The sequence below is a fragment of the Amphiprion ocellaris genome, chromosome 18, assembly GCF_022539595.1.
Source record: "Amphiprion ocellaris isolate individual 3 ecotype Okinawa chromosome 18, ASM2253959v1, whole genome shotgun sequence".
In the NCBI taxonomy this organism is placed as follows: domain Eukaryota; kingdom Metazoa; phylum Chordata; class Actinopteri; family Pomacentridae; genus Amphiprion; species Amphiprion ocellaris.
This window is the reverse complement of record NC_072783.1, coordinates 22046812-22182758: the sequence shown is the minus strand read 5'-3', so window position 1 is coordinate 22182758 and position 135947 is coordinate 22046812. Positions and strand designations below refer to the sequence as shown.

General features: G+C 40.7%; 5 protein-coding genes across 6 annotated transcripts; 2 read left to right on the top strand and 3 right to left on the bottom strand.

The window, feature by feature from the left end:
- Positions 1-9202: 9202 nt before the first annotated feature.
- Positions 9203-16842, bottom strand: LOC111588432 (glucose-induced degradation protein 4 homolog). Its single transcript, XM_023298834.3, has 6 exons — positions 16446-16842; positions 15962-16021; positions 13513-13620; positions 13318-13419; positions 13086-13216; positions 9203-10711 (listed from the first exon to the last, which is right to left on the bottom strand). The coding sequence occupies exons 1-6, from the start codon at positions 16635-16637 to the stop codon at positions 10648-10650; spliced, it is 657 nt and encodes a 218-aa protein (XP_023154602.1). The 5' UTR covers positions 16638-16842; the 3' UTR covers positions 9203-10647.
- A 178-nt stretch (positions 16843-17020) lies between these two features.
- Positions 17021-21407, top strand: atpaf2 (ATP synthase mitochondrial F1 complex assembly factor 2). The gene is made up of 8 exons (XM_023298827.3): positions 17021-17389; positions 17488-17532; positions 17780-17928; positions 18562-18659; positions 19415-19495; positions 19611-19723; positions 19969-20084; positions 20481-21407. The coding sequence occupies exons 1-8, from the start codon at positions 17287-17289 to the stop codon at positions 20616-20618; spliced, it is 843 nt and encodes a 280-aa protein (XP_023154595.2). The 5' UTR covers positions 17021-17286; the 3' UTR covers positions 20619-21407.
- Positions 21408-21617: 210 nt separating this feature from the next.
- On the top strand, positions 21618-39117 carry tom1l2 (target of myb1 like 2 membrane trafficking protein). Of its 2 annotated transcripts, XM_023298825.3 has the most exons (15): positions 21618-21751; positions 22178-22262; positions 22985-23063; positions 23390-23539; positions 24648-24782; positions 24907-25053; positions 26347-26463; positions 27388-27521; positions 27707-27758; positions 29909-30077; positions 33464-33590; positions 33735-33810; positions 34658-34717; positions 36319-36355; positions 36466-39117. In XM_023298825.3, exons 1-15 carry the CDS (start codon positions 21700-21702, stop codon positions 36612-36614), a joined length of 1569 nt encoding a protein of 522 aa, XP_023154593.2. In that variant the 5' UTR covers positions 21618-21699; the 3' UTR covers positions 36615-39117. The 2 variants fall into 2 exon arrangements, with proteins under 2 accessions (XP_023154593.2, XP_023154594.2); XM_023298826.3 differs by lacking the exon at positions 34658-34717.
- Positions 39118-48163: 9046 nt separating this feature from the next.
- Positions 48164-51153, bottom strand: foxl3 (forkhead box L3). The gene is made up of 3 exons (XM_023298824.3): positions 50295-51153; positions 49142-49310; positions 48164-48895 (listed from the first exon to the last, which is right to left on the bottom strand). Exons 1-3 carry the CDS (start codon positions 50429-50431, stop codon positions 48428-48430), a joined length of 774 nt encoding a protein of 257 aa, XP_023154592.2. The 5' UTR covers positions 50432-51153; the 3' UTR covers positions 48164-48427.
- Positions 51154-57006: 5853 nt separating this feature from the next.
- Positions 57007-120773, bottom strand: fam20cb (FAM20C golgi associated secretory pathway kinase b). The gene is made up of 11 exons (XM_023298828.3): positions 120256-120773; positions 119891-120066; positions 113106-113184; positions 71092-71184; positions 63402-63517; positions 62653-62833; positions 62194-62303; positions 61353-61434; positions 61040-61099; positions 60635-60785; positions 57007-58775 (listed from the first exon to the last, which is right to left on the bottom strand). The coding sequence occupies exons 1-11, from the start codon at positions 120771-120773 to the stop codon at positions 58662-58664; spliced, it is 1680 nt and encodes a 559-aa protein (XP_023154596.2). The 3' UTR covers positions 57007-58661.
- Positions 120774-135947: the final 15174 nt, after the last annotated feature.

Genomic DNA, 135947 nt, shown 5'->3' with positions numbered 1-135947 from the left:
TAAAAAGGTGTGTTTGCATTTGCAAATAGAAGGATGCACAGTGGAATTTAAACCTTTGCCATGGTTTAAATTCCGAACAGCATATAATTAGAGTTCAGTATTGTGCTGCTGGTGGATTAAAGGCAGTCAAGGGTTGGGGATAATGTCCTCTATTTCAAACTAGTAGTCGGCCTGAAGGAAAATATAGTAGAACTGCAAAGCACATACCTGAATTACCTGTTTGAAACAATGCTTGGAAGTCAAATAAGCTCTTGAGCTGTCCACCCTCACAGATGTGTTTACACAGTTTGCCCACAGTGAAAGATTTAATAGACCAGGATAAAGGGTCTTATCACAAGTATGTTAATGTGGATTCCTGGTCATCTCGGTCACAGTAATCGAGAGAATTTAAGTAGAAAACAACTAGGCACGCACACACATGCACACACACACACACTCAAGATTTTAATATCTTAAAACCACACCACAGTTCTGACCTAATTTACTACTTCAAGCAACACTAGGTGCCCTGACGCCCTGAGAAATGAAACAGTATCAGTCCGCTTCATGTAATTTTACCTGCCATGTTTTTCACGTAGGCCTGTTCACAGTGACTCCTTTCACACCACAGCATCATGAGCAAGCAAAATCTCCTCAGAACAATGAACCACAGTTCACATATATTTTTTCCACTTTGGAGTCAGTAAATAATTCATCCATGGTGCCACCTCTAGCTGCACAAGACTTCTCAATTTGAAACTCCCAGTTGACTATTGCAGCTGAAATAACTTCCTCCTGTTAATTCTATAAGTCCATTCCTCACTATAGTGATGCAGAGGATGCATAAAGATGTTTTGCAGCCTCACAGGTGATAAGATTTTTGCGGGGATCAGCTCAGAGTTTAGCTGCGCAGTGAATCTCAGTTTATAGCTGGAATTAAAATCTCTGTCTGTCAAAAAGGAAACACCACACAGCATTGTGTTGTTTGATTTGGACTGGCTTCACAATCGACTCTTTGTCTGGGTTACTTTGACACTGACAATGGAAATGTCAGAGAAATCGTCCAGGTGCATGGCTCAGAGCTTTCGTTTCTCACTGTCTCTATTCTGGACAGTTACAGGAAATTGTGTTCCATTCATGCACATTTCATTGGGTGAAAAAGAAATAAAAATCTTGCACTTGAGAGACTGCTCCAGTGCCACATGTCCCTTTGAAATTCATGGTGATGATGAAGAAAGTAATCTGTGCCGTCTGTTAATCTCTTAGGGCATTATGCTCATTGTATTTCTTTTATGACAGCAGCTCCTACACTTGTAGATTAGGAAACACAGGAGAAAAAAAAAACAGGGTTTACCACAAACCACGCAGGTGAGGACGTGACACAAAACACATTTTCTGACTGTAACACAACCCACGGACAAACATTGCCAAATTCTTCAGGGTGTATTGACACGCGAACAAATTCCTGTTCCTCAGAAAAAAAAGTCTAAAGTTCTTATTTGCTCTCAATTACACCAATATTTGGGATTGGGATTAATAAAAAATTAAATATACACATTGGTGATAATACATCTTGTTGGCAAATGTAGAGGAAAGAGACTTCAGTTGTAGCATGCTTTGATATGCACCGATGCGATGATTTATTATAAGTAAAATAAACAGTAAAACACAGACATATTGCTACATATAAATAAAAAGCAGTGTGTTGCACAGATTGACCTTTTGCCAAAACAAGTTCTGATTAGATTAGCTACTGTATGTGTGAACCACATCTTGTCTGATAATATTTCTGAGCCATGACAGATAACAATAATAAATATACAGAAATTAAAAATACCTGCAGATGTGAAATTAAATTTGCAGCATATTGGGAAAGTTGTTAATGGTCACTTTGGTGAAAATATATTTTCAAAACAAACACTTCCTTAACTGTGACCTAAATGAGGTTGTGGTAAAAGGTTATCCAGGTATTTACTCTCAGACAGAGGTGGAGTAGCTGGGTAACAGCTTCTGAGAAATATCTAATTATAGTTGTTATCATAAAAAGAAGGAAGTTGTGCATTAGTAACCAAAACCACTGACTGTAAAGTTACGGCCCATACCAGGAAGTCAGTGCACCACAAACATGCACAAGACCAGAGGCCATATTTATTTGTATTTACCGAAAGTGATAAGAGTCTGAGGAAAATGACTTCACCTTCAGTCTACTTATGACTCAATTTTTTTTTTAAGGAAATCTCTGTTTTGCAGAAGACATTTCTGTTTTCCATTAGAGGAAATTCCTAATCCGACTCTTCAGCCAAGCTATTTTTAACATGTGTGACTTCTCTCCCACATTTTTCCTTTTGTGTGTGACGTGTTCTTCAGACTATAAACTCCTCTGTGATGACTGTATCCGCCACTGACTCCACCTTGATTCAACTATACATTCTACAGCCTAAAGCCACGTACAGTCTCTGCAGCTGTTGTTTTGCCCTGAGTTTGGTCTGGTAATTAAATATGCTCCGTTTGTAAATGATTTTATTGACCCTACAGGAAATGGAAGCTCACATTCAGAGATACTATATAAAAAAGATGTGGCCTACTGGGACCCAATAATGATCTGAGAGCAGATGTTAATAAGCAAATGGCCATGATTTACATGCACTATTAACAAGATGCGTGATGCCGTAAGGATGATGCGCTGAAGGATTTGCAAACTTTTACTCCTGCTGAGAGGTTATTGCCCTGGTTTTGTGCAACCTTAGCTCCAACCTTTTGTTTCATTCATTTTATTGGCTGAACTGAGTCAGAGTTGGGTGGTATTGGTTGAGTGGTGCAACATGTGGAATGCTGCGTGTTCATTTACCGTACGTATTCTGACAAGACAAGGAAAAGCTCCTGGGAAAACATCTGTCGTAAAAGCTGAGTGAGTCCATATTTGCTGGAAGAGACGTGCATACAGAAAGACCGTCATAAAAATGGTTCCACCAATAATTAAATTAAAAAATGCTGAAAATTTACAGTTAATAGAGAATTCTGGTTTATTGCTACCTGGTGCATTTCACAGTAACTAAAATAACCCACAATCAACATTCTAATAGTCAGTGAGGTGGTCCAAAATCAAATTTAGCTGCTCAGTTTCTCCAGATGACAGTATGACAACAGTTAAAGTCAGACTCACACATGGAAACTGGTGTACTCTGATGAACATGCTGGATAACAGTTCAGTTAGCAAGTATCCCTCGATGGAGATCCCTAATGCAGTTTGTACAATGTCATTTCTGGGGGGGCCAATTTCTGTGTTTACTGTCAGTCAAACTCTGACAAACGTTAAAGACGATTTGTGCAAAAACTGTTGTCCTTTGAAATGCTTCAGGGAGCTCATTGCCCTGCTAAACACTAATCACAAGCTGTTTATATAACTCCTCACGTCTGCCCCAATCTCCACAACGGTGGTACAGAGTGCAAAGTCAGCAGGAGACTTAGAGCCACAATGATGGTATGGATATACTAGAATTAATGAACTAAGGCAGCTAGTCTTCAGCATTGAAGTCCATTTAAGGCTGAAACATCTACAACACAATAGCGCACACCTCCCACTGATCGCTGACGCAGAACCTGCACCCACATATCAGGTTTCTCAAGTTCGCCCGCCCTTAAACATCTGTAACCTTGGTACCAGATGAAGCATCTTCAAGACTAGAGACGGAGATGAGCAAGATTATACTGGGTATGAGCAGAGATAAAAGGTGGGGAGGGGAAACAATGCAGGGCAGCGCTGAGGATAATTGTGCACATGTTTAGACCAATTCCCCTGACTCCACAACACTCAACACAAAGATGACACACCTTAAACACATAAGACTCTAAAGTGCTGAATCTCAATGTGCAACAAAGCCAAAGATGAACCACAAATGTCAATCTCATGATAATTCTAGAATTCCAGGTTAAAAGTCTCCAGAATCAGTAATAGGGAACTTCATAAATTGTTAGCCAACAAAATGAAACTACAGGACTCCATGTAATGTTGGTTGTTGAATTTTTTTATCTATGTCAGACCTTCTTGTATAAATCTTTATGTACACTGCACTACAGCATGTTAGAAATACTTTCCTAATGAATGTGTGTCTCTTCTCTCTATTCATCTTTGTCAATGGTTCTATTGTTTTGGCACAATTTGGTCTCGGACCAAAGGAGTGCTGAGTTTGTTAATCCGACTTTTAAGGTTGTGTAACCTCTGTTTTTCATTTTTTCTTTTGTCCATGACACAGAACTTTTAAAACTGTGAGGCGTGGCGACTAAGCAACATAACTGGGCTTATGTAAGTCCAACCACAGTGATCTTGCACAAATCGTGTGTATACATTGGCAAACGGGCCAAAAGACCAATGACCAAGCATAAACAACTCCAGAAATGTTTAATCCACTCATATTGCCTAAAATAGAAATAAATAAAATTGAATTATAGCATTAGATGCATTATATAAAAGCCACAACACATATAAACCTCTCCGTGATGACTGCATCTAACTCATCCATTAATGACTCCATCTTAACTTGGCTCTGCAGGGAGCATTTTGCTTCTGGGCATTTTTTTCTTTCACTTTTAAGGTATTTTGTTTATTTTAATAACTCAGATGCTCTAGTTTTAATCGATTTTAAAGACCCTCAGATAAAAAAAAATTTAGCTCTCTTTGAAACGGACAGATTTGCACCTTGTAGTACTTATTTCCCCGTTCTTGGACCCTTAACTCCAGCATTTCATTTCATCGACTGAACTGAGGCAGAATTGACTTGAATGATGTAATATATTCCTGTTACAAAAAAGTGTGACACTGCATGTATATAGATTGCATGTATTTTAAAAGGTTGTATAATGGAGCCATCTTTAGGAAAACACCGGATGTAGAGGAGAACGAGACCAGCCAAACCAGATGGGCTAAATCTCCACGACTTGACTGCACCCTTGCTGAGAGAAACCTGCATGTAGGTCTGGTTCAACCACTAACCTGGTTAGATATTTGCGGTTGAAATTGAGATTTCACATTAAGTCACTTAGTCCCCAGCTTTAAGGCCCACTTAAAGTCAAAAGGATGAAATATTTACAATACAATAGAGCACACTTCCCACCAATCCCTGACACAGAAACTGCACCCATACTTCAGGTTTCACCAGCTTGTCCACTCTCAAACAGCTGTAACCATGGTGCCAGAAGAGCATCGTTAAGACTAGAAAAATGAAGGATTATACCGGGTATCAGCAGAGATAAGAAGGCAGGGGAGGAAACAATGTTGGGCATTGCTAAATCTGCATGTGTTAAGACCAAGTCTTTGACTCTACGCTTAACACAAAGACAGTACATCTGGTCAGTGCTTAATCCTTAATGTGCAACAAAAGCCATAAGTTGCCCTCAATACAAGATGCACCACAAATGTTAATCTCATGGTGGCACTGGAGCAAAAGTCAAAAACAAAACCAAACTACCAAACTCTGTGGGGTTTTTTTCCTGCGGTTTTGGGAATCTTATTATTTACGACATTTATGACACACAGTCTTGTAGACATGAACATTTGATGTCCGTGGGGTTTCCAAACCTCAGACGAACAATGCCACAGCATTTCGGAAATACTTTCCCATTGACAAACCGTTGTTTGCCTTCTGTATCTTTTCATCTTTGTGTATTGTTTGCGACACTTCTGGAAAGGAAGCAGCAAACCTTGTGCCACATAAAACATAAACTGGAGCCGGTAGTTTAAGTATCAGGACGGCACATGACATTCTTCATGTTGTCATCAGAGGAAACACAGGTGCAATATTATACTGCAGCCAGGCAGGGACATGCACAAAAGCTACAGTGTCACTTGTGGTGATGTTGAAAATGTTGAACTTACATCTGCAATTCACAAGAAATGCAGTATTTCCTTATTGGATAAATCCTGTTCATAACAGTAACACTCTTCCTCTGCTGCCACCCCTTAGGCCAGCAGTCAGCAAAAAATCTGTTCTTTGGATTGTTTCCTGAAACTCATCCCTTTCTAGACAATTGAACAGCAGGCACGTGCAGAGGGGGGGCAGAGGGGGTTGAAGCACCTGCACCTTTTGTCCTTGATGCCCAAAGTGCCCTTTTGTCAAAGTTGTTTTATTTTATTTTATTTAATTTTATTTAATTTGGTTTTTTAATTTGTGTGTGTGTGTGTGTGTGTGTGTGTGTGTGTGTGTGTGTGTGTGTGTGTGTGTGTGTGTGTGTGTGTGTGTGTGTGTGTGTGTGTGTGTGCAAAAGTATTTGAGGCCCCAAATAATAAATAAAACAAAAATAATAATTCAGAACTACCCTCGGTCGGTCACATGATCCACATAGACGTCCCTCACTGCTCTGAGGTGCCAAGATGTTCCCCGTAAGCGCCGCTAGTCTAGAAACTGGAGACCCGAGAGAGGACTTCAACAACTGATGGTCCTGATGGTGAGGAGGTTTTGCAGCGGGATTCGTTTGTGCACGGTGTATTCTAGATGACTGATGAAGTGAGCATCCTGTGTGTGTGTCTGACTACAGGACACACACCTCTCATCAGTTATAGCCACTAGTTAACCACACAGCGTACTGAGAGGATAAAGTATGCCAGGCTTCTTTTTGTTTCTGTATGGTTTTTTTGTCATGGGCAAAGTGCATCAGAGAGATGTATTATTTTACTGTCAGTGAGTTGCAGTGTGTTTCCTGTGTTTCTAGAGGCAATGAGGCAAAGGTTATGTTATTTCACTGAAACTGTACATGCATTTTCACATAATTTTGGACAATTGCAGTATAAATACAATAACAATAATAATTAGAAGAGTCAAATAGTTAAATAAAGGCATTTAATTCCATTTTACCACTGCTAACAGCTATTGGATGGTTAACCACTGAGCTAAATCGCTATCATATTCAAATGATACCATTCAGGCTTTTTGATTTATACAGGAACTGTCAGTCCCTCCAAAGAGGTTTAGCCAGTGCCAAAGAAAAACCACAAGTAGCAAAATTATAAGAATTGAGAAGATTATATATTTTTTAACCTGCTTTGTTAATTGGGCTTTCATTTACTCATTATTTATAAAAATTTAAGAATTTAAGAATTGTTCAAAAATGTTACAAAGGTAGAGGTTTGCACAAATGAAGCATGATTTGATGACAGTTAATGATTTCCTAAAAATGTTAGAAGTGATAATTTGCACAGAAAAGTAACTGGTGTGATTTTGAACAAAATGCTGCAAATATGCTGATTCATACAAAACTGCCAAGAAAGATATTTACAAAAGTTTCAGAGATGGGATACTTCTGACTTTTAAATTTTGAAACAGATTTCCATATATATGTGTGTGTGTGTTTCCTACTGTCATTGTTGTGGAAATCATTGTTAATAATTATTTTAAGGAATAATTAACATAAATGTGATCAGACAGTCTTTTTACATATTATTTTCATTATTATTATTATTATTGTTTAAAGATGATGCTGCAAGTTTGCTATTGAGGAAGTTTTTATCAAACAAGGTGCCCTTCGTACTACTCAGTACCCTTGAAGTTGCTCTCAGGTTCAACAAGGTTGGTGACTGCTGTCTTAAACATTTGAACACGGTCAATTCTTAGACCCATGATCTGTGACTTAGATTCCACTTCAGCAGACATTCATGGTACAGTCTGCACATTGGCTTGGTGGTTTTGCCTTGCAGCTGGAAGGTCTCCGGTTTGCGTCCCGGCCTTCCCAGGATCTTTCTGCATGGAGTTTGTTTGTTCTCCCTGTGCATGTGTGGGTTTTCTCTGGGTACTCCGGCTTCCTCCCACAGTCCAAAAACATGCTGAGGTTAATTGGTGATTCTAAATTGTCTGCAGGTGTGAATGTGAGTGTGCTGGTGACCTGTCCAGGGTGTCCCTCGCCTTCACCCTAAGTCAGCTGATAGACTCCAGGCCTCCGTGACCCTAATGAGGATTAAGCGGTACGTAAATAATGGATGGATGGATATTCATGGTACAAACTGGATAAAGCCTAACAATGTAGGTGGTAATGTGCTGTTTGTGGTTTCGAGAGAAATGTCCTGGTAGCCAATGGAAAGGAAAGCATGCAGGTCTTTTTCTTACATATTAAAAACATTGTAAAATACTCGATTAATGATGTAAAATCCGACTTCGCTTCAAGGTATGCAAGTCTAATCAGGAAAATGTAATTTATCAAAATTTAAATTACTCAATACAGAAGACTGTTCCCTGTTCCTTATTTTTACATAATATTATCATCATTACCATTAATATTTTCATTGTCATCATCATCGTCATCATCACCATTACTATAATTATTATTATAATTATTATTAATATTATTATTACTTAATTACTCCATCTACGTCAAGGCCAGGTTTTGTTGTTGTAGTTGGCTGAAGTGGAGCTCATTCTGAATCATTATCTGGTCCAAAAACTAAACGGTGCAAAGTATTTGGCTCCTGAGGCTCTAAACAACCTGCCTGACAAAATCAGGTCAACGGAGTCAATGATCTCCTTTAAGGCTCTTCTTTAAATATTACATATATCAAAGAGTTCTTCCTGATTTTCACTTGTTTTAAATTCCTTTGTGCAGTCTTTTATTTCCATTTAAAATGTTTTAACTTTCCTAACACTGCGTGGGTTTGTAACAATTCTGAAAATGGTGAGAAATGTCATAATAAAAAGCCGATTGTGTCATGTTTTAAGTGCAGTATAAGTAAAAAAGGTTTTAGCCAAGACCAAAGGAAAGGCCAAAAATGAAAAGAATTAAGAATAAAAAAAGAAAATGAATTTCTTAATTCCAGGCTTATTCTGTGACTGGAAAGAAAAAATAAATAAAAAAACTTGTATTGCATGGAAAACGAACAATAACTAAGCCATATTGGTGCATGTTTTTTGTGTATACTCAATGTTTGCCACTGCTGTTGTATGCTTATTCTATTACCTCAAAAAATCTACAAAGGCTGCACAAATCGATTAGCTACACCAGAGGGCAGTGCAGGATAAAAATGAAAGCAAATGTCACTGTTGAAATGCTCACCCAGGAGCAGCATTATGGTTCTCTTGCAAATACAGAACTGCATCATTGGAGGAAAATAATCACAGGTGGCAAAAACAACTGTGACTGAATCGAACAATTAATTGTTTGTTTCAATGAATAAAAATAACCTCATAGATATTCCTTAAAAACAAATGTGGCAAAGAGGTCAAACAAGCACGACACAGTGAAGGATGTTTTGGTATGATTTTTTTTAAAATCCATAATGCACTCTTTACAGTCACACCATCAATCAAATCCAGTCTTATTCTCAAACAAACGCACGTCGGATCTGTTATAATACAACTCTGATAAGCTTTAAAAAGATGGCACCATCACATGGAAGGGGAAACATAATTAGGGGAGGAGAGTGTTTCAATAGACAATTTAACAAAAATACTTTCTTTAATGAAGATAGATCTTTTGTTCATATACTATAAGGATAGAATAAAATTTTGCCCCTGAAAACCCAGGGTTTTATGTTTGGAGAGTGCTATCTTGAAAGTGTTGCATAGTCGAGGAGATGGAAATGTAAGACATTGGGGGTCTTAATTTAACATGACACACGAGGAATAAAAAGCTCTTTGTTTAATGCAGAGTGCAGGGTAAAAAATACTCTCTTTTAATACTTTTATGGGATTGTTCTGGCTCTGCAACCTCCACCACAATAAAACCCTTGAAAAATTAGACAAAAAAAGCTTGACCTGACCACCTTGAAGCTTGTGTGCTGAGATGTGAGTGTAAAATCCTAACTGTAAGCATTTTTAGTAACATGTAGTCCATCTTTGTGCAAATGTAACTCAACAGAACAAGATCCACAGCAATCCTATGTGATAATAATCTCCCAAGTGGTTTTATGAACACAAGGGAAGAGCTTGTTTCGCGTGTCATTCCGATTGTAGCCTTTAAAAGTGCCGCTCAGTGTCCATCAACAGGAGAAAAATAACAAAATATACTCTTGGCAGGCAAACGAAGAACCAGCTTAGCTTAAAAATACTGTCTTTCTAGCTTTTTAAAGTTCCAATCCTAAAACCTGAAGAGCTCTAATCCTGAATGCAAACTTCTCTCTCGTTTTTCCTCCACACAGACTCGGCGAGTTACTTCTTCAGAGATTGTGTTTACAAAAGCAGACTCCTCGGAGGAATCCTTGTCCAATGGTAGTTGAATGTGTTTATGCTGCTCATTCCTGCATCGGCTGGATGAAAGCTGGAAATGTTTCTAGTTTGCAAAACGAGAAGGGGGATTCCCAACGCAGCTTATAAAGTGTCTCGAGATACTGTGCCAAGCTTTTTTTTTTTTTTTAAACCAGACAGTAAAACAAATGAAGAGAGAGGAACACTATACGAACCACACCCAGTCTTTGCTGCTGGTTCTGACTTTACAAGCTCCAGCCAGGGAGCGCAACTGCACCTCCTTCCTTTCCATCTTATCCACACATACATTCATTTGTCCTATATCCCGTGTACTCATCAACCAGCTGTCCATCCACTTATTGAGAACATCTAAGAGTTTGTACTTGTCCAAAACCCAAATTCTCATCCCATGTCGGTCTCCTCTTCCTTCTCAGTAGCATCTGCAGACCTCTGCTTTGCCTCAAGTCTTTGTCCAACAAAAGAAAGATCCACACGCCGGCCAGGGTCACCGGAACTCATAGATGGCTGCACTGTGCTCGGGAACGTGGGTGAGGTTTAAAGACTGGTACCTAGAGAGCAGCAATGCAGAATATGTTACAATATGTACACGGTAGAGGCACAAGGCATATGTTAGACATAAAGAAACTTCAACTGCAACAAACTGGGATGATATGCATTTCCAGTGCACAACAGATGCTAAGTAGCAGAGCTGGTCACAGCTAACATATGCTTGTGTCGTCCCCTGTTCTCATCACCTGAATCTGAATCTTGCTGAATTTTGGAGCTTCTGTTTGAATGTCTGCGTCTTGGAGTTGAGTTTCAACCTTGTACCAATGTTTGTACAATTTATAGAAATCTAATTTTAATGTTTATCGATTTAGCCAGTCTTACCAGAGCTTCATTGGTGCTTCAGGTTATTTTTGACCAATCTTTAGCGCAAGCAATGTGCAGACTGGTCTGACTGTACCTGTATCATTCTGCTACAGGCCACAGAAAAGTCCTGGCGTGTTTATATGTCTTTAAACCAATCACAATCATCTTGGACTGAGCGAAGAAGAGGATGTAGCAACAGTGTTGCCTCAAAACAGCGATGGGGGAAATGTTGTGGAGGAACTTTTGCATGCAGGCAGGTGAGTGCTTTGATTAAAATGGATAACTCACTGAAAAACATTACCACTGTGGCTGTTTACAGCTCGTGTGACTAAATCACACAACAGTGGAAAACTCTACCTATCATGAAGTCATCATGTGTGAGTCACAAGCTCCCTAGCTTATGAAACGCTAATCTGAAGAAACATGTATATGATGGCCAGGAAAGTTTGCTTATTCATCAAGTCTTCTAAGCTGCAATAGGTCTTGTGAAAAGCATGCATCATCACCACGGTGAGAAAAACAACCACTATTTTTTCAGCTTTGTTGTTTTTCCAGATAATCTCAAGGGTTTATGTGGCTTATTTTTCTTCATGATATAATCCATTAGATTTTTAATGAATCGAACATCTTTTTTTTTTCAAAAAAAACAAAACCCAAAATGGACTTTTCCCCAACAATCAATGCATTTACATTCAGCTAATTTTCATTCGTTGTGGTGGGAGTCTGACATTCCCACACCAAATGAAAACTGCCTACAAGCACACAAGATATTCACAGGAAAACAATGCAGGATTGCAGTGCGGCATAAATTTATCTTCTCAAGATTAGCCTCACCATTTACAGATCACTCTGTGTACATTGTAGTGCCGCTGCATGAAGCTACTGCTGAGGTAAATGGGACATCCTACTGATGCTTCTTCATATAAAAACATTCAACAGGCCAAACACGAGGCTTCCATAGAGAATAAACCACAGGAACTGCTATGTTAGGTGTTGCCAATTCAATCAGAACGAAAATCATAAACATAACTACTTGAAAAAGAAGCATAGCCGTTTTTTTTTCCCTCTCCAAACTACAAAGAGATGCCTTCAGTTTATCAGAAAAAAATCCAAACACCAAATTTGGAGATTTGTGGTGGTTTTCACTCCAGCACACACACTGCTTCAAGAACAACGTGCTCAAAGTATTTTTCCAGGAAAAAACTGAATTTGACATCTATCACATTAACATTTCTAAAAGTCATTTCTTGTTTTCAATCTGTACCCTTCCAACAGAACTGTGGTCCAGTTTGTCAAAGACAAACCCAAAATGAAAGGGTGTACTAGTGTTCAAAAAAGATGAATGTTGACATCTGACAGCCAACATTTATTGAGAAGATAAATGTAGTGAGGGCTAGTCAACATTCACATTTTTGCAAATGTTTTCTACCCTCACAATTGTAATTTGCACAATAAATGTGACACAACTGTTGAATGTTTTCTCTTTTTGCATTTTTGAAAAATGGCATGAAAGAAAGTATTCTACAGTCCAAGAAAGCAGCAAAAACTGCTTCAAAGCCTTTTGGTCGGAGAAGGGAATAGAAAATTGACATGAAAATGGGATGGAATAAAATCACAGGGCTTCTGCAACAATAGCCAAACCTTTATGTGCAGAGGGAGTTGAAAGAAATGCCAAAGAATGTCAAATAAAAATGAAAACACTAAAGATGGAGTGCAGGCAGGACTCAGTTTACTTATAACCAGGCGGTAAGACCACTTAAATCACATGCAACAAACTGTGGGTTGGACCGCTCGGCCTAATCTGTATACAGTTACACATTCTAACCTGGAACTGTTTGAAAAAGCCACATTCATCTACTAATTATCTGAACTCCCAAGGAGGACTGTGGAAGTAAGGGCACCTTGACAAAAGCTGCAAAAAGCTAAAAACAGTGTCTCATAAAGACTTTTGCTGCTAAGATTTTGCAGCTGCTCCGGAATTTGATCCAGCTACTTTTCAATGTCAAGTCCACTTGCTTATGTTCCTAAAAATGACTCAAATTTGTGCCACAGTAACTTGTGTTGAGTTACCATTCAGAGCTCCGGTGGTAGTAGTAGCCCTCAATTGTTGCTGTGGATTTCTGGAAGCAGATGTAGTAGAACCCAGCAAAGGAAGCGCCGCTGATGTCTTTGATTGTGTGATCAGGGACCAGAAACTGCTCCTAAAACGGACGAACAGAGTGAGAAATGACAGCAGCTGCAGTTTAGAGGTGACTTATGACAACACACTGAATGGTCAAGCTAAACTTTCAGAGCTTTTTACCTTCCACCTCATGAAAATATAGTCGGAGTTTTTCAGATCTTCATAGTCAAAATCATCAGAGTTGAATGTCTTTGCGTACTGGTAGAAGGCCTGGAACTTGCCCTTTGGACAAAAAAGTAAAAGGATTATGTCACAGTGAACCAGCCTGCTGTAGAGCGTTTTCGTAGATTATGAATGAACAAGGTTTCCTCTTACCCAGTGCTTACGATCCACATCCTCATCTGCATCCCATTTCCGAGTGAGAAATGGCCGTTTCCTACTGATGATCTCTCCAGCGAAGAATGTGGTCAGAGTTGGATATTCCTACAAGAGCAACGAAGAGCGAGGAACACTTCAGTCGTGTTTTGTTTTGTTTGCCAACCCAAGAGATGTCGTGTCTACCCTTTGGAAGTGACGTAACAGGGAGTACTGATGGTTAAGTTTGTCAGTCCAATGTTCAACTAAAATAACGAAACAATATCATTCGTACAAGATAGAAAGTGACTATTTAGGTTATGAAAGTAGGAATATATACAGGGACATTCATTAAAATGTAACAAACTATAATGCAAGGCTGAAGGAATGCAGCGGAGTTATGTGATGATCGGCGTCTGTCTGTCTGTTAGCAGCAGACTAATGGATTTGGATGAAATCTTTAGGGAAGGTCAGAAATGACACAAGGACCAACTGATTAGATTTTGGCAGTGATGCAGCTTTTAGTCTGGATCCACAGATTTGTTAAAGATTTCTGTATCATTGTGAGATAGCAGAGCATGGCGTCACTGTAACTATGACAACAACTGAACACTACGTCAGCTGCCTGCTGACGATCACATGACTGTGATCCTACTACAAAGCCATGGCTGCCAACTTATCGGGACTTATCCATCGGAAATCAAACGAACAACTGATTAAATTGTGGAGGTATTTCCGAGTCCCATCAATTCCTGCCGCCTGCTAAATATTTGGGTCACGTGATTCGGTATCTGTACATAACATACGCATGAATAACACACACCTGTGCTCAGTGCAAGGTCATTTTGTTTGTGAGTATAAAGATGTTGGTAGTGTGAAACCACATTTCCTACAGACATTGCAGTATGCAGTAATCAGTGTGCCAATAAAATCTAATTTACTCGGTCAGTGAAAGTGCACATACAACTAAGATAAAATTTATCAGTAGACACCTATGATTTGGAAATGGTTCAGCTTCAATTTCATGTCCAGTAAAGTCTGTTCATATTAGTTTATGAAGAAGTAAAAATGTAACAACCTACTGAAGGGTTTATAATCGCATATTCCTCAATCTAACGAGAAAGAATACTACAAGTAGGCTGTATGGTCCATTGAAAAGGACATCAAACACAGCTACCGTCATGTGAAAAAATTACCTACATCCAATAGAAACTGTTGGTTTTTTAAATGTATCTGGACAAGAAAATGTTTGATCCACTTTGAAATGATGTTTATTCATAAAGGTGGCATACTCAAACAGTTTCACAGATCATGTAAACACCACCTTAGGAAGTGACATATAAATCCTGTTTTACTTAAACTTGTCAGGGTCTAAAGCCGTCTTCAAGTGTGTTGTGTCCTCGTGCCTAGATCTAACGACCTAGCTACACCTTCAGAAAAAAGACTGTGGATGCCTATGAGTCTCCTAAGGGATTTAAAAAGGTCTTCAAAAGATTCAAAGTAAATTATTCTACTCTAAGACTACTTTGACGTGCATGGGAGGCGTGTCAGGAAAAAACCTTTGCTGTCCATAAAGAGCATTACAGCAAAACCACTGGCTGCCAGTGAACATATGGAGAAACAACAGGCCTTTTGGGGTAATGTCCTCTGGACAGATGAATTAAAGCTAGAGCTGTCTGGTCACAGTAATGACAGAAAAGTTTGGTGCAGACCAAAGATAGCTTTTCAAGAGAAGAACTAAGTACCAGCTGTAAAGTATAGTGGTAGAATTGTTATGGTTTAGGGTTGCCTTGCTGACTCAAAGACTAGTTCAACTATGAATTCTGCATCATATCAAAGCATAAAGATAATGCAAGGCTATCCATCCAAACGATTTAGATCAGTGAACAGGAAAACGATCCTAACCACACTAGGAAATCCACCATGGAATGGTTCAAAAAGCAGAAATGAAGGGTTATGAACTCAAAAGAAGTCAAAGCCGTGATATGAATCACAGTAAATATTGCGGGGGGATTTGAAACAGGTAGTATATGCAAGAAAACCCCGAAAAATCTTGCAACTGAAGGAATTTTGCCTTGAGGAGTGGTCAAATATTTCAGCAGGCTTATGTCAGACACTGGGGGATAAATTATGCAAAACTCATGCATGAAGGTATTTTTGCTCAAGGGGGCAACACTCGCTCTGAAGCCAAGGGTGTACTTATCATTTCTGTCGAATAATATTTTACATCTATTGACATTTTTGATGACTAAAGTAAGGAAAAAGCTCATTTTAACTGTATTACTCTTGGGGCACCTTAATCTTTAGGCACCGCTTCAAAGAAGATCAAATGTTGCTTGTCTGAATATTTCAAAATAGCTAAAAAATAATAAAATCAAATCAATGGGATGGTGACATGACTATATGTCAGACAAGACACTGTGTAAACCATTTATGTGAGTAATTTAATAAAGTGAATAATTGTTCTCACCTCTGTCAGTCCTTTTATCTTCAGGTAGCCACACAAGTATGAATCCTCCATGGTGACATGCTTTAAACAGAAAAGAAAAGACAATGTTGACATTCACTTCCTGTATGTAACAAGTAGTTTCCTCTATATTAAATGACAGTGAGTGGGGATCCTGTGATAGTAGCCATAAACATGCATTTTGTGTGGGTTTTCTCATTCAAATGCAGAAGCCACAAATAATCCAGTCTCTTAAGCAGTATTTTATGATATTAAATTAGCTTAGTGACCTATAAACAATGACTAAAATATATGTTTATAGCTGAAAGGGGCTGTTTATATACAGTCGCAGGCAGTGCTACATCCACAGCTAGCTAGGCGACTTTCTCCAGGACAGGCCAGGACTGATTTTCCAGCTGTCAATCATCACACCGCCCGTTTGACAGATCACCAAACCCCCCTCCTGACATCTCGACCAAATAACCAAATATCCGCCTCACAGCCCCACCTGCAAAACAACCTCCACGTCGTAAGAGTTCCCTTTGCTTTTCTGGTGGCCCCTGAACTTGGAGCCGCTGTACAGCAACGAGGTGACAACACCGGGCTGCTGGGTGTTTATCGGAGGCGGCGGGATAAGTGAGGCCGAGGATGCGAAGGCCGCAGCTGGGGAGTCGCTGAGGTATCCAGCGGGGACAGGCATGGCTCCCGCTTCGCTGGCTGGGCACCGACCGCGGTCAATGGCCGTCTGGGCGTGGAACTCTGTCGGCGTCTACGAGGAGGTGGAAGCGGGATGAGGAGCTGCACCAACATCCAAATTCCACTTAATTCCGCTACAGTTCAGTTTACCAGGCACCAAGCTGCCACAAAAGTAGTGGACTTAGACGCGGCGCTGTGGCAGCGAGTATCCGGCCCTCTCATTGGTCAACGGAGTTCACCTTGCGAAGATTGTCTAATCTCATTGGCTCAACGGGCGGAAGGTTTTATGAGAACATTTGGCTGTAGTTCTTTTGCGTGTTGTGTAAGGGTGTGTAGAGGCACTTAAAAACTACATTTCCCCAAAACGAAAGAGACTTTACGACACTGTCAAGCAGAGAAGGTCACACGCGTGCTTTTGAACGTCGGAGCTGCTGTGCGAAAGATGAGAAAGAGATGTGAGGCAGTAAATAGAGACCTAGCGACTTTATACAGTTAAGCAGCGCAGTATAAGCAAGAACTGATGCTAATAGGACAACTATTCGCTCGTATAATGCGGCATAGGTAACTGAGGAACTGTCAGAAACGGGTAGCTTCACGGGACACGTCTCTTTTGGATTAGCTTTGCTTAAAGACACCTTGTCTTGATCTCCAGTATGTTTAGAAGTATTGTTAGACTTGGGAATGCCCTCTCTCTCAATAAAGTGTGTCCCAGAAGGCACCAAAGGTGTGCTTTAAAATACTCCACAGCAGCAGCAGGTAAGATAAATAAACACTGTGGATGAAACCTCTGTCTTATGCACACGATATGTATAATCTAACCCTGTTGCTTGATGTGATGTTCTTCTGTTAACCAGAGAGAAAGAAGTTTTATGAAGATGTCAGTATATCCCAAGGTGAAGGTGAGTGTCTAATTATGGATCAAATATAGTCAAGTATGGTAGATGTGTGTGTTTGAGAATACAAGTTTTGTGTCAAATGTTTTTCGTTAGTCAGCACAAGGGCAAGATAATGCTCTTCACTGGGAAATTGGTTTTGTTTATTAGAAATAAGAGCACATTTAATTCAAATTAATACATTTTTCAACCTCCATATTAGCGCAAAAAATATCATTTTACTGTTGAAATGTTTAAAAAATGTTTTATATAGGTGGTTTATTTGAGATAAACCTCGACCGAAGGAAGCTGAAAACTCCAGGAGGAAAGCTGTTCACTGTGCCAAATGAAGCACTGGCCATCGCCGTGGCAACCGAGTGGGATGCTCAAAGGGAAACACTCAAGTTCTACACTATGCACATGGTATGACATTTGACCTGACTATAGATTCACTGTTTCTCATTGTGTTTTATAGCGATGGCACCTGAGTGCCTCCCCTCAAACAAATAGCAATTCTACTAACTTTAAAAGGCACGTATGGTTTTACCAAATGTAATATGAGATTATTTAGGAAATGGGGAAAAAAGAGGGGGATAAGTGACTATTTTTTAAACAGTCCTCTGAGAGCTAACAAGATGAGGTGTTTCACCACTTCTGTAAGCCATTTTGCTAATGGAAAACCTGAGACCACACTACTTCAGAAGCAGCTTCAGAACTTTAGAGTGCTTTGATGGTGTGTTATGTATTTTCAGTTACACATTTTTTGGTTTCATCATATATTTCTACCTTGATACGCTAGAAAATACCAACATACCATATATGAATTGAAATGACCACTTAGCTATTTTTCCTCTTCTTCTTCTTCTTCTTTGTGTGAAGTTTGTGAGGATTTTGGTTCAAATAACCAGACCATAAGTCAAGAAAGTGCTGTAACCCAGATGCACTATTGACTCTCAAATTAACTGTGAAGTGATTGTCAACAAACTTTCCCGCTCATTTGGAGTACTGAACTAGAAGTTGAGATGACAGAACTAGTAATATCTTCTCTTCCTGCAGACTACACTGTGCAACACAGCTTTGGACAATCCCACCCAACGTGACAAGGACCAAATGATCAATGCTGCTCTGAAGTTTCTGGAGACTGACACCGTCTGGTATGTCACCTATTTACTTTTAATGCTATTAATTTATCGTTGTCATTCACTTCACGTTTCACACATTCATATACGGCCAGAGCATGTTTCTATAAATATTTCCTTTACAGGGATTATCGGTCAATATAATCAATGTTTACACGTGACTGCATTTAATGCTTGGACAAGAGATCAACACAATGACAACATAGATATTAAATGTCCATATTTGTGACACTCTTTCAGTTACAAGCGATAGTGGTGGAAGACATTAGCACAAAACCCCAAAGGATGATATTAACTGATTAATTTAGGCATTTTATTCTGCACTTGAATGCCATTCTAATTCTGCATTTCTAAAATTTGTCTCTTTAAACCCTTTTAAACACAGATAATGTGCTATGATTTCATTAAGACAACCTTCATTTGATCGCCTACTTTGAATTTGAAAAAGTCGGAGTTCTGGGAATAGAGGCGTGATGTCGAATACAAAATGTTGGAGCCTAGTGTGGCATATCCCCCTCGATGCCGGCTCTCCTTTACATGCAGAAGTCGTTTTGTTTCTGTGACTACTTCCATGACCATTTCCTCTCCGTATTTTACACACAGGTGGAATAAAGGCACAACAGGCTGCACAAAAGGGGATTTCTAATTTAAATGTTATTGGTTATTTGCAGACATATTTACATTAGATCTTACATTGCCAAAATGTTGCTACTGCTAGTTTCATACTGTTATTGTGCCTAAGATGTAAGTGCTATTCATGTTTTGTGTAGTTACAGAGTAGATGAGCCCCATGCTTTGGTTGAACTACAGAAGAATGAGTGGGACCCTGTGCTACACTGGATTGAAAATAGGTGAAAACAGCAGCAGTTTTTGTCATAGTCAAGGCACACAGACTGCCATTAATGCCCCCAAATGATGTGAATTAAGTAGTTTATTTAATCTTTGTCTCCCACAACTGTATTGCAGATATAACATCACTATTGGCTCCTCATCCAGTATTTTGGGTCCTGAGATTCCTGAGGCGACCAAAGATACGTTCCGGCAACACCTCAATTCTTACAATTTTTGGTCTTTGACAGGTAAGCTGTCCTTACCTGATCTGTGTTGAAATGGACCTTGATTTAGATATGATATGCCTGCATCTGTGGTGCTAGAGATTTGTTTCACATGTGTGGTAGCTGTAAATAGCCCAAGAACTGATGAGAAGGCAAGATGATCTGGCACGTAGAATGCCTGTAATGTTTAGTGTGAGTCGTCAGTTTTGTGATTGACAGTAATTCCGCTATTACAGTGCTTTACATTTGCATGACTGCTCTTTGCGCAGGGCTTGAATATGTGATCACCCAGCTGAAGTCTGTTGTGTTGTCACTGGGGATGATTGACAGACATCTGAGTGTGGAGCAGGCTGTGCTGTTATCCAGACTGGAGGAAGAATACCAGGTAGGCAGAGAGTAACCGCAACATCTTTAGCTCGTATTGTTTTATATTACACACTTTTGCAAGGAGATTCTTTGCTTCTTCAGTCAGTGTTTGCTCTGATTTCACTGATGAGCTGAAAAACTGTCATTGTCCTGCATTTGTCATTGTCAGAAACTCCAAAAGTTTGTTTCATTTGCTCCTGAGAAACAGCACCCTCTTCTGTTGTCATAATGTTTCCCATTATAACTAACTTGGCAGCACACGACGTACACTTAGAGGCTGACTTTGCTTTTCTGAGCCCTGGTTTTTATTGTTTGCTTTGCAGAATTCTGCAAATATCTGATGTGTGTGTGTTCCAGCAGACTATCGCAAGTTATTCTCAGTTTTTCCCCTAACAAGTTTTCTTTTCCTTAACAGATACGACGCTGGGGAAATGTGGAGTGGGCCCATGACTATGACATGTATGAACTGAGGGCGCGGACGGCTGCTGGAGCTCTTTTTGTCCAGCTCTCTTCTGAGAGTTCAACTGTCAAACGCAAACTTCTGCAGGATTGAGAGAAAACTGAGAACACACAGGAAATCTGCCCTCAAACTGAGAATAATACCCCAACCACCTGACTTGTACGAACGCTTCTATAGCCGTACAAAAACACATCCCAGTTGTCGTAATTAGCAGTGACAGCTGCTCTGCCAGTGATCTGTTATAGAGTCATTTCACTTCAGTAAAACACGTCGGCTGTCTTTTTTGCAATGTTTATGTGTCGCAGCTGCCAAGTATGACACTCCTCACAGTTTCCAGACAGTTCTCAGTCACCCGTGACATTTTGAACACTGGCTGGATGATGTTGTTGTCTGTTTGGTGGTGGAATGTTAATTCTCATGCCTGTGTTTTTTCTGTGAGCAGCATTTGAATATTGCAGAGTGCTTGTGTTTCCTAAAAGCACTCTAACCTATTCTTATTAACTGTTTAGTGTTTGGTAAAGGCACAGTGCATGTGAGAAGTATTCACTTGCATTATGTGATACATTAATGTTCAAGTTATTTTTCATGTAATTAATCAACCCTGGTGTATGTTTGATGGTATTTTTTCAGTGGAAATGTGGAGAAACACAGAAGGCTGTACTGGGAAAACTTGTTCCTTTTTGTAATTATTTAGAAAAAATAGAATTCCAGCAGAAAAATGGGGAATATCCTCATCCAGTGGAGTTTTGTTGCTTTTACAGTTTACATGGATCAAGGCAATAAAGGGATGATATTATCTGATGTGTTTATCATTTCAACTGGCAAAAGCTAGAATATGGCAGCAAAGTTCATATTGAAATAAAACATAAGGGTCACAGGTAATTTCAAAGATGTCTGTCATGGTTTTTTATCTTATGTAAATGTTTTGGTCTCATATGATACCAAAAATCAATGCCACATACATGAAATATCAACTTGAATTTTATTGCTGCAACCTTTGGTTCCCTTTATTTACAATCGCCTTGCTCATATGATGGGTGTCCGAACTGTCCAATCACACTAAAGGTCAGTAGTTTTTGACCAATTACGTTCGTGTGTGGGTGGGACTTGCTGGACGTTTCCTCATGTATCATCGTTATCATCCCATGGACTGACTTGTTTGTTGTCGAGCAAGATGGAGTTCCTTTTGGGAAATCCTTACAGTACCCCAGTGGGGCATTGCATTGGTATGTAGCTAAATATCTAGGAGACGACACCGCAGACCGATATGCGTTTCTGCTCTGGGAGTGTGTCTGTTTTGAGCTATAGTCGTTTACGGGTTTGCCACCGTTAGCATGCTAACGTCCCTGAATGAGTTGTATACAGCTGGAAAGCGACCGTTAGCCGCCTAGCTAACTAGTAGTTACGGTAACGTCTGCTGTCACTGTGCTAGAATGAGTCTTAACTAACTCAAGGGACGTTTTTTTTTGCCAATTTCAGATGTTATGTCAGTGCTTAAAACATTAGTGAACCCATTTACTTCTATCTTAGAGGGTGACTAATAGCTAAGTTCGCTAACAGTTAGCTAGCCTCCAGTCATCGTCACATAATTGGTGTGCTGTGCTTTATTAAGACGTCGTTTTTTTTTTTAACCTACTGCTTGTGTGTTCCAGAGAGAGCCACTGATGGCTCCCTGCAAAGTGAAGACTGGACCCTCAACATGGAAATATGTGACATCATCAATGAAACAGAAGATGGGTGAGTACCCATAGAAAATCAATGAATAGCAATATATGTTGATTGATTCTTTTGTGTGCACTGGTTTAATTCAGTGTTTCTCTGCGTTTTACATCATGTCTAGCTGCAGTAAGATATGGAAATAAGGTCACTCTTATCCTTTTATTCCTTATCTTTGCCCTAGTAAGAGAAGAAATCTTCCCCAGCCTGTGCAAGGCAGCTTCATGCAAGGCCCCATTGCTTATCTCATTGTTCCATTAACCTTGTACTGTATGTTTAAGGCTGGTGTGTGAAGTCCAGGTCATGTTTGATTAGTGGCTCGTAAACTGGCTTAGGTGGGTCTAGCCTGGAATGATGTGCTTTTAAAACAGCAGTCTATAAAAAGAGGTCTGACCCTTACTTGTTTATCATTGACAGGAAGTGCAAGGACGTCAGACAGCAACTGATTTGATCAGTTAGAAGTAGCAAGAGAAAGTTAATTATTTGTGCCCTACACTAGAACAGGTATTATCAGTTCAGCGATTGTGAAAAGTCAAGGAATCATTGACATGCCTTTGGGATATTTAACTTCTCAATTCTTGCTGTTGTCTGGCAATGTCACCTAAACCTTTCAGCTATTGCCTTCTCTGCAGTTGGTTTGCTGTATTCCCAATGTCTTACTAGTGGGTATGAAAGCTATGAGCATATTGTGCTAGTCCAACCTTGTGTGTCTCGTGTGTTATTGCCTTTGTGTTTGTGTGCAGGCCAAAAGATGCCATTAGAGCAGTCAAGAAGAGACTCAATGGCAACAGGAACTATAGGGAAGTGATGCTGACTTTAACGGTGAGTTAAAGTAGGGGGCAGTAGAGGAGCTACACTGTATCTACAAGCAACAGCATTATCAATATAATTAATGTACGCTACTTCTAATCTAATCTACTTCTAGAGAGGTAACGTGTGTGTTTTCTCTCGCATAATATAATCTATGGAGCAAATCACTTAGGCTCACTTGATCGTGGCACCTAATTTCCATTTGTAATTTTCAGTCTAAAATATTCTGCCCATTCTATATCTGGGTCGTAAAACTGTCAACTTGTCTGTAAGAGGATTTGACTCACTGTTCGCAAGGCATTAGCATGTCCTGAAAGTATTTTCTTGTTATCAATCAGGTTCTGGAGACGTGTGTGAAGAACTGCGGCCATCGTTTTCATGCTTTAGTGACTAGCAGGGATTTTGTGGATGGCGTGCTTGTTAAAATCATCTCTCCTAAAAACAACCCGCCCACCATCGTTCAAGATAAAGTACTCGCCCTGATTCAGGTAAGATAACAGTAACATTGAATGTCGTTAGTCTAGGTTTGTACACGCATATTTTTCTTCTCTGTTAATGTATTTTCTTCTATAATAATGTACATCCTTGTAAGAGACAGCAAGCATTTCTGATTGAGTCAGTTAGTGAGAGGTGTGGTGTGTGGCGTAGGTGTTTATTACATTATGTGTGGCTGTGCTGCAGTCCAGGAGGTGGCCTGTCATCCCCTGGCAGCGCCTCAGGTACAGCACACTGTCTCCAGGGCTTCAGCCAGGAGCAGCTCTCGTTACCTGTCACAGCTCGGATAACTGGTTCATGTGTGCTGCTCTTATTTCCACCAGGGACACCATGTGACCACAGCTTACTGCATCGATCCAGGAGGGGCATATAGTAGGTCTGAGGGAGCGAGGAGAATCTAAGTGTCTCCTGTTTATCTGCTATTTAGACAAACAAGTTTGTGACAGGAGGGTCAGCTGGGAAAACTGTGTGGGAAAACCTATTGAGTAGCACTCCCATTGCACAACAGCTGGAGCATTGTTGGCATTTCTTTTTGCAAGATGCATACTACCAACAGACTGTGGTTGCATTGTGCAAATCTCTAAGCACCTGTCTCATTTCTCAAATGTTAATGAGTGTACCTTAGAGTTGATTAAAGTTAGCATGTGAGACCATTTACTAGCCCTAACAACATTAAGGTTTAAAGTCATTCTGAGTTGATATTTTCTAGCCAAACTCTTACCAGCATCAGCGAATACTGGTTTGGCATTGGCTTATGTTGCTTTTAGACATGGTTTAACCAAAGGAAGTGAGTTGTTGTGGAAAATTGAATTTAGATCGCACTGGCTTGCAGTTTAAAGCCGAACCCTTTTGGATCAAGAACTACCTCAAAGGCCTTGTGTACTTGTTTTTAAACTGTTGTAGTGGCCCAGTCAGGCTTTGGGCATTGTGGTTTGCTGACGGAATATGTTCAACCCAAACAAACAGAAATCATCAGAGAACCGGTTCCTTTTACTATTCTCACATCACTTGCTTTGTTTGCTGTGTCAGCCCTCCCTTTACCCAGTGTGTCTTTTTTCACTCTGTTTTCTTTTAACCCTTGTCTGACTTTGCGTTCTCCAGGCATGGGCTGATGCATTCAGGAGCAGTCCTGACCTCACAGGCGTGGTTCAAATCTATGAGGAGCTAAAGAGGAAAGGCATAGAGTTCCCCATGTCAGAACTGGAGACCCTGTCACCTATACACACGCCTCAGCGGGTATGAATCATCCCACTAAGCAGCCTGTATATGTGCTGAAGTTTATGTGCAAAGATCAAGCACATTGTAAGTATCTTCTCCTGTAATTTTGTGAATGTATGTCGTCTCCGTCTGTTGTTTCCAGTCGGCATCTGCTCCAGAGGGAGACGCCACCCTACATAAGTACAGCAGCGTTACTCAGCCCACACCACACTCTGTCCCACCAGCCTACACCACCCCTCAGGTCCCCAATATTCAGGCCTCTGGATCCATCAATCCTACACCTGAACAGGTACGGCAGTATTGCCCTAATCACACTGAAACTGAACAGCTGGCTTAGATTTGTATTCACCTTGTAACAGTATGTAATTCTCCCACAAAAAGATCAACTTCATTTTAAGTTTATTTTGTGGTGCCATGCAAGGCAAAATAGCGTTGTGTGTATCTGTCCAAACAAAGTAATTAAAAACTCTACACTGTGAATGCACTGCTGCATACGTGCTTGATGTGAAATGGGTTTACACCAATCTCAACTTTGTTTGTCTAGAGTACTCTCAAAGCTCAGTTGAGTTCAAGCAGCACTTTATTCACCACGTCATGTTCCAAATGTGTCCTTATGACTGAATTGCAGCTACATGTAATTTAAGACTTTTCATTATGTGAAAGTGGTATTTGTTGTTTGCTTGTACTAGCTAAAACTAGACATTCCAACCTTTTTTTGTTTCGACAAACTTTTCAAATGTTAATTGAAAAAGAAACTTTCACCAGTTTTTTAAAAACTCTTTATGCTTCATTATTTATTGCCACCTATTTCAGCTTGTTCATTGCTTTTAAATAGTTTTTTTTAACCATTTGTCTACTGCTTTCAGCTAACACTTTCAACTTTTCAGATCACTTGCTCACTCTTTTTGCACGCATTTTCAATTTCAACATGTGCTGTTAAGTGCATGCAATGTGTTACAGCTGACTGAAGCTGACAGCCATTATTGTACATTTACTAGACAATAATATAATTGATAATCATACTTGGCCACAGTCATGCTACTGTTCAAAAGTTTGGGGTCACTTAGAAATGTCCTTATTTTTGAAAGAAAAGCATTTTTTAAAATGAAGACAACATTAAATTAATCAAAAATACAGTCTAGACATTGTTAATGTGGTAAATGACTATTCTAGCTGGAAACGGCTGATTTTTAATGGAATATCTCCATAGGGGTACAGAGGAACATTTCCAGCAACCATCACTCCTGTGTTCTAATGCTACATTGTGTTAGCTAATGGTGTTGAAAGGCTAATTGATGATTAGAAAACCCTTGTGCAATTATGTTAGCACATGAATAAAAGTGTGAGTTTTCATGGAAAATATGAAATTGCCTGAGTGACCCCAAGCTTTTAAATGGTAGTGTATATTTAGTTTTTTTCTTGAGTTTAATAATTCCCTCATTTATCCTGTAAATGTGAACCCTTTATATATATATATATGTACCTTTGGAAGGAAATCACTGTCCTCAGCAGCATTGCAGACTCATTGTTTCTTCACACCGTGTTCATAACAATAAACAGAATTTACCTGTATGTCATCCAGATTTGCCGGCTACGCAGTGAGTTGGACATTGTCCGTGGGAACACTAAGGTGATGTCAGAGATGTTAACTGAGATGGTGCCCGGACAAGAGGACGCTTCAGACTATGAGCTACTACAGGCAAGAGACCTCGTTTTGAGTGTATCTATCTGTCTCTATGGCTACAGTCACATGGCAAACCTTAGTGCTTTGTTTTCCGGCTGCTCAATACTTTTATACATGTGGCCAATATCAGATTCCACTGTGAATTGGTCACTGTCCCTAAGTGAACCAGATGCACAAAAGAACAAGAACAGAGACTTTGCAAGCAGCACACTGTTGCACGGAATGAAACATGGAGGCCATTGAAGTCAGTTTTTTATTGACAAGATGATCTGCAGTGGAAGCCTACGAGGATGAGGAGAAAGCCAGACAAAATTTTAGCTGTGGCTTTTTGTGGAGCAGTTGTTGCTACCTCTGTATACAGACGTTTTAATGCCTTACATGACTGGCTTCACTGAAACAGACTCTATTCTAGCATCAGTCAGTGCCTCTCTACAAGACTCTTGGTTCAGGTGACCCATCTCCCTGAGAAAGCATTCATAAGTTAGGGTACAGTGGCTGTCTAACTTGTTTGGTAGTGCAAAGTCCTCTGTTTGTTCAGTTCGCTGAGTGAGTGCCACCAGCATAGAATTGTGACAAATGTTGATCTAGAGTGACATAAAATGACTCATACATTTTTTATATGACTGTTAAGATGGAGATCACATTGCAAAAGGTCAGACTTGTGTCTGGCTTAGGACCACATATGGAAGCAACCCAAATCAGAATGGAAAACATCACATGCCATATGATTTGTGAATGCCACTTTAACCTGCTGTCTGATTGCAGCTTTTCTGTGTTTCTACACTCTGAAGTGTGTGTAAATGAGTAAATATGAAAGCCTAGTATATTTCGTTTTAACACGCCCCTACAATCCATTAAGAGAGCATTAACTTGAGAGCACTGTGCATTCAAGTCTGTGCTATTTTGTGTTTATGTACTGTGTGTATTTGCTTTGTTTAGGAGCTGAACAGGACTTGTAGGGCCATGCAGCAGAGGATAGTGGAGCTCATCTCCTGTGTTTCTAATGAGGCAGTGACTGAGGAGCTGCTGCATGTCAATGACGACCTCAACAACATTTTCCTCCGCTACGAAAGGTTAGGAAACACTAGCGCACGCGCATATTGTACAAATGCAGATAGAAAGCCATTTTTGGGTGATAGAAAGTGCACACATTCAAGCTCATCCAATCACTGACGGTATTGTGCATTTGCACAGATTTGGTTAGCTAAACAAAAGAGTTTTTGTTCATTTCTGTCCTGTTGTCTGTCTGTTGCTTCAGGTATGAGAGGTTTAGGTCTGGCAGATCCTCAGCTCAGAGTGTCAACAATGGGGTGAGTCAGCATCATTACCTGTAGTGGTGAAACACCCAGTGTTTGCATCACGCTTAATATTCCTGGATTTTCTCATTGAATCTTCTGAGCTGGTTTTTATGTGTCATAGTGTTGATCTTCTGCTCATGTTTTCACGTTCTTTGACCGCCGCACCTTTCAGTGTGTTGGTGTGGACCTGCATGTTACATTACCAGTCCAGCTTTACAAAGTCTTTCAAGTGCCATCTTTACTACCTGTCTGCTGTTTACCAGATGTACATGCCAAATTAAATGGAAACCCAACAAAGACATCTATATATTTGTTGTCATCTTAAAATGGAAAGAAAATACACTATCGGTCAAAAGTTTGGACACACCTTCTCATTCAATGGTTTTTTAGTTATTTTCTACATTGGTGATTAACACTGAAGACATCAAAACTATAAAGAATACATGTGGAATTATGATGTAAACAAAAAAGTGGTAATCTTCAATATTAATCTACAATATAGAAAATAATACAAATAAATAAAAAGCATTAAATGAGAATGTGTGTCCAAACTTTTGACTTTTAGTCTATGTGTTTTTCATCTTTTGTTTTTCATTTCTTTCTACAATGCAGTCGACGCAGGCCGGTTGCATTTAGGTTCTGTCCAGTAGGGGGAAACATTGACTGTGACTATACAGTAGTGAATGCAATGAAAAGTCACTGCATTCATGTGGTGGAATTGGGCTGATTGTATTTGTAGATGCACTTGTGTTATCCACTCCAGAATAAAATACAATTAACAGCTCAGTCATAGCTTTGGAGTGGGCTTAGCGGTGCGCTCCAAATGGGGGCTCTTGTCATCAGCTGCCAAAATACCAGACAGCAGCGCATCATGTAACAGTCATTGTCATTCAGAGTTTTATGTTACTTGTATATACCTTTTATTTAATATCAGTTTAACAAGTGAGAGCTGCACTGGTGTAGATCAATTTTCATTTGTTTGTGCCAAAAAGAGCTACGTACATTTACTTTGTTTACTGCTGCTTGCTTGATGAATCCTATGTGCTGTACATTACATGCCTGCAGCTGTGGCTTTCTCAGTTTCCTGTTGTTTCCGCTTCACCTCTGTATATACTTATCAGGCCATAAACATTGGAAAGCAGCTGATAAAAAGCAATGATAAGGCGAGGACACTCTGTATCACCTCCTCATTGGGTTTCCAGTTGTTTCGGCATGGTATATCGTCCATAGTTATCATGCCATTACATTGTGTCCCTGCACAGGCATGCTAACGGTATTCACTGTCTCTTCCTTTCTGTTCTTTTCTGTTCTTCTGTTTCTGTGGCTAGCTGAGGCAGGCAAGTATGAAAAATATTGTCCCTAAATGAGCAGTGCCCCCGTCCACAGCAACTGTTGAAACATGGCTAAATAATATGGGCCCAGCCTCCACCAGTATCTGTCACCCCATATAGCATGTTTTGACTCTGCAGCCCCCTACAGAAATGATATGAAGTTGGACATAGTGGACAGTGAGACAAAGATTAAGATGGCACTGAAATGAACATGTGCCTAGAATCACTGTTGTGTTTTGCATTATCTGAAACTGTCAGGGTTTGAGATTTGCAAAATGGTCTTGATAGAACAACTCATACAGAGCCCAAAGACTGGATTCCCTCCTCCCTCCCTGCTCTATTTCTGCCTTCTTAAGGGGATTGTTTTGTCTTTACGGATAACCAACATTAATATGTATCTATTATAACTCATAATTCATAAAATTTGGCCATAATACATTTGAAACCTAAATATGTATAAAATAAAAATTATAATTTTGGATCCTCTTAAGAAACAGTGTTCCAGAAAGTGAGTTTGATTACCTGCTATCTCAGTCACAGACATTTTCATGCTCTCCTGAAGCTACCCAGCAAGTTTTTCAAGAGCGTGCTTACTCTTTTTTAATGCACCATGCCTTCATTTTGTTTTTTTAATCTTAGCCCACAAATGTTGTTTTTTCTTCTATATTGTTTCAAACACAATCAAGGAACAAAATACTGTATAACCCTGCCTTTCCTTAGCTTCCCGCAAAAGGATTTGTTTTGCTCCTCATGAGCCTGAAACCCTAATTCATTCTCTTTGCTCCGACATAAAGTAAGGGCTACATTGTCTCATCACTCGTCATTCATCAGGTCCTTAGTGAGGCTACAGAGGACAACCTCATAGACCTCGGCCCAGGTTCCCCAGCGGTGGTCAGCAATATGCCGAACGCAGCCCCAAGCAGCTTGCCCCAAACCATCACAGTCCCTGCTGGAAGACCCTCCTCCCCGGCCACCTTGGCTTCCCGCCTGGCTGGTCTAGGTATGTACTGACTACTTCAGAAATTAGCCAAATGTTCACTTTGAAATAATGCAATTCAAGGTTGGAGTCTGCAATGTTGAAGAAAAAAATGATCATATTTAGATAATTAGCGGATTTGCTGTCTCTCTCGCTTCCACTTTCCCCTCCCTTCACCCTCCACTGAGGCTACATCCATGCTGGTGCATTTTTATTTCAAAGCATCTTAACACCTGGTATGTTTTTGCCTACCATTTGCAATACTCCAGAGTTTTACGACCCTCTAGGATTTTAGGAAATCCCATTTTAGTTTAAAAACTGCAAGTTTCACTTTGGTCTGGATGTGCAGAAACTTTTGGCTTTAGGAAAAGAAGACACAGTCATGCTGTCTTTCTGATTGGACCTTACTGCTACTACGTTTGCTCTCTGATTTGTTGCACTCCTATCATGTGACTGTCTTCCTGAAGAAAACAAAGACATCATCCTTGATTACTACTTGGTAATTCAATATAGATGACTGTGTTGTCTTTGCTAGAAGCTGTTGTGCAGTTCAGGACATCTCTGGTGTTTTTGCCATTGCTGCTACTACATAGGATTTTCTACAACTGAGCAATCAAAGTGCTGCTTCATGTTTTGAGCAGCACCCCATGCCCAGTGTAAATAAATGGTCATTTCATAGGCTTTTTCAGGCATGTGTATATACATGGAGATAAGCTAAAACATATAAAGATCCTTTTTTAAAGTGTTTTTTTTTGGATTAGAAATGCAAACTTCACCTTTAATTATCTACAGCTACAATTTAAGTACATTTTTGTCCTATTAACTACAACTGTTAAGAATTTGCTGTTTTTCTGAACACAGGTTTGGCTGAATCACACCAACATGAGGGACTTTGCTAAATATGCCTGCTGGCTAATTAGCCACGTAATAAAGCCAAACTGAGTGTTCTTGTGCTAAAAGTGTTTTGGCACTGAGACTGCAGCAAAAGACAAGACTGTTTAGATTGGACATTTGTTGACTATAAACTTTCATTTATGCCACTAGATAAAGGAAACAGTTTTACAGTTAACTACAAAATTAGGAGTCTGGAGGTACAACAACAAAGCTCATCTGGATCCATTCATTGTTCAAGCTATACTTAGTCCTCAGGCTGTTTTCATGAAAACAGATTAACATAGTTAAACACTTAAGGAAACAAAAAGACTGGCTAAGTTGTTAGGCGTATTTTAAGACTAACAATTGAGCCATCATATCCCCTAGCTAATATGGAACTAAATAGGAACAATCAGTGACGCCTTTCAGCTAGTTATTTAAGTGGTAACATCAGCATACCAAAAAAAACATCACACAACAAACCTTTTTTTCTTCACTTTGACAGAATTAATGTAACCATGAAAACTACTACTTTATAATATTGCCTTTGTTCACTTCTTAGCTGTCATTTGCCTCCAGCTGCTGTCTCTGTGCTACTGTCAGTACCAGCACTCAGTCATGCAGATGGAAGAATGTTACTATATACACTACCAGTCAAAAGGTTGGACACACCTTCTCATTTAATGGTTTTTCTTTATTTGGCTCCTCATGAGCCAGTTTCGTCGTAGCGGTGATGGTTTTTGCAACTGCGCTTGGGGATACATTCAAAGTTTCTACAATTTTCCAGACTCTCTGACCTTCAGTTCTTAAAGTAATGATGGACTGTTGTTTCTCTTTATTTAGCTGACTGGTTCTTGCCATAATTTGGATTCTAAGAGTTGTCAAATAGGGCTGTCAACTGTTTACCAGCCTGACTTCTGCGCAACACAACTGATGGTCCCATCCCCATTAAGAAGGAAAGAAATTCTACATATTATCCTTCACAAGGCACAACTGTGAAGTGAAAACCATTTCAGGCGACTACCTCATGAAGAGAAGGCCAAGAGTGTGCAAAACAGTAATCAAACAAAGGGTGGCTATTTTGAAGAATCTAAAATATAGAACATGTTTTGACTTAATTCACACTTTTTTTGTTTACTACGTAATTATTCCGCCAAGGAAAGCTGCCGAGTTATGTGACGATCGGCATATGTTTGTCCTTCCATCCATTAATCTGTCCTTCCGTCTGTGCGCAACATTACTCAAAGAGAGACTAACGGATTTGGATGAAATTTTCAGGGAAGGTCAGAAATGACACAAGGACAACCTCATTAGAGTTTGACAGTGATACAGCTTATCGTCTGGATCCACAGATTTGTTAAAGACTTCTGTATCATTGTGAGGTAGCGGCACTGCGTCACTGTAACTATGACAACAAGTGAACACTGATGATCACGTGATGGCAATCCTACTACAAATCCACCTGTACTTATCGGGACTTATCCGTCGGAAATGATACAATGACTGAGCAGCCTTGGCAGAGTACTGTGCTCTCTGAGTGCTTTTCTTGTTCCATGTGTGTTCATTCATAGTTTTGATGCCTTCAGTGAGAATCTACATTGTAAATAGTCATGAAAACAAAACAAAACAAAAACCATTAAATGAGAAGATGTGTCCAAACTTTTGACTGGTTGTGTACATACAATATACAACAATTTATGTTCAGCCATGTTTTTGGCGTCTTGAAACTGTTAAATTCTTCCAGACTGCAGATGTTTTCTGCTGGATTGAAGGAAGCTGGACGGTTTATGGGATGGCATAGTCAGCAATATCTACCCAAAGGTTGCTCGTGTTGGGTTAGTCAGGATTGACTACAAATAAACACTAGCATATACTAATGTATGACAGGGACACGGAGATGGCTGCTAAAAACATGATTTTTTTTGCCGGTCTGCCAGCTCAGCTATGTGGTGGTCTACCAGGATTTGTAAAGTGAGTCCAGTGGTCAAATCTAAACTAAACTCAAAATTAATCCATGTGAAAACTGTAGTCACTGGTGTTGCTAGGTACCCAGGGGAGTCTTCACGAAGTGTCACCTGGCTGCTGGTGACCAAGAAATCGTTCAGGCTCTTTACATTTCAAGGGTTGGGGTTAGGGTTGTCTGATCTCCTACTTATTGAGTGTTCGAGGTGATGATGAGCGTATTTTAAGCTTTGGGCACAGCTTAGCTAGCTCTTTTGGTCTGCTTCCATCTTTTATGTCAAGTTTAAACACTTTTATGCCCAGATATGAGTGGTATAAGGCTGTTCATGTAACTCAGAGTACAAAAAGGAACACGTGTATTTTTCCTAATTAACCACTGCAGATTATTGGATACTTAATTTAGCCCCTGCTGATTCTGCATATGACCTCTCCAACAGCATCAGCAGAGATGGCTTAGCAATTTTTGATACAGTTGCAAATCCCTGTGTGATGTAAAATTGCCTTTGTGCAGTTGGATTCTGTTGTGTGCTGTATGATGGATTGAAATTCAAGTGATTTTTTCCCCTCTCTTCCAGACATGGGTGCAGACAGTGTGAGCAGTACTCTGAGCTCTCTCTCCAGCTGTAAGCCTCCACCTGGCCAGGATGACTTTGATGTGTTTGCTCAGACCAGGACTGGAGCTGTCTCTGAACCCAACAAGACGTAAGGATGCACTAGAGGCCTGTTTTTCATTCTACACTACAATCCATGCATTTTTAATGAAGAGGGTGAACTTTGGCTTGGCTTTTAGCCTTCCTCTTTCTTTGTTAAATTAAAGTAACCCTCCATCTGTTTGTATTGTCTCAGTACTAAGGCAGAAGGCAGCCACACTGCTGCTGACGCTCCTCCCACTCTGGATGTCCTACAGCCAGCTGCTGGAGCGGTGAGTCTCAGTGACAATTTGGTCTATAATTTTCAGTGTTTTCATAGCTACTCATAAAACATTTGTGCTTGTTTGTGTGCTGTGTGACAAGCCGTCGCAAGGCAGACATCTTCTCATGTGCTTGCACTAGTGCTGCTGGATGCTGCTTACCTTTCTGACACGTATAATAAATGTAGTTTTTGCTTCTTAGTGATTAACAGACCCTTCAGCTTAATGAGAATATTTTGAATATCCAATCTACATGTCATCCCAGTTATTTATTTTGTTTTGGCTAGATTCTTTGCTTAATTACTCAGGCAGTGGTACTCATTCTTAGCTGTTGTCCTTTCTGCAGTACTGATATAAAACTAACTAAAATTGCTTTCACTCTTCACTATGTTGAATGGTCAAGTATGAAAAGAAGAACTGTGCCTGCTTTATCAGCCTCTATGATATAGTTATATCAATAAGGCTACTCTCTGTTTAAAAAAAAAAAAAAAAAAAGCTTGTGGTTTCTGGGTGAAGCAGCTAATTTTCTGCTGTGGTGTCAGATATGGTGTTGCTTGCTTTATTCATCCTCACTGGCATTACACTGCATTCTCAGCTTAATCTGCATGCTGCGATGTGCGCAGCTTGTTTTTGTGTGGAGCCTCATAGCCTGATCATGTTAGTCATGAGTGTGTGATGATACCATCCATAGACATTGGTTTCTGTTCTATTTCTTCATTTTTTTTTCCTTGCAAAATACTTTTATTAAGTTGCCTTTAAGTTTACACTGAAGTACGTTTTTTTTATTTTCTGTTGTGTTTGGGGTGGGATTTTGTTTCTGTTTCCGGCCACCTGTGGCGGTCTTCATGCTGCCCCATAGGGTGTCGGACGCCAGTCCTCTGTCATGGATGACATAGAGGAGTGGCTGTGTACTGATGTGGTGAGCCCATCATGATTTTTATTTCTGCTTGCTTCTCTTTCCTTTTTCGCTCTGTGGTTTTCCTCTTATCTCTTCTGTAATGATTTTTGAAGCCTGAAAATAATATATTTATGCTTTATTACATTTCCTCATTCTTTGGTTAATCACATTTTGATACCATAGTTCATTTAAAAGTTACTAACAGTGTGTTGTGGGGACAGACTGACATTTTTATGACAAAAAAAAAATGTTGCAGAATGAGCATGAGGTCTTGAATGCGTATATGTGAAGGTAGTATAATCAGGTCTTAGTCTGGCGTTGAAGCATCACAGTGGCATTCTGGGTCATATATACCACCAGTCAAAAGTTGGGACATACTTTCTCATTCAATGCTTTTTATTTATTTGTATTATTTTCTACATTGTAGATTAATACTGAAGATTAACACTTTTTGTTTACTACATAATTCCATATGTATTCTTTTATAGTTTTGATGTCTCCAGTATTAATCCACAATGTAGAAAGTGATTAAACAAAAAGCATTGAATGAGGAAGTGTGTCCAAACTTTTGACTGGTAGTGTGTGTAAAATATCATATCGTTAAGTTGTTTTGTTGTATAATTCTGGGCTCACACTCCAGGAGTTTAAAATCCCAACATATTTTGAAACTGGCTTACATTATGCACAGAAGGAGGAATTTTTACTGATATTCTTCTCTGTAATTGCAGACATGCACACCCTACCAGACTTGAGAAAAATAGCACATCACACACTGCAGGACGTTACTAAGATTATCGTGCCAGAAGGAGCAGTCAAGGAGCAGTGTGCATGATCTCATGCTAATGCAGATGTAAACAGATGGGAGACTGTGATCCAACGACTTGCCGAAATGCTAATAATACTTTATAGTGAGAAAATGGCACAAAAATAGAAGGTTAAATGGCTCTGAATGAGAAAATGATTGGGGACATCTATTCTTCTTTTTAATATCTGTATGCAAGCTAAAGTTAATCTTGATGGCTGCAATGTTTAGCATTGCTTGGCCACACTGTCCGCTGCTCCAGGTGCTAGCACAATAATCTTTATGTTACAAATTTTAAGAATTACTGTCAAGCACATTTAATATCACCGGGTTGGTGATCAAATTTCTCCTCTGACTGTCAGGAGGGGTGAAAAAAAGTTAAATCAGCCCCAAAACTCCTGGAATAACTGTAATTATATGTCAAGCAAAAAAATTTTAAGTGGGCAATAAGGAAATGCAAGAGTTCATGCTCATTTTGCACCAACTTGTGTGACTTTGTTGCATTACTAAGTGGTGATATTATTTGATTTGGTTTCAAAACAACAAAAACATATTCTAACCTCTGAAGTTAACTGGTCAATTTTGGGTGAGTGGTAACGGCAGGTAAGTGGTTCCTTGTTTTACATAAAAGCTTAATTGGTAATTGATTGTGTAAAAAAAAAAAAAAAAAAAAAAAGGTGCTGTGGTTTTGTTTAAATTGGTGGTTTTGGGCACATACAAAGAACCAGAATCTGACTTTTGGTTTGCGGTGGTTTGCAGCGGGTTACGTTCTTCAGAGTTAACTCGCAGGTGTGACATTGCAGTGTTTCTTTTTCAACAGAAAGGGGATGAAGGCGAGGAAGGTGTCACAAGTGAAGGTAGGACTACAGACATGTCTTTTACGCTGCTGTTTTCAGCTGCATTTCAACCACAAATTCACATTTCTGTCCTACTTGTTTTGTTTCGTTTGTTTACTTAATGCGTCCAGAGTTTGACAAGTTCCTTGAGGAGAGAGCCAAAGCTGCTGAGATGGCCCCTGGCCTACCGTCGCCCCCGAGTGGCAACCCGGGTGCGGCGCAGGGAACCCCAAGTCGCAAGAAGCCAGACAGACCGGAGGACGCTTTGTTTGCCATGTAGACCTCCCACCGTTGACCTCTGATCCCCAGCCTTAGACCCGACCAGCTGAGCAGCATCACCCGAGGACAGACTGACCTGACACTGAGACACCTGTGATTGATCACAACACTATTGAGTCACACTACAAGAGTTTTGCACACGCTTTCCTTATAAAAAGAGAATTATTAATGCTGTCCGTTAATTTCTCACCAGAAAGGGGAAAAAAAATGGCCTGTTTTGTTACGCCGCCAGATGACGGATCTCACCAGTGTCAGAGTCGACAAGGCAGCCTGCTTTTTCCTTCTTATGTGTAACGAATCTCCTTCAGCCTGCTGTGGACTGCAGAGCTTCATGTTGCAGCTAATCCTGATAAAACAGCGTAGAGTTTTATATATATATAAAAAAAAAGATGAAGTCCTAAGTATGAAATCCATTTCTGAAATATTCCCTCAAAGTAACACCACCAGATTTAATTGTTTTGCTATTAAAATTGCCCTGACAGAAGGTTTATGGCTGTTATTGCAGAATATGTCCATCATAGGCCGGAGCACTTATCGTACCTACGAGGGTCTTGTTTTGGTGTTTGTATCGGTCCCTTTGCAAGTCCGTCTGAATTGAATTGTAAATCTGTAAATGACAAATGTCAAGTTTATTAGTTGTATGTATATTTAAGCTACATATGTATGAAAGAGATGGTAATTTAATGTAGATTTTTGAAAAGGGTTTATGTTCCACTTGCTTTGACAATAGGGATGTACCTTACTGGGAATATACAGTACATGCGATAACGCTAGCTTAAAAATATGTCGAAGAAGGGAATTTAGCTTTTGTGATTGGCCTCACTGCACATAATACCAACAAATGTGTTCGTATACCTTCCTCTCCATCTGCCTTTCTTTGAAAAGCTCAAGTGCAGATGACTCGCTGGTCACAACAGATTTGAGATTATTTTTGCTGAGATTTATTAGCCCGAAGCTGCTATAGTTGGTTTTAATTCCATCTGCTGCACAATGCTGTCTAATTATTCCTCGTTTATGTAGTCATCGTTATGCCGAACACCGATTCTTAGTGTTTATGTTGAATGAGTTCACAGGGAAGTAGTAGTGGTGCCCTGAGCAGAATTCAGAGGTGGTCTTACTGCTAGCTGAAGAGACACATGCTGTTATTGGTGACTTTTTACTTTGACTGTAGGTTTTATTTCCTTTTTGAATGCTGTATGTCCTAAAATGAAACTTAGAGGACCAAATCTGTGTTTATTTTTCTGAATATGGAAGGAAAAGTCTGGATAATTTGGTTCTGCTTTGACTCAAAATTAGCTTTTTTTTCTATTAAGCGATGTATGGGAGAATTCATCACGCTACAAAAGCATTATTTTTAGTGCATTTCTCCTTTATTTCTTTACGCTGACATCTTAAAAGGCCTGACCTTTCAGCATGACATTTGTTTTCAGAAATGAGCTCGCCGCAGACATAGTGCTACAAATGAGACATTTTACTCTTGACAATAATAGATTCAACACGTTACGCAATCACAGCAAGCTTAAAACGAGTGCACTTTGACGGTCGCATTACCTTTCAACGTGTACTGTACATCAGTTAGCCAGGTGTAATTAATGAGGACTATTTGAGGCGTAGAAATAATTTATTCCACACTATTATTTTTTTTTTCTTCAGATCAGTATTTTAAATCGCTTTATTGTGCAGCATTAAAATGGGAATGAAATATGTTAAGGGACAGATTGAGAAATTGTCATAATGGTGTGTGTTTTAGTGTTATTGGCTTTTGTTTATGGAGTTCAGAGATTCCGTTTTTCTACATTGCTGCTGGCTAATGTATCTTATTTGTCATGGTTACGTTTAGTGATTTCGTGCGTCTTATTGTTGGTTCATACAGTAAACATATGGACATTTCTGAGGGCAGTTCATCACTCATTCGTAGCTGTGAAACAATTGCACCAATTTTCTCATTTAACTCATGAAGGATACATATTTTTATTCTCACTCTGAATTTTACAAACTGACAAGCACATGAAAAAAGCAGACATGTAGAACTTAAGTCTGACACTTTAGACAAAGCATCAGCGTTGCACATTTCGAAAGGGAAACTTCCTTTCTCCTTCTGTTTCCTTGTTTTAGTGTTAAACGTGTGTGTTTGTCAGCCGTTCTGTGACGCTGAAACATTTTATCTCAGCTCAATGGGGAGAAAAAAAAAAACTTCCAAATGTGTGTTTAAAGAATACATGTTACTATCCTGCTTGGTACCACCCAGGATCAGCCTGGTTTATTTCAGTGTGAGCTCTGTCAGTGATTTGTAACTGAATCTCAGCATACCCATAACTTTGTCATCTCAGACCTGTTTTGCAGAAGAACAATGCGTTTCTTTGTGCGTCACTGGATAATATGAAAAGAGATGCTGATAAGGGAGGCTGTGCTGTGTGACTGCTAGCTTTTCTGAGTTGCCTCATCTCTCGTTTCTCTTTGTGTTGTTTGACTTATGCATGAACTCTAATAAAACATTAGCAGTGTGTGGTCCGCATCCGTGTTTTTTGTCCTTTTTTTGTTGTTGCTGATAAAAAGTGTTCACCTTTCCCTTAATTCCCTCAAGTTTTCCCCTTTTATTGCTTTTCAACATTAAATCTAGGTACATTTATTTAGGCTGTTTTGACAAGAATTTACAAAGACAGTCTTTTTTTTAAGAACATTTTATAAAAACTATTCCCTTTTCCTTTAATTCCCTTAAGTCAAGGGTGTCAAACATGCAGCCCGCAGGCCAAAACCGGCCCTCCAGAGGGTCAAATCCGGGCCATGGGAGGACTTTGTAAAGTGTAGAAATTACAGAGAAGACATTAACTGCAAATTGTAAATTTGTAAAACTATAAAATATTTTCTAGACCTTGACAAGTTGTTTGCTCATAAATTAAAATACTTTATTGCCCCTTGTTCTTTTGCTGTTTTGTGTCTCATTTTTGTAATATTTTTTGTTGTTTTTTGTCTTTTTTTAGTCTGACTTTTGTCTCATGTTTTTGTCCTTTTGTTTCCTTTTTGTCTCGCTTGTGCTTTTTTTTTCTATTTTTTGTCATTTTGTGTTTTGCTTGTGTCATTTGTCTATTTTTTTGTTGTTTTATTTCCCATTTGTTATTTTTGTCTCGTGTCATTTTTGTAATTTTTCTTGTCATTTGTCCATTTTTTTGTCGCTTTAACGTTTTTGTCAAATTTTTTGTCTCTTTTTGGTTTGTTTCGTGTCATTTGTCAAATTTTTTGTCATTTTTTTGTCTCACTTTTGTCATTTATTTTCTTTTTGTCTCACTTGTGCTTTTTGTCTTATTTTTCTCATTTGGTGTTTTGCTTTATTCGTTGTTTTGTTTCTCGTTTGTCGTTTTTTTATCGCTTGTGTTGTTTGTCTATTTTTTTGTTTTATTTCTCACTTTTGTCATTTTCGTCTCTTGTGTCACTTTTGTAATTTTTTGTCATTTGTTCAGATTTTGTCTCTTTAACTCTGTCAGATTTTTTAATCTGTTTTGTTTCGTGTCATTTGTCTCATTTTTTGTCATTTTTTTCTCCCTTTTGTCATTTTGCTTTTCATTTTTGTAATATTTCATCTTTTTTTTTACTTTTTTTAGTCAGAATTTTGTCGCTTTGATCATAAAGTAAAATACTATATGGTTCAGTTCCAGATACCTGAGACTAAATAAGTTGTAATGTGTAAATGATAAACTGAGGCATAATGTTGAAACTGAATTCAGTTTTAGTAAGAAATTTCAGGTAGTTCATAATGTTTTGTAAAAAGATAATTCCTGAAATGTGAACATTTTCTGAATGTAATTTTTTGTCCTAAAACAAAGCAAAAAAATAAGAGTTTTTGTTATTTATAGGTTATTATGCTCTGATTTTTCTGGTCCGGCCCACTTGAGATCAAATTGGGCTGAATGTGGCCCCTGAACTAAGATGAATTTGACACCCCTGCCTTAAGTGTTTCCCTATGTGCTTTTAAAGTTAAATCATGTTCATTTATTTCAGCTGTTTTGATAAGAATTTACAAAAAAGACTCTTTCGTGTCAAAGGGAAAAGATTGGTTAAATTAGCTGAAATTAATGAACAATACAAAACGTATAATAAATGACTGCTTTGGTATTCACCTCCCTAAAGTCACTATCAATGCACCTTGGGCTTCAGTTATAGCATTGAGTCTGTATGAATAGGTCTCAATTATAACTTATTTTCCATTTGATATTTTTAATTTAATTGACATTAGTTGGTAGACAGCAGTTCTCACTTTGACACAAGAGAATATATTTTTGTAAATTCTTGACAAAAAATCCAAATTAAAAAGAGCATGATTCAACTTCCAAAATGGGTGAAGACTTTTTATACACACTAAGAATTTCGAAGCAATATGCTGCCGCCACTCCAGTCCTCCGTGGCCAACTCCAATCTGTCTGGCTCCCTCCTCAGATGGTGATAGCTGAAGCTGACCTGTAGTAAACCCTTTTCATTCACCTTACCCCCCACACCCTCCCACCTCTCCCACGAGGCCCATGGGCCCCACACCAGGGGCTTCCCCATTGGTTGCCAGGAATCGCCTCATCCCACAAACATGACCCCTCATATTCTGCCTCAGTCACTGGAGCGTTTTCCCGGTCAAGAAAGAGGCGTGTGTCTGTGGGACAGTAGACTGGAACACACAGGAGCCCTGTTTGAGTCGGCGTGCCATGTTACAATGGGCAGCCAACTTAGTATTCTGTTTAAAATCCTGTCACTCCACAGAGCTGCTGCTGGATTTCTCTCAGAGAGGTAAATGGATGCTTTATGTTTTTCAGTTGGATCAGTGAAGAAAAAATTGAAATCTTTGTAAAATGTGTCCTTTAAACCAGAATTTGTGTAACTCGCTAGAGGAAGAATATTCAGAAATGTCTGTAAAGCAGTTATTTTTAATCAGCAGAAGAAAAATGTGCATCTTGTTAGTATGAGTAAGGCCAGTGTTTGTGCTACTTAGCTGTGACTGTTGTCCCCTTCGAATCAAGATCACTCATTAGTCACGCCAGGCAGCATATTCACCCAAATGTTCTAACATGTGTTACAGAAGCCTGAGTGCATAAAGCTGTCGGATCCCTTGAGAACTGCTGAAGAGCAGAAATATGGAGGATCCACGTTTTCTTGGATTCGTTTTCCCAGATTGATGGGTGCTTTGGATTCTCCTCTCAATGAGCAGTTAGCTGGCACACCCTGGTGGCTGCACCGTGGAGTCTAACAATGTACATGTCACAGGTCAAGCTGAGTGGAAAACTCAATCAGACTGAGACAGAGCCACAAAGACGTATCCGTCGTGCCCTCGATAAAAGGAAACGCAACATATCTCCACAATTATCCCTCTACCAAGTGGATCAGTGACAGAGGAAATGCTGCCCAGAGCTGTGGTGCATTGTAGTTGCATTGCATGTCTCACTAACAGTGCAATGGATCTGCTTTGCATCACAGAACTTGGTCATGAGACAACTCAACCAGTGTCAACAAATACAATCAAAGCCCTACATTAGGCAAAAACCCACTATCCCACATCCCCTCAGCTCACTAGCCCTGTTACTAACCTGCATGTATTCAGATTTAAAGGTGAAAGTTGTTGCAATATACATCTGTTACAACACACCTTTCTTTTTTTTTTATGTAGAGAGCAAAGGAGTGGAACACCTGACACTTTATAGCAACAACAGGGGTACCCAGGTAGCTCAACAGGTTGAGCAGGACACTAATAAATTGGGGCTATATTCCCCAAACAGTGGTCATGGGTTCAATTCTTGCCCATGATCTTTTGCTGCAGGTCATTCCTCCATCCTTCTCCCCATTTTCCTGTCTTCCTCTCACTGTGACTGTCAAATAAACCTGCAAAAAGGCCAATATATATGTGTGTATGTGTGTATGTGTGTGTGTGTGTGTGTGTGTGTGTATGTGTGTGTGTGTGTGTGTGTGTGTGTGTGTTCAAAAACAATAAAGGTGGCAAAATTCTGTCTGAAAACCAACAATGAACTGAGTGTATTCTGTTCATTTTTTTGTAAAACTCCACAAAACTGTTAGAAACACATCAGCACGCTTCACTATTGCATTGGGTGACGGGCTTCTTATTTAAGATCTGGACATTGTAGTTTATGTTTATCTCAGTCAAACATACTGTACACCTTCCTGTTGTCTTAAATACTCATTAGTGCATACGCTGCAGAAAATAGTCCCTACTAAATGTGCTCTTTACTCCTGTTAAAGCAGCATTTATTAAAACAACAACGTCCACCATCTAAGGCAGGGGTAGCCAACACGGTGCCCGCGGGCGCCTGGTTGCCCGCAGAGACCATGTGAGTTGCCCACCACACATGTTCTAAAAATAACTAGTCACCATGAAATTCCTTATAAAAAATTATAGTTGCTTATCTTTTTAAATCAAAAATACTTACATTAATACAGATTTTAAATTACAATATTTATTATAATTTTTTTTAAAAACAAAAATGTCTTCGGTGTAAATGAACTTTGACCGTGTCCGAGTCAAAGTTCACTGCGCATGTCAAACCATCACGTCACTGGTGAAGCGTCCGGACGCAGACACTTTGGGAAGCTAGATGTGGTTTTTACCCCCAAAACATGACAGAGAAGTGAAAGAGAAAACACTATTTATTCACGATGACAGGGAGGAAGAGTTCTTTTTCACGACAGTGAAAGATAAAGGTATGTGTCCTATTTGCGGGGCGACTATTGCGTCGGCAAAGCGGCACAATGTGGAGAGACGCTACTTTAGCTGCCACAAAGCTTCCATGCTAACTAGCCACCTGGTAGCACATAGACTGTATGCGCACTACGGACAGGAAAACCCGGGACTTAAAGGCAGCTTTGACATCTACTAAGCGGCGAAAAGTTTCTCCGTGGAGAAAAATGTACCATTAGAAAAGCTTGTTTCATTGAAGACAGACGGGGCTCCTCCATGACGGGTCGCCATGCAGCCTTCATTGTACGATGCAGAGGTGATCCAGACTTCCCAACATTCCTACATTACCACTGCAGCATTCACCAGCAGGACATATGTATGTACAAAAGTGGCCGGATTTGATCATGTGATGACTCGTGTCGTGAAGATCATAAATGGCTCCAAAGCCAAACAACCAGGACATTGAAGGTGCTGCTGGAGGAGCTGTCAGCTGATCATGGTGACGTGTTACTACACACAGAAACCCCATGGATCAGCAGGGGAACAGTTTTGCAGCGTTTTTTGTCACTGTTGGCCGAAATCAAACAGTTGATGCAATCCAAAGGGGAAGACACCTTGCTGCTTGAGGACACTGAGTGGATTCTTTCCCTTGCATTTGTAACGGACATCACTGGGAAACTGAACCATCTGAACTGTGAGCTGCAAGGTAAAGGTAAGACATGATAAGCTCTGCAATGCCAGGCTTCCCACTAACACACATTTACAAAGAAAGAGTTAATATGTTGTCATTCAAAACACCGTGCCATTACACAAAAATGTGAAAAATAGTTTGTTGAAAACATGCAATGATTTGTTGTTATGATCTGTTAAAAATGTTGCAATGCTGGTGAAAAATGCTGGTGATCAGTACTAATGTGACAGGATTCATTTCAAAATGTGAAAGAGTTGATTTTTTTTCTTACATAAATGATAATTTGTACAAACATGGGACAGAGTTCATGAATTGTTCAAAAATGTTACAAAGGTAGTGGTTTGCACAAATGAAGCATGATTTGATGACAGTTAATGATTTCCTGAAAATGTTACAAGTGATAATTTGCACAGAAATGTAACTGGTGTGATTTTGAACAAAATGCTGCAAATATGCTGATTCATACAAAACTGCCAAGAAAGATATTTACCAAAGTTTCAGAGATGGGATACTTCTGACTTTTAAATATTGGAACAGATTCCCATATATATATGTGTGTGTGTGTGTGTGTGTGTGTGTGTGTGTGTGTGTTTCTTACCGTTATTGTTGTGGAAATCATTGTTAATAATTATTGTAAGGAATAATTAACATAAATGTCATCAGACAGTCTTTTTACATATTATTTTCATTATTATTATTATTGTTCAAAGGTGATGGCGCAAGTTTGCTATTGAGGAAGTTTGAGGAAGTCACACAAGGTGCCCTTTGTACTACTCAGTACCCTTGAAGTTGATCTCAGGTTCAAAAAGGTTGGTGACTGCTGATCTAAGGAGTCATTTCTCAGAAAATGAATCCATATATTTGTGACATGTTTTTTTTTTTTTTTTTTTAACCCAGGGGGCCAGAAAGTGCTGACAGACAGATGACACCCCTGGCTTGGTGGTGTCATCTCACAAATACTTATAGTCAGAGTACATTATGTGTATGTATATTACAATAACATGAAATGTTCCTCTGTACCCCTATGTAGATATTCCACTAAAAATCAGCCGTTTCCAGCTAGAATCGTCATTTACCACATTAACAATGTCTAGACTGTATTTCTGATTAATGTTATCTTCATTGAAAAAAATGCTTTTCTTTCAAAAATAAGGACATTTCCGAGTGCCCCTAACTTTTAAACGGTAGTTTATATTATTTTTTCATTTTTTTTCCACCTGTTTTATGGATACAGCTGAGGGGATTCGAATGGTAAATATTATTGTATAAGGAAGGTGTTTATTCAACCCTATGGCATTTTTAAGGCCACTGTACTTTCTTTTTATTTGTTTAATTGCACATCTGATCATCAAATAAACCTTCAACATCTGTCCTGAAGCTTTATTAAGTGTGTCATGTTCACCACATAAAAACTGACAAATTTAAACGGATATCTGGCAGATTTCCACTTGAATGCCAAGCCCTTTTCTTTTATTAAATTGCCTATTTTCCATTTTCCCCTCTAAAAAGAAACCCTCCTGGTCACTTTCAGTCAACTCTCCGAGCAGGGACATCCTTCTAACAGCCCAAATGTAAACACTTGTGCCATTGATTGACATGCTGTGTTGATTTTCTCATTACCGACACACACACTTGAAGCCATTTAAAAATAATAGCATATTCCAGCTACCTTATAGCATGTTCTGGTTTGCACCTGCAGCAGCCCTGCATATGGCAAAGGGCAGAGATGTGTGTATGTCAAAGTCCTCGGGCTATTTCACTGATCTTCATTAGCTGGTAGCTTGTATTGATATCAGTGGATTTTCCAACACACTTTCATTCATTCATACTCCGACCACAGCTCAGGGAAACACTAGATGCACTCTCATTAGAACAAAACAGTGCGCTAATATTTGTCTTCATCCACACAATCCTCACCACAGCCTCGGCTAAATCTAATCGCAGAACAAGCCCTCAAATTTAAATGACCTAATTGTGTTTATGATTTACTTGTTATTAATGTTGCAGATCAGTGGTTTCCCAATTTCCTCCACCTGCACTTCCGCTGTTTCTCGCCCTCAGCTGCTCATTTTACCTGCAACATAATGAAGTCTCAAGCAAGCACGTCCGTAAATGAGAAGTGTTACGGAAGTAATTATAAAACAACCGGCTCAAAGTGTTCGACGGATTAAGCAGGAATGAAACAAACCTGATGAATTTAGAAGAGTTATTTAATAGAGGCCGTTCATCGGGACACGGCGCCAGTAGCTACACTTTTATACATTCACTGACAGCGTCATATGTGCATTGACTTTTCGGGCCTGACTGCTGCTTTGCTTTCTCTTTAGCTGCCTCCAAAGACTCCGGCAGCCTCCAAGCACTTTATGCTAAGTTAATTTACCCAAATATATCCGCGGCATCATGGCGGCGGCGGCCCCTGCTCCTCAACATCAACAACTTTGTTAATGGAAACTTGCTGATCCATAAATGCCGCCGCAGACGTTAGCTGGGGGGCAGTTCACATATGAATGTTAAAAACCCCACAGATCGATGAGGGGCATTTGCAAAGGAGTGCATAAGGTGTGTTTAATTATAACTGCGTCAGGGGCTGGTGTGTGCGTGTCGTTTGGAGGGGGGAGGTGCCGCTGTTTAAGCTGAGGAAGGGGGCCCCGGTATTTAAATAGGGTCACCTCTCGGCCTCACCTTGCAAGTGTTATGCTATATTAAATGCCACTCATGTTAAGTGTGTTGAAACCCGCCTCCGATGTAGTCGAGACATAATATAAAGGTTAAATTGAAAAATGTCCCTTCAACGGCACAGGAACACGCCATGATTGATCTCCCTTGTTCGGGAAGGAAATGTTAGTCAGACCTGGGTTTTGTTAGGCCCGTTTTAAGCGTGTGAAAATAATGCGCCGTAATAAGGAGTGACTGGATTAGAATTTAAGTATCAGTCAATCAGGATTGCAAAAGGTCAGGGGAAAAAATTTGCAAAACGTGGGCAGAAATTGGCTTTTGAACAAGCGAGTTCAATCAAAATAGGCCTTTTTTATTTTGCTGCAGACGCTTGGATTTGGCATAGTATTAAAAGCACTATCGACTCTAACAGTATCTAGTCAAGTGCCCCAATAAACCATGACAGCGTCAGTGATTCTCAACAAGTAGACTTTGAGTCTGTTGTGCATTCATACAGGAAAACTAACAAGTCAAAATGCACTGAAATCAATGAGGCAGAATGCAAATTATAGGATCAAATCTCAGAGTGTTTGAAAATGAATTTCTCATAAATACTATATAACATGTACAGAATTAGTGGACATATGGAGCAACAGTATGCCAGAATGCACAACACCAGCTTCCTGAAGCAGAAGCTGCTACATGGAATTTAGGATTTTGTCATTCACACCTGTGCTTTAAAGCTGCTCTGTGTATTTAGATTTGACTAATTTGCTGTTATTATTATTACATTTTTTCTATCTTTGTGTTTATGCTACATTTCAAGCCCTATTATCATCTTCAATGACTGTTACTGCGGAAATAAAGCAGAACTGACATGCATATCCACACAACAGTCAATTAAAAACCTCACAATGAGATTTGGCCCGAAGTTTCATTCTCCTAGTGTATGTAGTTTGAGCATTTTAAAAGCTTTCCAGTGGAAAAATCTATCTGAAATATAGGAAATTAATTTTCAGAAAAGTTAAAATGTTAAATTTCCTTTTTATTCAGAAATGTGATTTGTTTGTTGTTGCTTCACTCAGATGTTTGAGCTTCGCTGTGCAGAATAACGTGTACAGAGTTAACAGACTGTCAGTCTACTGTGCAGGTGAAGTGTGGAAACTTTTCAATGCATTCTGAGTCATCTTGTGTCCATAAATAGAAGTTTTGAATTAAAAGAACTGAATTAATTAATTGATAGTTTTTGGATCTTTCAATGCGTAAGAATGTGATGTAACTAAATCTGCAGGTAAAAGGATTACTGGCATTAAATAAAAATCATACACGTCTGTATATCTTTTTTCATTTATGAAGAAAACCGTCTCTAATCTGAGGAAGATCCAAGAAGTCCAACAAATGTTTGTTTTGTTTCAACTGATTTTAAAGCATTTTTAAACACATCATAATTAAGTGCCCACAGTTCCTGTGTATATACATCTAGAGAACACTGTAAACCTAGTCTATGCCAGCACTAGACACCACACAAACAGCATAATGACAATATGAATGCTTTACGTATTGTTTCTGCTCTGTTCACAGTTAATCTTTTGGATGAATTCTCAGACAGTAAGATGTTTTCTTTAAGTGACTTTTTTTTTCCCAGCTAGAATCCACCACACAATACTGTACCTCTTCATTCTGTTTCCTCATTTACATTTTCAAGTAAAATTCCTCCTGTGGAATTCCTGTCTTTGGATGTCCTCATAGTTCCCAGTTTCAGACACAGACAATGATGAAGGAATGAGTTCAGTCTCTCCTCTTAAAGAGTCCAGAAGTGCAGGTTCAGGTGTTGGGGCTCCAGAACATGAATAGGTGGTCCCGTGGGCCCTATATGTACGGGGCCGTGGGAGGATCTGAACCCGGGCAGGGGTGGATCCGGAGTGGACAGGATGTAGTCAATGCTAAACTTGATCTCTGGCTCTGGTTTGCCCTGCTGGGTGGGGTTCTGGACCAGGTGGTTCGGTTGGATCCTCGGCCTCTCCGGGTTCAAAGGGCAGAGGGTGGAGCTGGGTTCAGGGCGCCGGGCTGAGGGTAGGTGCTGGTTGCTGTGGCTCTCCAGAGGGTGGAAAGGAGTTTCTCCTGAATCACGGAGGCCAATTTTCACATTCCTTCGACGCCGGCGACGCCGAAAGTTGCCGTTTTCAAACAAGTCGAGCATGGATTCACAGCCAGTGGCAAAAGTCCAGTAGTTTCCCTTTCCTTTTTCATTGCCCTCAGTCCGAGGCACCTAAGGGGGGGAAATACTTGCTTAAACACCTAATATTATTAGGACAAAACAGACTAAATATGTCTACAGTCAACAATTAGAGGATTTAAAACACTCGTACTATGAGAGCAGGTAAGATAGCTTTTTCCACAACTGCTTCTGCTACTTTAATCCTTAAAAATAGACAAAATGATGAAAATACAATGAAATAAAAAACAAAACAAAAAGGATAAGACTAAAAAAAGAGACAAATGTGTGTGTGTTTACCTTGATAAAGCAGCTGTTGAGAGACAGGTTGTGTCTGATGGAGTTCTGCCAGGCTCTCTGGTTGGATCGGTAGTAAGGAAACCTCTTCATGATGAACTCATAGATGCCCGACAGAGTGACCCGCTGCTCAGGGCTCTGCTGGATGGCCATGGCGATCAGCGCTATGTAGCTGACACACACACACACACACACACACACACACACACACACACAAGGTAAAATTTAAATTACACACTAAATCACGTTTTCATTAGACGTCCCCAACAAATCCGCTGTTCTATACGTTCAAACATTTTGATTAAATCTTTTTTTCTCTAATTTTAATTGTACTTTATCTCCAAATATTAAAAAAAAAACTCCCTCTTTAATACAAACTAGACTTCCTAATTTATCATGATGACAAAATCTAAAAATAACAATAAAATACTGACTACAAACAAAAAAAAAATGCAGTGTTTTACCCACGGTAGTGACTAGTGACGTTACACTGTGTATGTTTGGGATCATTTAGAAGCCTATTCCTCAGTTAAACCTCTGGAACCATGTTCAACAACAACAACACTGTTATAAAACCCCAAGAACAGAAATTTATCTTGGAAGCTCAGTGCTGTTTTGCAGCATTTTGAAGTTTACTGAATGGAACCTTTTTTTTTTTTTTTTTTTTTAGAGCTGGAGTCTCAAGCTGATAAAACATTGTCAAGTACAGCAGAAGATTAGGGTTACCAAAGAAAATGCTCAAAATAGCGTTTTGAATTTCTCTTTAGTTTTAGAAGGTGCGTTTTGTCACATTAATATAATATGATAAGGTGTTGACCTCACTATGTAAAGTGCACTGATTTGACTTGTGATTTGGTGGTATATAAATGTGCTGCTGCATAAGATAAGTTAGTTTTTTTGTGTTTTAAATCTATTAAACAATAAAAATAAAAAAATAAAGCAAGAAAATGTTATGATTGTTGTGTTATAAGAGCTTTTATAGCGCATTTACATAAGTTCACAATGTAATGAGTGGAGAAAAACTGGTAAAACTGAAATATGTTGCCTCATTAAATTGTAATTGATGAATTCCTGTCATTTGAGAAACACTTTTAAAGTGATAGTTTTATATGAATATTTTTTTAAAAAGAAAAGCTCAGTTAAAAGTGCTCCTTACCTGTACGCGGGTCTACACATCTTCTTCTCTTCGTCGGTGCTAGATGAAGGGTATCCGTCTCCATCGTAGTTGAAGCAGTTGAAGGGGTAGTTGGAGTTATCGAACATATCTTCACTTGGAGGCGTCAGATGTGGCATTTAAAGTGTTGGGCTCCTCAGAGCGTCCTGGCCAAAGCCCAGCAGCTGCACCCTGTCCTGCTGCTCTGCTCTGCTCTGCTCTGCTCTGCCACCATGCTCTGCTCAGCCAGCTGACACTCACTCTGAGCTCTGCTGATGACGGCTGCCTCCAGCCCCCCTTCCCCTCCTCGGCCCAGCTGCTCTCCAGGAACAAGCTGCAGGTCTGAGGACTCCCAGCCAGCCGGAGCTCCATGAACTCTGTCACAGTCTCCTGCACCAACATGCTTCAAATCTAGATGATTTCTCCACGTGGTTCATTTTTATCTACATGTTTTCGGCAGATAAATGTCAGATAGTATTTTGAAGTGCAAAACTGAAGCTAATCTACCGGGTGCCGTCTTTATAACAAGCCAGTTACTAAATCAGTCAACCTTTATTTGATTTTAAAAAAAGGCCCCATCTATCGTGAAAATTCCCTTGATTGTGAACAACCTCAAAGTTGCTTTAGGCTACGTGCTACAGCTGCTGGGCAAAGCAGGCCGAGCAGCATTTCCAGCAACCCTGAGCTGCTGACCTTTGCTGAGCAGTGAATGAGGAATATCACTCACGACTTAACAAAACAGCAACAAAATGCATGCAGCGCAATCAGAGATGCTGTCCTTTCTATCAACCCATTCCCTTTCCTTGCCAAAAAGTGAGGCCTACATTACCCACGGTGCACCTTGTCTGCTGAGAGTTTACTTGGAGATTGAGGTGTGTTATGATAGCAGCGCTGGATGTAGCCATGAGCCGTTGGTCTCCTGCAGAGAGGAGGATCAGGCTACAGATTCCTGCTACGCTCACTTTCTGTCAAACTCCACACCTCAGATTTGTTTTCCTTGTAGTCTTCAGACCCAGCTGCCACCGACAGCTGATTTCACGTAGCTTTTTTCTGAAGCTACGAACAACTTTATAAACCCTTTTGTTTCAAATTTTCAGTAGCATTCTCCAACAACGTGTGAAATTGGTGGAGTTGATCTATAAAATAAAATGAAATAAAATAAAAATGGGAGCTTAAGCAGAAACAGCTCTTGAGGAGTCTTTTAAAAACACACAAATCTATCAGCTGACTGACACTATCCTATGTTGTGTAATGCGGTCTTAAATTATTCGATGAATATGAATCATCCCTGTTTTTATTTAAAACTAGTCTGGAACTAAAGGACTAACTTGAACGTTACACTGGTCCTCGGCTTAGAATTACAATTGTTAACCCTAAAAGCCACCATTCTGTTAAAAAGCTGCTAAAATTACACCATAACACCATTTATCAGAACTAAAAACTGAAATACCAGTTGTCAGGGTTTCAACTTCAATGGTTCATATGGTTCTGTCGGAACAAATAGCCAAAGAATACATTTAAAATTGGGATAATTTAAACAAAGTCATTTTATTCTACATATCTCAATCAATAATTCACCAAACATTTATATTTTTTAAACTATTTTTTACAATTTCCGTGAAAAAAAACAATACAAAAATTTAAATTCTGCTTTCCTTGGTGCAAGACACAACAACAACAGATTAAGAGGGAAATAACAATCTTGATAATTAAAATAAATGTAGCATGGTTTCTAAAAAGTGGCATGTATTGGTAACACCTGTGGGCACTTGGAAAAATTTTGTAGATATTAAAACCAGGATTTCTTCAATTTATGTAAAACAAACAAGCAGAGAAATTCATCTTTGTTTTTGTTTGCTTTTTTGGTCCTTTTTCATGATTTGTGGTATCATACCTGCATTATAACATCAAACTGCATAGAGACTTTTTCTGAGTTACCTCTACTTCTATTCATGGTTGTGCTGTTTCTATAGAGATGCAGGACTTTATATTGCAGTGAAAATGGGCCCACAGTGAGCAAAAAATGACAATTTAGGCATTCTTATTCTGTGTCAGACACCAAAAATACTGGACTGTATTTCCCATAATGACTTTTGATACCTTCTCTGTTGCTTGTTCAGCAGCTACTTGGGTGCCGCCATAGTCCACCATGAAGGCTCAGTGAGGACTAACATCGAGTGACGGTCTAAAGTTATCAACAGACTGTGAGGAAGCAGAAACCTGCCGTGCAGCTGACCCTCGGCCTCAGAGTAGGTCACCCCTCCTCTTCAGCTCATGGAGGAATCACTATGAGCCCAGTGTTTCCCTCACGGTTTTAGTATATTTACACTGGAGCTCATCTTACTCTGAGTGATGAGATTCTACATGTAGACACAAGTCAATCCCAAGTTAATGCTGATGAAGGTGACACCAATGTGTTTAAAGTTGGCATCACTCTTAATAAATAGTAACTAACACAAATTAAAACGCTGTTTATTGGCTAATATTTAAAATTATGGTGAAATACTTCAGATCAGAAAGTGTTGTAGATACAGCCTTGGATTTAATCTGCTTCACTGTAAAAGTCAAACTCATCTGTATCCAGTTTAAGATAGCTTGATTTTGTCACATTTGACCAAACTTTTAGATACAAACCTGTACAAAACTGACATGTAGGATCCGTGAGGCAGCCGTAGACTGAGCTGAGATGGTTCAGTCCAGTCACATGAACAGCAGCTCGTCTATTCACACTGGACACACAGCTCCTCTCCCCCACCTCCAGCAGGATTCTGGGTGGTCCGCTGGACTCGTAGGCCGTCTACATGTTTTATTTTGCTTCTTTTTATAGCCTAATCTCTCTAACAGCTAACCCCAAATCAACAAACAAAATCCTTTGCATCTTTGTTTTCTTTTTCTCTCTCTGTAAACTCACTGTTGTGTGTGTGTGTGTGTGTGTGTGTGTGTGTGTGTGTGTGTGTGTGTGTGTGTGTGTGTGTGTGTGTGTGTGTGTCCACTCTGGCAGACGTTTAACCAACAACGGGAAGTTTTGTAGATTCTATCTATAATGCTCTGTAATGGCCATAAATTGTTTCCGTGTCTTTAAAACAGGGGGATGTGTATTTTGAAGGGCTCTTAACGGGGCAATTGGAGGTCTCCCGTGAGGCGACAGAGGCCGGGAAAACAGCCTGAGGTCCGGCAGGCCGCTGTGTGTGTGGCCTCGCTGGTGCAGGAGTCATCTATAGTTCCTCTATATTACTGAGACATTAAGGCTTGTTTATTTTTGATACAGCAATGAAGTAACTTGAAGGACAAACCTGTGCTCAGTTTTAGTCACAAGCTCATGATTTCTGTGTGGTTTTGTGAAAAGACCTAGAGCATCTCTATGTCTCTGTTTATACAAAGAACTGAGGTTTTGAAGTACAGGTCAAATTTTCCCTTGAGGGTGAATGCAGCCATGCAGAGCAGCAGCTGAAGGGCTTTATAGGCTACTTGTAGTTCTTTAAAGACTATATTAGACACAAACACAGCAGACAATCAAGCTAGATAAAATCAGTTTTGACACTGAATCTCTTTATAAGATAGAGCCACATTATCCGTCAATAATATAGAACAGAAAGCTTTTATCATCATTGCATTGCACAAAATGCAACTAAATTAGAAGAACTATTCCTGATTAGTGATTACTACAAAGGGACATTAAAAATTCCTAGATGAAAACCCCCCATAAATGTTAAAAGTCTAGCACTTCAGGGAGCAGCTGCACGAATAAGGATGATTATATTCTGAATATTGCCAAAAAATTTGCTGCAGCGTCCACATGCACTGTTTGCTGGCTGATTTACTCACCATGAAGTAGACATACTTGCTATTTGACAAGAAGTGATGCATTTTTTTCAAAGAATTAAACAAAAGCAAACTGTTTTATCAAAATTGTGCAGTGAACCTGAGATTTTGGTGGCCTGGAGCTCAGGGAAGTAGCCTACTTTGTACAGTTACTAATCTGTGAGAACTAAGCTGTGAGACTTACAACTACTAAACTTAATATCTAAATGTGTTTCCCTACTGGACGTACACCTAAACTAGAATTACATCCTTCAGGTTGTACATCTCCCTGAATTCATCATGGTGCATCCATGTTTGTCCAGACCATAGACTGCATACAAAAGATGTCATCTGTGGGTTTGTGGACTGTTGTTTTAAAACTTTAAGATCTGCTTCGCTCTTTTGAAATCGGAAAGATCCGACTGAGAACTCAAGGACACTACACACACCCAAAAAATATATATCTATCAGCGGCAATCTGAAGGTAGCCACATTCTAAAGCATGACCTGTTTTATTGTCTATTTGACTCTAAATGAGACCAAAACATATTAAATCAACATCATGCTGTAATGAGGGAGACTTAAAACTAGCAACTGAGGCTGTAAACTCTTTAGGAAAGTGTTTACTGAGGTAACAAATTAAATGAGAATTAGGATAATTTTCTTAGAGACTGCTATACAATTGAACTTCTTTTTGCAGATGGACAAGTTGCCCCCTGGTGGCCATTACAAAGAACGCAGCTTTAAGTCACTTCTGGCTTCTTTTTTCACTTCACTTCTTCACTTTGGAGACCGGCAAAAAACAAAGTAAAATTACTGTCTAATAGAACACCTAGTCAGAGCAGTGATTGTATAAAATGATCCAGTTATGGATGTTGCTGCAAAGAAGCTACATTTTCTAAAACATGGATGCTTGACAATGGAATATCTACACGGGGTACAGAGGAACATTTCCAGCAACCATCACTCCTGTGTTCTAATGCTGCATTGTGTTAGCTAATGATGTTGAAAGGCTCATTGATGATTAGAAAACCCTTGTGCAATTATGTTAGCACATGAATAAAAGTGTGAGTTTTCATGGAAAACATGATTTTTTTGTGGGTGTCCCCAAACTTTTGAACGGTCGTGCAGATCTTTGAATCCGCTCTACATTACAAAACGCCTGTAAGTAGTAATAATATTTATGAACTGAATGTTCCCTTAGGATGCTTTTTTTCTTCTCATGAAAGCTTCGAGTTCATTCAGGTGAGCTGTCAGTCTGCACACAGGACAAACAGACAAAGCTGTAAATAGGACCAACAGTGGGAAGGTCACAGCATCAGGCTGGTTTGAACTGAGATCAGATAAGCACCTCGCAGCTCGCTCCCATGACGAGGCTTCCTCTGGCGTCCCGTCTGCGGCCGGCCACGCTGATTACAGCCCTTAGTTCTCCTCTGGTCGCTCTCCGTCCCTCTGATGGTTGTCTCAGACGCCGCTTCCTCCATTCATCGCTCTGTCTGCCTGTGTTTGTGTGTTTGTGTGTGTCTACATGCATTTATGTAAACCAACCAGGGAGCTTTTCCGGGGGCTGTTCTGTGAGGAAAGGTTATCAAAACACAACAGTGCACTGGGAACTGTAAACATGCTTGTGCACAGATCTGGGGCTGAGGGCCATTTTCCTTTGCACTGTACTGTGCAGCCATCCTCACTGCTACCATTCACTGTCAAATTATCCTGGAGTAGTGCAGATAAGAGGCCAGTGTGTACCTGAGAGTACAAAGCAGCTAAAACACTGACTATTTTGAAGTATGAGGTCAGTTATGTTCATCTGGAATGCAGACGCTACTTGTATCCTCCTGCTTGCATTATTTGCATTATGCTAAGCTAACTGTGTCATGATTTCAGGTCTGTTCTTCATAAAAAAAAAAAGTATGAAACTGATTCAGTGATCCTGATTTCAATTGGATAATCGTTTTTTAGTTATTTTATTACGATTATGTCAGTGTTGAACCAACCTGAAAGTGTGTACTGTATCAATGGGCCATTAGTGTTCTCTTTCAGTGGTCTGTCTATTTATTGTACTGTGTTTGATCTAAATTTGTCATCATTTCTAATGTTGTTTTTGATGTTTATTATTGTTAATACTATTATATTTGATCACAAGAAGTTTGAAATAACATTAGACTGTAAAGCTGTAGTAATTCTCGTGTCATTGAATAAGGTTAAAGGAGATTAAAGGTGAATTTCACTCATTTTACATCTCAAAGTCAATTTATTAGTCAAGGGAAGTTCTATGAAATTCCTCAAATCTTGTTGGCTTGCAGTGAGGGAAACTTTTTTGGCTTTTTCAGTTTGTGTTTTAAAACCATCCAGTCCAGTTTTCATAATCATGAAAAGCAGGTTTATGTCTTATAATCAACTTTTACTCATTGTGCCTCTGAAACCTGGAATAACATGCAGAACAACTTAAAGACTGACTCATTTTTAAAAAAATCTTTAAGACAATGTAAGTTTTTAGCTTTATCTTATTTTACCTCCAGCTGTTCTTGCTTGCTGGTTAATTTGCTGTAACTTTAAAGTTGTCAATTTTCTTAATGGTTTTATTATTTACTATATTGTCTGTTTAGCACTTTTATCATCATTCATGTTGAAGTTTCTTATGTGTGCCTACATCTTTTATTGTTTTACTCAGCTATATTGCGAGTGTGGCCTCCATATCGCTGTGTATTCCGAGTTTAAATAAATGTTTAATGAATGAATAAATAAATAAGGGATTGCCTTGGCTTTACAGCTTGTAAAATGGCATCTAACTACATGGATGTGTTTTATATTCCTTGTCCATGGAATGTGAATTACTACCTAATAAGAGGCATATTAGGCAAGCATAAACTCGCTTGCTTTTGCTCCGGAATAGAAAAACACACCCACACTATAATATGCTCATTTTGTTTTATTGCACTTTTACCATGATGCAAAGAATTTAAAAATAAAAATCCACAGAAACAGTGAGTTGAATAAAATAAAAAAAGAAGAAGCATTTTCACTTCAAGAACACCATCTAAGGTTCTCCATGGATCCACCCACACATCCATACACACTGTACTGCCCTGACACAGGACTATGGGAACTTAGACTGTGTAATAAAACCCTTATGGAACAGATGACGTCAGCACATACACATATGTAGACCTCCATATCTTACCTACAGCTCGTACCTGGGAGGAATTTAATCCTTTCCGCTATGAAACCAGACATTCAAGTATTTCTATCATTGCACAGGCACTAGATTTTCCTACTGTATATATTAACTTTCAGCCAGTGACTGAATCATCGACACCAACAGTTAAGCTATCAGCTGTTGGTAATGAATGAAATATACATCCTGAAAAATAATCTCTCCACAACAGCGACATCTGGACATCAAATATATTACAAAGAAACAATAATATAAAACTATTAGGGTCACATTTGGCTTTTGGTACCATAAATCTAACCTCATAACCGTTGCACTGAAAGGAAAACAGTAGTTGGAAGAAATGATGGAATGCTGTAAACACAGGTGCAGATTCATGATGGCTATAAACCAATTTTAAAGCAGGTTTGATGCTCGTAATGGGGTGAGTTACTGAATGGCACTGTCCTGGCAGGAGGGTTTGCACATGCTCAGTTTGCCCTCTTTTGGACAAATGAAGAAGTGCACCGCTGTGATGTAAATTCAACTGCTCACTTCAACAGAAAAAAAAATATGTTGTGTGTTACGGATTAGCATTCATTTCAAACAATAAATATGAATTTTAATAAATACTCTCTCAAGGACATTTAACATTTATGGGCAAAATTAATGGACAAATCCAGGAGTAAACCCGCACTCCAATCAAATATTTCCATCTTGGATGATGAGACACTGAAACAGCTCAGCAGAAATAAAGTTTAAAAAAAAAAAAAAAAAAAAAAAAAAACACTATTTAACAAAACATTTTGCAGCAAATCAGTAAAACATAATTTTGATAACAGGAAGTCCACCTCCTCCTCAACTGTGAATGTTCAACCGAAAACACCTGCAACAGTAAGTAGAAACACATAATTCAGCTTTGTGAAGAGGGGCGAGATTCTTTACAAGTCCCTCCGAATTCACTGAATTCAACAAAAGGGTCCTGAACCCGACAGAGAGAAGGCGTCTCTTGCAAGACTTTGAATGGTTTGGTTGCTGCGGTGGGTGTTTGGGTCAGCTGTGGCGATGCTATCCTATACTACTGTCAGGGTTGGATACTTTAAGGAGCCTAAGGTGACGTGTTCCGTTCATCAGCCCCAGGAGGCTTCAACATCACCTGCGTCTCGAGCGTCGGTACGGCTAAAGTCTTTGCACCGTTTGTCCTATCCAGCAGGCTTCCACCTCCGACACAGCTTATGTTGCCTCGAGCAGGTGGGCTTCCCTGTAAGTTCAGCAAAAAATCAAGCCCTCTGAGAAATTCAGCACAGATGGAGCTCATCTGTGTTACGGGATGCCAGTTCAGTTTAAGAGAGAGACTGGATTAGCTCAGCCCAGTCTCCTTTGTCCAGGGGAGTCCAGCTGCCAGCTTCCCCAGCCAGCTACCTCCGTCTTGGGCCGTTGTGGGCGTGGTCCGACCCGTGGTCCCGGAAGTCGTTCTCCACCACGTAGCTGTAGCCCTCCTTTTCAACGCATTCTGACAGCACATTTAGCACCTAGTGATAATGGGGGAAAAAAAACACAGGTGTAATTGTTGATTTACAGAGCACGCTGTTGTGAACATTACATTTGTTCCGACTGTTAGAAGTCAAATAAGGTCAAAACACTGACCTTTAAAGAGGAAATTCTTAATGACATTTTTTGTTACATTTTTCGATTAAAAATGCAAATTCAGATGCTTGTTCAGAGTTATAACAGCAGACTTACACCAGTCGTATGTCATAGTCAATCTGAAGCTACAACCAGTTGACTTAGCTTAGCCTTGACTGGAAACTTGTGGAAGCTCAATTCCAAAAATCCTGTCTTTATGCTAAGCTAAGCTAAACATCAGCTGGCTCTATTGCAACACACATGAGAGTGCACGGCTCAGGGCAGCAGAGTATCTTTCTACGCTGACTGCATTGGTGTGCCTTACTTACTATTTTAAGTGTTGTCTTTGCTTGTCGGTTTTCATACGCATTGATAATTTCCTAACATATTATAGAAATGATTGTAAACAGGAATAAAGGTGCAGATAAATGTTTTTTGAGTGAAACCTGTTTTTTTTTGTAAGCATGATCTTGGACTTACAGTTAGTAATAAGCAGCTCTTCTTGGACTATAATAAAGTACCTAATTGGCCATCATTTGTTAACGACGTCCCAATTAAAGTTTTTGTTGCTCCTGATCTGATTGGTCCTTTAAAATCTAGCATCTGACAACACCCTGTCCCATTTTCTTTGATTATACACACTTTAAGAATTGTAAATTAGCTGTCATACTTATTACTGTTAAATAATGTAGTAATCTGAGGAGGCGGGCACTACTGTGTTGACAAGCAGAAAGCATTATGGGAGTTTAACTAAGAAACAAGCACCAACTGACAAGGCTTACTGAGGCTTACACAGACCAGTGAATTTATTTTAGCTGGGAATAAAGTAAGAAAGTTTTTCTGGGTCAAACATCTAAGGACCTTCATCATGTTTCTGCCTGGGAACAGATATAAACAAGAAGAGCACTCAGAGAGCGCAGTATTCCACCACGGCTGTTCCCTCATATGGCATTGTCAGAAATGCAGCATATTTTTGTAGAAATGCAGCATTTTTTATTCGTTATTGATGATCAGAAATCAGGGCAACATAGAATGTGGCCATTTAATATAGATGTACCTGCAAAGAAAATGACCTTGCACTGAGCACAGGCGTGTGTTATGCATGTGTACGTTATGTACGGATACCGAATCGCGTGACCTAAACATGCAGCTAGTGGCAGTAACTGATGGGACTCGGAAACACCCCCGCAATGGGTGCCAGCAGCGCACAGAGAAGCCTCTAGTCCCCACTTGTGACTGAAGCACATGCAACTCAGTCAGGTGTGTCATCAAAAATTAGTTTGAAAAGAATAAAGTAGGGCACTGCCCAGAGACACACACAGACAGTTCTGCAAAGTGCCAGGTGCACCGGTGCAACCAAAGAAAATGTTTAGTCACACTTCACAGATTTTTGGTCACATATGTGTCCAGAATGCCTGCCCTGGAGTGGTGTGAATCTTATCATTTAACAAGCAAGCAAGAAAGAAAAGAAGCATTTCCTAAATGTTGAACAATTCCTCACCAACAGGGATGGATTAACTACTTTTATTAATTAAAAAACGTGGACTATTTCCTTTATTTCTCTTCAAATGTCAGAAAACAACTAACGATGTCACAGTTTCCCAGAACCTAAATTCATATCTTGTTGCTCAACAAACGCTTAACTCAAAGATATTTGATTTACTGTCACAACGGACTGAAAAGACCAGCACATATTCACATTTGATAGGTCGGACAGGTGACTTTTTGCAAGACACAGTGCAGCAAATGAGCATGAAACACTTACATGGCGTAGTCGTCGGTCCATGGCGTCCAGGTGTGGCTGGATGAGGATGGGACTGAGGCGGTCCCTCACCAGGGATTCCGCCATGAGCATGGACAGCTTGTATTCCTCCTTAGCCAGCAGCTGCAGACGCAAGTGGGTCGACTTCCTTACCCTGCAGAAAGAGAGCAGCCGGGGAAAAGAGTAAGTGTGGCTTCATGCGTTATATTTGTGCATTTACTCTGCAAAACACGAACAAATCACGTACAAATATGTTTTACAGCAAGGGATTATATAATTATAATTGGAGCTTATAGTAACCTCTTAAAGATTTCAGTTTTTATCGTGTTTTTTTTCTCTTTCAGGATCAACAAAGCCATCATACCCTTGTTACCAGCTTACACTAAACCACCACAGAGAAGACTTTACCTGCAGCACTGGGTCAGTGGTACCAGAATAGACATCTCATCATGGGAGTGTTTTCCAAAGCTGGGGAGGAAAATAGAAGCATGTTATGTGGTACCATATTTTTCTAAATTGTTCAAGATTTTTGGACATTAATCCCACAAGACCTGCACATGATTTGTTTGTCTTATATGCTGTAATTTGTGTGGATGCACTAATACCATTTAACCATTTAATACAAATTATCATCACATTTCTAAAGCAGCAAACTTATAACTGTCAACTAGCACAATGATCTCTACATTTCAATGTCTTGAATGACAATGTAATGCTTTACCCTCTGCCATTGTCCAGATGGATGATGAAGGTCTCGTTTCCAAACTTTTCGAATGTTTCATAATGGTGACGATCCATGTTTCCTGTGTGGGAATAGAGTTGGCGATTTAGTCAAGCAGAGAACAGAGGTAAAAAAAAAAAAAAACATATATAGAGCACATATCTGAAACCTCAAACCGCCTGATAGGTTTGAATAGCATGTTATCTTTTAAAAACACAAAAAACGCCATTTATCAAAACCATAAACTGTGAAAATAGGAAAAAAAACGAACATAAAACCACCACATTGTCAACTTTCCATTGATCCTTAAATACTCATCTGGGACAAGGTGTTCCTTCAGAAAACTTCACCAAATCTAAACATAAATATATCTATTTCATCAAAATCATTTTATTCTACCTGTCTCATCAAAATTTGCGAATCAAAGTTTTGCCCGCTATCTTAACCTGATCAAACCTTAGGGATGATGAACGTTGAACGTAACCTGAGAACATATTTTCCTCCTAAAATGGATCTTTGTTATATATTACAACTCTTCAATTGTGAATTTAATTTTGTTCATCTTTGCACTCTTGTGTGATACTCTGAGACTTGTTTTATACTTTGACAGAGACATCATGAAAGAGGTTTTCCACTTTATTTGTTACCTCAGACTTTCTGCTTCACATTAGAGGAGGAGTTTAACGCATCACCTGACTACAAAATCACTGTAGTTCCTAATGGTGCTGGCGCCTGCTAGTGACACGGCCCTGAGGTCTGGGAGTGGCAGGTTCAGGTTCGGGTTCGGACACGTTAAATGATCCACCTCGTTGCTCGTTCTGTGCCAGACATCCCGACTCACCCATGAGGAAGTCAAAGATGGTCATGTCCATGATGTCCAGCAGCCGTGTTCCGCTGTCATAAGGTGGAGTCTGTTTGACCTCCTCGCAGTAATCAGGGTCCACCTCCCATCTGAAGAGTTGAAAATTTGCATTATTTTTTGATCTACTAGAAATCATGCATTATGCATCTTTTCCATGAGATGATTTTGGGAAACTGAGCTGCAGGTGTGTCTGTATTTTCTCCTAATCGTAACATGATTGCAAGGAATGTCTCTCTTGCATTAAAAGACCTGTACAGTCAGCTGTGACACATGCATACAGAGTATCTTACCAACCACAGATCTCTTGCTCAGCTCTCAGGAATTATTGCCACAGATAACTGACAGCGAGTGGAACAAATACTCTGTGATAGTAGCTGGACCTAGAGGACTCTACTGCCTCTGTGCAGCACTGACTGAGTGCAGGATCGATTGTCTTACTCTGCCTTCTTGCGTTTGTGGTAGGAGCGCCTCCACGGGTTCCTCCAGGTCTTGCGTTTGGCGAGTGCCAGGTCTGGGAGGAAGGCGGCCAGCGATCCTTCTATCTGGTCTGGTTTACCACACAGAGCGTGCTCAGTGGAGCAGTAGTACGAACACTCTCCGTAGAAACACACGTTGTTGGCTGCGAGTGCGAAAAAGATGTTGCTGTTGCTGCTGCTTTGTTAAACCCACATTCAGATGGATTCTATTACGCCACTCAGCGTTTAAAAAGTGACTACCCTCCTTTTGCCCTTTTGTCATTTACTCCACACATATTTAAAGCCCACTTTTCGCATGATTAAAATTACCCGGGGACATCCACTGACCTGTATTAATTGCTGAGACTGTCAGTAATTTTAATCCTGTGAGAATTTTCCGTGTGTATAATATGTAAAATAAAGTTGCATTGCTAATTAACTGTCATGCTTTGGCACAAGGTAAAGTCCCCTGATAATACTAATCCAATGCAAATGAGTATCTCTGTAATTCAGGCCACAAGACTGGCTTTGCTCTACATTTTGAAAGTGTTAATTTTTGCTGGGCTTTTACTTTTGCAACGTTGCAGACATTGTTGAGGACTTGGCCGTGAAACAGCTGATCTACATGTGTCAAGTATATTTACACTTTTCTTGCCGCAGCAAAGTCTAAATCAGGGCATCTACAGTTTCTCTCTTCTAGATGAGTTTCTGAAAACCAATAAGTAATAATACCTGGTGAAATGAAGAAGGTCCTCCAGAGCTTTTTGTCTCGTGTAACATCTCGGATCTCCTTTGTCATGTTGACCAGCCTGCCGGCCACAGGAGGGACACGACGGAAGTCCAGGATCCTGCAGAAGAGAGACAAAAACAGAGGGGTCATGTTCAGCCTTCAGCAGAAGGTTTCATATTTTGAGGTCTAACTCCCCGTACTGTATGAGGTGAAAGTGTATGTGTTCTAAAAACAATGTGAAGTTAGTTGTTGTTCTTTGGCCTGCTGATTTGGGCGACTGCAGGAGGAGGAGCGGCTATGAAACGTAGCTTGTGGAGGCCATTAAGGTGCTTTAACTCAATTGGCGCAATTTGTGTCAATAATCGAGCCTCCTCAGGGAGAATAATTTAGTAAAATCCAAACAGACAGACGTGATACACATGTTTATAGATTCAGATTGGCTTACAATTTCCCAGAAGGACACCATTTCCATCATAATTTAAAAATAAATCAGCTTAGACACACAAATACCGGCAAAAAGTGACAGACTGAAAACCCCTGAAGCAGGGGATGAATATAAATAAACTGGAGAATCTGCAAAGTGGATTACAGAATCATAAATATATAAGTATTTGTTTCTAAATCAGAGATCAGCCAATTATCGGAACCAATATCCAGCCTTTTTATGATAATTGATACTGTTATTTCTTAAAAACTGATTTAAAAAACTGTTTTTGCTACTTTAGCGATGATCTGCAGTCGTCTGTCTCTAGCTGTGGTCAATCTGATTGGTTACAAGAGCAAGAAACAGCCAATCAGCACTGAAGGAATAAATGTAGAAAAGTTCTTTTTAATTAAACATAAATTAACAACGGTATTTCAGTTTTTGTACTGGAGTTTGTGTTATTCTGAATTTTGTCACCAAGATTTTCCTTGTTATACAAATGTACATTGATCCAGATATTGATTATTAATAATTGGCACCAATCCTGAAAAATCCTATTTGTCAATCCCTTAACCTAAAGTACTGGACAAACTGAAGTTTAGGCCATTATGGTGGTGCAAGATGAACAGTGGAGAGATAACCAAAGTTGTCATAATTGATCTGAAATGTCAGATTTCATGATCAGATTTCCCCATTAAAGTATTGAGGATTCATCCTCTGTTAACCATGAATGTACAAAAAATTCTGACAACCCATCCATTCATTCATCAGCTATACCTGTTCTATCATGTAGAGGGTTGTGAGCGTTGGAGTTTATCACAGCTGACACTGAGCAGGTGTGTTATTCTGAGTTTTGACACCAAGTTTTTCATCTTAACTGTAAATGTATATCATCTAAAAATTGGTCATTGATCTCCATTAATAATAACTGGCATCTGCCCTGAAAAGTCCGTATCGGTTGACCCCTATTGAAGTATTTTTTTTTAAACAAAATCATGTAAATACAAAGCAGAATTACAGGAACTAAAATAAAAACGTAATGCCACAAAGTACTAACTCCTAAAAATGTTGCTTTGTTTCACAGATTTGAGAAAGCATCTTGGAACTCCAACTTAAGAGCTGTGCATCTACTGAACAACCTTGTGCAGAGAGCAGCGACAGGTAGCATCTGTTTGTGCTGCAGAGAGGCTTTTTCACACCAGATGGGTGCTGAACCCACCATCCTTCACTTAGGGGAATCAGTGCTTTATCCGCTGGGCCACTGGTGCAGACGAGTGTACTCTCCTGGTGAAACCACATGTGATTTAATGTCGTTGCCAAAAGGGGGCACTGTGACATAAGTTAGGAGCTGACAGCTGCACCACATGGTGGTAAACCTCCCTGTGGTTTTTATGTGGCTGTGATTCTACATCCCATTTTTAACTTCCACACAGCTTTCTGCTTTAATATATGTGGGTATAAAGAGTTACACCAGTACATTCTTGGCACTTATGTATCTATTCTGTTTTATGCGGCTGTGATGATTTTGTGTCTTTGCATTATATGACTGGTGTTAGTGTTCATATGTATGAATGGAAGATGGAGAGAAAGATTTAATATGGTCGTCTTTCCACTGAAAGATCTTCTTGTGTGCGTGCCACATGCTAGTTTTAAGCATGTGCAGCTCATGCCATCAATACCACCCAACCACAAGATCAGCACGGGCTCTTTAAAAATTGATCCCCCTGACAAGACCTAATGGCCGAGGCCTGGGGGCAGAGAGGCAGACTGAGAGTAAAGATGGAGATGTAGGGATGAGACGAGAGAGACGCCGTGGAGAGACGTGGGGAGGACCAGGTGGAGAAAGAGCCCATCGAACAAATGATGCCATCAAGTAAGCGTGTTGGCGGGCGCAGTGATGCAGACACATACAGTCATGTCTCTTTCCTGCTCGCTGTCAAACAGACAGACGGACGCAGGATGAAGCACCGTGTGGTTCTGTTTGGCCTGCTGGGCCTGGGCCTGCTGCCATGCTAAAGGGAACAGCAAGGACTGGCTTCCTTTATCACTCTCATGCTCTTCCTTCCATCCAATCTCCACTGTGGCCACTTTAAACTTTTATTCAGGGAGGGATTGAAAAATGTACTAAAAGCCCAACAAAAGTGGGAATTCCACATATTACCAGTTGAAAAATGTATAAGACGCCAGTGGGTCTCATCAATTTGGAGCTATATGCTTTAATATTTTAAGGTCACATCCGAGTCTGTACGTCTTTATATCTGCTGACTACTTAAGTGCACTTCCCAGTTAAATCCAATCACATAATTAATGATGCTTAAAGCAGCGTAGCCTATATAGGAGGAGACAGCGTCTGTGTGCACACGGATGCTTTAAAAGAGCCTGTGTGTGTCTGTGGGCCCCCTGGGAGGCAGTGTAGCCTCAGCCTCTGCACCAGCAGCAGCAGCAGCAGCAGCTCTGTGGACAGGCTCTAATTTAGAACAGACAAAATAAGGAAAAAAAATAAAGCGCTGCTTTTGGCAAACCCTGCCTGGCTTATATTTAGAATGGGCACAGGGCCTTTCATGCCTTTGGTTTCCTCCTCTTCCCCTTAACCCACACATATGCTGGAGTGTGTTTTCATGTGTGTGTGTGTGTGTGTGTGTGTGTGTGTACAGAGGAGGACCAGATGTGTAGCAGACTGGTGAGGAGCGCCGCTGCTAATGCAATTGCTGATGAACTGTGTTATTGTGCCTGAAGCCAAAGCAGGATTCAACATGACTACCCTTTGTGGCCCCATTGTGTGTGTGTGTGTGTGTGTGTGTGTGTGTGTGTGTGTGTGACCTCGGTATCATCTTGTGTCAGTACAGACAAACACCAGCGTAACAACACACAGCCACAGTGACGTCGGCTCGACTTTAAAGGCAGTGAGAACTCACGGCTCGATCAGAGAGCCTCGTGAGGATTCCTCTTTTCATTAGAGTCTCTCCGGCAGGCAGGCCGGCCATAAAGTGTTAGCCTTGTAAAGGCAGCAAAGTCAGAGAGCGTGGTGGTTAGCTAAGCAAGGAGGCTGCAGTCATTGTTCAGTCAGATGCCAGCTGCGGGAGGGCGGCATTCATTCTCTATGACTCATGGCCTCTTGGAGCTCAGCCTCCACAGTACGGGTCCGGCTCACACCGCTCGCTGGCTCTGAAGAAAAGATGAGCTCCGGAGCAGCGATAGGGAGAACGCGGAAGGATGGACAGAAAACAAAAAAAAAAAACCTAAGCCTGCAGCCATGCCTGCATGCAGACACACATATACTTGACGTGGATTGCTGTACATGGCGGGACCTGATCTTAATCCTGAACTAACATGGATGTCAACCTTAATCTGAAGTCTGGGATATTTTCTAACCTTAAAGAATTGGCAAAACTGCAACATTTTTTATCTCTTTATCCTCTGCTATTCTGCTAAATGTGGCCACATTATGCTAATTGAGCAATTATGTAAGAGAATTCATGCATTAATTAACGGGACTTCACATACAATATTGAAAATGTGAATACAAACACATATCTTAAAGCGCTATTTTGAGACAGTGGGATCCGTGTGTGGTGCTCTCTTTCAGATCGGCGCTCCTCCCAGGTGGTTAATGAGCTGACACGAGGACTGGCAAATTAGCAATCAGGGAGGAACAAAAACCTGCAGGACGTTGGCCCTCAAGGATGGAAAAAAGAACTACTTGGAAGCTTTGAGCAGATTCAAGAACAACGTTTCCCCCACCCCCCCTTATTGAGAGTGTTTTTAGCAACGGGGCTGTTTCTGGGTTTCGGTGCTCAAGGCCAAACACCCACTGCTGCCCCTGAAAGGACTGATCTTTTAATAGCTAATTCTTTGAATGTTTTTTTAAGTTAAACTCGGAGTTCTTCTCGTTTGTAACAAGTCCTTTCCTGGTTTTAAACGTCTTCCACACATGATAGTGTTGAACATAAGAAGCGTGGTTCTTCATAAAAAAGTGCATCTATTTCTGCCATCACTTTAAGAATCTCTCTTATGGTTGTCGTGGGTACATTTTTATGATTAAATCCTTATTTTAGTCCATTTCATTCATAGTTTGATGATTATTTATGTCCCCATAAAGCTTAATGCTATGTATTCAATAGTAATTTCAGAGTGGTGAGGTGGTCAGTGGACTTTCTATGTGGAGGTTGTATGTTCTCCATGTGTCTGTGTGGGTTTTATCTGGGTTCTCCCTCTTTGTTCCACAGTCCAAACACAAGTATGATGGATTAATTGGTGATTTTGAATTGGCTGTAAGTGGCTGGCAATGAAACCCGATCAACATCAGCTCAGATGAGCTCCAGCTCCCATCTACAAGGTGAAGCAGGTATAGCACAGAGATGGTTGGAAAACTTTAATTTCTTTCCTGATACAGCTTTAAATGCCACATTACTGGAGCAACTTAGATATTTGACAACTAAAAGGGTCTAAAAATGGACAAAAAGCCTCTTCATCTGGTATTTCAATGTTCATTTCTAACTGAAAACTGGCTCATATTCAATCTGAAGACTTGTTTCAACCAGCTAAAATGCTATTACAGCATCAATGTGTCCCTAAACACAAATTTGTTTCATCATTGTTCTCATTTCTTCAGTTGTCGGCATAAAGAGAGATAACATTTATTAGTGCAAAGGTATTTCTCAAAAGTCATATTGCACAAGTAGGTAAAATATGCACAAAGATGTCATTTCAATGCATGTTTCACATAAAATATCAAAACTATGGAGCTATATAGGCTGCCAACAACAAATTTTCCAAGACATCTTAATAGCAACAGTTACATACACCAATGTACAATAAAATGAACATGCAAAACTACTTAAGTTCGACTATTACAAAGGCAGAAGGTGCGTGCTGCCTTTCATGTATGAGCAGAATTATATTGTCGTGTGTTCTTATCTGCAGCTGCTGGTTAGTGGTTAGCTCAGTAAGTGAGAACACAGGTTAGCAATGAAACGCTTGTGGGTGTGATCCTTTCCTGGAGAACCGACTTTCTCGCTGCTACCACTTGCGAGCTGCAACTGCAGGTGAAATATGGTCTAAATGTGAAAAACAAACTATATTCTCAACCTTTTCTGAATGTGTTTTCACGCTCTATAACAGCTGCAACTAGCATAACATCCCTGAATCATTGTGGGTAATGAAGGCACAAGGTATTGACAAGGAAGAAGAATATAAGGAAGAAAAAATACAATATCTCAGATTTTGCAGCATTGATTTTTGTTTCTTTTTTAGTCTGTCCATTGTGAGCCGAACAATGACAAAGCAGCTCGTTTGTAAAAACCAGCGGCATCACAGTAAACGTGTGTGCTTCACGTGCAAAAAGTTGCCGAAATAGGCGTCTATTTTTGAAACTAAAAGCAGCATTGCAAGCATCGCTCACAGACACGTCATATTTTTAACCTACAAACAGCAATAAATAGTAATAAGTAAAGTTGCTGCTTGCTGTCTCTGTTTTGTGACTCTGGAGTTGTTTTAAATGTATTTCTGGGCACTTGCTCCTTCTTAAAGCTCATGTTCAGTTCAGTCATTATTAAGATCTCATATGGGCGGTTTTGGTTGCAGCAGATAGATAAAGATGTAAGAAACCACAACAACAACACAATACAGACTACAAGTGTGGGTGAGGCCTCAGCCCTGTGGAGCAAGTTATGGAAAAGTCGACAGTAGTCCTGTCATCTGCTTTATAGGGGGAAGTGCGGTTTTCAATCGGCCAAAAAACTCCCACATCACAATGCGACAAGCTAATTTTCCAAACACAATATACTACACACACACACACACACACACACACATATACACACATATCAGTAGTGGAATTTAATTAAGTACATTTACTTAAGTATTGCACTAAAGTTTGTATTGCCATGTTATGCCACTTTATAAATCTACTCCACTCCGTCTCACAGGGAAATATTGTTCTTTCTACTTCACTGCATTTATCTGACAGCCGTAGTTACTATTAAAATGAAGACTTTACACAACAGGCCCTTAAAAAATACAACACATCGTTAAAGATTAAACCAGTGGTTTCTGTTTTTGTTTCCTCATTCTGACATTTTACAAAAAGCACCGTACAGTCAGTCACATTTCAGATATCTGAGTTGTTAACATTTCCATCCAATAGTGATTTTTTTTCCCCTCTAAACTTTTCACAGGGTGTCATTTCAAATGATCCAATATGTCATCCAAAATCAAAGATTAGAGGAAAAGTCTAAAAACCTGAAAACAGAGTCTTTCGTATTATTTCATTAATCATGTTTGGAGCTTTCAGCTTTATGTGCTGTCCCAGTTTATAAAACTGGATATAAAGTGGTTCAAACCTGCAGCAGCTACAACAGGAACACGCTGCTGACACATTGATGCTACTATTAATAATCTAATGATGCCATATGTAACCAGAAAAGCACTCAGAGATCACAATACTCTGCCAAGGCTGCTCAGTCGTTGTATCATTTCCAACAGATGAAATCTTGAAAAAATTAGTGGCAGAAATCACGGCACCCTCAAATGTGGTCATTTAATATAGATGTACCCACAAACAAAATGACCTTGCACTGAGTACAGCCGTGTCTTATGCATGTGTACATTACGTACGGATACTGAATCGCGTGACCTAAATATGTAGCAGGCGGCGGGAATTGATGGGATTCAGAAACACATTCAACAATTTAATCAATTGTTCCTTGTATGATTTTCAATGGATAAGTCCCGATAAGTCTGCAGCAGTGGATTTGCAGTAATCATGTGATCGTCAGCAGGCAGCTAACATAGTGTTCGCTTATTGTTATAGTTACAGTGACAATGTGACGCTATCTTGTAATGATGCAGAAATCTTTAACAAATCCGTGGATCCAGACTATAAGCTGCATCACTGCCAAAATCTAATGAGGTGGTCCTTGTGTCATTTCTGACCTTCCCTGAAAATTTCATTCAAATCCGTTAGTCCATTTCTGAGTAATGTTTCGTACAGACAGACAAACAGACAAACGTATGCCAGTCATCACATAACTCTGTCCTCCCTTGGCGAAGTAATAATATATCAGTCAGAGGGACAAAATCGGTACTTTTACTTTCATACTTTCACTACATTGTTCTGCTTATATATTTTTATTCAAGTAGGACTTTTATGCAGGACTTTTCTTGTAATCGACTATATTTTACATTAATGTGGGGCTTTTACAAAGGACCTGACTACATTTTCCACTACTGACACACCTGAACACTGCAACATGCTAGTTTCCACCTACTTGTCCAGATGAAAGGCTGCAATCTCAGCGTTGTGTCTCTCAAAGTCAGAGAAGTAGAAGAAGTCTGGAGGGGTTTCCTGCTCCCGGGTCTGCCTGCAAGAACACCACACAAAAACAGTTCAGTTAGCCGATAGATCAGGTCTAAACTTCATGTACAGCCATTCGGCAACATGCAACCTGTTTGACACTTGGTGCAGATGGTTGAGCATTAACATGGAAGCAATTTTAATAACACGACTCACACATCTGGATGCATAATTAGCAAAACAACGGACATAATGAAATGGAAAATTACATATCACAGTGCTGGATCGGTGAACTTCACATGTCCACAGATGTCTCATTCCACAGCAGCGGCAGCCTACTCAGTGATAAAACACTCTGGCTTTACACCTGTGTACCTAATACCATGAACAGCATTTGTGAGCAATAACCAACACACAATAAACGAGTGTCCTTGCCTCACAAAAAGGGCCTTCGTCTGAGTTACTGTGGGTGTTTTGTGGGGCAGCTGGGAGAAAGGGACAATCCAAGGTCAAAGACTTCCTCCTGAAGCATCCTCTCCTGTTCTCTGGTCTGTACCTATTTCTGTCCGGCTCTGATCCTTCCCCAAAAAACTGCTTTCCACACACATTCGGCCTTAAAGCTCTTACTGGAGGGAAAAGAAGCTCTTAAAGGCTTAAATCCCAGAGCTGATGGAACATGGGCCAGGATGGAGCGGGACAGACAGGATGGCCAGGGGTAAAAAGGCGAAGTCAAAGGAAGTGGAGGTGAAAAGACTCCTTTAGAAGGTGCTGGGTATAGAAAATATGCTAATATCTTTGAAGAACACAAAGGGGGCAGCACAGTCCATCATCAACTCAGTCTTTTCTACAGAGGAGCTGCATATTTTAGTTATTTCTCCTTTTATACACACACTGCCTTCTCTTTGCTTTTTTCATTGACAACAGTAAATACTTTCCAGGAAGGCAGCTGAGTGTAATGATTTGGACTGCAGCCTCTACCATTTCTACTTCAGCTAGTTGAGGGAGGATGAGAAGAATGGAAACTATCTTGGCAACTTCTCTCTTTCTCCCCTTCTCTCTCTCTCTATTCCCTCTGGACGCCTCTCTCTGTTTATTTCGCTCAAAATCCTCTATCTCACCTCCTCTGCTTCACTGCTCTCCCTCACGCCGAATTGTTTTCTCGTTTTTTTTTTCTTCTTTTTTTTTCTTGTGCATCCGCGGCTTAATTCTTTATATCTGTCTGAATCTCCCTCTTTTTCTCCCTCCGTTCCATCCGTCACTCCCTTCCTCAGCTGGCTGGCTGATTGTAACTCCACAGCTGCGTGGCTGACATATGCACCAGTCATTAACTAACCCAACACGGAGCCCAGAAACACACTCATCCGCTGAAAATTCCCCAATTTCCTCCTCTCTTTGTCACTTTTTCTCTAATCTTTCTCCATCTCCCGGCGTACATTTGACAGACAGCCACATGCAGATGGGTGGCCAAGTTCGACCCAAGTAAAAGTTTGATGTTAAATTCAGCTTTTGGGGCATTGTTTTGGGCTTGCCAAACAATGTTTAACTCTTCAGCGTCTATATTCAGGACCAGAGTTTACTATGAGGAGTGTATAATGGTGATCAAATCCGCCTTTTTCCATTTCTCACTCTCAGTTTCCTCCTCCTGAGCGGTCACTGAGGCTCTGCCAGTAAAAGGCCGAGCGCTGTCTGTTGATCGTATCTCTGTCTTCTTCTGGATGGCCTCGCTTCAGGGACACGGCTCGCGCTCCACATCAAGGAAAAATGATACTGACTTTGAAAACAGAGAGTGGTGTCTATTTACACCAGCGCTGCTCGGCCTCGCAGCAGGACAATATCATTCACAACGACGCATGAGGCGACTACGGCTGTTTTATCAACGGGGACAGTCAGTTGCTTAATTTATTTCCTGCCAAACCAGAGGAAAATTAGTCTTGGATGAATAAATCAGTGAATATCTTTTGGAGGCTATAATAAATGACATTCGGGATAAACATTTGGAAGTGAAGTAAGACATGGAAGGATTAAAGCTGCAATTCGACTCATTTGGTGGAACAATGTGGAAGACATGAAACAAAATGTTTTTTTGTTTCATCAGTGTGTTTTTGTTTTTGGCTGTGACAGAAGCTGGGTCATGGCAATTTAGAAAGAAATAATTGGCGGATATTATTGGGAAATATGCCGTGTTTTTTTTGTTTTTGTTTTTGTCTTTTTAACCAAGAACTGAAGGATAAGCTTGAAACCACTCTAATGTCTGCAGTCCAGCAGCCAGTTAGCTTAGCTTAGCATAAAGAAGGAAACAGGGACAAAAAAACCTGCAACAGTACTTCACTGGTGGCTGAAACATCTTCTCAACCTGGGCTTCTTCCCATTAAAAGGTTTGTTTTATCTTTATACAAGTCAAGGCTCAAAGGACTGTGTGTACTATAGCCGTAAATTTGTAAATTCTGATATTGGCCAATATAAAATATATACAAAACTTGACCAGACTTGATTAGGCCCCGGAAAGGAAGAAGCAGAGGAAGACATCAAGTCTAAAGAGTAGAGCAATCATATGATACAATTCCACATTAGACACTTTACAGAAATATTTAATGTTATTAGATGTGCTAATATATACGCTGATCAGCCACAACATTAAAACTACTGAAAGGTGAACTAATAAATGTTGACCATCTGGTTGATCACCTTTGATTATTTGGTTACAGTGCAATGTTCTCCTGGGAGACATTGCATCCTGGCATTCACGTGGATCTTACTCTGATATAAATCACACGCAAATGGTGATGATACTCCTCAATGCTAGGGGCTTCTCCCAGCAGGACACCGGGCCACGCTTCAATGAAAAAACTGCTCTGAAATGGCTCAAGGAACACAATGAAGAGCTACAAGGCCAATCTAAATATGGTTATTGGTTAATAAAAAACCCATATTGGTCAACTATTAATTTTTTGTTCTGAAATGCTGACAAGCATGGAGATAAAAATATACTATAATGATAATATGACAAAATACACATAAAAACAAAGAAAGCAAATTTTCCAGCACTGACTGCGATGGTTAAAAAATAATCTGTCGGAGTTCACAGGAGAAAAAATACCACAGACAAAATGTCTGATAGAGGAGCTCTAGCTTGCCAGTATTTCATGACCGTGCTGACCGTACAGGAGCGTAGTCATGGAGATTCGTCGGAGGATAAGAATGAGCAAACATTCTAGTGCAATGATTCATGGTCACTCGACCTTAAAGAAACCCACAAGAATACTTCACACAGCCCCACTACATTGCTCTGTCTGTATAGGGGAAGATACCACAATAAGCTGCTTTATTCATGAGCTGCAATATGCACCGACTCCGTGATAGGTGCACATGCTTTATGCCGCTGCTTCTCTATGCGAATGACAGTACGAGTGAACAGCATGTGAACAGAGGCATGTGTTTGCATTTGAGATAAATTTCTCTGCTTGTGGCCCCAGCTTGAAATGTGGCTGCACTGACGCTCTCCTCTGCTCGCCGAATGCCAGCCAGGAAGCAGGAAGGCTGGATAATTACCATGATCCACAACCAATTCAAATGTCAATAAAGTTATTTAAAGCACGGCATTACGGCCCCCACAGACTGAGAGAGGAGAAGTAAAAAGAGTGAAGAGGGCAAGAAAGGAGAAGAGAAAAAGCGTGACCAAAAAAAAAAAAGGCACTGAAGTTAAATTGGTAGATTAATGGGGATAGTGCAGAGGACAGGCAACAGTCCATGTCTCTCAGTGTTGTTTGAACTAACAGATACGCAGCTGTTCTGCATTATGTAACATTAGGTTTGAACCTTCTAACAGCAGCACCTGTGTTCTGGAAAATCTGAGCGTGTTCTGATCAAGCAAACCATTAGGGGCACGTTGTTACGAGGAAGCTGTACCGAACGGTGGAGGAAACATACATAAATGCATGACCACATAATAAAGTCTATAAATGTTTGAGTACACAGTATGCACTAAGCTCCGAGAAAACAGGCAGGAGGGCAGAGATGCTGGTTTCTCAAGAGCTACTGGTCCCTTTCACTTTGAACCGCCTGGTTGAGCTTAACCTTTAAAATATTTACTAATCCACAGCGGATTTATGCGGAATGAAAAGTAGATATCTCTTGCCAGGCTGCCAGATGAAGCCAAAATTTATTTTTCTCCTCGGCCAGGAAAAAGATTTTTACTAGATAGGACTTGTCAGAGTGACTGTAGCTGACTGTCTACATCGACTTTAGGTCCTTTATCATTAGCGGCAGGTGAGACGCGCTGAGCCGAGCGTGCCCAGTGCGACCCTGGCCCCGCTGTAAACACATAGTTTACACTGGGTGGCCAGACAGTTTCTTGGCTCCGCTCTGCACTCCGAGAGGCCCCGGAGGTCCATCAGCAAACACACAGCGGCGTGAAAATATAACGGCGAAAGAGAGCGCTGCATCTGGAAAGTCTACCTGTGCATACAAGCTGACCTCTGCAACACCCGCAGGAGAGACGGGGGAAAGGCGGGGTAATAAGGAAGAGGCATTTCCTTTCGCCCTGTTACTGACATCAAGCTGGAAAAAGCTGCAGAATAAAAATACACTCCTCAGATTAACTCTGGAAAGTCGGGGGACTCTCCTGCTTAAAATGAAGACTCGAAACTGAAATACACACTCATTCGCAGACAAAGTTGAGCATTAGATCTCATGTCCTGTATAATATTAACCCTCTAAACCCCAAACAGGATTTATTTGCTTCTGTCACATTTTTACTCAATGTGGTGTCATTTTTCACTGCAATATAAAATCGTACACCTCCACTGAAACAGCACAACCGTGGCAAGAAGTAGAGAGAACTCAAAAATGAAAGTTTAATTTTTTTTTCATTATTTAGTTTCCAAAAACAAACAAACAAAAAAACTGGAATCAATGTGTACAACATTGCCAATAGGTGCTACCAGCTCTGGAAAACATTCTGACCATACAGAATACAGATATTTCACTACTTGCATTTTTAATTTGTCTCCATGCTTATCTGCTTTGTGTAAACACAGTATGGAGTTCAGCCCAGTTCAGCCAAAAAGTTCCTGAATTTTTCTCGCATGACTATTGGTCACAGCTGAAGCCCTCATGAATTCAAGGTTGCACCAAGAGTCGCAAAATTTTTTGTGTTTTACAGAATTTGGTTCGAGCAAACGCTTCAGTTTTTGCAAATTTTTAAGTAGGATATGTACAATGAAATGATTCTGATGAAACATCACAATTTCAAGCATTTTCCCAACAGAATGGCATGTCACGCTAGTTCAAGGACTGTCAGGAATTTTTAGGGAGTTACTACAGTTACTTGTTCTTATAAATGGTATCATTTTGGCAACTTTTAAAAATATTGCTGTGAAAACAGTACTTGTAGGGGTTCAGATGCTTAACGCAAACCTCTGTAGATTCAGCACGAGTCTGAACGGTCACAATCGGGGTGCAGCGGATCACAAAGCTCACAGTTCAGATTGTGTCACAGCTCTGAGTCACAGATCAGATCATGAAAGATTCACAGACAGAAAGTGTGGGAGACAAACACCGCCACGGCTGTCACCGTCGGCTGCTTTTATCATGCCGTGTTTCTGTGAACACACAACTGCTTTGTGTTGTATGTTGTCACTGCGACTCAGCATTGAGAATTTGGGAATTACTCCTTGCAGATGAGAAGGTATGTTTCGAGTGCCGGAAGTCTGTTTGTCTGTAAGCAGGATGATGCATAAACTGTCAGTCTAAACAGTAAGAAACTTGGTGGAGAGGAGCACAGCTTCTTCCATAGAGGCAGCAACACACGCACCATGGGCTTAGATATTACAGCTTTAATTACATTTCCCATAATGCAACCCGAAACCATCTTCTTATAGATTACCTCTGCCTGGTAAATACTCATCTCTATCAAATCGTATGTGCCAGTTTTTAACACAGGCTTGGAGCTGCAGAACAAATTCGCTTCACTTATAACTATATATATCTGTCAGTTATTGGAGCGTTCCTTTAACTCCCCCTGCTAAGAGAAATTGCCACTATTAACATGCAAAAAAGTTACAAAAGCATGGCTGCTTGTCTATTTTTTTCATTTTATTTTCAAATATTTAATTCCAAATATGTACAAAATGTTCTTTCTCTGTAAATGCACCCTCAGTTTTGCGCTTCTGGGTGCTCACACCCCAAATCCATGTTTTAAGACATCAGCAAATCATCCCAGTGGCTCAAAATCATTCATTATGGAGGAGAATTCCAAGGATGTGACAGTCCAAATTATGCACAAAGCCTTTCACTGTGAATTCCTTCCTCAAAACTCATTATACACGCTCTATTTTATTCTTTATTTTTTTCACTTTTCATGTTTTTCTTGTTTCGGCTCCTCACTCTGGAACAATCCTTGTGACTGAGCTGTATTATGGAAACAAAACATCACGAAAATGTTGTTTCATTTGACTTTACAAGAAGAGTGAATATCTCCACCGTGTCACTATGAATTTGGATGAAGCAGAGAGGATATTTTATGTAGTTTCAAAGTCAAACAGCCAATCGATCACCATAAGCCTATAGCTATGGTCGTAGGCCAAACCATGGAGGGGAAGCAGAGCGGAGGAGTAAAAAAGATACGCTGTAAAATATAAAAGGACAAGGGCATCTTCCAGCCCCAGCGGGTTCCCACCAAAGGGCTGACTCCACACACTTGTCACACATCATCCGTCAAACCCACGGGCATGGCAAAGTGAGTGCACAAAACTTACACATCTATACACAAACACAGAAGCATGCCGCACGCACACACACACACACACACACAGAAAGAGGAGTTTTTCTAAACCTCAAGAGGGAGGTGTTGAGTTGCAAGGTGGCAGGTAAGCTTTAAATGCATACAGGTAAGATAGCAAATCCCATTTATGGGTTGGAAAATTAAGAGGACCATAGGGAGAGTGGAGATGAGAGGAGGCGGTACATTGTTTTATCTCAAGCATAATGCGTGTGAAAGCTGACCTTTGGAGCAATGACATTTGATAAATTGAGAAAAAAAAAAGCCTTTTACCGGCATATGAGACAGGCATACCTGCATGTTTGCATCTGACGATACGTGTTGCTGTTTACTGGCCTTTTGCCGCTATAACCCTCCGCTGTAATCTTACGTCTGCGATGAGGATTTGGTGTGCAAACGCGAAGCCGTGACAGGTTATTTTGTATGACTAAGTGCTGTGTGGGTGGCACACGGAGATGACATTTTCTGTATGTGATGAGAGCATATGCAAGAAAGAAAGAAAGAAAGAAAGAAAACATATCTATACTCCTTTTCCTGAAGGAAACAGTGAGAGATGGAAAGAAAGAATATAATAAGTACAAAATTAGGGTATGAACAAAATAATTAAACAAAGTTCAGATGAAGAAAGAAAGAAAGAAAGAAAGAAAGAAAGAAAGGACACAACTTCCTCACCTAGGCAACATTACAACACTGTAAACTAATTGTTTTCAAATTCATTTAAAAGCTTTATTTGTTATGACTATGTGATTCCTCAGTGAAAGGCCCTCATATATCCTCTACCAGTCCAGTAGAGTTTAAGAGTTGAATGCAGGCTTGTTCCCCACACGCCAAACTTCCCACTGAAAATCCTACAGAATACTTTTAAAGACCTGACAACAGTCAGTAAAAAAAAAAGACACAATCTGATTTCAGGCCAAAAATATCAGCCTTCAAAAACCTCATAAAGTCAGACCTTATAGCGCGTACAGGCATAATGAGTCGGGTAGTAAAAAAAAATCACCCAAGGTTTTTTTAACTAGCACACCACAAACACCCAAGGGCTCTCTAAATAACCTTCACACCGTGATCCAGGTGTGTGCGCGGCTTCGGTTGTGTGTGTGTGTGTGTGTGTGTGTGTGTGTCGCAGTTTTCCAAGTGTGATGGCTGTCATAGCTCCCCAGGCACTGCAGTGCTCTTCATCCTCCTCCTTCTCCTCGACTCCCTTCAGATCGCAGGCCTGACACACAGAGAGACAGCTATTTCCTTCTAGCAAAGCTCGCTCTACCTCCCTCTCTTCGACATATTAACACACACGCATAGATGAGTGCACGCACACACACATTTCAGATAGACACATTAGAACCTGGCAGATACTGGATGCTCGAGATAAAAATTCAAATATCGATATATATAATCTGATAGTCTGTATATATACACCGATATGCTGCTACATTGAAACCACCTCCTGCCTCATACTGTGAAGATCCAACTCGTGGCAATGTGACTTATTGGGCCATAGACATTGGAAATTTGAAGATGTTCTCTGTTTTGCTAGGACGTTAGCAGTGGATCCTTTGGTTCCTATTGGGTACACTGTGGGTCACCGCCAGTCGAAAAACCAAACTGTTCACCTTCAAATTTGGACACCGGTAAATGGTCTGCACTTGCCTGGAGCGTTCCTACCTTAGTGTTACTCAAAGTGCTTTACAATGTGTTTCTCATTCACCCATTCACATACACATTCACATACCAATGTCGACAGAGAGGATCGAACCGTCAACCTTGTGAATGGCGGAAAACCTGCTTTATCACCGGAGCCACAGTTAGTTAACCAGTTTGGGCTCTTAGCTGGTGCGAAAAGCCGGTGTCATGGCAGCAGCAGCACATGCATTGAATTTCTAGCAATGGATTTCACAAAACTAGTTAGCAACTTACCGCAAAGTCACCGCTTGACTCCGCACTGCACGCTGCTACATGCGCTGCAGACAGTACCGAGTGCATTCTAAACAACACAGTTGCTGCTCTGCTGCACGGACAAACTATGTGATGACATCTATTCTTTACTAACCCCAGCATCACCACAACATACACACCAACACTGGTATGTCTTGTAAAGGCCAAAAAAAGGAATAAAATTGGCTAAATGATGTATCGGTGCAGCTCTAAGGCACATGAGGATAGACAAGCAGAATGAAACAAACAGAGAGCCACAAATAAGCATATATAGGCTGCATAGGAAAACAGACACACACACTTTCACACTGGCATGTGATGAAAGTAGAGGTAGCATATTGACAAAGAGGGCAATGCTCAAAGCACCATTACATCCTGACTCCTGCATCAAAATGAGCTATTCTCCATAGAAAACAGCTATATAATTCATTATAAATGTACCCTCCTTTTGAGACCAATTCATAGACATGCCCATGATTCACATACATCACATTGACTATGAATAAAGATAATGTCAATATAATGAATTATGCATTAGAGATGATTTTTTTTAAGAAACTACGTCCCGCTCTGAGTTTAGCTTCTGTGTCCTCGGGGCCAGCACCATGTAAATGCAGTCAGCCTGAATAAATAGCCAACGCCTTCAAAACACAACAGACTGCTTTTTTTTTATTCTTTTTCTTTTTTTCTTTCTTTCTGGAGCCACTTCAAAGAGGCCTGTGCTTTAGCAAAGAACAGTCCTAAATGAAAATCACTGAGCAAAACACAGCTATTAGAGGTTTAGCGCGTGGCAAGACACCATGAAGAGCGTTAGCTGTGAGAGGAGGAGGAGGGAAGCACTAGAAAGGCGTTCAACTAGAGTGCTACTGAGAGGCTTTTTAGATGATGGCAAGAGACAAGGGACAGAAAGGTGAAATGTGTGCACTATTAGCTTAAGGACTTCCATTGTCATTATCTTTGCATTAATCCTTTATAGAGAGGCATACCTACAAGCATGCACGCAGAGGCAGAGTGCAGGGTAATATTCCCTGATCTAGCGTGCTACATGCAGCCGCCTCTTCCTCTCCTGCTGCCTGAGCTTTTGTCATGTCATCCTGTAAATATCCCGGGCAGATAAACCGGCCGTAAAGATGAAGCCATCATCTCAACATAATCTGAGACAGATATACCACTGCCTCTGACAGCAGGCTCCATGTCCTTATCGGTGCAGGATGCCTCCTCCCAACAGTGCACGTCCTAATACAGCACCACCTCTTATCTCAGCACCTCTATCTCGCTTCCGTCTCCCCGAGTCTTTCTTATGAGAGAAAAAAAAAAAGCAACATCTAGGGCCTCCGCTTCTCTCTCCATCTGGATCTACTGCTTACAGGAGATAGTTGGTGTTTGTGGCATCGCCGGACACACAGCACAGAAGCTTCTTCTGCATCACAGAAAGCAGCCAGGGAGACACACTTCCAGGAGTTCCAGTGCAGGAATCCTCCTAGGAAACACACAATCCTTTCTTATGTTGTTTCAAATGCATCAAAGCCAGCAGGAAATCAGGAAGGGCTCCAAGTTAATTAAATTGCCTTTGATTAAAAATTGAGCATGGGGATGCAATTATGTATTACAAAATGCCTAATGCCATTCCTTCCACCTTGAAGGTGGAGTGGAGGGGTTGGACCTAATGATAGATGGATAGATAGATAGATAGATAGATAGATAGATAGATAGATAGATGGATGGATGGATGGATGGATGGATGGATGGATGGATGGATGGATGGATAGATAGATAGATAGATAGATAGATAGATAGATAGATAGATAGATAGATAGATAGATAGATGGATAGATGGATAGATGGCACTTATCCAGGTTGTTTTCTCCTGACTAGATCCTTGCTGCTGCTGTATCTATTCTCAGATGTACGTTGCTTTAGATAAAAGCGTCTGCAAAAATGAAATTATAGAATTGTAGATAGATAGATAGATAGATAGATAGATAGATAGATAGATAGATAGATAGATAGATAGATAGATAGATATTAGAAAATTAAAATGTTTTTGAGTTTTCCACAAAGAAAAGAGATCTCCTTCTCAATGCACCATACCAAGAAATAAAACATGAAGGCATGATCAAATGTGCAGAAGATTTAAAGTGAATCTCTCAACAGAAATGTAAACATGCATCACTGAATTCCCATATAAGCCATATAAGAGGACAACTGAACTGTTTTCTAATCTCCATCTCCAAAGCAGAGGTGGATTACACATGTGTGCGTCTGTGTAAGTGGGAAGGAGAGATGATGAATTTCCCCCCAGTACGGCATAAAAAGATGATCCTTAATCTGCACCATTCATTCAGCTTTCAAACGAACAACATCAGTGAGACGCTGCCACCATCAGTCGGCTCACACAGAGCCGCATGAATGAGGAGCGTGCAGGGCCGCATATTGACCAAATAATCACATTATGTTACACAATCGCAGGGACTATGAATGCACGGCGAGCCGATTTGTGCCTTCGAAATGTAATATTGTGAGACAGTATGGGCACAACTTTAAAATATGAAACAGTACAGTACTTGTGATTTGCACAATTTGAATAATTCCGTGGTCTTCATTGGGATTAGTTCTTACAGGTCAAGGCCAGACTATTTTAACATCCCTCAGTTCCTATTAGGGAAACGGTACACAAGAGCTTTTGCTATTTAATTTAATAGTGTAATTCAACACAAAACTTACATGTATTGACTTTAGACATACAAGTTTTAAAAAAACAGGCAATTCCAATACTTTATTTTGTTTCACTGTACAAAAGTGCTGTTAGCTCTGTTATCTATGGAAAGTACAACAAGTGTACTGGGGCTCAGCTACATATTACACACAACACTTCAGTTTAGCAATGCTAATATGTGTAGCTAATTGGCACTAATTAGCAATGCTTGTTTTTGTCTTTGACTCTGAACACTTGTTTTTTTTCCCCACTTTTTAGCACAATGAGTACCCCATTAGCATCACTTTTTAATCTGCAGGGCATTGCATTTTGGTGGGTGAGTTAGTATAAAGATTGATAAAGTCTCTATAATGAGAGAATGATGGTGGCATTAGTCAAACACAGGACTTTGAACCAGGGAAGAGCTGACCTGCACAGGACTGTTATTATTATTTTTAATGGTAGCTGATGTATTATTCAATTTATTATTATTATTATTATTATTATTATTATTATTATTATTATTATTATTATTATTATTTATTTTCAGTTGCACTTTCGCAGGAGCAGTTCTATAAGGGTGCAAAAACACTTCAGTTTAAAATGTTTAATCCTCAGTTGAAAAACTAAATGTGTCCATATTTAGCCAAACTTGCCACTGTCAGAATGACGTCACCGCCCGCAATCATCCAATTATCCAATCCTAACTGTCCTCATAGCGCACGAACTTTGAAAGCAGCCTCCAGGAAAACCTAGAGGCCGGTGTTTGGGTCGGTGGAGCAGAAGAACCAACTTTACTTTGTGCGTAAAAGTCCGCGTTGTATTAACGGGTTGGGATGTAAACGGAGAATCTGTGGAATAGACGTGGTTTTAATATTTCCTTGATGGAGTTTCCCAGAAGTTGCTAATGTCAGTAGAGCCACGGCCGACTCTGCCATCCCGATCTTTAACTGACTGACCGACTGCTCCATGGCACCGTGAGTAAATAATGTACGTATTATCACTGTTAAGTTGCTACACTGGGCTGTTTGAGTTGTTTGTGTTTCATTTCATGTTTTGCTTTCGTGTTAAAAGATCTGCGGTAAAACGCGGAACGGATTTTTCAATTGTGAATTGACTTTGTAATGGAACTGAACTGGATTGAACTGAACTGTGTTGGAAAACACTTTCTAAATGCTGAATTGAACAAAGCATTGTTTTGTTTTTGCACCTGACTGTGTTTACGTTCTGGTCACTTACCTAGTTTTGTGTGGTTTGACTGTTTTGTGCGAGTTTTCTTGTTTGTCAGACTTGATTTATTATTAATCAGTGTCAAACCCACTACAAATTATCATGCACAATGATGTAAAGTGGGGATGGAAACTGTGCAGGTTTGCTGGTCAGTTGCAGTTGCTGCAAAATTTCATTCTGGCATTGCTTGTCTATTGTCCAGATATTGTCACATGGATATTCAAAAATCGCTGGAAATGCCAGTGACGGACACCAGCAGCAACAGAGAGTCCACAGCTGCAGAACCAAGGCAGGTCATGGAGACAGCATTAATGTTATCAGCAGCAAAGCAGTTATGAGTGCCAGACAACCTTTGTAAAGAAGACCTGTGTAGAATTCACTAAATAAATACCTGCCTTATCTATACAGTGGGGCAAAATAAGGTGTGTGTTTTAAAAATAGCAAATGTAGAAAATGCCTGCAAAAACAATACCATACTTTGCTACACTTGTAGAAAATTCAGGTCAAATGGCAATGCAGAGACACACCTTTGCTATTACCTCAGACGGACATAAAGCTAAGTTGATTTGCATGTTATGATTGTTTGATCTAGATAAAAGCAGCTGTAGACGATCATAAAAAGCAGGAAGAGGACCTAAACTAGAACACTACTTTGATAAGTTTAGGAAAAGATCATGGTTTGGGCTGAAATGAACCCTTTCACAATGTTAACCGCGTGTTAGAAAGCAAGCTTGTCCCTTCTTCAACAACTTTCTCCTCCATTTTCTTGGTTGCCCTGGTGACGAATCCCACTGCATCTAAATTATGATTAGTTGCCTGAAAAGGAGAGACAGTGTGGATGCCAGCAGAGAACATTATGTTACAGTCTTGGGCATCTTTTTCAAATGTTGAGGGAGTTCTCTAGCAAGCTGTCAGACTACCTTCACACTTCACTCTAAATCACTCTAACTCAGGGCCTGAAGAAGTGACTGTATGTGAAGAGTTTGCAAGTGAGACCGTGCTGCCAAAGACTCAGCATTTGAGACTGCAATTGAACTGAAATGAAACGGTGCTAACTTAATGTCCAATTTGTAACACAAACCACCAAACAAAATGTCCTGAATGCTCCTAAATGAAATTACACTGCAACAGCTGCAATAACAATTACAGGTAGCTAATTTTTATTGTGACTGAAAAGGGAAGTATATTAAGACATTTCTGTAATTCAGGCCTTTGGTTAAACTAGCTTTGCTCTGCGGCAAAAACACTTTGATTAGCTGAATTGTGGAGGACAGAAAGGCGCTACCGTATCATTATTATAAAACCCCACTCCCTGCGTTAATGCCAGCCATTTTTGATCAGGGTTATTTATTTGCCATTCAAGCTCGCCAGCTAGCAATCTGTGGTTTTGGCTCTGCACATTTAGGTTAAACTCAAGCATTGTAATTATATCTCTATGCCTCTGAGTATTGTTGGATCAACTTAAAACTCTGCTGTAATGTTAACACATGCTGTGCTTTTCAGTGAAAACGTCATCAAAAAGCAGCACAACACAATAAGCAATCCCGGTTTAAGCTCGATCGAGAATCACATTCAATTACCCACATCTGTAATTGCTGCATATTTGACTTCATTTGAAGTGCTTCAAGTGCCAGTTTGTAAAAATAGCCCCCATTCAGAATAAAAATCTCCACTGGATGATTAGGGCACAGGCTTGGCTAAGACTGATTGCCGTGGCCTTTCCAGAGCTATTCTGGCTCTGCTGAGTGTGTGCCTTCCACTCAGCATTGATCTATCGACCCACAGTCCAGTAAAACCTCGCTCAGACCAAAAGGTGAATCACACACACACGCACACACAACAGCAGCCACACACGCTGCCACGGTCGAGCCTCATGCATGCACACACACCAACACACAGACACAGACTAACAAGCATGTTGATTTTTGATGACAAGATTGATGCAGCCTCTCTGAATTCTCCTTGCGTCGACAATAGCCGGCAAACCGTGGCTCTCCGGCGTGCGGTCGTGTGCCATTGAGCAGCCTTTGTAGGCTTTTGTGACGGCGATGCAATCACCGCAGTGTAATTGGAATTGAGCAGTTCATCCATGTAACTGCGCGGCTCACTAGGTAGGGTTAGGAAAGCGGTTGCTATTGTCTGCTGTAATGAGATGCAGGTTGATGCCGAGGGGTTAAAGGTTACTCATAGCAGGCATCTCTGTCTTCATAAAAATACTTTCAAGCTGCCGTCAGCGTGATCAACACTGACGAAAACATTTAGGAGCAACTGCAGAGGGAGTGTCATTGTGGAAGAAGTGTAAAAAAGAAAAGAGAGGAATCAAAGAAGTTTGGCCTCCTCTGCTCAATACTCCACTGCAATTTTCTTCATTGCTTGTGTGCAGCCTCAGCCTCCGTGTAACTGCATCCTGGACTGCTCCTTTACAGCTCTGTCATGGCCGCTCTTTCTCTTGCTTTATGTCTGCATTTCACCCTGTCTCCACCTCCTCCCCGGCAGTCAAGTGTGCGGAGGAAAGCCTGCTTTTACAGCTCTGTATTTACAGTGCACATGCGTCAGGACCACAGGTCTGTGTGGCACACTTAGATTGTCTGGTAACATAATTTCCTGTGCATGCTGTGTGTTTTTCAAGGATGATTTGACTGTGTCTATCTAGCTAAAATGCAAATGGCTTTTCAAATCTTCAGTGTGCAAAACGGTGCATATAAATTACATCAATTAATAAAATTGTAGCTTGCTGCTTTGTCTTTGTCTTACATTATAGATAAAGTTACATTGTAGCACCATCTTAAGCTCTAGGAAACTGTGGCACATTTAACTGTAAGTTTGCTTTGTATAACTGATTACAAATGTGATCATGAAAATCCTGTATGTTAATTGCATTTCTCAGAAAGTAAAATATTCCCTATGATGTCAGGGACCATACTTTAGAACAAATGAAGCAGAGAACAGGAGAAACTCCCCGACACAAGCAGAGAAGCGCCTGAGATGAACCCCAAACCAATTGCCTTTTTCCCCCCTGAACAACAATTACTGCTAATTATCAGCTCCTCTGCTCTCCTTGGCTTCTGCCTTTAGCACTCACGGCACGTAGCACACATCTATCCGCTCACTTCTCGGCCCATTCGTCTCCCACTCTATCTCCCTCTCTACCCTTTTGCGCACACAGCCTTTACATCTGCCTGTAACCAAAACAGCACAGGAGGAAGTCTGGGTGTCGCCGGGCCTGATGGGACAGCGTGAGTTCTGGCGCTTTTCATTATTCATGCCCGCCCCCTTCTTCCTCGTCGCAGTTTCCCCGTCTTCCTCGCCTCGATCCCCGCATCCGCCCTTTTGCTCTCGCAGCGTGCAATGGATTTATTAGAAGGTATTATTGAGAAGGCCCGGCGCTACCGTGCTTACGTTCTGATGGACCCGATGCAGGAGGGGATGAACACTTGGAGAGGAGGTGGAACAGATGAGACGTAGCACAACGGCAACACTCATGAGAGGCAACAGGAAGCCAGACAGAAAGAGTGTTCTTTAAAATACATTTTTTATACTCTGTGCCTGCAACAAGAGACACAGTGATGTTTTAACGATGCTCTGTGTCTTCACTGAAGCTGTGTGTCGTATCAACATGAGTATCGAGTTGTGTTGTCATGACTTTCCTCTTTGCACTGAACCTGTTCCACCTTCTCTTTCCCTCTGGCATTCAATTCCTCCAGCAAACCCTCAATACACCTGTCCCTCTTTGTTTCTGTCTCTTGCTGTTTATAATGGGAAAACATCTGCTTTGCAACATAGAGGAGAACCACAGGAGAGAAGGTTGTGGTCTCTGACTGTACACACACACATACACACACACATACACACACACACACATACACACACACATACACACACACTCTTCCATGACTTTTCTCAACCTAGACGGAACATTAATGATGACCAAGTCAGTATACCAGAGACTGTTCATTCCAGATTATGGCTCTCGGTTTGACACAGCTTAATGGCGCAAACACACACGGCCAATATTAATCTTCCTTTGAGAGAGTGGCACAGTCACAGTAACACACACATAAAAGCACACACATGCACAAAGCGCACATTCCCTGAGGCAGCAGAGACGAGTCGGTGTGATTAAATGTGTCACCGAATGTGTGCATGTGTGCAAATGTATAGAAGTGCCTTTTCGCATTTGCATACATGTCGCTATGTTTGCTCATTTATGGATATGCATGCACATTTTAGTGACACACAAGATGTTATATCGTGCCATTTGTGGCATCAGAAAGCCCCGGAAACAGACACGGGTCTTCCCTAAGCTCATCAAGCGTCTCTCAGAGCCGACAGACGGGAGCTTACAGTACCAGCAGTCGTTGCTGCTGGAGGCTACACCACTGAGAACAAAGCAGAGGCTCTATGAAACATCATACAGACCAGCGCCATCCAAACCCCGGAGAACCTCTCCGTCGTGCCGCTCATTGTGCCGAGGACTTATCGGGCCATGCCTGAATAGGACGCACTAATAGAATTATGAAGAGGGAATGAAAGGAGAAGAAGAATAGCGGAGATGTTTCTGTTGAGAGCCAGATTCATTTCCAAAAGGAGGCAACGTTCTAATGGACATGTGTTCTAGTCATTGTGCAGGCTCCACTCAATAAGAAACATGGTTGACACTGAATGAACTCTCAGGCACAGAGTAAAAGCACCCAGAGGACTCACATCCACATCTGTGACTGGGTTGCAGGCAACATATAGACAAAGAGAGGGGGAGAGATGTGAACTGCAGGCACTGCTATTTCCAGCGAGGTTTGATGCTGAGTGAACAGGTGGAAAAGTAGAATTTCAAGTCATATACAGACACACGGGCTACCTGCTGTCTTCCGCACACACACACACACACTTTGTAAAAAGTGTGTGTGTAGGCTGAAGCCAGAGACGTCTATCTGGAAACAGCTGGACATGGCTGATTGACACTGGCGCACAGCAAAGGACCTCACACTGGAGTCAATCAGAGCAACAGCGTGACACAATGTGCTTTAATAGTTTATAATGCACACGGGTCCTGTTTCATGTTATTAACTTTGCAGTAAAGTGCAGGAGGCCATTTAGAATGCATTTACTGAATTTATAGCGCTTAAAGAATGTATTTTTTCCCGTGTTGCCATCCGACAAATGATTGACGAAATTCTGTCATTAAAATTCAAATTAAGAAAAGCCTATAGGTGCAAAATGGGCAGAAAAAAATCATCCCTTCTGCCTCATTATCGTCTTATTTCTCCTGCAAAATGAGAATTCACAAATACTGCCCCTCACCAAAATGACTGCCGGCATGAAAATTAGACTCAAAATTCTCTTCACAGCAGGTTCTGACATCTATGCTGAGTCCATCTTCCTCTCTACAAAGTGTCTGCTTGCCGCTATTTAGAAGACAGCTTTGTGATTTGCTCTTGAACTTCCATTCATCAGTGGTGTGTGATGAGAAGAGTTCCTGCAAGCGTCAATAATTTGGGCAAATAAGGCAAATTACACCATGTCAATTAGAGGGGACAGTGTGCTCTTCTCAGTTGCAGCCATAATTTGGGACTGATAAGATGGGTATATTTTCACATAAAAATTAAGTCTAGTACTATTTCAAAATATGCTACTTTTCCCCAAATGAGTTGAGATGAGTGAAGCCATTTGAATTCAAATTTAGTCATTCCCTTCAAAATGAATCCTCCAGCGCTGCAGTCTGTCAGTATATGTATCCCTATGTACGTCTATGTGCAGGCAGGCCAGTACAAGCTGCAAGCTGCTCCTACATTACTCACGTTGACACACAAATGGCTCCATAAGCACCAATTGTGAACTAGATGGATAACATGTCTGCACTTTGCCAACAAGATGAGGTTTTATATGACACACCAAAGCCCTTAGGGACATGCATATGGCAGATTGGAAATTTAGTTATCCAAACATTTCAAGGAGCCAGAGCCTTGGCGAAGGCAGAGCTAATCTCATTGGTTGAGATCTCAGCAGGCAGAACCATCAAAGCACCACATTTGTAGATCTTTTAAATTACATTGCAAATTGAAGCAAAGAAAAATGCTCAATGGCAGAAACAAATACAAATGTAAGTGGTGATGACTTTATTTTTACTGTTGTATTTTTGTAGTGCAGCAACTAGCAGTCATTTTCTCAATTAGACTCATTTTGTTTTCATATAAATCGAGAAACACAAATGAAAAATGCACATCACAACTCTTACAGCTCAAAATGATGTTAGGACAGAGATATGAAAGGAGATCCTGCAACCTCCTCAGTTTCTAATCACAAACCTCTTTGGTCATTATCCAGAAACGTGCATGTGGGGTGTGAGCCTTGAGGTATGTGGTGATTGAATATCGTAGTTATGCCCCCCAGAGTCTTCGCCTGTGCTCCAAATGGCACCGTAAGTATGGCCTGGCTACATGTAGATGCCATCAGATTGCCTCTGATTGGGGCTGAAGTCATCCCTCTCCTCTTCTTGTCTTTCATGTTGGCTACATTAGTGACAGGAGAGTAATCAAAGCTGCCATTAATGCATAGCCATTTCCTCTGCCCTTGTCATGCAGGCCCACAGGGCACGACTATGCTGCCACTGGACTGGAGTTGGTGGGGGGAGATCGGCTTAAACCACCCAACTAATGGATTTTCCTCATTTCCTGTGGTTTTGGACTTGAAAGAAAGGAAAAAATCTCAGATGCCAGTTGCGGTAAGACTAGTGCTTTGTTAAGATTGCGATTTTAGAGACAAAAGCGGGTATCTTTTAATCTCCATAAACCGAGGTCCATGGCTGACTGGTTTTTAATGTGGCAGCCATGTTTTAGCATCATTGCTATGTGACTGGAGCAAGTTTAAACCTTTTCTTGGGAAGCTTCTATACAATAAATAAAAGTAATGTGTAAAAAAAAAAAAAAAAAAAATGGAATGCCTCAATTAAATAAAATAATTTTTGAGACCACTTTTATTTTTGTGTGCTAGTTATGCTGTGATACCGCAAGTTGAGAAACAGCTTGATTGGCTCTATCCGACGGACAAATAAATCTATGCAAATAGTAGTTGTAAACCCACACCTTGTTGAGATTATACATTTTGCTTTTGCTAATTTGTTAACATACCTCCCAACCAAGCTATTTGTTTCCCTTGCTTTTGTGCTTAGCCATGCTAATTGTGATTTTACACTTACACTAATTTCCAAATATGGTCTTGAAATGTTTTGCAGCTCTTACTGATACAAGTTAAGCTGTTTTGTAATGTTGTTCTTGCATGAAATGTTAACTAATTTGTTTAGGTGATGGCAATAAAACCCTAGCGATATGTAGCAGCAATAGACTCTTCGTAATAAGAATATTGTACAACAGAATGTTCAATAGTTTCAGGTAAATGCATTTGATTCAAACCACCATGAAACAAAAATAGCAAAAGTTATGTTGCATGAAAAAAATTCTTTCCCTCTTTCAATGATAAACAGCATATGATATTCCTTGATAATGGAGCTGTGCAGGTCTCCTGAGGTGTGCTAGGCCTTTACTGAGTCCACTGCTGGTGATACCAGGACTGCAACTCAGAACCATAACATAAGCAGGTTGTGACAGTTTAGGTCTGTCTGCTGGTTTTACTGACCAAAGAGGTTTCATTTTACTTTGTATTGGTCTTTTTTAAAAATAGGGCATTAAAATTTAGTAATATGAAATATTGTACCATGATATTTTTTCAGCTATATCATCCAGTTTAATATGAAGCAATAGCATCACCCTGGCCAGAGTATGCATGACTTGTTTCATACAGTTTACTCCAGATGCTGTACCAGATTACTGTTTTAAAAGTTTCTTGCAGATGGTGCCACAACAATCATTGCTTTGTGTTACCAAATGGTATACTGGCTGACAGTTCACACTCACCGCCACCTGCTGCAGTGCTGCTGCTGCTGCCATCGGCTATCTGCAGGTATCTGTTTGTAGAGATTAGTGGAAGTGAAGATGATGCAGGGGCTGCACTCGCACCCTCCCTCACAACATAGAACGGACACTAAATAACAACTCTGGGCTGAATTACACAAGCACTCATCTCAACCACTGTTCTTTAAAAAAAAAACAACAAAAAAACATTTTAAATTCATCCAAAATTCAAGGTCTGGACCTAATAGCTGGCTGCCGGCATCTATATTTAACATTAATGTCAGGGTGGGATGGAGGATTTTTTTTCCCCCCGCATTCACCTGTAGGGCCTCGCCTCATTCTGAACGCCTGACAATGATGACAGAGTGGAGCTGAATCCAAGACAAACCATTCATCCCGCCTGCCACCCAAGTTGCCTCTATCTCTCTTTCTATTTCCAAGTCATTCACTACAAACAACCACGGAGCTTTTTTTTTTTTTTTTTATCTTTTGCCTGCTGTGCGCAATTTAATTTAACTCTGCCTCAACTTGTGAGTTGCTTTAATCAATTCTAGCTTAAAATTACCCACCATCCACCGCTGCGCCAGTCCTCGGTATTAAACCCAAGTCTTTATCCTGGTGCTCTGAACACGGGCTGCAAACTATGTGAGTAATTAGTAATGCAGCCCCCTCCAAATTCTTTCATGTCTGGATTGAAATTTATTGCTGAGACAATTAGTCTAATTATACTGTTTGCTGCGTGGCTAAGAAGGCGGTGGCATGCCGCTATAGCAGGATCCAACTTGTGTGCTTCTGTGTGTTCCTGTGTTTTGACTGATATGTTATTGCGAATTCAGAAACGCTGTGTTTAAAAAAAAAAAAATGCGCACGGATGTGATTTGGCAACAACACAACATGGTAGGCGACAGGCGCGTCTGATTTATGGCACACAAATCTCTGCGGATCACAGTTCACACCTCATAGCCAAAGTAATACACACTTGACAAGAAGAGAAGAGAGGAGTGTTTAAACGTGTGTCCGTCTGTTGTTTCTGGGAGAGGGAGGAAAAGAAACACAGTGAGGGGCAGCAGGGGATTCAGAGCAACTCTGAGAAGCAGCAGAGGAGAGCACTGAGAGAATGAAAAACAAGAGAGAAAAGCCAGAAAAGTGAGTTGGCAGAGAGTCAAGAAAGAGGAGTAATAAAAAATTGTGCGGTGAGAAAAAAAACATAAATCAGCCGGGCACAAATCAAGGGATTTTGGAAAACATTTGTAAAAAAGCGGCGAATGAGAGACGGGAAGGACGGGGATCAAGGACTGAGTGACTGTAGCCGGGGCCTGTGGTGTCCTCAAATCTCAGGGCTGTCTGGTAAATTGGTGGGTGGGGTACACGGTGGCTGTTGATAAGCAGATAGAAAACAGGGCTCATATCCTATAAATACACAATAAATGCACATAGGGAAACCCTGGAGCCGTGGGACTAGCATGGCAGGGGTGCAGAGGGAGGGAAGGAAGGCACCACACTGGAGCTGTGGATTGTAAAAATACTCAGTGGAAAATAGAAAGCGAGATGGATACAGGTGGAAATAAACCAGAAGAGGATTAGAAACGGTTGACTACAGATCTGATGAGGCGAGGAAGTCATCCTTGTGCTTTGACTTGTAAATATGCAAGCAACCAGCTCGGTCAGATTTCACTAACATCATGAGTCACTTGTTCTATTACATAAGACCATTAAACAAGGGAAAGAGTGCATCTTACTCCTTCAACCTCAGAGGAACCAACCCCTTTTTTATTGTAACACCATTATAACCTCACAAATACAAGAGGAAACCGAACAGATGGAGGCTGCTGGAAAGTACAATTCGAAACTGATCTCGTTAAGCATTTATAGGGACTGTCTGGGAGGCTTTATGAGCAAAGAAAAACAAGTTTTGCGAGAGGAGGAACAATAAACGACAGATTCAGATTTTCCAGAGATGCAGGAGCCGCGAGAGCGAGTGGAGGCTCACAGCAGAGGAGGAGAGGGACGGCGTATTCTACAGCAAGCCTCTCTCTAACAGCTGAATCACTCATATCATATCAGGAGAAAATGAGAGGACGAAGGTGTTGTTGGAGGCAGAGAGAGCTGAGCTCCCCTCTCGCTTTCAATTCTCCCAAGACCAGAGATTGAGGGGTGTGGCTGGAAGGAAAAAGGAGTGATGGTTAGAGAAGTGACGGGGAGAGAAAAGGGACAGAGAAAAACAGGAAATAGCCTAGGGCGGAGGTTACAAAAGAAGCAGAGAGGTGAATGAGAAACTAAAACGGTAAAAAGCTAGAAGAAGAATGAGGACAAGACGAAATGGAAAATAACTTGAAAGTTGCTGCCTAAATGAGCCCCTGTGTGGGAGATATAAGATCGTGCTGTCAGATTTATCATACCAAAGATATTAAGGGGTGGTTTCATGTATTTTTTTTAAAGCTGTACCTGCATGTGCTTATGTGAACAAAAGCACTTTTTAATCACTATAATCACAGATGCATGAGCAATGAAGCAAATTATGCAAATGCATCCCCATTATTCAGTTAGGTGGAGCAAAATTATGGTTTTGCTACCCAACCTTTCCCCTTTTTAAAAAGACACAGTCCATACAATGAAGTGATTCTATTCACGCAGCCAACGTCGGTGCTCTTTTAACTGTTTTCAGCCTCCGACAAAAACAAGTTAAAAAAGTCCCATGTTTTTAGGGCCACCCTTTGAGTCGGTTAAGTCGAACCCATCACAGCCTCAGCCGCAGCCTGCTTTGGCTGTCAATCCCAGTCTGTCAGCCCACGCAAGAGTCTGACTGTTTAAAAAAGTGAGAAATATGCCATTTAGCTTTACTGCAATCACTGACTGAGAAAAGAATACAGGAAAAGATAGGCTAGTGTTGTAAGTTCAATGACCCAAACTTTAAATTAGCTAAAAGTAGTACTGTATCGCCGCTGAAACGCTGCATCGATTTGCAGGTCGACATTACTTAACGTTGCCAGTAGCTTGCTGATCGGACAGGATTTGGCTGTTGAGAGGGGACGAATCAGATTTAGCCCTTTTAAGTGTATTGTAGCTATTAACAGGGCTGCCAGCTTTCACGAATTGACCACGATGTCTTGGCGGACACGTCTCCCATGTGTTGTGTGGAGGTTGGAGACGGTGCCCTGTACAGTGACAGGGGGATTAGAGGGTATGCTTTATTATCACTGTTAAGTTTTCTTGGGAAAGCTTTTCCCGGGATGCTGGATGGAGGCTCTAACCGACTGTCGCACCTCAGATTCAGGAGGAACGATGCAGATTCTGTCCTGGTGTTTGCCCCCGCGGAGTAGCTGAGGAGGTTGTGGAAGTTTAACCATCCAGTCCATGTGCGTTTTGTGTACTTGGGAAATTCTGTATGGCCATGTACAGAAGGTACTGGGGAAGTATGGGGTACCGGGGCCGTTGTTATGAGCCATGTGGTCCTGCCAAACTGAAGCCTGAAGCCTGTGAGCCATTTTCTTTTTCAGGTTCTGCCATACCAACTATTTCTGATGATGTTTGAAGTATCAGGAAATTACTAAAGATCTTGCAATTCATCCTCAGGGGAATATGAATGCTTGTTTTGACACTTAATTCCAAACCAAAGCCATCATTCATCCTGAAAGTCTAAAAAGCTTCGTGGAAATTCATCGAATATTATTAGTGGAACCAAATGACGGCAACAGTGACATCCCTAGTGAGACGCTGCTAGCATTACTAACAGGCTGTAACTTAGGAACAGATCCAGCTATGTTGGACCTCCACTTATATTAGGTTTGGCTGAACATTGGAATGCATTTCTGCACACAAGGAGGCCTGTCGATTTTTTTTTTTTTTTTTTCTCCAACTCTTAAACTGGTATTCCACCAGTAGGGATCTCTTCATGGCCACTGAGGACAGGAGGAAAGATTACACTGACCAGAAACTCTTCCATTGTACATACGGACATTTGAATATGCTTTGAAAGGGGCCATATTATGCAAAATCCAGTTTTTTTTTTTTTTTGTTTTGTAAATTAATTGCTTGTTCCCTGTGTGTCTAGAGACCCGGAAAAAATAACAAAGACCATCGTTTTGTTTCTTTCATTTCGTCATAGATCAAAAAGCATGTCTACGAACAGGCAATGCAGGTTTGATGTCAAAACAGTAACAGATAATCTCCACCCTTGGCTGATTCCTCTGAGCTTAACAGATCCTGTATTCCATATAATAATTTTTATTTTTACTTTCAATATGTACTGCAGCTGCTGACAAAGTACATACTGTTACATACAGCTGGGATTTCGTCATAATATTGCACCTTAAACTTGAACTGTCTCGCTCATGCAGGCTGTAGGATAAAATTTGCTTGTTTATACTCGCGTGAGGCACCATGGCATGTGAAACTGCGCAAAGGATTGTGGCTAGAAAAGCATGCTGGCTTGCACACTGCAGATTGCTGTACGATGATGTAGTAGGACATCCTGGTAGTTCTGACATACTAGTATTAGTATATGGAGAGTAGGAGTAGGTGCAGGCAGAGGTGGGCCTTTGGCACTGTTCCTCAGGTAGGTGTGGGCAGCAGCTGCTCAGCTGGATTTAAAGTTGTAGACACCGAAACAGCCTGTCTAGACTGGGCCAAAAATCAAGGATACAGGCATGATGAACGATCTGTGTGATATTTTTGAGATGAAGCATAAAATGCACATATGAGGGACATGTGAGATTTATACTAACTTGTTAAAAAGAGGTTTAATATGACCCTTTTAAGAGACGGTGTTTAAGTTAGTCAAATTCTATAATCCACAAATGTTGATCAGTTTTTTTTTTTCAAGTTTATAAACAGAAAATATCAGTGGCAAAGAAACTCTACAAGTAAAGAAGTGCAGCAGCCAACTGGCCATAGAGACACAAACTGCCGCTCAGTTCCCTGTGTGCCGTCTCGCATTTTCCAACAAGAGAACCGAGCAGTAAATCTTCATGTAACATGCCAATTTCTCTTTTGCCTTGAGAATAATTGGCCTCAGACGCAGCTAGCAACAGTAACTAAATGATGGACACACCGTGACATGCTCGTTTAATTTAGCGGGAAAAAAGTACATAGGAAAAAACACAAGGATCTGTGTAAATTTGTATATTTAATATGCAGTTCTTTTCTTGAGCCTGTTGCACTTAGCTGCAGCTTTTCCATTACTGCACTGCTGAATAAAGGAGTGAATAGTGGCTGAGAGCTCAAACAAACTGCTTTTAATGTTTCCTTACCCACTGTGACAGAAGTGAAAGCCCCTCTTCAGACTGACTAATAAATTATGAGTTGTACTCTTATATTTAGGAGACGGAGTGTTTCGGATAGTGCATGCTGCCTGTTTAAGTGCTCTGCCTGCTTGAGCTGTTGGTGAACAGTGAATTAAGGGAGGACATGTGGAATTAAAGGTGAAAGCTCCGGCCTGTAGTAGACTCCAGGCTGCGATTTAACCGGACCATTACTTTGAATGATAAGTCGGCCACGCCCACTCTGAAGTTAGCTCGTGCTTGGACAAGAACCAAGACTCCAAAGCTCATATTTGAATAAGCGCTGGGCAAACACCGTAAATACACCCCCCGCCCCTCCACGGACACACTCTTCCTCCCCAACACGAGTTAACTGAACACACAGAATCACAGTTGGTAGGGAATCTTTCTCTCTGCACACTAATCCGTGCCATTTTGCCAAGCTGCTTTCTCCTCGCTGGGCCTGACAATGCTGAAGTCACTTTTCCTCCCTCCTCTCTCGCTCTCTCTCTTTTTTCCTCTCTCTTTTTTTTTTTTTTTGCAAACAACAACAAATCATAATCCTTTGGTGAGCCCGACCATATGGTCTTTTCTTTATCCTTTCTTTATCCACACCCCACTGACATTAATAATCTGTAGGACCGGGGAGATGGTATAGGGCCAAAACAGTCCCAAGATTCACATAATCTTGCTGTCGTTTTAGTACTTGTTTTGGCCGAGACAGACATGATGGATTGACGTGGTACTATTTTATTTTTTTTTATTACAACTTATCATGCTGATTAAATGAGCAACAATTAAGTCTATCTAGATTGCTAACAACAAAACGACAATGCAATAGACATTTTGGAGATTTCTTAGTACAATGCACATTGTTACATTCTACGCTTATACTTTTCTACATATGTCAATATTTTTAGAACTTATCTTCAACTTAAATATATTTTTTCTACTGCTTAAAATTCTAAGACTTGAAGTAATTTCCCCTCGGGATCAATAAAGTATTTCTGGTTGTGATTCTGATAAAGCTTTACAGCAATTTCAGTTCACTGTTGTGCAGCTTTACTGTTAAAGGCAGCCTTTTCCGCAAAAAGCTCTAAAACTCACTGTACACCACCTGCAAGCTGGTGAAAAAAGTGGCGCATTTAGCGACTAAAAAGTCTGGTATTTCCTCCAGCGGATAGAACACTGGACTTTTCATTGAGTGACTAGAAACATGACTCCAAATTAATGCAAATTTGACTCAAAACGAACAGTAAACCGCAACTTCTTGGGTAAAATCTTTGCTATAAAGTGTCAGTTTTACAGCTTGTTGTGTTGCCCACAGGGCTCAATAACAACCTGAGGCAGAAAAGACTCTCCTACTAAAGTACAATGCATGTTAGTCAGTAGATTTGTCTTTTAATTTTCTCACGGACAACAATACAGCCCCATATTATTGCATTCGTTGTCACATTACAGTCATTGCTGTTGTATTTGTTCCAGAAGGGAGTAGCAATGTGCCAATAGAGCACCTATAAACTGTAATGAAACTTAAGTGTTCGACAAAGTTACAGCTGAGACGTGCCAATAAAAACCGGGCAGCCTGAGAATATCATTGTGCCACTTAAGCAGCACATTCCAAGTGAAACAAATTACATGCTGTCCTCACTTTTAAATTACGTTCCTTTCTAAGACAGAACAGTGCTGTTTTAGCACATCCAACCATTTTTTTTCATCCCGTTTCATGTGAGGCCGCAATTCATGTTGAGACTTGGGCGTTATGAGTGGCTTTTTAATCTTCCCATCTGAGGCTGGTTGCATTACTTGTTTTGACTATCCAACCTCCTTCTTTTGCTCTTAAGAGAATGTCAGCGTTGAGGCTCGGGGGGGTTGGAATATGCAGATATTGAATTGTGAGAGCACAACTTTCTCCTTTAATCAGGCTCATGCAAGTATGCAGCAATGTGGAACAGATGTTCAATCTGCATCTATACCATAGGCAGAGCACTGACAGCTGTGGTTCACACAACCGCTTTCCTTCTCTAACCTTAGTTGCCACTCTGCTGTTTGCTAATTACGTATCACAACATGCCTTCATAATGCCACGTTCCTGAGTGCCTCCCTGAGAGGGCGACTCTTCAGGGGGACACAAAGCCTAATTAGACCAAGTGTCCATCCACCGAAACAGAGAGGTGGAGGGCGAGTCGAAGAAATGAGATAAATGCAGTTTAAAAAAAAAAAAAAGCCAAATACCTTGCAGTGTTATAATTAAACCTGACAATCAGGAATGTTGGAGAGCGACGGGTGAACATGGTATTTTACCTCCTGCTTCATTACAGTCTAATGATCCCCCTTAGGTGTTTTCCCTGACACTAACTACAGCTTATAAAAGGGATCAGTTTCTGGCAGTATGAAGAGACAGGGAGCTTTAATGGCTGGTGAAGGTGAAGACAGAAAGCAAGAAGGAAGATCACAGGAGAAACCTGGAGCTCTGCTGCAAACCAGACTGAAGCTCCAACACACTATAAAATGTTGGATACTTCTGTAAGCACAGAACTGGCTCTTTGCCTGTGGCAGGAAAAAAGAAACTGTGTGTTCTGAAGGTGTTTGCACCGGTCGCTCTTTTACCTCCGAAATGAAGATGCTTTCTCCTTCTAAAATTAACATAATAGCAACCGACTGTTTATCAGCCTGGTTGATTATCAGATCTTATATGCAGCATTTTTCTGATTATCAGTATTTTTTTTAAATGACTCATTATCAATATATCATTTTTCAGAATATCTATCATTATTTTTTAACCAACTGCCACTAAAATGAACCAAAAAAATATCAACTTTAGCTCTGAAGCAATGGCATTCTTTCTAACTGTTGGTATCACTCCGTAGCCTCGAGCAACGCCCCGCCCACAGCTCTGTCTCATTGGTTAAACTTCACGAGGAACAGCCAATCAACTGAAGGAATAAATAATGTTGAATAACCACCAAGTTTTGTGTTGAAAATTTATTGTTCCTTATTTTGACACCAAAATTTAACTTTCTGCTGAAAAGCATGTTGCTGTTATCATTCTCCTTGATTACTACCCATACCATCACCACTGCTGGATACATGTTGAAATGCTTTTTTTATTTCTTTGTAACATACAGAAGTTTACACATACAGGCTTTATGTTGCAGTTTTTGTAAATATTGAGACCATGTTTTCCCACTTCCAATTTTCAGTTGACCCCAGCAATCTAAAAATACACCATAAAAAGGGTTGGTTTTTTTTTTTAGTTTTTTACTTTTAAAAAAAAATTTCTATTACTTTACAGATTTTCCGGTTTTGTTAAATTACAGACAACATTTAGTAAAATCTCAAAATCTCTGTGGAAAAAGTACCAATTTACAAGTTTATCAGATAGATTTAAAAAAAAAAAAAAACTGGACCAAAACTACACTTACTGTCCACATCAAATATATGTATTTTTGTAAATGGTAATTTATTGTTGTACATTTTTTTAACTGTATGTAAATCAGCAAAGAAAGTTGTTATTTTACAGATAATTGATGTTATTTTCAAATGTTTTGCTGTTTTTTCCGTATCCATATTACATAGTTTTAATGTATTTTTCTGGCACACTTGATACCACATTTTCCAGATTAGTTTTATTTTCTTTACAGTGTAGGCACTTTCACCCAAAACACATTTGGAGCAGTTTCTTCAAACTCTGGGAGCTTTTACAAGATTGTTTGGCCTGAACATCCAGCCTCAGTGAATCGAACCACGACAGGTAAAAATGTCTCGTCCAAGAGAAGTGCGTTGCCGTGTCTAAGCAGGAAAAATGTATCTAGGCCAACAACTGAAAACAGCCCATAATTGCAAGGTTTGAATAGCATACGAAGACAAATGTTGACATCTGACAGTCGAGCAAAACAAACTGCAGTGAGGACTGATGCTCACACTCAGTTATTCCTTCATATGCTCACAAACTGGTGTAAACAGCCCAGAAAGTAAGTGAGTCCACGATTCTTGGCGGGAGTTAAAGGGACTAAAGTTTGATTTATTTAGATTCGCCCTGCTGCCAAATATTCTTACTTCACAAGATGACAGGTTTCCAAAACTCCGTCCAGTACACGAGCGTGATGTGAGTCAGTTTTGTTTACAATTCTTGGTTTGCTTGTATCTTGTATCGTGAGAGTAATCGAGTCAAAGATAAAAATGGAATAAAAAGAAGGCATGATTAAAGGTGTGAAAGCACTTTTTTGAAGTTCATTTTTAGCCTCTTGTTCTGTGCTTGTAAAAGCGCTGATGTTTCCACTTAAGTCAAGTATGCAACAGCAAATACAGGACACATGACACTGTCCTCCTCTCCCCTTGTTCATTGACTCTGGGAAGACATAAAAGGCTCATTTCCAGTCATGAAACACTCTGTGTGCCTCTGCTTCCAGCATCTGGTGCTCTATAAGAATGGCACCGTGGAGGGCTGGGTTCAGGCCAGATGAATCAATGTCTGCTGCTATTGTCACATCAACTGTTGAGGTGTACGGTGTCCAGACAGAGACAGAGTAAAGCCTGCCTCTGACTGACAGCTCCTTCAAAGCAAACAGACAAGATGACAGATGGTATCAAAGCCTGCATTCCCATAGAAACACAGGGCTCAGGTTTTCTCAAATGTTTATGGCTGAGTAATTAAGCTTCTTTTTGATTATTTCCAAGAAACAATGAGTTTATCAGGGACGAACTGCGATTGTGGCGGACCAGGAACAACTTGCCTCTGAGACTACAGAGAAATGGCAGCACATTGGAGATGTATGTGCGTGTGGTAGCGTGTGCGACTCTGGCGAGTGCTCAGACACATACGCATGAAAGCGTGCACACAGATGGCAGAGGAATTTAGCCCAGGCTTTGATATGCAGATTGGATGCTGGCTTGTCATTTCGGCTGGCTGCAATGCTCCGTTATCGTTCCTTCAGCACAACATTAGAGCTGATAACATTTACCTGAAGGGGGCAGTTGACTGATAATATCGTCAAGACATTCCTGCTCCTGGAAGGCCTGAGCAGGGGCGGCGTGGTAACAGTATCACTGCAGAGTGGTGCTACAAACACACCCCCAGATCAGCACAAGAAGACAAAGAAATATGACCACTTTCTCCTCCTCCTTGTCTCCTAGGCAACTATAGTATGAATACAATGACAGCTGGGACACCGCATGTCCAAAGTCATCAGAGGTGGCAGCAACACTGTGACACACACATTGAGATTTTAGTCGCAGTGGCGCACAGCGTGGAAGTCATGAGAAGAATCGATGCTAATGTGGAGTTTTCAGAAAGTGTGGGAGAAAAAGTATAAAATATAAGAACAGGAGGGAACGCCGGCATCTAACAGACATGTCAAAACTTAACGATTATGCTAATCAGCCACACTAATTAAAAGTGGCACTTGGTGCTAGAATATATTACAGAGGAAAACATCACCGGCTTACTAATATCTACGTTCTATATAAATGACGATGGCTGATTACTAGAGATGGCAGAGCGCCAGCAGTACATTAACAGATTATTACACTGGGATACTTGCTCATGTGCAGCTTCCCCCATCCCCACCAGACCATAGATTAGTTGCATAAGCTCGTGTTGCTGAGTGCTCATTGCATGTTTTTCTATAGTGCAGTGGGCCGCCTACACTGCTTATTGTCCAGCCAGTTACCGCCCATGACAACGTCTACCCATATTAACCCTCTGAACTCAAAGCAGTTTCTGAATGTTTTGATTTGCTCCTGTCACATTTTTACTCACTATGGGCTCTTTTTTTAATTTACTGCAACATAAAGTCCTGTACCTCAGTGAAAGCATGACAACTATGACTTGAAGGACAGAGAACTCAGACAATGTCATCAATTATATACAAAAGCAAAAGCAAATGTGAACTTCTTGATTATTCCTTTTACAAAAATTTAATGAATCTAAAATCAACTTTTTTTTTTTTTTTTTTTTTTTGCAAAGGCCCAAAGTTGTTACCAAGAGTGGGAGAAAACGGTGGCTTTACTTTCCATAGATATTTTAATGCTTGCACTTAAATGTGTTTCCATATTTGTTTCCTCTCTGCCTTATGTAAACACTGCTGGCAGTACAACACAATTCTGCTTAAAAGAGCCTGAAACTTTGTCAGGTATGACTGCTGGTCCCAGCTAAGTTACGCTGACTTCATGGTTGTACAGAGGACAAAAGATTTTTAGTTTTTTACAGAATCTAGATAGAGCAAAGGCATTATTTTAATGAGAAAAGTAGAAAAAAAATGGTTTTGTTACATTTTCAGATGGTCCAAGGACTGTTTGAAATGTGAAAATCTGTTCATTTTTTCTGTTTTTACAGTCTCTGGCTCTGTGAAATGCTCTGCTTGTGACGATTTTATTTGTGGATAAATGCCTTTGAAACCCACTGACAGGTTTTACGGTTCAGCAGGTTAAGAGATTTCTGTCAGTGTGGCTCACTTTAGACTATATTTTTAATTGCAGCTTATTCCAAAGATGCGTTTATGTGGTTAAAAGGTAGCATTAAATAGGTCAAATACAACATGATAACATCAAAAAGTTTTCTGGGGATTTTTTTGTCTGTCTTGTGGATGGAAAGAAATATGTCGCCCCTCGTACAGAAAAAAGGGTTCATTTTGTAGTCTTTATGATTCAGTGATGTGGGCAAAAAGCCTTTTCATGTAAGCTATTCTTCTGCTGACATGCATTTGAAAGGACAAAATGTAAGCATTACAGAAAAAAAACACTATTTAAGGAACTAGTGTCTGACCTGTTTTTGGGGTCTGAATAAAAAGCAAAGATTTACTGGAACCAGGCCACTGAATTACACAGTGTGCATCGCTGCCCTGTGGCACCACCTTGTCCAGTATCGATCCTTTCAGCTGTGCTACTTTCGGAGAATAAAAATGAGCAGGTTTAATATTTTCTCAGCTCATTTTTAATGACGCAAATCAGGCAAAATGTCAGCTTTGTCCAAGTGTACTTTCTCTGTCAGACTACATCTATTTTTCAAACATTTGGTGACACGACGCAGCGCTAATGCACCCATTCTGTTCTCTTCATTAATTCATCTGTAATGAATACAGGTGTATTCATGTGGTATCCAGTGTGACAGAAAACTAGGGAGAATTAGTGCTGCATCTGTGTTATTTTTCTAAGGCTTGGTAGCATCAGAGTGAATTTTACCGTTTCAGTTTTGTCAGTTTTCCTCCATCTCTGTACAAATGCAACAAACAAGCAAACACACTGGGTAGGAAACAGAGTGCGGCTGTGCTCGACATGATCCTGCTGCACCATTGGCCTACACTGTGTCACAGTCTCTGCAGGGAAGACAGGAACGGGGTCAGATTACTAAGCCTGAGGGCTCCATTTGATCATACAGTATGCATCACTCCGCTGCACTTTGAAAAAAAATATGTTCGGCTACTGCAAGTTTCATCTTCACGATGACCGCCGTGCGTTTGTCTACGCTTCATCTGCTGCTGTGTGTATTTTCTTTTAAAACTGAGCACAAATTTTCTGCTCCTCTGACAATTTTTTTTTCCTCTTTCCTACAAACACTTTAATTTCTGCTTCAGCAAAAAAAAAAAACTACTGCATAGCGCACACACGATAATACCCTGGTGAAGCAATTACAACATAGGGGAGACCGTCAAAATATTAGGCAGAGAGTAGAGTGAAGCCGTAAGTGCTGCTAAATCACACATCTCACAGTGGCTATAATTTTAGATTAATTATTCAACCACCAAACAGAACCTGTGGTAGAGCAGAAATAAATAGAGCTCAGATATTTTCTGAGGTGAGTCTGTGTATTTACAAGTGATTATAATATTCTGCTATTATTCCTGAACATGTGCATGCCGTGTTGCTTTTACAGTCCAGGAAGACTCATATTATGTTTATGAGAAGCTTGAATGTGAAAGCTGGGAGATGGTTAAGATTGCTGGTAAAAGAAAACACAGAGATGCAGATTTTGAAATTTCTGCCGTGTGCTATTTTTATTGCATTCATAATATTGTTTATTCATGCTTCTGGAGCTGGCTGTTATTTATGAAGTCTAAAAGCTGCTTATATCAGATATAACCTTTACTTGGATTAAAAGCATGTAATGCATGGAAATACATTCACAGTGGTTTCATTAATGTGCTACCTATTGTATGCAGCACACGTGTACAAGATAGGGTTTAATTACTATTTGCACTGTATATATCCAATTATTCTTGTGATAGTGTTTTCATGCTTTACGTTACGGTTCATCGCGGGTGCCAAAGTGTGCGTTTCCATATATGTGGGCCAGCGCTGTGAGGGTTAACACGACTCTTCCTAGTCCCCGGTTCTGCCACTGTGCTGCTGTTAGTTTCCCTTATTTCCAAACAGAGCTGCACTCATCATCTGTGCTCTGAATGACTTGTCCTGAGGCGCTTCATCCCTTTATTTCCTGACTCAAAGTCAAAGCAGAGGCACAGCAAGACCTTGTGAATACAATATCACACAGTAAACAACACTGACAAACAAGCAACCAAAACCAACTATGTATATGTAAAACAAAAATGAGGAGCAAAAATGTAGCCTTGTCCACACGAGTTGCGGTTGTTAGATTTCGGTTTTGCTCCGAAACAATCCTTGAATTGTCCTGTTTTTTTTTTTTTTAACGGTTTTCGCCTCGTTCTAGGACAAATCCGGGCAGCTTTAAGCGAGGATAATAGGGTTTTTTGTTGAGACATGCCCTCACCACCTCTAGACAAAGCTCCTTCAATCTTATTCTTTCACCTCCCACGGCTGATGCAGCTTGATGATTCAACATTAACTCGCATACGCAGCCAATTTCCCACTAATATTTCACATTTAACACAGACATTTCCTCCAGGCTGTTATTTGTGCTGCTGTCAATATGTTATTGACACAAACGAGGTGGCATTATGTGGCTCCCGTCTCTTGTCTCCCCGACATGTCAATCAAAAATTATTCATGGACCCGACTCGGCACAGATATAGATCTCAGCAAGGAGGGGCAGCGGAAAGAGCAGATATCTCTTCTAGGAATACTCAAATTGATTTGCGTGTGACTGAGCCAACAGTCGGCTGATTGACAAGCGATACAATTAAGTGGAAGCAAGAAGGAGCGGAAGACCATCATTATATCACTCATCAGGCCTTCCCCCGCCTCCCTTCGTCAATCATCTGCGCTCATCATCTAACACGCTTTGTGTGTTCTGAGGCTAATTTCACTGTAAATATTACAATCATGTCTCTGCAGTTCACACCGGCACAAAGTCAGGATGACAGAGAAACAAAAGGAAGAGGAGAAAAACAGGAGGAGACAAACAAAGAACATAAAAGACGGTCTTCACTTTGCAGACACTCAGGTTCAAAGTACAACTCAAACACCGTATTTTTTACTTCTGTACACACAAGTACTTGCACCAGAGGTCTCTGGTGGTCCTTAAGGCATTACCTGAATGCATTTCTATTGTACTGACAAGTACACGGACATTTCTGACAGCAAAAGGCACATTACGTGCATTAGTATTATTTGAACTTGAAGGTAAGCCTTTTCAAGGTACAAAATGTTTTGCTGCTGGAGTGGTCCTCCCAGAGGGGCTGTACCTTTTCAAGGAGTACATTTTTTTTGTTGCCATTAGGTACCAGTCCAGCCTCAAACAGCAGTAATTTTCTCACTTTCATACTCTGTAATTGATGATTCTTTAGGCTACATGGCTTGAACTTGACCAGGCCTAGTTATTTCTAAGCAGGGCTTCACAGCAGTGAGCCAATCAGAAAGAAAAGAGTGTGAAATCCTTTTTCTTTTTACATCATGTTCCTGGTGGTTGGGATCATACAAGCCCTGTGTGACCACTTTGTACATGAATAAAGGGAAAATGACACAATTTTTTGATTGGTGTCCCTTGAGGTCCCATTTGAGGCCTTCTTTTAGGTAATCCAGAAGTTAGTATCTAAATGTATGCAGATGACATGATGGTTTGCATATATGGTTATCATAAAGAGCTAGCTGCATCTTTACAGCAGCTACTAAAAATGGAATATGCTTCATTTTCAATCAGAAGGACCCTAAATTCTATAAAAGATGGCGAAGAATGTGCCAGACAGTAAACATCTGGGTGTGGTTTGTATTTTTCTCTCACAACGATTGGTGTTAACAGTACAGAAACTAGGCCCAAAATGCTACTTGTTTTGTTAGATTTGGGTTTTTTTTAAACCATTTTTCTTAATTTGAATTTAATTTACTCAAACAAAAAAGATATTTGTGTTTATCTAATGGTCTGTAATAGCAAATAAAATGCATAGATTTCTGGAATGTAGGGAAACTGTGACTCTTTACCTTTACTGTGTGTGGACTGATTATGCTGACTGTTGTGTGTAGTCACCCCACAGTGGCCTATTCTGAGCAGGAAAAACCCTGCAGACTTGCATAAGCATGAAAACCAATTTCACAATACTGTTATTTCCAAAGTTAGTGTAAATGTAGCATGTATTTTTTGTTTAAAGAGCCCCAGACGTCACTGTGTTGCCCTTCACTTCTTTTGATACAGTTTGGCTATTGTCTAATTTTAGTGTCTTGGTTAGATGTTGGGCCATCTGGTGCCACCAGATCAGAATATAATGTAACTTGGTGTTGATTCTCCAAATCTGTGAGCGCTATTGTAAACCCTTCCCAAAGATATTCATTCATTTGGTATTTTGATGATGCTGATGGAGAACACTGTTTGACATGTTAGTCCTAAATCTCCAATCAGAGTTCAGTTGGGTTGAGATTTGATGATGGTGAATTCTGTAACAAAAGATTGACATTATTTTCATCAAACACTTCACTGACCTTGTAGTTCCCAACGGACAGAGCATTGTCAACTTGTACTGATCTGCAGTGATTCTTCCCTCTAAGAGGACAAGCAGAACCAAACAATGCCAGCAAAATGACCCCCTACATCACAACAGAGCCACCAGTTCCCCTCACTGTAGGGGTCAAGGGTTCAGGTTTTTGTTATATTTTGTCAGTCATCTTTAAAAATCAAAAAGCATTAATACCACATTCTATAGGAATCAATAACAAGCACAGAAATCATCATATATTTCAGAATACCCTTTATTTTGCTTTTGTTCAACCAAAGCAAATCCTCTTGTAGTGTGTCCCTGTACCTTTTCTTGTATAGACCTACATGCTGTATATTTTAATGGGTAGTGTGAAAAATAGGCATTATTTTACCCATTTGTGTTCCGTAGATTGACAGTGACTTGACAGCGTAAAATGTTTGTTTGAGGGGAAAAAAATGTCGAAATTCTGAAAATGCTGTATTTCAAGGTTATTTCAGTCCCGACCATGGGCATAACAGGATGCAGAGGATGACGAAGATGATAATTGAGCTTAGTCATCAAACTGAATGTTATTCAGGTTACAGTGCAGCTTGTTGTGACAGACAGTGCAACCATGATGGTTTCATCTGTCTACTTGAGCAACATGTGACTAGGCATCAGCTGGGATGTTTAGTCCCATTTCATAAAGCCTCCCTGATCCTACAAGGACTGTAGTGTTAACAAATATTGCAAAAACAAGCCCCGAGTTAGATTAGACTAGCTAAGACCAGGTTTATTTCATGTCTGGAAAACTGGACCACAGACAGCGGTTCAATGTGATTCATCTCTTGCATCATAGCGGACAGGTATTGTTGGCCTCAAGCTGATTAAATCTCTGTCACACAATCACACCAGGGTGTATTTTTCTTGTTGAACACATAAAGAGGAACGCTGGCCGTAGTATCTGATCGTTTTCTCTCCCTCCGAGAAAGGAAAAAGAAAAGAGAGAATACCTAAATGATCGATACAGAAAAGCCTGTTAATGGATTTCTGCGTCTGTGCCGTTCAGTGAAGAACACAGCAGAGAGAAAAACAAACAGCAGACAGAGTAGCACACCAAAGTGGAGAATGATGGAGAATGCTGAGAATGAGGAAGAGAATAGGGAGCCGATAACTAGATAGAGAGCAGCGGCGAGGAGAGCAGGTTGTCGCTGATATGTGATGGTTGGAGGGTCGATCGTTACCCAGACACCGCCTGCCTGCCTGCCTGCCTGCCTGCCTTCGCTGCCTGATTGCCTGGTACACATTTGCATTAGAGTTGAGAGGAGCCGAGCAGAAGAGCATAGCCGGGGAAGTCTTTGATCTCTCAGCCTCTGTCTCTTTGATGCACCATGTGGAACCACACCAGCAGATTTTGGGAGCGAGGAGATGATGTTGGGTGTTCAGTAGATGGGTGTGCTCGTGTGGATGTTGGCGTGTGTGATCACAGCGAGGGAGGCGATGTATACGGCGGGAGTGTCCGTGCAAATCTGTCGAGGCCTTGATTGTAGTCCAAATGAGCACACACGTGCACACATACGCCAGCATGGGTTTACCCTATTTTGTTAAAGTGAAGTGCACTGAAGCAGGAGGGGGTGGGAAAAAAAACCCCTCTTTTGCTCTCGCCGTTTTTCAGGATTATCAAACATCACGGCGGTTCTGACAACCACAACTGTCAAGCAACAGATTTACATCCAACCCCGTCACCCCGCGCTTTTCTCAGAAAATGTCATTTCACATTTCCGCCTAGGTTCAGATTTGAGGCAGTGCACCGAGATAATCTGTGGATTTTGACTCTGTGCATGTATTGACAACACTCTCGGTCCACGTCTCCTTGTCTGTCTCTCTGCCTCCCCTCCCGTCCTGCCCAATCATTCCCCCTCATCCCCTCTTGACTCCTCTCTCCTGACCCCTTCCCTCCTCTCACCTCCGTCTCATCTCTGCTCTTCCCCGGCCTGTCAGGATGATTTCAGGCTTGTTGCGTCTGGCCTGACTTCGTGTGGTACGATTGAAACAGTAATTACAACAGTCTCTGAATAGCTTTTCCTCCCTCCCTCCTACCTATCATCCACAGGCTTAACCCCACTCTGTATGTGTGACATGCTGAGGCCAGACAACAGACTGTAGAGAACCATTAACCCACAATTAAATTACAATCACCATAACAAAGGATGGGTGACATTTAAATCCACCAATCGAGGTGGGATTAGGAGCAAAGAGCACTTCTCTTGGGATGCGTTATCGTCTAAATATGACAGTGTGGACAAAGGAAGTGTGAATTAATCAAACATTTCACAGCATCTACCAGTGGGGCTGCTTGTGCCACCGGGTAGATTTATCTCCTCTGCAAGTTAAGCCAAGCTGCATTACAGGATGTGCAGAGGTAAGCTTGGGTTGAAAAGGGAAAGAAAGCGTTGCCGTCGCTGCTCTTCACCTCTCTGTGTGCAGCATTAATGATACAGTATGTTGAACTGTAGCTCGCTGATTAGGACTAGAAGGAGATGAGGCGAGGAACAGAGAATCATAAAGCTCCCAGCCATTATGAATGGCACCATTATACAGAGGTGGCTATTGGCTGAGGGAGAAAATAATGACAAAGTATGCAGCCCTTGGGCATAAAGTGCAATACTTGAGAGCCTGCAGCCTTTAGGTCTTGGAAAAAAATAACTTTAATTATACTGTGAACTTGGCTCTTTAAATTGTCCATCACAGTGCATGAGAACACAAAAGTCTTTTGATTATCTGCATGTTCAGTTAGTTACACAACCAGCATGTGACAAATCTAGCTTGAAAATAGCTGTTTTTAAGCAACATGACAGAGTTTCTAGCTACGTTAAAAATTCTGTGAGGGTCTGCTGGCACAAACGATGCTTAGAGCTAATGCCAATGCTAACATGCTGATGTTCCCAAGTGATAAAGGAAGGCTGGGGGATATAGCTGAAAAGGTTTCCACGATGAAAAGTATAATTTTAGTCCACATCAATAAATAAAACTTGAAATGATCTCTTTTTAATAAGGACAAGGAGAGAAAATGTTTATTTTGATTCAAGCACCTTCCTTTATATTTAATCACGTTTGCCCATTTATCAAGCTGCGCATGGGATTTTGTTGAAAAACACAAATAAATACATCGATACATGTAAATAAAAATATAAAAAGATAAAGGAATAATCTCACAGTGATACACACTATTTAGGAAAGAAAGTTGAAGTTGCTGCAGGCTTAACTGTACCAGCCTCCATGCCAACCTCCTGGTATTGTTAACATTTGTTCACACAGCTAATCTTTGCATTTTCAAAATGTACTTTCATTGTGTTTTTGATGCATTTCAGTAAAATTATCAAACTTATTATTAAACTATTTTCTTGTAGGTAACGATGAGGTGTCTAACACTGATACATATCATAATTGTTTTTGTCACCTACGCCTCGCATAATGTTTATCCCTATAGACATAGTGACCACACAACAGAACCTGAGGACACTGTGCACACCAATACAATAGTTGCTATTACTCCGCCTTTATCGTCTGTTTTAGTCTAATAGAAAAACAGTTTACAAAATCAGTGTCATGTTGCATTGAAGGATACTTGAAACTCACATTTGGGACCATAAACTAATTAGAAAAATGTTTACTGATGTTACAAATCAAGGGAGATATGGGGTAACTTTTTTGGACGTCTTTGCAATTGCATCTCCTTGTGCAACCAGAGGAGTCGCCCCCTGTGGTTGTTAAAAAGAATACAGGTATAAGGCATTAATTCACTACCTTCACTTTTTAGATGCAGCGGCTACATTGATCTTTTATATGCAATTTATGTGTTGAACATCTCTCTTCGGTGTGCTGACATTTGCTAATTTGTAAAAAACAACACCAACAAAACACACACACACACACACACACACGCACACACACGCACACACACAGTACACAGCCGAGAATTACAGGACAACTTTAAATTTTGAATCCAATGATGGCACTAAAGTTAGAGGGTCAGCAAAGTTATTACAATTCACCGTGAATGAGACGTGTATGTCTGTAGAGAATTCACACTGCAATCCATCGGATAGTTAACAGACATTTCACTCCAACCCACTAATGGCGGAAAAGTCATGTCATCATCCAAATTATCAGGATTCTTTCTCTCTGCACCGTCAATGTCCGTGTTATATTTTATGCCAGTTCATTTGGTAAATTTTGAGATATTTTTGACCTGCTGCTGACACTGTATGATGAGTCATTAGTCATTAGAGCCCATCCTCTGTGCACCACGGATATCTACAACAAATGACCTTTCAATCCATCCTCACCCTAACTCCAGACCAAAAGACGAGACAGCCAACACTGTCACCCCCGGAGCCATGATGCTAGTCTGGCTAAAGGTTCCACAGTGAACAGACAATCAGATAACATTAAATAATATTGCTGAAAAAAAATGTCTGCAGCAATACAAGTAAAAGCACAGACAAAAAGGTCACTTTTCCAAATTTTAGTTTGGATTCTGTGGGGTTATGATCGTCTGATTCTCTTAACAAGCATGTGAATCTCATGCTGACAAAAAAAAAACGACGGTGACATTTAGCAGAAGAGATAGCGTGACATTATCAAAACACAGAAAATTGATCAGATGAATCGGTGATAAAGCGACACAGACAGCGCTGCCTGCGGGCTGAAGACCTCCAGCATGGCCACTAAAGAATGTGATGTGTCACCTGAAAGCCCTCTGAGGTGAAATGCCTATTCAACATTTGGCTCTGACACAGCAGAACGATGTCGGCCTTCAATCGAATATCAAGGTTGTGCTGAAATGAAAGCAATTTGATATCGCCAGAGAGGAGAATGAGGAAATGGGATTGATGTTGTGAGGAGAATGAGTAGGTGGTGGGCTGCGAAAAGGGAAGTCGGTCGAGGTGGAAAGCTGCATAGTTGGCGTTTTATGCTGAAATGGCACTCAAGCTTTAACGCGATACGAAAGAGATTGCTTTTTCTTAAAGAGAGTGGACTCGACACTGAACTCCTTGCATGGTGGAGCAGGAGAGGAGCGAGTTTAACTGGGGGAACAATAGCCTTTTTTCACAGCACTTGACACAGATGTGAAAGTATGGACGTATTAATGATGGCTGCATTCCACTTAGGGGAGTTCCTGCTTTTGTGAATGTCGGCTCACTGTCATGGCTGCCTGGGACACTTAATGATACTGAACCGTCATTAATATACACCTGTGCTTTACCGACTGCCACAAGTCAAAATGTCTGCTGTGAAATGGGTCTATAGGGCCAGCAGGAACTATCCTTTCTACCCACACCACACATTAAATGGATTTTTGCTGAAAAGCAGAATAACTTACTTCATGGGTTTGAACAGCGCCTGGCCGTAGTTCTGGAAGGTCATGATGAGCTTCAGCTGAGTGCCTCCAGACTTCATTGCTGTTGGAGTGAAACAGACAGCATTATTCTAAATTTTACATGAACTGACAGCAGCTAAAGTATATTCTGTAAAACCAAAACTACACAAAGACAAACAATCACACTCACATTCACACCTACGGACAATTCAGAATCACCAATTAACCTCAGCATGTTTTTAGAGTGTGGGAGGAAGCCAGAGAACCCGGAGAAAACCCACGCATGCACAGGGAGAACATGCAAACTCCATGCAGAAAGATCCCAGGCTGCGACGCAAACCGGGGATCTTCTAGCTGTAAGTGAAAGTGCTAACCACCGAGCCACTGTGCAGCCCCAAAACCAATCAGTGGGTTTGAAAGGCATGTCATGTTTAGCAAATCACCAAAATGACACCATTTATCAAAACCAGAAACAACAGAAAGCATCATCAGATTTTCAACTTTCTGAAATGGAATGTAAGATCTGTGTCAGCAAAATGTAGCAAATTTAGGCTTAAACTCTTAAATCACATTATTAACCATTAATTACATTCTGTAAAATAAAATGAAATAAAATAAAAAATTCTGTGCTCCTTGGGACAATTGTGCAGCCATGAGTGACTCAGCTGTGACCAACAGTGAATTTAAAAAAATTCGAGACTTTTCCAATAAACTGTAGGGTTTGGTGGAAGCAGATAGGAGACCAGTATGGAAACCAAAATGTAAATAGTGAGAACCTCTAGTATGTAGAGCCACTGTTTTTACTACATACTGGTAACAATGGGGGGAAATTGGAAAAATGTTGTGCGTGTTGTTTTGAGGTTTCTTAAAGTTTTGTAAAATAAATAATCTAACTTCCCCTTACTTTTTTATTAGTTATGGGCTCATAACTTTGCTTTGAATTATCTCTATGAAAACCAGGGAAGTGCAGGACTTATATTGCAATGAAAAATGAGTCTAGACTCAGGAAAAATGTCACAAGAACACAAAGCACACAGAATGTTTGGGGGATCAGAGGGTTAAATAATGTATGTGCAGTTGTTTCATTTGAGCTCAGTGTGAGTCTCTACTGCTGTTGTGAGGACCTCCACTGCTGTCTGCTCCAGTCTTTCTGTGTCTGTTTCCACTCACTGATCTGCTCCAGTCCAACGTAGAGTTTCAGGTGGAAACACACACATGCAGAGTGGAATAGACACGTGAAAAATAACAGCTATTAACTAGTCAGCAACAACAACTTGTAACTTAATGGAATATCTAGTGCTGTTATAGGCAAATGGATAGAGCTGGATTAGTTTTCATTGGCTCTTATGCACACAACATTTCTGTGTGTATGCAAAAAGATTTAGGCAGGTGTGGCTGTTTGTTTTGGTCTGAGATGCTGATGCTCTGGCAACATCCTGGTTTTGAAAGGTTGCACGTAGAACCTTTAAGTGAGCTAATTAAATAGGCTACAACATCATAATAAACAAGAAAAACACTCAGCGAGTGCAGTCGTATTATTTCTGACAGCGGAAATCTTGAAAAATTTTGTGGCAGAAATTACAGCACCATAGAATGTGGCCATTTAATATAGATGCACCCACAATCAAAATGACCTTGCGCTGAGCACAGGTGTGTGTTATGCATGTGGATGTTATGTACGGATACCCAATCGCGTGACCTAAATATGTAGCAGGCGGCGGGAATTGATGGGACTCAGAAACACCCCCACAATTTAATCAATTGTTCCTTGTATCATTTCCGACGGATAAGTCCCGAGAAGTCCGCAGCGGTCGATTTGTAATAGGATCGCAATCATGTGATCGTCAGCAGGCAGCTGACGTAGTGTTCACTTGTAGTCATAGTTACAGTGACGCCATGCCGCTATCTTGCAATGATATAGAAATCTTTAGCAAATCCATGGATCCAGACTATAAGCCGCATCACTGCCAAAATCTAATCAATTGGTCCTGGTGTCATTTCTGACCTTCCCTGAAAATTTCATCCAAATCTGTTTTTGAGTAATGTTCTTAACAGACAGACAGACAGACAGACAGACAGACAGACAGACAGACAGACAGACAGACAGACAGACAGACAGACAGACAGACAGACAGACAGACAGACAGACAGACAGACAGACAGACAGACAGACAGACAGACAGACAGACAGACAGACAGACAGACACCATAACTCCACCGAGGCGCCACCTCCTTGGCAGAGTAATAAATGAATAACATCCCTTAATTTTCTTCTACCGGTGTTGAACTTTTGCACACCCAAGTTTGCAGCTTTGCGTATCAGCTTTTGACTGTACCGTAGCTGTTTTGACCTCACCTGTCTCCACAGTCTGCTAACTTATTCTACATGTAAACAAAAGCAGAATCAAGGCCGACTGAGATTGTCCCCAGGTATTCTGCAATCAATCTGTGTAGCTCCTTCTCATTAACATAATAAATAAGACCAAATATCAATTATTTACAAGTGTTTCCTATTATATAAAATGCACTCATATAAATCAATAGGAAAAATTGCTGCAAATTAATTTTGAATTAATCATTTAGTCAATGAACACATACTATCAATAACACTGCCACACATATTAACCCTCTGAACCCCTAACAGTCTCTTGGCATCACATTTTTACTCACTCTGGGCTCATTTTTTATTGCAATATAAAGTCCTGTGCCTCTATGGAGACATCCCAACCATGACCAGAAGCAGAGGCAATTAAAAAAACCTCCTTTGTTCAGTATAAAATAGTTTGAATATTATAGGGAAAAAAACGTTTAATTTCCTTGATAATTTGTTTTTAAGAGGTGACGCTCATTCCAGACGTAACTCTTATCTGCTCTGTGTAAACACAGCCTGCACTTCAGCCCAGTTCAGCCTAAAAGTCCTTCAGTTTTTTTGTTGTTTTTATGTGCATACAAGTGCAGCTGAATCACTTATGGCTGTACGGTTATACCGAGAAGTGCACAATTTTATTTTTTCACAGAATCTGGTTAGTGAAAACGCATTATTTTTGGCAAATTTTAATGCAATACCACAATTACAAGCTTACATTTCGAATTTCCAACAAGAACTGCACGTCACAGATGACTAAGACCGATCAGAAAGTTGAATACCGACAATTCTTTTTGTTTTAACAGTTTCTGTCTCTCATAAATGTTGTAGATTTGTCACATTAAAAAAAAAAAATACCACAGCTTTTTAACCTGCTGGTGGATTAAGGGCTCAGATGGTTTATGTGACTAGTTTTGGCACCAGCAGTGTCACTTTAGGAGAAGAAAACACACAAAATCAAGAGATATGAGACTCTGGACCATTTATCCATTCACACATATTCAATGTATTTGTATTAACTACAGAATAATTTTGACTGCCACTGATGTGATGTAAATTTGAGAGACGGCTCACGGCACAGCTGAAGCCCGAAACATCAATTTCCTCTGCCATGTAAGCGAGGTGCACTGTTGCGTATGTAAGCTTGTATACGTGCGTTGACGGCTCTGTGCGCGTCCTGGTTTATGTGTGGATAGACTGAGAGCTGATGTCACAGTGTTTGTTTGATGGGAAGGGATAGTGAGGGGGTGAAGGACAGCCGGCGCTCGCCCAACCCTCCCTGTTCCTCTGCTGTTTACTCTCTCCCTGTACTCTCTGGAGGCTCTCTCTCTTTCACTCTGCCTCTGCCTCTTTGTGTTTTTATTCATCCCTCTATCCTTCATGTTTTCTCCCCCTTTTGAACATGATAATGCAGTCTAAAGGCACTCATGGGACCGGGCTCAGAGCTGGGGCGAGGACTGCAGGCAGGGCTAAAACTCTCTGAATTTCACAAAAAAGAGCAGAGCAGCCGCCGCTGTTATTTCTGCACTCATCGATCGCACGCTGTGTTTTGGTGGCGTTTGGCCGCAGAACAAGCACCTCAATCAATGTTTTTCATTTATTTTTACATATGGGAACCATGAGGGCAAGCAAAGGGTTTGAAGAGAAAAAAATCCGAAGTGAAAGGATCAATGTCAGTCTGACCTCACCTGCTGCTGGGGTGAAGTTTTGTGTGTTCAAGTGGAGGTTATGGGGCATTTTAAATAACGCTAACTGTAATTGCGAGACATTTGTGCATGCAGATCAATTATATACAGGCTCTTTGGAAATAAGAATTCACTTCAACTTCCACACACAAACCGTAGAAGCTTCCTTTAGCACAAAAATATCCATGGCAGTTGCTAAAGTTCAACTTTTCCTGTCAACTCCAATACATTTATTATATCTACTGCTCCTACACACCTTGTTTTCATCAATGCACGTTGCTCAAAAGAGGTTATAGTGTAATAATGCATCCAAGAACTTCTATCCTCAAGTTTACATAATATATGACTGCTGTCGGCTTCTATTGGTATTCTGCCCCGGGCCTGTGTTAAGACTCTGTAATTACTGAGCCACCATGTATTTAGCTGGCAAGAGATGCTGAGAACTGCTTCCTCTGTCCACCCAGGCTGACAGACCGAAAGCAAGATGGAGAAAATCGGAGAAAATTAGAGAACATCTCCACTAGAAAGAGGGAGAAGAAAAGAAATACGGTCTTCAGCTAGTTACCAAGCAGGGATGCTAGTTTTCGAAACAGCTAATCCCAGTCTCAGATAAGTGTTTAATCTTTGCTATGGGCCGGTTACATTTTTGTGGTTGGCAGATAAACCTGAAATCTCAAATCCCTTTTTTACAGCGAGCGCAGGAAGGCGACCTTGAGTAGACAAGCACTCTTGGAATGTGGGAGCTGGACTGAGCCAAAAAGGAAGACAATCCCCTCCTCGAAAAAAAAAAAAAAAAAAAAAAGCAGACTGAGATTCAATCTAACTGCCCTAGCTTGGATTATCACCTCTGTCAGGTTTTTACTTGCCTTTTCAGCAAAGGTTTTCTGTGGAAAGCTCGATTCACGGCCCGCTTGTCAATCAAATACAAAAGCCACGGCGTTTGATTTCATTCAAACCGCAACGTAGCTGTGTGATTTGCATCGAGACCAGGTGTTTCTCTCTGGCTTGATGTATTCGAGCTGTGGCTTTCTGTGGAAACACACGAGAGGAGATTGCTGCATTTTATTATTATTCATTCAGCCTTGCAGAGCAGGAGCACGCGGGCTGATCGGATTCAGCTCTGTCGTGTGATAGCCTGCAGCTGACTTTCTTCTTCATGCATACTTGTGTGTTTGCGTATGAGGAGTGTGTTCACGTTGTCGCCGTCTGTGGCCGCGAGGAGCGCACTTGTCAGTCAGGGAGCAGCTCTTTTCTCTCACTTTTAGATCTAGTTAAGAGGTGTTCTAGGGATGCTTTCCATGCTGGATTCCTTTTAACACCAGCTCTCAGCTACGTGTATGCCGGTAAAATCAGTTTTGTGATTATTTAGGCCACCTTTGGTCCATTTGGGCAGTTTCAACTGATGAAACCTCATAGATACAGCTCAGTGTGTCTATTTCCTCTATAGGCAGTATTTCTTTGACTTACAGAGCAGTCACTGCAGCACGCTAAATCCACAGTGGCTGAAAATTGATGCCCAACAAATGTAATTTCAGCTACAACCAGGCATTTTTCCAATTCACAATGTTCTTCGGTTACACGGCCTTAGATCTGTAATAGAAGCCTTGGAAAAGCTTCTGTCTGCTCTTTGTAAGATCTTTTTAATCACTTTGGTTTTGAGTTTGTCTCATCAAACTCGTAACAAAATACCCGAGGGAAGTCTTAATATCAGTGTCATTACTAAAATACTGGCATCGGCCCAAAATGAACATTACAGATAACGTCAGTAAAAGTGCACCGTTTTTGAAAATTTATGTATCACTTTCTTATTTTGATTGGCGAATTTGTGTCGAAAAGCATATTATTTTATATCTGCACTTGGCAGGGGACCATTGTGATAAGAGTAGGTATCATGATGCTAATTCCACTACAAGAAAGAACTGATTTTCTCTGCCAATAGGTGACAGAAATATGTGTTTACATCGATATCGATATAAGCAATTGTTCAAAATGCGTCGGAAAACATTTGCACAACAGATCTTGGAAGAAAAAAAAATCCAATACCGTGCTTCCCAATTGTCAATGCTTTCTTTCTTTTTTCATTTGTTTACAGCCACAAAACTTATCAGTGAGGATCTGAGAGGACAAAAGAGCCCATTATCTGTATGTTGCAATACTAGAGAGGCAAAACTGTATTGTGGAGAAGCGGGTATTTGGAATCGAGCTGTGTTTTTAGAAGAAAAAAATGGAACAAAGTATCGTCATAGACCTCAATTTAGCCTTCAAATAATGAAATATTATCTCACAAAGCTGGAAAAAATGAAACAGAAGTAGAAAAAATGGGCGTTTGCAGCTTTGAACACTGTTTCTCAGATGTTTTAACCTGACTCTGTGACCTCCCTGCATGGCACAGGAGACACTTTGATTGTCACATGACACAGATTCTGTCCATCAACAGACACTGTCCTGTTTAAGTGTCATTAAGCAAGACACTGGACTCCTTAGCAGCTTTGTTCACTGACGCTACAGCGGCGGATGAACTATTTGGCATTCAGCTACAACTACAGTCCAACACAGCCCAAATTGTAAGTCATGATGACTTGTGTCAGCTGAAAAAGAAGTGCTAACTGCAACATCAGCTTGGCTTGTGCACAGTAAAGTGTAATTCTGACCCTCCATCCTCCACTGACTCTCTCCTGCTGCTTGCTGCTGCCATCCAGTCACCTCCTCCTCCCTCCGTGCGGATCTTTATGACTCACCCACGCTGGTGATCCGCTGGGTGATCAGGTCCTTGAGGAGAGCGTCGATGACCGGGTTGTGTCTGGAGTAGAGCTCGTATCGATTAATCCCAATGTGGAAGCGCAGCCAGTTGGGGTAGGAATCAGCTGTGAGCTCCCCTGTTGGGCTGAACTCTTCCATGGTGCCTTCACCAGTCCTGGAGGAGGAGAAAAGGGAGACAGGAGAGATGACTGTCAGGTGCTGTGCAACAGATCAAGCTGCAGATTTACACTAATGCGATTGCACAACTATACTAAGCTATAAACGCTTTGCCGTGATGTTTGGAGTATTAATTCTGAATATTTCATGCTAAAGACTTGCAACAAAACCTGCACTTGCACTTTACCATGCCTGATCCTCTGCAGCTTTGGGGTCAAATCTGATGTCCGTGTTGACGTTAAACAGCGTGTCCTCATCCGTCAAAGTGGGCAGAGCTCTTCTATATAAGGGGTGCTCATACAGAGCAGACAACCTTGAACCTTTCACCGGCAGGTTCTTGGTCACCGCTGCGTCCTGCATGAACTGTCTCTTCCTGTCACCACGCAGCTGCTGCCCGGGATGCTCCAGCCTCTTGAGCGCCTGCGTCTTGTCCCCTGTAGCCGGGATCCTTTCCAGGGAGTGGGAGGAAACGTTGGAGCTGGGCTCGTTGCTGAAGTCCTGGAGGATCCGCAGGGTGTGCTTGTTAGGCCAGCCCTGCTTCCCCCAGCTCTGGGGCTCCTCGCTCGGCGTGTGCGAGCAGGAGCAGCCGCTGTTGCCGTGGCGCTCCAGCTTGGGTAACAAGTCTATCATTATGTGCATGGAGCACGCAATGAGGAACACCATGAGGATCAGAACCCGAAATTTGCGCAGGAGGATCATCTTCATGGTCTCCCGTTTGAGCAGATGTGAGTATTTACTGCAAATGATGAGCACGCAGATGAACAGGCTGACTACATCGCTGATGATGTTGACTAGACTGGACGCCAGTCTAATGAAATATACATTAAACAAGTAGGACCCATCTTCACTGGCCGTCTTGAGTAAAGGATTCAGTGTTCAACCTTTGTATTTTCAACATCAGAGTCCTGCCTGGTTCGCGAATCCGTTTTTTTTAAGGCGAGATTTTAGAAGCGCAAAATCATCCGCAAGAGTCCAGGTAAAACAGGTCGAGTCGGTTCAGACCAACGGTCGGTTTGCGCAAGCCTCATCCTCTTCACACTGGCCCGCTTTACTCTCTCCTGTCAAATATTTCGGGAGGAACACCGAGAAGTGAGTAGAATCCAAAAGCGGCAGCGAGATTAAAAAATGAGTCCAAGAGCTCCGACTGCGCGCATCGGTCTCACCGTCCAACCTCGATCCTGCGCAGGAGGGAACCAGCAGCTGAAGCCCCGGAAAAAATACACGAGAAGTGCAGCACTTCACATTCACAAAATAAGATTTTTTTTTTTCAGGGAAAGTCCCGCTGGAAAGTGTGTGCGCTCTCATTCAAACCTCAGCGATCCACGGTGCGTAATTCTGTCAGATCGAGTCCCGACTAATCACCCGAGGCGAGTGATTTTCACAGGTAGCAGGAGACAGAATTTCCCCCAGCGGGGCCGGCCAGCCTCTGGGAGTGTAACGGGGGTGAGAGAGAACGTACCTCTTGTAGCATGTGTGAATCTGGGTGGGTGTGTTAAATATGATGATGAAGCCAAGACTAGATCCTGCCTTTTGCGCAGCGTCACTGCGCGCAGATTGGCTGAAGAGAGAGAGAGAGAGAGAGAGAGAGCATGTGAAGCATATAACTGCTCGTCTGTATTCCTCTTGGAATAAATCCTCCTCCTTGCACATCCCTGCCGCGCAAGAAGAGGGCGTCTTTCCACTGGACAACATTCAGTCTGGCTCACACGCAGCAACAAAGCAGGGGATTTTTTTTTTCTTTTTCTGAAATTCATCTGCTGGAATCCCTCTGAAATGTTGCCTCGGAGACGGCAGTCAATCCATCGATGATACATTAGACAGGCCTATTTGGGCGCTCATCAGTCTGAGGATCCAGTTCCATCCTGCGCTGCTGCCACTCAGCTGCAATCACATCTTCAATAATGTTTAAAGGCTGCATAAGATGAAAACCACAAAGCGCCTCTCAGCATTGTGATGCCTAAAAGCAAAAAGTGACTTACGCAGTATGGAGAGAGAAATAAACTGACTTTTCCCCCCTCCTCTGCTGCTCTGACCTTAAACTTAAATCCCACATGAAGCTCATCCACTCAATAAATTGCCACGAGAGTCAAACAGCCTCCAACATCCAGTCTGAGGACTAATGTTTCTTCTTTATGGCTAATTGGCACAGCATTATGGCTGCATGCATTCTTCCCACTGGCTGTGAACAGGCAGCAGAGACAAGGTAATAAACCTCTAGTATTTCATGTATGTATATGTGCATGACTTAGTGATCATGCTGTTTGTGATTATTAGTTTATAATTAAAGAGCCCAGAGAGAGAAAGGAGAAGGAGGGAGGAGGAAAGCGGTGGCTTGTTGTGCTTAAACAGAATAGATTCATAAGAGAGAAAAGTGGAGATGGCTTAAGATAGGCTCTATGGGAGGATTTATCCAGTGTAGCAGAACTTTAGTTGTGAATATTAATGAAGTTACTATAGAGTGAGAATTAAAACACAAGCACAGAGATCTTGGCTAATCTCAGCATTTTAATCATGAGTATTTTTGTGCCTGTGCGTGCAAAGCAGGAAAGAAGCATCAGGTGTCACAAACAATGGATTTATTAAACCGCCTCTGCAGCTTTGTCTGCTGACTCACAAGAGTAAGAATGTTAAAGTATTTCCCATTTACTTCTAAATTAGTGTGTAATGGAGGGCTTACACACGTAAGATACACTGACATTTCGGAGCCCCTTTAACAGTGACTAACTCGCAACAAAGTAAAAGGTCCATGAGATCGCCACCTCTGGTGTTTGATGGCAGCGATAGCGCAGGTGTGGAAGACAAAGTGATGCTTGTTGTCTGTCCAGATTTCATGCCAGCCACTGTAGCCTGTGGCCTACTAGCCTGAGGTGAAACAAGCAGAGATGAATGTGTATTGATGTCAGTCAGACATGGATCACAGCAGTCGATGGGTCAATGGTTTCTTCACAAGGCCTGTCTTGTGCAATTGTAGCCGAGCCTTTCAGGAGGAATCAAGAAGACTCGCTTGATTCTCTCACTCTCTCAACGTCGGGCTGATGCTCTGGCTCATTTTTTAAAAAACTTATTTTATGTGCTGTCAAATGGCATTAGCGCTCCGGCTGCCGTAATAGAAGTGGACTGTTGTGAGATGACAATTTGCAACACCAAATTAATGATCTCGCTCTATTACTGGGCAGAAATGCGAGCCGTCACGACAAAAGCGTGGCTCAAGAAAATAACAAATCCGCACACAAAAGGAAACAACGGTGGGATTTCCAGTGTCAAATTACAACCTTTTGTCCGGAACACTCATATTTTCTATGACCGAGCTTTTCTTGACACTCTCTGACATAACAGGCTGATTGAGAAACACCGTCCTCCAATCACATCCCGTGTGGCATTAAAAGCACCTTGCGGAGACAGGATCAGGAGGAGCAGGAGGGCAGGGCACCCTAACAGATAGCTGACTACAGCACAGGTCGTAAATACACAAGATTGATGTCCTCTACACTTCACAGTGTCTCTCAGTGTGATAGCACAGAGGATAGCGAGATAGCATAATCCGTGTTCCTATCTGCACTATCACAGTGAAGGGTGAAGTTTGTGACGGTACAAAGTCTGCCAAGTAGAAGCAGGTGAGAGGTGGTTGGAGTCGAAATGACATTTTCATTTTTCTTGCTGATATCTCAACATTACCTCTAGTTAATGTAAAAAAAAAAAAGAATGGCAAATCATTTACGCCTTTATCAAACTACCATATATTTCTTGTTGTGACTTTTTTTCATGTCAGACTAGATAAAATGTTGAAACTACTTCATACGAGCTGCTTTGGGTGTATTCTCAGTTTTAATTCTCAGCTCAGTACATTTTTTAACTTGTCCAAGTTGTTGGATTGAGTCTCACACTGACTCTTTGTTACAGGCAGGAGTGGCTCAAACTGAGGAAATTCACTACTAGCAAACCTCAAGAAGAGCACCCAGACAGCACAGTACTCCATCAAGGCTGCTCAGTCGTTGTATCATTTCCGACGGCTGAAATGTTGAAAAAATTCGTGGCAGAAATCACGGCACCATAGAATGTGGCCATTCAATATAGATGTAGCCGCAAACACGATGACCTTGTGCTGACCACAGGTGTGTGTCATGCATGTGTACGTTATGTACGGATGCTGAATTGCGTGACCTAAATATGTAGCAGGCGGCAGAAATTAATGGGACTCGGAAACACCCCCACAGTATAATCAATTGTTCCTTGTATCATTTCTGACGGATAAGTCCCGATAAGTCCGCAGTGGTGGATTTGTAGTAGGATCACAATCATGTGATCATCAGCAGGCAGCTGACGTAGCATTCACTTGTTGCCATAGTTACAGTGACTCCGTGCCGCTATCTCGCAATGATACAGAAATATTTAACAAATCTGTGGATCCAGATTATAAGCCGCATCACTGCCAAAATCTAATCAATTGGTCCTTGTGTCATTTCTGACCTTCCCTGAAAATTTCATCCTAATCCCTTAGTCCGTTTTTGAGTAATGTTGCTAACAGACAGACAGACAGACAAACAGACACACATACGCCAGTCGTCACATAACTCCCCTGAGGCTCCGCTTCCTTGGCAGAGTAACAAACAGATATGTTCACAAAACTTCATATTAAGACATTCAATTTTTGTATTTGAAGTTTTCAAAAATGCTTTGTTCAAATATACAAATGAGGCATTACATATCCAATCCTCTGCTGTCTCGTGTTAATTTCTACATCAGAACTATGAACATTGGATGAAGTCAGTTTAAAAAGATGTTCTGTTTCATTTTGTTTACATATTAAAGTCAAAAGTTTTTTAGTCAGATTTTGAATATCTCTTTTTCAGTCACTCCATAAACCAGAGGATATTAGTTTCTTTACTTTCCAGCAGTTTACCCCAGAAGTCAGTAAATCTCTTTTTAATGTCAGTACATATGAATATCTGAAATCCAAACATAGTGTTACAAGTTGTTGTTCAACTTTTAGGATATGCTTAAAGACTTTCCTAGGTGTTGCTTTTCCAGCATATCATTTTTTTCTTTACATGCAGTCAACATAAAGCAGTATGACTACTCTTACAAAAATCTAAACCAATATTCAAGCTTAGTGGTTATTTTCTGCATAATATCAAACAAAGCCTTCCATGTTACTGTGCTTGCCATTAATGCTTTATAGTAAAAGGGTTTGTAATTATTATATGCATGTGCATTGTGTTTCTGTGCATTATTTGATTGGATGCTCCTTCTTATCTTATTGTCACTTTAGTTGGAGTTTATTTGCACTTCTTACATCTTTGATCCATGAGTGTCCGATTAGACAAAGAAGGAAACTATTTAGCATCTTATCACACGAGTAGTTAGTTGTAACATACACAGTTGATTCTTCACATTAAGACAATGATTTTTTGTTTTTTATTACGTTTCCTGAAATGCTATGTTTAAATATAGATATGTGGCATTTTATAGATCTAAAATGCCCTAATTTGCATTAATATCCATTACAGAAATCTGAACATTGGATAAAGTCCTCCTTAAAATTCTTGTTTCATTATGTGTACATGTTGAAGTCAAAGGCCAAAAGTCAAAAGCCACATTTCTGAGCCATAAGTCAGAAATACTGTCAAAAGCTAAAAAAGAATAATCAATTTCACCAGGTTTTTGAGAATAAAACGTTCCATAAATCATGATATCAGTGATGTATGAGCAAATCTCTCTGTACAAACCTTCGGAACATAGATAGGAAGTAAACAGGAAAGTTTGGTGTATGTAAGTGCTGCTGCAGTGGAGATTTCTGCCACGGAGTACGAGGAAAAACTCATTTTGAGAAAACTGCCTTTAAAGATACGTACAGTAATTGAAATCTAAAACGTTCAAAGTGTCGTAAAATAAGAAACAAATGTGTATTTTGGATGTTTTCGTTCCACTAGTCTGAAAGGAGACATGTGATGGAAGCAAAATACCCTAAAATTTCAAAATTGAGCAAGGAATGAAAACATGAGGTTTTTGCCTGTAGTGTCTTGCAGCTATGGGGATTTTTTTTTCTGTATTATAATATCAATATGCAGCTGGTCAGACTTGTTATCACATTTGGTTTGGTTGTTAAATAGACGTTACATTCTTTTGTCTGATTTTTGTGTAACCATTACGGCACTGGGCAAACTGTAAGAGGCTTTCAGCGTGCTATGTTAAAATCAAACATGAAAATCGCCCTGAAAGCTGCATGGAAATGAAACGTTGACAGCTGTTTAGCATTATAAGGACGAGAGTGAGAGCGAGCTGGAGGCTGCACCGACACACGGATCTCTCTTTCCGCCATTCATGCGGCCCTGTGTATCATCAGCGGTCCATATGTATTGTCTTCTTAAATTCATTTGTCTGGATCTGCCCTTGGTGTGACCAGGGCTGAGTGGGGAACAAGACTAATTTCCATCCGTGAGCAGCGCCGCACTCACTGCATCTGATACGGCACATTTGAATGGATATTACAGATAACAATGCCCTCTGTTGGCCCCAATAAGCCTCATGCCATTCTCACTGCTGCTCCGTCTCCTCAGCCTCCTCCTCCTCCTCCTTCTTCCTATTCAGCCCACTCCTCATCTCCTTTTACAGTAGCTCAGTTTAAGAGCCAGATGTGTAAACACAAACACATTTAAACCGCCTTAACGATCACTTCTGTAAAAGCACCCAATGTCACCAGAGGCCCAGTGACATTTCAAAAATCATCACACGTGTTTTTTTTCTGAACAGCTCCCACACAAAGCGACTATTCTTTCGGTTGCAGTTACACTGTTTGTATTGTTTTGTTATCCCTTTTCATCTATTTCTTTATAATATTTGAATGAACGATGCGTCTTTTGTTTACACAATTATCAGTTGAGGGTGTCAGCACAAAGCAAGCCTGACATTCTGCTTGATTGCATATTAGGGATGTATGAGAGAGATGTGTGTTCTCTTTGTGATCATCACTTTGTTCTTACTTACGGAGGGATGGAAGTTGTTGATAAAAATAATTGGCATCTCATTTGGAAGAAATGTAATATTCATGGAGAATTCATTGTTCCTTAAGATGATGCCCGAGGGCTTAAAAAAAACACATTTTGGCAGCTCTTTACAGATCAGTAGCTCTGCAAAAGTATTAGTGTTTCTTCAAGATATACAACATATTCCTCCATGGATAATTACTACAAAATGGTAATTAAAGAGGACTGTTTTGATGTCATTAGTGTGATCACAGTAGAATAATAATGTCGAATTAATGAGCAGTGAACTGACAAAACTACCATAGTTCATATCTAAACTGACTAAAGTGTAATGTAATGTTAGGTCCATGGACAAAAATAGTGACAAAAAAACAACAAGCCCAAATCATTTTTTCCCCCAAATATTTCTTCTTGTCGGTGCCGCAAACCATCATAAAAACAAGAAACCCATGATTAGCAGGACAAAGAGACTATAGCCACACTAGCAGCTCTGTGAAGCTAAGCAGCTTTAATGCTTTCCATTAGTTTAGCACATTAGCATGCTAATATTTGCTCATTAGCCTAAAACAAAAAGTGTAGCAAAGGATGATGAAAATGGTAAAACCTGATATTTGGTCACATAGACTGCATATAAATGATGGATGTGGTTTCAGATAAGTGGCTTAAAGCTGCATTCTTTATAATAACCAGCAGGGCGTGAGGCAAAAATAGTCTGATTGTATAGCAGGCAATGAAAAATTACTCTGTGTCTAACTTGATAAAATACCTCAGTAAACAATTTCCTAATGACTTTATGGTCTCAATTACTAGTTTCACATCTCGTCTAATACAGCCTAGTGTTCCTCTTGTAATTTATTGTCTAATTTAGAGTAAAAAAAAAAAACAAAAACTAGGAAGCAGGATATCTTTTAGGTTGTGGCTATCTAATGATTGACAATACACTAGCATGTACATATTGCATAGGTTCTCCGGTTAGTCCACCAGTCACTCTTTGTATCTGGTTTCAAAACAGCAAGATGTTTTACACAGCTGTTCACAAACCAATAGGTTACATTATGTGGTTACATTTTTCTTTTTATATACAGTCTCTTGTCATAAGCCATCTATTTTGATCTGTTATGGGCCTGGCTGATTATCAGATCCAATATGTAACATTTTTCCTTTTATCAGGGTCGCTATTCTTTTACCTGATTCCCAGTAAATTAATTTTTTTTTAAAGTCTATCTGCACTTCCTCTGCTGTCTCAAGCAAAGTCCCCCCTACAGCATATTTGATTGGTTCCACATTACAAACAACAGTCAAGTAACACTGAAGAGGAATGTTTTAGAGTTGTCTTTCAAATAAGCATATTAAAATACTAATAGTTGGTATTGCCCGGTGGAAAAATACCCAAAACATATTGCTTGAGCCCTTAAAGTAAATTTTTACAAACTGAAATTTCGATCTGCTGATGCTGCAGGATGTAAAGTAAAGATATTCCCAAAGTTTTCACAGTTGATCCTAACTGTGTGCACCAGACTTCATGATCAAATTTCCTTTTAAAAGTCCTTAGGGTTCATACTCTGTGAACCATGAATGCATTTAAAAAAACTGACAATCCATTAAATAGATATTATGTTGTGGTAAGTCGACCAGCCAGCCGACCAACCCTGGCATCACTAGAGTCCCGCTGTTAGTGAGCCTAAAAACCCATAAAATGGAACAGTTCCACAGAGTTTGACTTCTGCTCCTCAACTTTAGTCATATCAGCTATCATCAAACTCATTTCCTCATCTAACCCCTGAGGGATGAGCGAATGAACACAGCCAGCACTCAGATAAGAAGTAAGAAACTAAAACAAAAGGAGCTCCTCTAGCTGGCTATTCAAACTCTAGAAAGTAGGAAAGGGAGAGTGCATTTCCCCCCTTAAATCAAGACTCTTAAGTGGTGATACAGCCTCTCCAGGGTCATCGCTTAAAACATCTTAAAAGCCCAGACTGTCTGTGGCTATAATAAGATGTTACTGAGAAGAGTTGTCCTGACCCCGTCTGCCTGCCTCTACTATCAGACTGTGGGACTGACTCTCCTTGCTGCTCCACCTTGGCGTTATTTTTAAAGTCTGTTTAGGAGCCACACGGTCAGCACTATACTTACCCAGGTGTAGGTCTTGTTTGGCTTGTGTGTGTTAGTGCAGACTCTGAGAAGTGTGCATAGAGCCCTGTGGAGAGCAAGACAAAAACAGGCACTGTGTAAATGAGTGTTTGAGGTTAGAGCGGGAGTGTGTGTGCGTTTGTGGGTGGATACCTGGGTCACTAGGTACAGGGATCAGTGTGTTTTGGGGCAGCTGCATCCAACCAGAGGCTCTCGCTGTGTCCTGCAGGCAGCCCTGTAATCCTATAATTAGAGCTTGGGTGGACCACTTTAATGAAGGCTGGCTTGGATGGATTAGTGTTCCTGTTTGGATCATTTCAGTACAAGTGTGTGTTTATTTTAGAGTGTGGCTCCGTTGGCCGCCAGGCCTCCCCGGCATGGGGTTCACTGCTCACGTCCAGATATAGCAGTGACCCTCAGCATTCCCTCCGATCCTCGTCAAATAACAGTCATCTGTGAGAAATTTGTTTGTTGACTTTTACTCTGATTACCTGAGATGCTCATTGACCTGTAGGTTTACAGTGAAGTTACATCATGAAGAGACCAGGGCGTCTCATAGGAGTGATTCCTCATTTTGGGAATTTTTATTTTTTTTTGATAACTTTTTATGTATTAGATGAGAAGATGTCAAGTATGTAATGTAAATATGATGCTTTGGAGCAAAACGTAGCATATGGACTAGATAACCTTCAAAGAAATACGATTCATCTACAGCTTCTGGTTTTATGGGTGTTTATGAGCTGAAATCTCATGGAGTCAACAAGCCCCCAGAAAAAGCACAACTTATTTTTCACTTGGGTTTTTGTACAGACATAAAACATACCATTTACTGAATACTGGAGGGAATAGTACATCAACATTTTTTACCCTTAGAAAGCAACTGTGTAATGGGCTGATTCCTCTTTCTTTATTTTGTCACGGTGCAATATTCAAGATTTTAAACATACAGCCACAATAGTACATTCATGCTGGTGCATGTTAGTGCATGTGAGTCCCTCTCTTTCAAACCATCTGAAACTATTTAGCCCATCCAGCACTTTTAGTATAAACACATTGAGAGTGACTTCATGCGCTGCATTTTAAAGGCAAAAGTGCAAGCTTCAACTGAAAAGCCAAATAATTTCAAAGCAAAGTACTTTATTCATGTTCCTGAAGGAAGTACAGCAACATTTGTCTTTCTGTACTTGCAAGGTCTCCACAGAATGAGGTTCCTGTGCAACACCACTACATTGTGATGAAAACTATGTAGGAATAATGGTCCCACATGAGATCCAAACCCTGAGTAAAAGTCCTGTTGCTGACTTGTGCCTCCGTTCTCCATATGCAGACGTTGTTGAACTTTTCAAGTGCAAGTCTTTATTACTGTGCCACAGATGAGAAGTAACCGCCACTAGTTTCAAACCAAAATGACATTATTTTTTCAAAACATTATTAAGAATGCAGTGTTGTTTTGTGTTTTTCCTCTGCTTTGACTGCGCTGCTCCATGTAGACCCATGTGTAGAAACAGACACACCCAGATCGGAGCAGACAGAACAGCTAGGAAGCAGAGACAGGTGACATGAACATAACATTAAATGAGCCGATAACAACTTGTCACGACTGTTCAATGTTTTCTACATTGTTGGCATGGGCTAATGGTTGTCCCTGAGGTATTTTTTGTTGGCTGTCATGTACGTCACCTATCTGGTTGTAAATGAAGGGTTAAGGGAGAGGGCAGATGTGGTGGATGCATTGGCTGTTTTGGTCTGAGTTGCTGGGGCCCTAATGACCGATTCTGAATTTCATAGACAGCACATTTAAATATTCAGATCTATTGATGTTGAAAATAGTAAACAGTTGCAGTCCAACTTTTTTGAGAAAACTAATTTAACTTGGAAAGTAAAGTGGAACTGCTTCAATCTGAACTGTTCTCTGCATCACATTTCACAACTTTGAGACATGTTTTTTTATATTGTTTAACATTTTAAATGAGGAGTTTCTTACTTATACCTAAGTAGAGCTCTGCACCAGTTCTACTCACTTTAATTTAAATTTTCATTAAAAGTGTCAGCAAACACTCTCTATGTCTACATTTCAGCTCTGGATTTTTCCCATTCCTATTAAACTGCTTTACTCTCACTCTAATATCTGTACCTTTCATTCAGAATGTTATTATTGCCCACATATTCAAATTCATGCAAATATGTGAATTAATCACTGTAACCACCATTTGAGTGAAAAACATTCTTATCTTGTGACATGCTCTTTTTGCTAAACAAATTTTTTGCTCCCTCTGTGCTTTTACATGACCTTTTTTACAGATAGCATCTCACAAAATCAACATTTATATTAGAACATTTTACGGGTTTAGTGCAGACCGCCTTCACAAGGAGAGGGTGTTCCGCAAGAGTCCGATGTTGGGACCTGAAAAGGATATATAAACATCCCGATGGCTTGAAAACACTGAAATCTCACTATTAATCCGGCCGTTCGCCCCGGCAGAGACATGTTTGGGTTGCTAAATGCAGTGGGAGTGGAGAAATCGCTCTGCAGTAAATCTCAGCAGTTATGACAGCTGAGCTAAAATAGTGCTAAATGGAGACAGATCCTGAAGTCGTTACGTCAAAATGAGAGAGAAAGAGATATCTCAGAGATTTGACTCAGGGCCAACGCCATTAGGAGAATGATATATGAACCTATTCCATCCAGGATCTTTACTCACAGTGGATAGTGGACAATGCACACACACACACGCACACACACACACACACACACACACGTGCACACACTAACTTGCCAATTCTACCAGCTCTCTGCAGCTCACCTAGGAGCTCCCACACATAGACCTGAGTCCTGAATGCTGACTTTGCAATTTGTGCCTCCCTCTTCTTAGTTTGTCTCCACCTCTTCATCTTTTCCTCATTTCAACACCCTCCTGTAGACCTGTCATGAGCCTTCTCTCCTCTCCTGAGTAGACTTGTTATATTTTCTTACCATTTTTCTTTGCATTATCCCATCTTTGATTTCCTCTTCACTTCTACCGTCTCCAAGCCAAATCCACACACAAAACGTCTACATAAACATGAGGTTTGCAAAAGGTAGTGGACTCCATACTGTGCAAACCTGCCCTAGTTTTTTCCACTGTATAGTCTGTATGTGCACAAATGTGGAAGGACAAACAGTCACAGCCACGCTCGTCTTTATTTTTCTGCTCGGAGGTACAAGTCTGGTTTTAGCCTCTCACGGTGGAGCCGCAAAGCTTCAACAAAGCCACAAAACTGCCGTTAGGGGGATTTCTATGGATAAAATGTGTTTTGTGGATAATGTTTCGGAGAGTTATTGCGCTTACTGGGCCATAAAACCATACAAAAACACTTAGCAAAATTTTATACTGTAGCTCCTTTTATGATCCATTTTATACTTCAGTGCAATCAAATTGCCACTGCATGATCAATGGTGAATTGATCAACAATGCGCCATTCATTCAAGGGTTTGTTTTACTGCCAGCATTTTTATCTAAGCACTGGCTGGCTTCCACTTGTATCTAGAATGCCTTGTTGTAGGAAACAGTGTGCGAGTTAAGGGATATATACCTTCTTTGTTACAGTAATTCACAGGGCCAGGAGGTCAGTGATGTTTATTCGTATCAAAGTCACTTACATTTCCCGCCTCACCATCTATATCTCCACTCTGTCTCTTTCCTCACACATTTGCAGCCTCTGAGTCATTTTCGACGGCAAACTCTCCTTCGAACGCGGCGTCAATCAAATCACCAGAACTGTCTTTTTCCGACCGTAAAAACCTAGCTCGTCTCCGTCCGTCACTTTACTTATCCGCTGCCTTTATCGACTCCAGAATTTACTACTGCAACAGCATTTTTTATGGTACATGAGCCAAAGTCCTAAATAAACTCCAGTGCATCCACTTACTCTCGCTTCCATGACCACATCGTACCAACCCTCAGAAGCTTCGCTGGCTTCCTGCCCCACAAGAGATACATTTCAAAGTCCCACTCTAAACTCTCAAAGCCCTCTATAACTAGGCCACCTCCTGGTTTCTAGGTGAATGTGGCTCAGGTGGTTGAGTGGATTACCCACCAATTACAAGGTAGGTTCCCCTCCATGTGCTGAAGTGTTATTGGGAAAGACACTGAACCTGAAGCTGCTCCTGATGACTTCTCTACCACCACAGGTGTGTGAGTGGGAAGGCATAAACATCGCAGTGTTCTGAGTACAGTTAATGTAGAACAGCGTTACTAAGTGCTAACCATTTACAAGTTCCACCTTACCAACCTGTTCCATCATCATATTCCTTCATGCAGCTCCTCTGATGCCAATCTTTGATCTACACCACTCAGGACCATACTTGGGGAAACAGAGCAACTTGGGGTTTAGTGTTTTGCCCAAGAACACTTTGGCATGTGGACAGGTCAGGGATTGAGCAACTGAGCCACAGCCAAGACTGAACCAATCTTTTCATGTCTCAGGCACTACTCAAAAGTCACCTCTTCAGAACAGCTTCTATTTGATCAGTGTGGTCTGTTACGTGATTTATTGTATTGTTCTTTTCTATTACTGCTATTTAAAATTCATATAAGTCTTTTTTGAGTACTTTAAGTGCTTTCAAAATGCAACCATCTGCTATATATTTTATTGTGTAAAAGGTAGTGGGGTCTGGAGCCTGTCCTAGCTGACATTGGGCAAGATGCAGCCCTGAAATTTTGCCAGTCACTCTATGAATAAAATGTAATATTATTATTTTACAGTAAGTGTGGTGTTATTTAGCCACAAAATGACCCAAATGCTACAGTTGGGCCTAAAGCTACCAGTATACTCCTTCACACCTGCTTGTAGGATGGCCAAATAGCTGCAGAAACCATAACTCCGAATTAGAAACGCACAATCTAATCCTTTCTGCAAGTCTCTGCGAGCAGCGGGTCGCCATTCACACCTACTTCAGTGCCGTGTAGGGGTGAGAAAGAAGAAGCGCTTGCATTTCTCTCTCTAGAACTCTTTTTCTCTGATTCTTGTCACTTTTTGTGTGAACACAAATGCAAATGTCTTCAAGTCAAGAGGTGAGCTGTTATCCACATTCAGACAATGTTTCTGTCTCCATCATCTCTGTGATGGTTGACTTTTCAACTTGCCTTCAAGTGCAGTTGCTCAGAAGAGGTATAAAGGTTGTCTTAAAACTAATGTCACAAAGTGATGATGGTGGTAAAGGAAAAGTCAGAGGGTCACCAAGGTTGTGCAGAGTCATCTGCTGGGGAACAGATTTAATGGCAACCCATCCAGTTGTCAGTTTGAGTCAGAATCACTGTGGTGGACTGACTGACCTGCTTAAGCATCAGCATGGCTAGAAACCTGTGCTGATCCAGGCACTAGATGTATGGGGGTACTTTGAAAAGTTCTCACCAGAAAATGCCACAAAAGAAAGATTGTTCTTGGTGGACGGATGCATTAAAATGAAGCAACAGCAGCCAGCTCAAAGTTTTCCTCTACTTTCTCCTTTGATTGTGATTATTTTGTTTCTGTGGACAGTGATATAAGGATTTATAGTATACAGTTATGCAGGAAAATGGAAGTTACACCCTCTGTTTGTGAGTGAACCTGGGAACTTAGTGCCCTTGTATGGATTTATTTGTCAAGTTGAGTTACAAGGTCATAACTGTGAGTCAAGCGTAGGTTTAGTGTTGATTTTAAGGTCTTACGAGGTGAAGAAGTCAGGATTTAAATGGCATTTGGAGAAAGCATCACCACTGGTGGATGTTTATTAATGTGTGACTTTGCTTTCCGAGGCACTTTCTGATCCCACTTTTAAAAGGTGCCACATAAATAAAAAGATATCTAAATGCTAAAACTGGATGTGTTACAGAGAGGCATCACATAGAGCAGTGACAGAGTGAAAGGGCACCGTAAATGCGAAAGACACAGGTTGCATTTCTGACATCAACAGAGTGTTAGATGCCCATCTGTATTCACGATGATCAAAAGGTCAGAGCGTTGTCCTGACATTCTCTACACCTCTGGAGCTCATATCCCCCCGCTGGGTCCCGGAAATGTTATTGTAAGAGAGATGATAGCTGGACAGAGGCCCAGTATGGCACGGGAAGTGTGTATCCTGAATGGAGTTTTCCATGAGATTCGGAGCAGCTTGACCTTTCAGTGATAGCCTCAACGCGAGGTACTTTCCCCTCAGGGTGAGAAGAAAAGGCACGTCTGCTGTTTCCCTCCCCTCAATGGGAGCTTTATTGAACGAGGGAGCGGCAGAAAGAAGGGCAGCTGGTTCTCCTCCACTTCCCTTATCGAATGTCAGACAAAATTGCGATAAAGTCTCACCCTCAGCCATTTCTCAATCTTGGAAAGCAAACAGGTTTTTCTTCCCTTCTTCTTCTTTTACAGAAATAGTTCTCACCATGCAGATGCATTAGGAACAGAACGGGATTAAAAGTGAAGCCATGCAGTGGGTGGGACATGTTCCGGTGTGCTCCCTAATACTCGGTGATATGAGCCACGAAACATGCTTGCCTTTATGTTCGCTCTTTGTGCACCTGTAATTTTATTGTTTTTGCCATTTTATACCGCAGCTTGACTGATTTTGCTTTATATCAGCTGCAGTAAAGGCAGTAGAGGATGTTATCAGTTGGAGTAAAATATGGCAAACCTTGAAGTATTACTGCCTCATAAAACATACCACACATCAGACTCTATTACTGCTAACACTATCAGATGGATAGCGCATGAAAGACCTCCACCATCTGTGTTTTTGCCATTTAAAGGACATATT

What these genes read in the sequence shown, in the direction of transcription:
- LOC111588432 (XM_023298834.3), bottom strand. Translation starts at nt 16,637, where the DNA reads ATGCCTGTCCCCGCTGGATACCTCAGCGACTCCCCAGCTGCGGCCTTC. An exon ending in ACGTGGAGGTTGTTTTGCAG is followed by an intron (nt 16,022 to 16,445) that starts GTGGGGCTGTGA and finishes TTCTGTTTAAAG; the next exon opens with CATGTCACCATGGAGGATTC. An exon ending in TACCACCGGAGCTCTGAATG is followed by an intron (nt 10,712 to 13,085) that starts GTAACTCAACAC and finishes GCTGCTCTCTAG; the next exon opens with GTACCAGTCTTTAAACCTCA.
- atpaf2 (XM_023298827.3), top strand. Translation starts at nt 17,287, where the DNA reads ATGTTTAGAAGTATTGTTAGACTTGGGAATGCCCTCTCTCTCAATAAA. An exon ending in CAGTATATCCCAAGGTGAAG is followed by an intron (nt 17,533 to 17,779) that starts GTGAGTGTCTAA and finishes TGTTTTATATAG; the next exon opens with GTGGTTTATTTGAGATAAAC. An exon ending in CTACACTGGATTGAAAATAG is followed by an intron (nt 19,496 to 19,610) that starts GTGAAAACAGCA and finishes ACTGTATTGCAG; the next exon opens with ATATAACATCACTATTGGCT.
- tom1l2 (XM_023298825.3), top strand. Translation starts at nt 21,700, where the DNA reads ATGGAGTTCCTTTTGGGAAATCCTTACAGTACCCCAGTGGGGCATTGC. An exon ending in AAGTGATGCTGACTTTAACG is followed by an intron (nt 23,064 to 23,389) that starts GTGAGTTAAAGT and finishes GTTATCAATCAG; the next exon opens with GTTCTGGAGACGTGTGTGAA. An exon ending in GTCTCTGAACCCAACAAGAC is followed by an intron (nt 33,591 to 33,734) that starts GTAAGGATGCAC and finishes GTATTGTCTCAG; the next exon opens with TACTAAGGCAGAAGGCAGCC.
- foxl3 (XM_023298824.3), bottom strand. Translation starts at nt 50,431, where the DNA reads ATGCCACATCTGACGCCTCCAAGTGAAGATATGTTCGATAACTCCAAC. An exon ending in ATGTGTAGACCCGCGTACAG is followed by an intron (nt 49,311 to 50,294) that starts GTAAGGAGCACT and finishes TGTGTGTGTCAG; the next exon opens with CTACATAGCGCTGATCGCCA. An exon ending in TCAACAGCTGCTTTATCAAG is followed by an intron (nt 48,896 to 49,141) that starts GTAAACACACAC and finishes TCCCCCCCTTAG; the next exon opens with GTGCCTCGGACTGAGGGCAA.
- fam20cb (XM_023298828.3), bottom strand. Translation starts at nt 120,773, where the DNA reads ATGAAGATGATCCTCCTGCGCAAATTTCGGGTTCTGATCCTCATGGTG. An exon ending in GCGCTGTTCAAACCCATGAA is followed by an intron (nt 71,185 to 113,105) that starts GTAAGTTATTCT and finishes GTGTTCTTGCAG; the next exon opens with GCAGACCCGGGAGCAGGAAA. An exon ending in GCAGCCTTTCATCTGGACAA is followed by an intron (nt 63,518 to 71,091) that starts GTAGGTGGAAAC and finishes TCTCTTCTGCAG; the next exon opens with GATCCTGGACTTCCGTCGTG.